Source organism: Carassius gibelio, chromosome B22 (genome assembly GCF_023724105.1).
Source record: "Carassius gibelio isolate Cgi1373 ecotype wild population from Czech Republic chromosome B22, carGib1.2-hapl.c, whole genome shotgun sequence".
In the NCBI taxonomy this organism is placed as follows: domain Eukaryota; kingdom Metazoa; phylum Chordata; class Actinopteri; order Cypriniformes; family Cyprinidae; genus Carassius; species Carassius gibelio.
The window spans coordinates 23,733,879-23,878,057 of NC_068417.1; the positions used below are offsets into that span (position 1 = coordinate 23,733,879).

General features: G+C 37.6%; 1 protein-coding gene across 1 annotated transcript; it reads right to left on the reverse strand.

Moving 5' to 3' along the window:
- Positions 1-17,852: 17,852 nt before the first annotated feature.
- On the reverse strand, positions 17,853-78,109 carry LOC127988081 (protein phosphatase 1 regulatory subunit 29-like). The gene is made up of 3 exons (XM_052590609.1): positions 77,926-78,109; positions 59,442-59,590; positions 17,853-21,869 (listed from the first exon to the last, which is right to left on the reverse strand). The coding sequence occupies exon 3, from the start codon at positions 21,549-21,551 to the stop codon at positions 18,756-18,758; it is 2,796 nt and encodes a 931-aa protein (XP_052446569.1). The 5' UTR covers positions 21,552-21,869; positions 59,442-59,590; positions 77,926-78,109; the 3' UTR covers positions 17,853-18,755.
- Positions 78,110-144,179: the final 66,070 nt, after the last annotated feature.

Genomic DNA, 144,179 nt, shown 5'->3' on the forward strand with positions numbered 1-144,179 from the left:
TTAATCAAAACAGTCCAATTGGGGTTACATTACAGATATTCCTGGAAGTTAATGAACGATTTTTCAGAGTTGCTAGTTGAGCTTCTTTTCTTTCTTTTTTTTTCTCCATTCAAAACAAGATCTTAAATCTCTTTAAGTTCAGATTTGAGAATGAAAAAGGTTTAGTTTCTTTTGATTTGGTTATCTTAAAGTGAACAAATGTGATAACAATTGGAGAAAACTTACTGTCAACCCAAGCCCGATTTGCTCTCAAGTGCTCAAATATCAGCAGTCTTGATCTTTGGGATGCATCGAGACGCTCTTGACGTTTGACAGTTACCAGTCAAAACCTTAAAAGTGGGTTATGCACTGATTCTGGTGCATGGTAAAATAAGAAATGGACAGCCATGCTTTGTCAAAAAGCAGTTCAGCTAATTCAGTTACACTTGAGACTTTATTTACTGTATATTTCTACACACCATCTATAAATAGATGGCTTGTCTTTGGAGTCCATCCTTTTGAAACCTATAAAGACTAATTAAACAGTATCGGAGGATAATGTGACATACGGATCTCTCCTGCAATATTCCCTGTTGTGTTTTTCCTCCCTTGTGTTTCTCATCCCTTTGGACTTAATTTGATTCTCTTCTGAAATGAAAATGACTGCCGGGTATTTTTGTGTTGTAATTAGTATTCCTGCTAACTGAGCCGGGACAGTTTTGGACTTAATTATGCGTCACTGTAATTGATTTGATAAAGGTGCATATGCTTTGGGTCCTTTCTACTCATTACGAAACTGTGCTTGGGGTTTGTGTGTGAACTTTTGAAAACACTTTTAGCAAAGCAGCTTTAACTATATAGTAGGCATCTGGACACTTTTAGACATGTAACCCTTACAGACCCAAGTTAGAAATTAGTTTCTTTTTTTTTCACACTTTAAAGGAAGCCATTAGTTATAAAGCCAATTATGTTTAGGCAAAATTTGCATTGGGTTAGAATTTGGGACATCGCTACAAAATTGCTATTCATTGCACTTTTTTAAGCTGGGGGGGGCGGGGGGATGGGCACTACATGCAATTAGCAATGGGATCCTGAATAAACATGTTGGTTCCCTTTGACTTTCGTCGTTCGGAAGGTGGGGAAAGAAAGAAAGTGTATTAAAAGTCCACACGGCCAAAAGTTCCCATAAGTTGAAGAAACAACCACTTACGAAACACAACAAACGTTCATAGCCTGCATTCTAATTTAGCAGCTGGTTTATTATTTGGCCCTGGAGTAAGATTAGATTTGCACTACTGGTAGACAGACATCGAAAAACATCGGTCGAAATGTAATCATGAGTTGGAAGGCAGGGACTTACAAAACCCTCCAGGGTTTTTAGTCATCGAAGATGAACCACGAGGATGACAATGAACTGCGTTCATGATGCGGCTAATTCTCGAACACTCCAGGAGAAGATAAACAGAGCTAATGAAACATAAACGAATCACTGACTCGCTTGAAGATTTTGTTTAGTTCTCCAATAAACAAATCAAGGCTGGTAGCTGTTTGACGGTTAAATTAACAAGGATGTGTCATAAATATGCATTTTTGTGAGGAACAGAACACCCATTATATGATCTGTGAAACGCCTCATTTAATGGATTTAATTGCAGCGTGCTGCAGGGCCATAATGCTTTAAGTGCTGAAGCCGCCTATAGAGTTAGTATTAATTAAAGGCTTTGATTTTTCCTCTTATTTACTTACTGTAGCACTCAACCGAGCATTGCTAATTTCATTTCACATGAGCCCCGGTTTGTTTGCATATGGAGAATTGCAGATTCATGATCACTGCACTCCAAAAAAAAAGCAGGTTAGTGTTGCATCAAAGCTTGTAACGGGCAGAGGACTATCATATCCAACTCACGGACATGACATTGTTGTTAAAATATGGAAACGAAGAGTGTTTCCCCCCTTCAGGGAGCTGTAGCAGGGGATGATGGGTAAGTGTTTGTTTGTGTGCAAGAAATAGAATATCATCTAAATAGCAAGTTTTCAGCAATTTTCAGCTCTGTTAGACCGTGTTTGCTGTGGTGTTCCCCTCTTGGCAATACAGTAACTTGGAAGGAAAACAGCCTTTAAGATCAACATTGCCTCCAGGAAGTCAACAGGACCACATTTATAAAGTACTACAAAGCGAGGCTGTGCACAAAGGAAGTAGAGTGCACCTCATGAGACTGAAGATCTCAGAACGTCAGTGCAGAATGACATGAGAAAACAGGCAGTGAGACTAGAAGGAGAAAGATATTAGGCCTGTGTTTTAACCCAGTCAACAAAATTACTGATAAAAACATTTTATTTGTAATTTTTTGGCATGTCAACAACAACGAATATATGAAGACAGAATATATTAAAATTAAATTAAATTTATGCATTTAGCAGATGCTTTTATCCAAAGCGACTTACAGTGCATTCAGGCTATCAATTTTTACCTATCATGTGTTCCCGGGGAATCGAACCCACTACATTGCACTTGACAGTGCAATGCTCTACCAATTGAGCTACAGGAACACATATGCAAATAAGGCTATACATCAGAACAAAAAGCTTTCTATAACGTAAAATGGAGGGGTTTAGACATCACCAGAATTAATATGGGAAACATTAAATCCATTATGTGCAAATTAAAGTAGGGTAACTGATTTTGGTAAACTGTAAAGCCCCGTTCACACCAAGAACTATAACTATAAAGATAACGATATTAGTGTCCACACAAGTAGACAATATAATCTGTTTATTCTAAGCACACGCTTGTCTGCTGCTTTAAATTCTCAAACTCATTACAGCAAATGTTGAAAAATGCTTTCTAGATGGCCAAACAGAGATTACACATCACCAGAGAAAATTTGGGTAACATTAAAGCCATTTTGTGTGAAATAGAGGGTGGTAAGAGATTTCAGTAACCTGTAGTATTGTATTGTTGAATTTGGTGATCCTGCTCTGCAGCTGTACACTTTAGACCAAAAAGCTTTCTAGACCATGAAAAAGAAGAGATTAGACATCATCGGAGTGAATTTATATTAGCATTACAGTCTGTGTGCAACAGACTGGGTTAACAGATTTTGGTAATGAATTTAAACATCACTAGGGTGAGTCTGAGGAGCATTATAGGCAGTCTGTCCAAAATTTCAAAGTGAATGAACCTGCTGAACCATGTTGTTGTTTCTCCACAGAACTTCAGCAGTCCTACGACAGTTGAATACAACAGAAACCATTTTCAACAAAAGACAAAAACCTGCATGCTTGGAATTACACACCAATCCGAAGATTAGAATTCCACCCGCACTCCTGATTAAACCAGAGCAGTGCGTTTCATTGATTGGAGGAATCCATCAATGACCATTCAAATGAGTAATAGGAGAGGACCTCAGAATATCCCATCAAGGTCTTGAGGGCAAGGGGGAGTTCAGTCGTACCATTCATTGCAGTTCCTGACATGCCATGAGCTGGAAATGAATCAGGAATGGGGACAAGAAGCAGAGGGAGTCCATTACGCTACGGGCGGACATAAACACCCTTTGTGACCCTTAAATCAGCAAGCAGGGTGCCGTATGAAATCCCCATCCCTCCCCGCAATTCTATTGATCCAGCCCACTCATTACAGCCTCGACACACACCATAACGGCTCACACGGCTCCATACATCAGCAGCTGAAGCACAATATAATGCTCTCGGTATTCAATCTGGTGAAGAGAAAGGATAAAAGCAGGTGCTAGGCCCAGAGAAAAGGAAGTGAGTATAAGGAACTTCGGCATTTACTAATTTTCTGATGCTCTCAACATTTCCACCGCCCTTCTGTCAGTCCCGCTGTACCCTACTGCTAAGCTCCCATAAAGAATTAATTAAAAACACACACTCATCTCTGTCCCAGTGAACATGCATGGTCAGGTTTGGGGTTGCTGCAGCACTCCAAATAGACACAGTGAGTGAATTAGACTCAACCCTCTGGTTCCGTTATAAGTATTTGATATAAACTTACAAATAGGTTGGTACAAATAGGGGAAATTATAGAGCCAAATTAATTAATGGGCCAACATTCTGTAATGAGATAAACAACAGCTTGTTTGTACTGCTATGCAGTTGTTACTGGCTGTGTACAGCGCTAAACTGGATATTTGTTTATGGGTGGATTCTGGGTATGTGCGTTTAGGACAGTTTGCTTCCTGCTCTTGTCTTTTTGCTTATAGCGAGTGTGTGTTTTTGTGTGTAAAAGTGTAAGATGTTTTGCCATTACCTCATTTTAGTCATCGCAAACACTGACAACACATTAGCTGAGTCAGAGTCATCACTCAGTCTCTCGCTTTCGTACTCAAGCTCTTCCTCTCAGGCCATTCACTCATAATGGGAGAAAATGGTGCTTTCTCATTAGATTCTTTGGTTGCAACCGTAAGCTCGATGTTCTGTGTTGAAAAGGTTGAAAAGGTGGCTCAAATTAATCACATTTAACTGCATATCAATATGTGCTTAGCCTGCAAATGAAAGACATTAAAACATTAAATCACTGTGGCAGTAACTCAATAATTAAATTAAGACCTCATTAAATAATAAACTTAATATTTAATTTAGATCAAATCAATTCCTTGAGGATGCATTATTATCATATAACTGTCTGCTGATTTAAAAGAACAGAATAATAGAAATTGATATTTTGATACCTAGAATCAATTCACAAACTAATATGAACGACAGACACAGACAGAACGACAGAATGGTAGAACTATAGAACCATAGAGAGATGGATAGATATAATTAAGGGATCAATAAAAACAGTCCTTAAGCATGCCGGGGAACAGAACTCAACACAAACATGTTTTTTTTATATATATACAAATTTATTGCAAATATAGAAATAGATATTTTGTACAGAAATTGAGAGACAAAGAATGAGAATTTTCCACCAAATAAAGACCAAACAGAGCAATGAATGTCACATTTAACAATGGACCAGTGTTCAACTGAATCACCTGTTTTTATCGGTCCATGCAGAGGGAAAAAATATTTATAATATACATGGATCCAAAATCAATCTGCCTTTCATCGTAATGAGGTGCGAAAGAGCTTCTAGCTCTGGTGATCAAACATAACCTGTGACCTCTTGTCCAACGTCTTGTTCTCTCTGAGACACAGGGGTTAATTAAGTACAGGCAAACCAAGACGCCAGTGGTCACATTCTGATGTAGAACCCAATTTCTCAAAATCAGTATAACATCTTATTTTTGATTTTGAATGCTAATATCAAATTGAGTATATTGATGGGATAAAAACACAACTTCATCAGACACTCAAAGACTCCCAAGATATGCTAATTCCCCCATCCCACATGGGTTGGAACAAGAATGTGTCCAATCGATTGTGGCTGGTGGAGTTTATTTGTCAGATGGATTGAATTTGGTCCATCATAGTCTCTGAGCAAGTGGTTTTCAGGCTTCCAACTCCCAGATTATACTGTGAATTATACATAAGTATCTCACAATTAAGTCATCAAGGGATACGGTTTTCCAGAGAAGTTCGACTGTCATAAGAATTTGTCCATTTTTCTTGACAAGGAATCGAATGAGTTGACAAATGGTCCTTTCAGTACTTGTTTTGACAGTCCAAAGATGCCTTCATTATAAACCTCTCTTAAGAAAGCAGTTGAAGACAAGCCTTCTGGGATGTCTGAAGATCAATAACTAGGAGAGGTGATTAATCAATGCTGTTTAAACGGTAAAGAACAACAAAGACTTCAGCACAAGAGGAACCTAGAGCAACACTACTCAAATGTGCGATGTAAACTTCACTCTCGAATGTGTACTGACTTCTAAACATTAACCTTGTGCTAAGTTGAGTTAATTAAGTAGCAAACAAACATCAGGTAGAAATTGAAACCAACAGTGAACTATGTCGATGAAATGGGTTGGAAATGCCACTGGAGACCACAATTGACCAAGGTTATACCGAAACCAATTTACCATAGGACCCTCATCAAGTTCCCCACTATATTTGGATTACATTAAATATAAAATAATTAAAGAATTAAGTGAAATGCTTAAGCAATTTCTGCATTCCTGGGTCAAACACTGAAGGGGTGAGTTGGCATTAATTAGTAATGGGATTAATTCACAAATGCTAATAGTTTGGTGTTAGAATTCTCAACGGTTGACCTGTCTGACCAATAAATGCTCATCATTTTTAAAACAGGGATGCATGTCAATTAACCCCACTAGTACGGAGCGAAAACATCAGATTAGTTTGAGTTGTTTGATGAAGGCCAAAGAAAATTAATGGTACACAGTAACATTTACAAAGTTTCATCAAGTAATTGATTCATTTACTGCGACAGTTTGAATACATTATACATGTAAATGAGTTTAAATGTTATGGCAGTGGAAGAAATGCCTGAAAAAATAAAGTCAATAAAGCCTGGGGGGAAATAAAATGACAAAACATCACAGAAAAAAAACCTCTGAATTTCAGTGTCATAGTGTTTTAGACATACATCCACTCAATATACACAACAATAAATTTTAGGCTCATTGAAAATACAGGAAATCATGCAAATATAACACTTTATTTCATTTTAATCTCTTTTTTTCAGTCTATAGTTTCCATCATCTTAATTACAGATCATTGCACAACCCCGACCATTAAAAAAAAAAAAAAAACCTCCCCATATACACTCTGGACCCACCCCCAAAAATGATATACAGAACAAGCTTGGTAGAAAAACAGTCATAGACTCTTTACAAAATTCACAGATGTTTCTCATTTCCTTCATTTCAGTAAGTGACTCTATTCAGGTGACCTAAACATTGTAAACTTGATCGGTGCACATTGACAGAATAAATAAATTAACAAAAAGATAATGCAGAAACACATAAATCAATCCTAATATGGTTCATAGCCGATTGTTATTTTAAAATGCCAGATTCCCACAACGCACTCCTGATCAGCTCTAGGCAACAACAACAAGCAACCATTGGCCTTTATGCAAGGTTGGAAATACATCACTGTTTTTTTTAGTTTTTTAATTTGTGTTTAAGATAAAACAAGAGAAGGAATTTGAAATATCACATAAATCAAATCAAAAACATGAAAATGGGAAAATGCATCATGGCATCTGTTAACTTGAATCAATACAGCGCTTTTCAGGCTGTCGGCAACAGATTGCTATGCTGCGCTAACTCCAAGATGATTATCTCCAGCATATTATGCATGCAGAGAGCACAAGATCCCACATGCTGGCCGTAGACTCATTTAGAGACCGCTGGAATTAGACACATTCCGAATATCACACCTGGCAAGAGGTTGAAAACATGCTGCTTTGTAAAATTACCTTCTCTTCGGATGACCGCCAAATGTGAACCGAGGAAAATGAGTTGCCTGATTGCAAGTCACTCGCTCAGCATATGGGATACCATGCCACACACAAAATAAACAAACTACATGTTTCATAAGAAACTAGCATGCTAATCCTCTCACTGCCAGGCAAGGCAACAAACATCTCTATCTACAGAGAATCTTTAGCATGATGCTAAGTGCTTTATTAGCAGCTTTGTTTGTTGGCAATTTCAAACCTCATTAAATGATATTACTGGAAACTGATAGCACCGCCACAGCTAGGCTAGCTTATTTAGCGCTAGCTTCTTCTATGCCTGATTCCCAAATCATAAAAGCTTTTGAAATTGGGTTGGAACGATAAAACGGCACGATGAAAGCGCCAACTAGGCTCTTTTATTTAGGAGCTGGATTATCCTCTTCATTTGGGAATGCTCTTTCAACAAAACGCTGAGAGAAAAAGACAAACAAAAGCTAGCAAGGACTAGTAGATATGGTTGGAATTAAACCAGAAGCTGTGTTTTTAGTGATGGGGATCCTAGATCCTTTTAATTTTTATTCTAAATAATGTATTGTCAGCTAAAAAGGCTCTAAATTGACAAAAACGGACAGGCCATCTATCTCCATTTCAGTAACATTGAGATAATTTTCCTAATATGGCTATTTGACATAAGCGAGCTAATGACTTCGATAGTGATCTTTAAAGAGGTTCATGGAAGTTCATTGAAGATTTGAGCATACAATTTTTTTTCTTTAAATATGCAGATAGGGTCCATTTTGAATTCATTACTTAAAATACAAAGTAGCACAAAGCCAGCAGCAGGGTTTTAGAAATAGTGGACACAAGAGGCCTAATTTATTGGTCTTATCTATTATGTACTGACAGCCGCCGAGCCGTCCTTGAGTCTGCATTAGTGCATGCTCTCATAGCCCTGTCTCAATTCATCAACTCAACTCAAAATAAAATAACTTAATAAACAAAACTAAAACCGATGGAGGTCAGAGCAAGGCAACCCAACAGAAAGGGCAAAGCAATTGCAGCACAGCTGCATACGGTCGGCTTTTATATCCAGCGCATTTAGAAAGAAATTTTGACCATTTACATAAAAGGTTATTAACATAAAGTACACTACTGACGTGCTGCTGACGTGGTGCAAAAGAACAGATAAAATATATATATTAAAAAAAATACATATTTGTGGCAAAATATAAAAAGTCTTTTACTGGCATGTTTGATCAATTTATTACATCCTTTCTGAAATACCGTATTAATTAGTTTGAAAAAAAGATCTTACTGACCTCAAACGTTTGAATGGAAGTGTAAGAATAATAATTATGATAATAATAATAATAATAATAATAATAATAATAATAGTTGGTTAAATGTTTAGAATGGTCATGCGATATGATGTCAACTATCCAAAATTATTATAATATAATTTTTTTTTTGTTGTGCAGTTAAGCATATACCCAAAATAAATTTGTAAACAAAATGTGCATTTCATGTAATGCAGCTTTTCACATTCAATCTGCAAATATCTGCTCCCTCATCAATATGGTGAACAATTGTTTAGTTAAGTTGAAGGCAATTAACTAATCTTTCATCAAAATATAAAGAAATGACACTTCTCTTCAGCTGACATTTAAGTCCTCTTATTTTCCAACCCTTCACCTCTAACCACCTTTAATATGGAGACAATTTCCACAATCCGAACAATTCCCATTGGATAAAATCATATCCCACACTATGTTCCGATCTCAGTGAATATGCTGTTTCACTTAAAAACCTGCACCATTCCACTAGTAACATGGTTTGCTAACACCATTTCAAGACTTTTAAAGTGAGAGGAAAATCAAAGAGCAAAACCATGTCCCTTACTTTAAGAGGATTTGTGTTTTCCACCTCTTCCTTCTTGAGTGAATATCTCATAGTGTTTCCTCTCTTTTTCTTTTCTTTTCTTCTCACTCACTCTAGTGTGGCACATCCACTTTGCATGTTTCTAAATGGAACATCACGCCCTGAGGTTGAAACAAACCGCTTTTTGAATTTCCACCGAAGCACTTTTTCACATTTATCGCTCTCTCAAACTCAAACGCTGTAGATGTATAAAAGTCATTCTCGTTGCGATAACCGGAGGCCCTCCATTTAGTGATCGCGGAAAGCAGTATTGTGCACATACGGTAGGATATGAGTGAAAAAATCTAATCTCTTTTCCTGTTGCGTATACACCACGTCTCAGGGGTTCCTTGCGACTATCAAAGCATTTCACTCAACTCTGAATGAAATATCCACACCATCTATAGCTCAGAATCCTCAAAGGGGTTGGAAAATGCTGTAAGGGTGTTCTTGAATTGATGAATAAAAAAATCAGACGCCCCTATGGTCATTATGAAAAGATTGATTGCCTGGTTAAACAAGAAATGGACACATCTAACACATGAGAGAGGTCGTAAATGCGCCTTTGGCCAATATCGCTGCCTATCCGGACTGATCAATGCAACCTGCAAAATAAACTGTATTTATTATTACTCCAAGGGACTGCAAATATGAAATTGAATGGCATATTTTCTCAACAAATCTGAGATGCCGTAAACTAATGTATTTGTCTAACAGTCTACCAGTCTTGACAGCTAATAAAACAGACAGAAAAGAAAACCTATTGAGGGACAATTTAATCTTTTCACGGCATGATAAAAAGCAGCAATCCCTCGGCTTTGGCATATAGGGGTAATTAAATCCCTGCTTAGGGTGAAAAGCATTACAGACGGCATTTCCAAAAGACCCCCTGTATACCTTTTCCTCAAAACTGGCACACATAAAGACACATAGAGTACGTATGCATTAAAAGTGTATATAACAGAACTTTTCACAACCTGTCAGAATTTACAAGACCTAGGGAAGTTTGATGTCTGAGGCACATTAAAAATGAATCGGGTTGAGCTGTGCCGTGAGGCACATCTTTGGCATTTTAACCTTTGTCTGTTTTCTCTCAAAAATAACTGTGGAATTGTGTTTTTTCCCCCGTTTGCTCAGTGTGGCCCTCAACCTCAGCTTGACCCTCACAGTATAAAGATGGCTGCATTGTCTTTCTGTCATACTTTTTGACATTGCCGGCCCTACAAGAAGTATAGAGATGTTTGGTAGACTTGACCTGCAAAATTTGAATAGATGGAGAAATATCTGTTATTGAAACTTGTAAGTTAGTCTTTAAAGTGCCTTTAGGCTATTGTTGACCGTGCCAACTCAGTTCTGATATAAAATCAACATGAAGCAGCGTTCAAAACCCATTGTATCTCTCTAAGGTGCCCTAACAGGATATTCAATCCGTTTTTTATGCACTGGGAATTGTACGAATTGGGTATGCTCTGCAATTCGAGTCTTTTTGCATTAAACCCGGAGTGGTGCCATGGAGAGTGCGAATGACATTTTATTCCTTGTTCTGGTGTCTGATCAGGGGTCTTGAGGGGGCCTGGCCTGATTAAAGCAGTTGAAAGTACGCACAGCTCATTAAAACAAGAAAACCTTTCTGTGTTTTCTAACCGCACACCAAATTCATTTCATCAAGGCTTCAGGAGCATAAGCACGAACACTCATGAGGAATAGAGATATGAAAGAGAAATTGCTGGCACAATATATTAGCAGGAAAAAAGGAGGGGGAAAAAGAGCAAAAAGGCTTCATCACACTCTGAACATGCAACTAAATTTGACAAGTGCATCAGAGGACAATGGTTGGTTTTGAAAGGCTTATTATCTCCATGTACAAGATGGTAGGAGGCCAGAGAATTGTGGACCGTAAGTCTTTCGCTGCTTAAAACTTTATTAGTGGGAGGACGGAAATCGTTGAAACTATGGTTCTCTGTAAAACCGTATAGAGAGGGGACCTCTACTCACCCATTTTGTGGGAGTTACAGTGGCATTTATGTGAGAAAAACTGCTTTTTTCCTGAGGTATTTCCAGTGAGTTCCGGATTCAGAATGCTTGAACTCTTAGGAAACCTGCAGAATGTCTTTGTTTTTTTGCAAATGAATACAGCCCTGATGTTAATTATACATTAATTATATTACTTTGACCACAATTAGGATGTATTAAGCAACATAATATAACTGGGAATCAATCAAAACACTATCCACATCAAAATTATGCAAAAGCATCCAGGTTTTGGCCTTGAGTACACATGATCAGGAGGGCATTCTGGCAGACAAAAATGAATCCATTATGTTAATATATAGTTTCCCCCGAAATTTAAAGTCACATTAAATAAATGGCAACTACATCAATGACATTTCATTCACAATGCAGTTACTTTGACAAATAAATAACAGTTACAATCTTACAAATGTTTGGCACCGTCCTTTAAAATAATTTGCTCTTTGTGCCAAGAGGGCACTTTTAAGACTATGTGTCTGTAAACTTACACATTGTGTGTAGATTGTAGACTCTGCATATGCCTTTGTGTATATGTTTGTGAGTATTTGTATGTACGTGTACACATACAGCGATTTTGTTTTCACTGGACATACCCATTGGAAATCTAATACTACTTGTACATATACTATATGTAACCATTGTTAGTATAGATTGTTATCTTGTCGGTTGTGTGTTTGTCACAGTTTTCACAGTCAGCCATCAGTTACATCAAGACCATACACACATTGGTCATACACACAAGTAAAAAAAAAAAAAAAAAAAAAAAACTTTTCAGCAGGGAATCAAACCACAAATAACTGTCATTCCCATATGCCAACAATATATTTAAAACATTCCAAGAGCATAATAATTTATCTCCAATTGTCTTAGATTGGTATCTACCAACCACAGTGCAATAACGCAAGCCTTGAGGCTGTTTAGAAAACTAATCTCCTAACTGAATTTAGGAAAATAGTAAAAAATAAAAATAAAAAATCTTTTGGAGTCTTAAATAGGAATAAATGAGATTTCAAGAAAGCTAATGATGGTGGAATATATGCATATGTGGGTTTGTCGTTTTGTTGCAAGCACTTGCTATGGGTTTGTCAGTGATATTCATATCAATCCATGTAGACTTTGTCCATATACTGTTCAATTCTCACACTATTCTATACAGATACACAAAACATTAGCTTAGCATTAATATAACTTCTTTCTAAACAGAGTACCTAATGTTCATCTTGTCTTTTTTCAGTGACTTGTAATTGACTGCAATCTGAAGTTCCCTATGAGAGGTTTTAGTAAAATGGTTCACAAGGCAAACCTTTGAATTTTGACTTGACAGTGTCAATTCTCAATTACCGAGTATTGATTTTGAACCTTGAAGGATGATGTGACAATACAGTATCATTGATGCATGCTGAGAGTTCTTAAGTTTTAACACTGGCCAAATGCAACTGTAAAATAAAGATCAATTTCCATGTACAGGCTGAATTCTAATGACGTTTGCACTTGAGAGAGAGAAAACCCAGTGCATGTCAAGCATAATTTATTGAAATCTACATTCATTAGTTAACAAATCTAACAAATCCTAGTTTTTGCTGTCAAAAATACCATTGCCTGAAATTTCAAAGCCCAAAGGCCTATTTTGTAGAGTTCAATGTATATTTTAAAGCCAATAAATTGCTCTAAAGAAGAGCTTCAGCTTGCCTTTCATTGCCACGGACGAAACAGAAAAACTCCAGGGATGCATTCTGGGTGGTGACCTGACCGGAAAGGGCAAGATTAATTTCAATCACTTCTCCAATCTGGCAGTGTTAATAATATTAGCACCTCTGTGACCTCCTGAGTCCTCTGCTGCAAATTACTATTTAATTTTCCCAATAAAGTCATGCAAGCACAATAACATGGTCTTAAAAAATGAGATTGAATTTGTTTCATAAGATCTTTCGCTTGACCACAACCGACATAAGGTCAAGAGAAGTGGGTTATAACAGGAAAAAGAAGGTCAGATCAATAGGGAGAAGCTACTGTAGTATTTAATGAAAGTATATCTGACCAACTAATCACTGAAATACAAATATGGCATCAGATTCTGTGGAATCAATGGGTGAAAATGTACAAGTATTTTATATGTGAAGTCTGTTCAAGGTTTTCTGTGCCTGTCATAAGCTTAATAGGTCATTGCAAAGTTTTACTCAAACACCAGCAAGACAGTTATTATGAAATTATATGTTTAACATTTCATGAAATTATAGCTTCCAAATTAAGTTGGCCATATTGTGAAAGTGTGTCATTGAGTTAAGCTTTGGCATTTTGCCTCCCAACAGGCTAAACAAAGCAAACTCTTTGCGTAACTTCCCTTAATATTTAATACATAATGGTTAACTCTTGTGTATATCAGCATATTACTGCATTGGGGTCTATTCTGGCTGCCACTTTTAGAATCAAACTGAGACATAAAGCTTCCATTCTTGAACCCCATTTTACTCTTTCACTTCTTAGAAAAACAGGTCAAGTAAAAACTGTATAGTCTCTACAAATTTAAAAGAAAAGTCTTTTGAGGCTGACTGTGCCGCAAACTAATGCCAAAAAGGAATTGCCACATTGCTTGAATATAAAGCATGTCCGAGTGGCTGCCTCTGGTTTGATAAGTGTGTCCCACACACTGGGTCTCATTCATGAAACATTCGTAAATATACGAGTAAATATCTGAGTGATTTGCGCGTAAAGAGAACTCCCCGAAAACTCTTCTCCTGATTCACAAAAACTTCGTAAACGTCAGATGTGATAGTGAAATGTGTGTGTGTGTTAATGAATTCCAATCAGTCGTAAATGGGACGCGCGTGCACGCTCACTCTCAATTACCATAAATCACGCCCATTAAATCCGACTGACAACTATATATGAGCATCATATTATGACACCAAACGAAGGATTTCAACGTCTTCTCAAAAGCGACTGAAAAAGAAACATTTCTCAGCTGCAAAAATTGAAGTTTTATTATCAGAAGTTCATTCAAAACGCCACATTTAATTTTTCAAGCGTACTAGTGGCTTATGAGGTCCTAAAAAAGGAAGTTTGGAAGCATATTACAGATCCTATTACTGGCTCTCATAATAAAAGTTAAAAGAAAAACCTTATGTAATTAATATATATAATATTTTTTTTCAAAATGCTGTGTAAATATGTACCCGATTAAGGTGAATTAAAATGCAGCCGTATTAATGAGCAAAACGTTCAGACGTTAAACGCACTATTTACGCGTGGCTTGGAGCAGGTGTAGATTTCTTTCGTACCAACTAACATTTGGAAAATACGAACGTTTTAATGAATCCGAAAATTTACGCCAAAACCACTTTACACGCGATTTACACAAAAATTCGTTCTGCTCGTGTTTCATGAATGAGACCCACTCTGTGTAAAATTTGTGTAGGTGTCTCAAATCAATGAATATGCTTAGCTTGAGCTAACATTAGGGAATGGGTGTGAACAGGGTATCCATGTTTTGACCTGTGGCTTCAGCAAAGCTCACAACTTTTATTTTTTCCCTCTTACTAATTAACATTGTAGAACGATCATCTTGACAAGCATCAGTTACCACCATCACTCGAGTCTATAATCGGGCATTTGTAAAATAAAACCACTAATTCCTCATTTAAGGCTATTATCTTTTCAAACCACAGTGCAATAGAACATAGGTCAGACACAAGGTAAAATGAAAGGATTCTAAACTGAAACTGGATGCCTTTTTAAGTGCCACATTTCCTGTGCATTTCTGGTTGGTTGCTTATATATGCCTTAAGCTTGGAACACTAGGGTTTTATTTTTATTTTTTTTTACCTAAGAGTATACCAATTTTGGCGGGTATTTTCTATCACCCACCTGATCAGAATGACTTTTATGAGAGACTTGATGAGATTTTAAGTGCTTCTAATTTCAATATTGGACAAGAGATAATAACTATGGGGGATTAAATACGGATATGCAAAAACATGATACTTCAATTTATAAACAATTTAATTTATTTGGTGAATCATATGCATTGAAACAGATTATTGTGGATCCTACTAGTATTACGCATAAAACTAAAACTGTCATTGACATTTTATTGGTATCTGATAATTCTAAGGTTTTTAGAAGTGGTGCTTTGGATGCTGGTATTAGTGATCATTGTATAGTATATGTTATTAGGAAATCTAGGAGAGAGGCTATAAGGCAACATAATACAGTAAAATTCAAATTCAAAATCCAGAAGTTTATGTAGAAGAACTTATTAAGGTTGACTGGACTAAAATGTTGTAGTTTGATGAGGTGGATATGGGCTGGGACAGGTTTCAGATGATTTTTATTTTTATTTTTTATTTATTTTTTATTTTTTTAAGTTTTGAGTAATGTTGCACCTTATAAAGAAATAAGAATTAAGCAAAGGACTGAATCTTGGATGAAGGATAGTATTTTAAAGGCAATTAAAGATCATAATAATAGTTTTAAGTTTTTTTTTTTTTTTTTTTTTAAAGGGATAGAAATAATGATAATTTTGAGATATTTAAACATAAAATATATATATGTTTAAGGATAGGATTAGTGAAATGAAGCAGGATTCTCAAAAATGTAGGAGAGTATTGAATGATTTAGGGTACCTAAAAAAGACTAAGATACAATTTTCTAAAATTAGCTTTAATGTAAATGGGAAGATTGAAATCTGATCAGATAAAGGTAGCAAATCATTTTCATGGAATTTTTACAATGATTGCAGAAAAATTGGTAAATGAGCTTCCAGCACAAATTGGTATATTTAATGATAAATTAGTGAAGGAGTTTTATACTTGATGCGGTGTTACGCCAGGAGGAATTTTGTAAAATTTTTAAGAAAATAATCTTAAAGGGATACTCCATCCCAAAAATAACATTTTGGCATTAATCACTTACCCCCATGTCGTTCCAATCCTGTAAAAGCTTAGTTCGTCTTCCGAACACAATGAGATATTTTGGATGAAAACGGGGAGGCTTGAGACTGTCCCATAGCCTGCCAAGTAAAATACACTGTCAAGGGCCAGAAAAGTATAGTTCATCTGCTATCAGTGGTTCATCCGTAACATCATGAAGTGACGACAATACTTTTTGTATACGAATAAAACAAAAATAACAACTTTATTAAACAATTTGTCTCCTTTGTGTCTCCACATCAGCATAGTGCCATTTTGGAGAATCTAAGCAGTACAGGAAGCTTACGCTCTTTTTTTTGTCAGCTATGCCACAAGGATATGTTTTCTATGTATATTTACCTTTGATTTGAAATAAAACAGTGAATCAGTGCAGAGTGGCTGACACAAAAGGGCATAAGCTGCCTGTGTACTGCTCAAATTCTCCAAATTGAATAGAGTCGTTATTTTAGTTTAATTCGCATACAAAATGTATACTTGTCACTTCATAACATTACAGTTGAATCCCTGATGGTAGATGGACTATTCTGACAATGCTTTTCATACTTTTCTGGACCTTGATAGTGTATTTTACTTGGCAGTCTATGGGATGGTCTCAAGCCTCCCAGTTTTCATCCAAAATATCTTAAAATGAGTTCCGAAGACGAACTAAGCTTTTATGGGTTTGGAACAACATGCGGGTAAGTGATTAATGACAAAATTTTAATATCGGGGTGGAGTATCCCTATAAAATTAGTAAAGCAAAAGGGTTAGATAGAATTCAGAATTCAGAAAAAAAAAAAACATTTTTTACTCCAATGGTTACCCATATTTTAAATTTTTCAATTTGTCAAGGTAAGGTTCCTGATTAATTAAAGCAAGCAATACTTATTTCCCTTTTAAAGAAAGATAGTAGGTTTGAGCATTATAATTATAGGCTGGTGTCAATTTTGAGTGCATCATCAAAAGCTAAATAAAAAAATAAAAAATTAGCAAATTGAACACTATCTTCTAAACATAGTATATTGTATGAGTTTCAATCTGGTTTAAGGAGAACACTTTTATATTTAACAGGTTATATAAGAAAAGAAAAGTATAAAAGGAAGTTAAGTGGGGTGGGACTGTTAGATCCACAAAAAGCATTTAATACAGTCGATCACAGTATTCTACTTTTTTTATCCTTACTTTTTTTTTTTTAAGATTACATCTTACCTTGAAAATAGGTGTCAAATAGTAGATTTAAATGTGGTGTTTTCAGAATGTCTGACCATGTCATACGGGATAAAGCAAGGGAGTGTATTAGGTCCTTTACTTTTTAATTATTATATATTAATTATTTTAAAACGGCCTACTCAAATAAGCTTTTATTATATGCAGATGATGCAGTTAGAATTGTGTATCATGAGAGGAAGGAAACTATTGAAAATAAATTAAGTAGAGAGACTGAAGAGGTCTCCAAATGGTTTTGCCATAATAAACTTTCTTTACATTTGGGGAAAGCTAAAGTTTTATTATTTGGCTCGACTGCTTAGATTAGAAGTAAAGGTTGAAAATCAAATTATTACACCTAAATGAGAAGTAAAATATCTGGTTTGTGCTTTGGACAGTAATTTGACAGGAGAAATTAGAAAATCAAAAATTTGTAAATTAAAAAAAAAAGAAAAAAAAAAGGCGGCTTTCTTATATACTGAAATGTAAAAAATGTTGGCTGGTGCATTAGTGCAGTCAAACTTTGATTATGATGCAGTTTTGTGGTATAGCAGTATTTCAAAGAAATTAAAAATAAATTGCAGACTGCTCAAAATAAGTTGTGTAGGGTTATTTTGAAAGAACATCCACTGATGCATTTGCGAGATGAACATTATAGGAAAATTTGTTAGTTTTTTTTTTAAGTCTAAAAGAGGGTAACTTAAAAAATAAATAAATAAATGGTGATGGTGTTTAAGATTTTAAAGAAAATTGTTCCAAAGTATCTGTTGGAATATTATGTATTTGTAAGAGAGGTTCACTGTCATTCTAAAATGGGGAGCAGTAATGATATATATCCTTGTAGGTTTGAGAGTGAAATGGTAAAAAAATAAATGATAATTTTTATATACTAGCTTGAAATAAATTACCTGGGTGTACTCAAACTTTACAAGTTGACAGTTTTTTCGAAGGAAAGTAAAAAAATGGTTGTTTTATCACTGATGTTTTGAAGTTTCTGTGGTAAGTTTCTGAACTTGATGTGGATAGCATTCCATTTATGATTTATTTGTCCAATATTTATTTTATTTTATTATTATTATTTTATTTTAATACAGAAGACATAAATGGAAATAAGCCAAATGCTTTTTGTGTATTTTATCCTTGACAGTTGGAAATGTGTTATGTCTTTGAGGACTTTTTTGTATTATGTTTTCAATTTTGTCAAATAAAACAAATAAACAAACAAACACCTGCTTAATTCTGTCTCTTTCAGAACACTTGTCTCTGTGGTGGCCTATAGGGACCAAAGCACCTGCTGATGGAGCCGGCCGAGCTGTCTCAAGAGTCATCGGTTCTGTTCTCCACAACCTCTCCTCCTGCTGTCACGTCTCTCACAAGTATCACAGTTTCTGCTGTGCTGACACCCCCTTCCAGTAGTCCAGAATGTCATGGAGATCCTCATCCTTTGCAAACTGCACTTTCTTTCGAAGAGCATGACCAGCGGCTATGTAGGCCTCCTCACGGGGGCTTTTCTTGTATGGTCGGAAGCGCTCCCAGATTTTAAGCGTGCTCTCAGAGGAGTACTCAGGGCTAGAAGAATACCCTGAGTAATTGTGGTGGCGGGGAGAAAGCTGTGAATAGGCAGTGTCCTTCTTGGTGCGAGTGAGAGGCTTTAGAAAGGAGACTTTCTGGGCAGGGGAGTCAGTGGCACCCTCATAGTAGAGGGCGGGGAAGGAGTGTCGGTGCTCTGAGCAGTGGTAGTCTGGGTGCACCTCCAAGTGGTGCTGCTGAGCTGTGCTGCCCCCGCCTCCAACCACAACACCACACCCACCCGAACCACCACTGCCACCACCGGCTCCCCCTCCACCCCCGCTGCCACCATCTCCTCTGCCATTACTGACTCCATGAACCCCTATTAAGGGAAGCCTCTCCAGTGGCTCCCCGCACCGAACAGGGCTGCCTTTCTCAGGATACTTGCATGGCTCTGTGCTTCGAGGGTCAGGGATGTCCAGATTGAAAATCCGAGCGCTTTTGACAGAGCCACCGGAAGAAACGCTGCAGCGATTTTTAACAGAGTTTATAGGAACAACTGCAGCATCTGCACTAAGTTGTCTCTGCAATGGCCGTGATGCTGTAGCTGGGGGTGGGTCCCTGTAGGGAGGGGAAAGAAACCCACCTCCGCTGATGCCGGGCCGCTCAGAAAGGGGCAAAACAAGAGGAACAGGGGGTAGAGGACGGATTTTAGGGGACGACATGATCTGGCATGTCTCTGTGATGGTAGGGGAAAGTGGAATTAGCCCCCTGGCTAATGAAGGGACACTAGGAGGTGGTGGAGAGGAAGTGTTATCCGCTGTAGTTGCAGTGGCCGCAGCTGCTGCCACAACGGCTACAGAGTCTAGTTTGAGCGCATCAATGCAGTTATTGATAATCTGATTTACCTTGTCCACTTCCTTGGCAATAGTGGAGATCTCCGATGTTGAATCTCGGCCATCATCATCAGATTCATCTCCTCCATTGAACCCATTTTCATCCCTTGTGATTTCATCCCCTAGCCTTGTTACAACTCCATCTCTTACTCGCTCCTCTCCTCCTGCTGACATTCTTACATCCATGTAGTTTCCCTTATTGGCGCCCATGGCTTCTGAAAAAGCTGTAGCCATCTTCTCCACTTGTGGAAGGGAAGAAAGTCGAGAAGAGGTGGTGTTGGCTGAACTATGAAGGATGCCCAAGCTAGAGGATGCTGACTGTGACAACTTGCCATGGTGGTGTTGATGATGGGACTGGTCATGGAGTTTCTGCAAGGCCGTAGGATCCTTGGCTGCTGCAGCAGCTGCTTCTGGCCCATAGCGCATCTCTAAGATAGTTTTCTTAACACTAATAGACTTTTCCTTTTCCTCGTGCATTCGACGTCTACGTAAGCAGTAGTACACCAAGCCCAACACAATGACCATCCCAAACAGGCAGCCTAGAATGGTCATAATGTAATGGGTGGTGGTAGAAGGGGTTGCTCGCAAGTTATCAGGTCCTGGAGCCTGAGTTGCAAAATACAGACAAGTGTGATTGTACCGCTGGGAATTGCGAATGGAGGCAACACAAAAGGTGTAATTTGTGTGGGGCTTTAGGTTGTTTAGTCTAACAATCTCTTTCTTTTTCCTTAAGTTCATGACCTCTGATACATAGGTGAGGTTATACTGCACTAGAATATACATCTTACTGTAGGGCTTGGGTATTTGAACCAAGAGGGATGCAGAGGAGAGGGAGACCGTTTGTAACTTAATGGTGGGGCTGTATGTTTGGTCTGTGGTTGATGAAGCTGTGGGCTGGTGATAAGGTCCCATCTGATCATAAATATCTATCCCCATCCCAGAAGAGTCTAGGTCAGGAGGCAGGGCTGTTATGCCACCAACAGTCACTCCATTATTACACATGGATGACAGGATAGAACGAGCATTTCTTCCCTGATTACCTCTAGGATTTAGGAGAGGGTAGCCAAAAAGTTCTTTTGGAGTTTCACACTGGAGCCTGTCATAGGTGTGAGTGACATTATCAAATGCCTCTAGCCAAATAAGGAAGCCATACAACTCACAGCCACAATGGAAAGGATTTCCAGCCAGTTCACACACTATTAGCCGTCCACCCAAAACAATGAAAGTTGATGAATCCAGCCTTGTTAATTTATTAGAGGAAAGATCAAGACTGCTAAGGCTTGGGCACTCCCAGAAGGCATTAGTTGCAATTACCTCAATAAGGTTATGCTGCAAATACAGGCACTGCATTCGTCCCAACCCTCGCAGCATCCCTTCAGTGAGGTTGGTTAGCTTGTTATATCCCAACTGCAAGACCTGTAGATTGGCCTGTCCTGTGAAGGCACCATCCTCAATGTAGGAGATTTCATTCTTGGTAAGGTTGAGGTCAGTAAGGTTGGTGAATCGGCTGAGGGAGCTGAAAAAAATTGCTTTGAGTTTGTTCTCATTCAGCCGTAAGTCATGGACGGTGTTATTAATATGCTGTGGGATTGTCTCATATGGAGGCTGGTTCTGACTGCAGATTGCCAGCCACACATAACCTTTATCCCCCTCAATTAGCCAGCAGTCACCCCTGACAAACGAAGGTGCATGGAGGAGGAGAAAAATAGGGAGATAGAGGATGAGAAAGCAGGGTGGAAAAGCACAAGATAAGCTGAACCTGCAGGCCATTTTGTAGCAAAAAACTGGATTTGTTTTGATCAAGGTGGGCAATGAAAGAAGTTAGGGTTCAAAATAAGAACGATGATCACGGGAGATGGACGACCAATAGGATTACGAAGACACAAGATCTAGGGGGCAAAAAAAAGTGTCTTGAGGGCAATCACAGCTGTTCAGGGACCATAATGCCAAACATAGTCCTCCTTTTACGTGGTCCGTATTATAGGTTTATAGTGTCGCTTGCCACAGCTGTAATTCATGGTCTTTTAACTTCTTGAACGCTCTCCTTTTGAATCACTGAGCAATGCTTTCAATCTGTCAGTTTTGGATCTGTACAAGAGACAAAAGGTGGGGAGAAAAAATTGAAAACATTAATGATTATGCATTAATTATAAACAAAACCAGGTTTAGAAGACCATTTAAGCATTCAAATTTCTAAAGCCATGAAACTATGTCTTTTCTGTGCTAGTTTAAGTCAACAGTGTTTGATTATAGAAAACCATGTTGGTACAACTAAACAATAAAGGCTCAAAGCTGTTCTAAAAGAAAGCATAAATGACAGCATAATTAGGGACCAGACTGTAAAACAGCCATTAGTCTTTGTAAGTCACTGAGGTATTACAGTGCCTCTGAGGATTCATTTAGGATTTCCATTATCCAAACAACACAATTCTACATGTCAATCTTTTGGAGGAAAAAAAACGAAGCTGGTTTCCTTGGTTAAAAATGCATAACATCTTGGTAGCACAGCTAAAGTGGCTTAACAAAACAGCAATGTGTATGCACATGTTTATAGAAATAGGAGGTAAGGCTAACAGGTAGTTTCATAGTAGTGTTCAGGTAGTTTCTAAATGCCACAATATCAATATTGTCCCAGCAACTCCTTCTACAAGTATTAGCAATTAAATACTGTTAAATATTCAATATTGTTCACAAAACCTTCCATACTTAAAAAATGGTGGTATATTTTGGGTCTTTATAGCAGTTTGAAACTATAGATATCAAGCCTCAGGTTAATTTTGTAACTTCAAATAAATCTATCTAATAATTCACTGAATGCTCAACAGGCCTCTTGCTAATGCTAATTTATCCATTTCTTTAGACTTCCTGTGTACTGAGACACTGCTCACAAAATGTTTAATTCATGCTTTGAATTAAATCACACAGAACACAATTTTAATAATCCTTTATATTAGACTACAAATATTGTCATGGAATCATGCATAATAAAACCTAAGCCACACCGCATAGCCAATCAGTCTTGAATTCAAGCATCCAATTTTACAATAGTCACTTCTCATTCCTTAAGACCTCACAGAAACTGAGAACCCATTTCCCCTGGTGCCCGAGCTCAAGATTGAAATTGACAATTCAATTCCTTAACTGACGTCAGCTGATTTACCACTGACCCTCAGAGTGTTTCATAACCATGGGATATTCTCGTAACTGTCAATCTTTCAGTCCCACAAGAACAAAATGTGTGTGTAGGACTTTTTATCTCTGTAGGAACAACATTTGGTAAGGAGTTTTACAACTCTTTTATTTCAGCCTCAGTAAATACTCACAAATATAAATTACACCCAAGAAAATGCGATGTTTGTATGCAACTGAGTGTATTTGTATTGCTGTGAATGTATGCGTGTAAACATGTAAGTTATGTCAAGGGTAACATGCAGTGCATGCAAATACCGCAGAAGACTTTTATGCAAATTGAATGTGAAGAGATGTAATTCTAATGGGAGTATTAATTACCCTGGTGACAAGAAAAAAAGGTTTACATAAGACTACTTGAGCAGCCGTAATTGTGAAAGTTATCCTATAATGGCTGCATAATGTAACTTCAATATGCCAGATGACTGTTGCACATTAAACCAAAAAATATATATTATACCCAGTTGTACATCTCAAGCATTTTCAGACTATTAAATGTTAATATCCCACAATGCACTGGGATAAACACGGAATGATGAATTAATGGTGCTTGCTATGGGTTTTCAAAATTCCAGCCTTAAGTATTAAATGCTGACATGCAATGAAAAATATTGAATATTTCCATTGCTGTTGACCAGAATTTTAAAGGTATCATACTGAAGACCCCCTAATATAATACTGGGGCATGTTGTCACAATGGAATCTGCCAATAAACAGACTTTTCAGTACATTTTAGCTAAATGGTAAATTCCATTCCACTTTTGATTCAAAACCTTATAATTATAGTTACAGCTTCTCTTGAGAGTATCCCCAGATTAACCATATACATTCAGTTCCTCTCTTTACAGCTTTCAATGCCAGCAGTTTAACCTTTTCATCCCCAGTCACATTGGCTCATTTTCATCCTTCTGTTCACTGAGCTCTGACCTCATCAGATAAAGTTCTAGTTAGTCTACTCGATAATGCGTAGAGAAAACACTCCACCAGTTATTCTCCTCACTGAGAATGTCTGTCCTAATACAAGGTCACCTCAATATTAAAGCAAGAAGCATTTTAACTCATAAGATAACTATAATTCCCTGCTGATTTTATTAAAACTTTTACAAGCCAATGACTGTTAAGTGCCACAGCGTCATGATATTTTTAGAAAAATCAAGCTACATATGACTAACATAGTGTTAGCTGATATACAGTAGGAGAAAGTTTTTAACAGCTTTAAATTAATCAAAGATGCAAATACATTTTGTATTCAAAATAGCTCAGAAATCAAACCTCTGTTCAAATGGAAATGATGCATCTGTACTTATGCAAAGTTGCATTTGCTATGCGCCTACATTTCTATCCTCGTTCTTTCTTCCTGCCTTGTCTTTGAGTGGTGGCATTATCGCTATTGTCCTTTCAAAAGACCAAAATAGCATGTGCTAGCAACAGCAAGGAAACAATTAAGACCCTCTCTTTCTTCCTTTGTTCTGCCAAGCTCCAGGCTTTTGTGGAGACCTGAAACTCTTTCTGTTTTCTCACGTCGAGTTATCACACGGCGTATCTGAGGTTTAATTAAGACCAGAGGCTAATGCTAATTACAGCTTGTGAAAGCAGGTGGACCAGACTAGGAGTTACTTTAGAGAGACTTTATCGTCTAAAGATGAATCTCTCAGGGGAAGAGAGAAAGACAATAAGAAAGAGAATGAGATCAGATGTACTCAGACCATTACATGCCGAGAGCAGGCAAAAAGAGAAAAAAAAAAAACTTCTGACTAAATGCTATGCTAGCCAAAGGTCAAACAAGAGGTGCTACGCATGTTGAGTGATGGGGAACTCTCCTCAAAATGGCACTTTTCTTGACATGAGGCAGCCGAAGCTAAAAATGTCCACCTTACCTGTCGCTTCTTTGGGGGGGAAAGAGACCCAACGTATTTGTATATGCATATGTTTGAACTATAACAATGAAGTAGCCTAGAGGAGTTATTGGTAACTCACCTAACAAAAAACAATGACCTGTGCAGGTTGAGACAGTTAAAGCTGTAGCATGTAATCGCTTTATTTTTATTAAAATACTTATTTTTCCAGCTTAATCTGCAGAGACAACTATAAAGTAACCTATTCATTACCCAAAAAGTATAAGCACTTTGGCACATATTGTTTGTTTGAGCAGACTAGCCCCAGCATAGCAACATTGAATCAGCCAATGGTGTGATTTTGGGGTGGGGCTGTTTGGTTGACCAATGGCAGATGTGTTCGGAAAACATGTTTGAAAACAATTTTCACTTGTCTCATTTTATTTAGGAGAACAGCAATACACATTCACCAAGTCAAAAAAAAGAGTCTTAACTTTTTCACCTCATATGGTGAATTCTAATTTTAAATGACTTTGGATTGTCACTGCAAAATTCTGCCAGAGTGAACCCCTCAAGTACAGTAAGTCCGAACTGATATCAGAATCTATCAGTATTTATTTCTCATTAATTATTTTAATATACACAATAACCCTAATTTAGGGGTCTTAATGTATAGCTATCAAAACATTGCTTTGTTTGAGCAGACTAACATGGCAACAGTGACTCAACCAGTGGTGTGAGTTTGGGGTGGGGCTTTGTCTTTGTTTAGACCAATAGCAGATGTTTTTGAAAAAACAGTTTGAAGATCTTGATTTTCGTCCGTGAGGACACATTTTACTTTTCACCAAAGTCGAACTATTGTCAACTTTGTTGCCTTAAATCGCCGTTTGAAATGACTTTTGTCTTGTCACTGCAAATTGCTCCCAGTGTGAACACCTCAAGTCAAAGAGCTATGATCTTAATATCTAACACTTTCTCACTTTTTGTTTAACAATTGATCATTTTTATGTAATTCACAGTGAGCACTGGTTTTGGCTGGTTGATTTCCAGCTGTGTAATTATTCAGAAAATCACCATTTGCCATTTCAAGCTCTTTTAATTGCTTCATTTTTTATTTTTTTCCCCCCATCAGCCACTGCAGTGTGCACTTTTTAGAATATCAATTTTATCTCCAAACAGCAGCAGCGTAGACTGCCTGGAGTGGAAAAAACTTTTCCGGGGAAGGGGAAGAACATGAAACAATCTTCGAGAGTGTGTTGATTTCCCTTTTACGTACCGACAAAGAAAACCCCACTGTTTTCCAGCCGATGTGCTACATAGGCAGCACGCACTCAGAGAAAGTAAATTCAGTTGTTTTGTCTGAGGCATTCGTCTGAGACATCAAACACCCCTCAGGGTTGTGGGATCATGGAATTACCAGAGCTACGTTTACCCCGAGAGCAAAACTGACACAGGAGGCCACAGGGGCATTCAGACAGCCAAGAAACAAATTTGTCTGTGTCAAAATGCCCAGATGCTGTCCTGTCGCTCTGACATCCAATGACCTACATGGGACCAAGGCCCCAGAGAGAGCAGCAGTTTTAACTTTCTGAATTATAATTAGTGGCTTCTCAACCTCCAGGTCTTGACTGGGAACACTGGGTTTTTCAAAGTGCCCTTAAATTCTGCCTCATATTATAACTTACAGTATGTCAGCAACATTTATGCCAGTTGGCTTGCCAGAATTTGAGTGCAGGGAGAGAATTTGAAATAACTGCTAAAATTCACAATGGGGTTAGGAAGCATTTTGAACTACTGTAAAGCACAGTGATGTAGCATCTTTTATCAACTGGCAATTTCCACAAACTGGGTACAAAAGGAAGTGTCTGAAAATCTCAGAGTGAAATGAGAGTCTTAGCCCTCAGTAAATGATTTGCAGTTTTTACAAAATCCATAACTGCCTTAATGCATTGTAAATGTTTAATGTACAAATTCAAAAATGCAAAAAAAAAAAAGTAAACCTGTAGTATTTAATAAAAATATTTTGAAACATTAAAAAATATATTACATACTGTATATATATATATATATATATATATATATATATATATATAATTCAGTTTGTGTCACAGGACAGTTGCAATTTACCCCTTAAATAAACAATTAGCCATTTTTTGCAGCCTTGTTTCAAAAATTACCGAAAAGCAATGCAGTTTAAAGAGTAAGTTTACCCCAAAATAAAAATTCTGTCGTTAATTACTCACCCTTGTGTCATTTCAAACCCATAAAACCTTCATTTGTGTTCATCTTCAGAACACAAATTAAGATATTTTTGATGAAATCCGATAGGTAGGATTCTGACTCTGTATAGACAGCTACACAACTACCACATTCAAAGAAATGTAGTAAGGACATTGTTAAAATAGTCCATGTGACATCAGTGGATCAACCATAATGCTGTGAAGCCGCGAGAAGTACCACAATGCATGTGTGATGCTGTCTTACGGGTTTGAAATGACATGAGGGTGAGTAATTCATGACAGAAGTTTCATTTTTTAGTAAACTATCGCTTTAAACTCACCTGGTTTGTTTTGTTAAATTTTAAATAAATTCAATAATCACTTCAGAATATTATTTCAAAATATATTATGAAACATATTTAATATTTATAAAGATTACAATAGTTAACAGGGCTGAAAATTCAGCCTAAAATTAGCAATATGGGACCAAATGCTGGTCAAACACCACTTTTTTTCTTCAAAAAGCGTTAAAGAAACAATGAGAAAAAAATAGCATGTGATTTCCCCTTCTATGCTATCTACTACACCTTACTATGACCATATGTAGTATCTTTCTTTTCCTTGGTTGACCACCCTCTCAGATACCCCGAGGCAGACATTTTAAAGAAACAGAGGTGATAATACAGCATCTCTATTCTCTTTCTCTCTCTTCCCATTTTGCCCTGAGGGAAAAGTCTGGTAATAAATGCCACTGAAGCTGCCTACATCAGAAATGGAGAAGGAAACATGCCCGATCATATGCTGTGGTAATATTTTAACATACGCTGCACACTGTAGAGCGAAATTATGCCTTACAGTATCACCAGATTATTCTGTCCAAGAGCCAGCTATTTAGATAGGAACATGCCATGTGACTTCTAGGTAAAGTGATTAAAACTCAGTTCACAGAGATTTTGGAGTGGGTAAAACTTTAGCACAACACAAAAAGGAGCATTCTGGTCCTGAATGCTGACTGGTCAGGATTTAAACACAAAACACCTTGCTTATATCAAGTCAGCACACATTCAAGCACTGTTTATCTGTCTATATCCTTGCTTCCGGGGAACAGGCCGAAATGCATCCTTGACATCTTTGAAAACTAATGCATTGTACACAGCTACTCTGAACTTCAATGCCCTACATGTAGAAATCTGATGTAATTTAGCGACGGGTGAAACGCTGAGGTCTCATAAATAGTCATAAGTGCGTACTTCTGCCCTGGCCTATGGAAGCCTCTTCAACCTCTCCTCCCCTACCCCGGAAAGAGCGATACTGCACAAGCACCTGCCGGTGATGATAAAACAGCTCATCAACGGCCTCTTGTCTGGCTTGAGTGAGTGTGAGTCACCATTTTACGACAAAGTACGATAAAACAGAAGCTTCATCCATGCGGCCCTTGTCGAAGCACTCAATCTCACCTAATTTAACAAAAGCAGTAATATCACAAGCACTCTAAGCACTAATTGACCATTTTATCTTGATTTGGGACATTGTGAGATGCCAAGAGCATTTGTGCATGTGTTTGGGGTATTCCACGTAGCATTTTAAAGTAAGCTTGAGTAGAGTAGCGCCAGCGCTTTAACTCAAATGTTTTAACTACTTTAGCTAGACTCAAATGATATACAATATATGGCATATGGATGCAAGTGTTAATCATGTCAAATAAATTACTGACAAAAATGTTTGTTACCATTTAGTATTATCATTATTTTATCAAGGACAAAGAAACAAAAAGTGCCTAATGATGATAATTAACCAATTTTAAATGTGAAACTTTACCAACTGACCAAAAAAAAAAAAGAGGGAAAAATTTATCCCACAAGGTATCAATAACGCATTAACAAAGAAAATCTACAAAGAATATGATTGTTTCAAATAAACCAAATTATAGTCAAAGAACTATTAGTCAGACACTGAAGTGCTTTGCTAATGGGTTAATTAACTCATCCAAACATATCCTCTACATATAAGATTAATCAAATATATAAACTTGAATCAAATACGAAATTTTATGTAACACGTGAACTTGAGCATGGTTACATGCTAGTCAGAATACGCTGCAGTTTTCTACTGTCTGTCATGTAAAATGCGCAAGATTCTTGTTGGCTGTTTATGTTTTTATAGCTCATCAGCTGTGAAAAAAAAAGTTATGAAACTGATTTTTAATGACATTGCTTCTCTTTGTGTGTATTTATGATTTTCATACAACTCAGTTCAATTCAAGTTTAATTGTATAGTGCTTGTTACGATACTTATCGTAAACTTTACAGAAAATTACATTTCTACAATATTTAGTAGTAGCTTATCAGTGGTGACTCAGTTTATGTGCATATGGCAGAAATGTATGGAAAAATCAATTTAAGACGTAATCACACAGACGATGAACACTATTAACAGCAATTAAAATTGATTTTTTTTAAATTATTACTGCTACCCATATACTTTTGGCCATGAAGTGTGATTCAAACATCTGTCTGCATTTCCATCCGAAAATACAAGTCAGTTGACAACCAGAACAAAACCACAAGGTGTTCACAACTGCGAATGCAAAAAAAAAAAAAAAAAAAAGTGAGAATGCAAGGAACACTAGCTACACACAAACACGCATGCATAAACACACCGTTCTTGCACAAAGCTGACAGGATGTAGGTCATGTTTGGCCAAAGGCTGCGTTGGAAGGGTTGAAGCACTCGTTTGCGCTGGGCGCAGATAGTCTTGTCATGTTTCATCCACCCATCCCATGAGACAGACTAACAAAACATTGGGACTCAGAGAGGCAGGACCGGCAAAGAGGAAGTGTTCCGTGAAGGTTATCTGCTGCCCGCAAGATTCCTGATCCACTTTGAGCTCTACATCCTTGCCGGGCTTGCATTTCTGTCTAGTTGAGCCACTATAAATTTGGCTGAAGCAGCTTGGCAGTGGTTGTAGACTATGTTGAAACAGCCAATACACCTGACGACTGCAAATTGTGCTAGTTCGATACTAATTTGTGTGGTGGTGTGACTTAGTAGTTAAAGATCTAGAGTGGAAAGGCTGTAAGTTTGAATGCCAGAACAAGTATGTTCATGAGTTTGTACCAGTGTAGCCTTTAGCCAAAGTTACCCCAAATTTGCCAGGGGGGGGCTGTGAATGTGGTATAGTTAGTCCGTAAAGGTGCAGCATTTTTACTATTGCGGACGAAATTGATTAATTCCTATTGGCATCTTGTGCAATCAGGAGTTTAATGTGAGGGTGAACAGAATTCCCCATGCAGATTTTGCTCATTTATTGGCTACTTGAACTGGCCTCACATACAGAGATAATAAGCCAACTAACTAAAACAAAACATGCTCTTACAAGGAAAACCCATATGCTAGCCTGAGGATGGGAGGCAATCATCTGGAGTTGCTGTGAATCTGCAACGAAGCGCTGACTTTTGGTGACAGTCAACATGGGTTCTCCAGCAAGTTGCATTGGTTTGAAGCTAACATATTAATGCCACCAGGATTTTAGAGCAGCAGACCCACAGAGCTGTTGCTTTTTTGCTCTATGAGCTTATTAAAATTCTGTTCATCACTTTCTATTTTTAACATTACCTTTACTGCTACACACATTAAATATTTATGAAGAAACTGAACAACATTCAGCAGTAAATCAACATGCTGGATTTTATTTTATTTATATTTTTTTCCTCTAGTTTTCATGACACCATATATTCTTTAGGTTTTCTTCCATGGAACACAAAAGCAAACTTTTAGCAGAATGATCATGGACATGGTGCCATTTTTTTCATAAAATATAAAGGAATAGTTTAGCCAAAAATGAAAACCTGCTAAAAAGTGTACACACTTTGAAGCCATCTATGACGTTTTTAATTGTAAAAGATTTGGGTAATCTTAGCATAATATCATTTTTTCACATTGAGTCCTCTGTGGTGAACGGGTGCCATCAAAATGATAGTCAAAACAGCTGATAAAAGCAACCTGGTCTCATAAAAATATGTACCTCTGTGAACTTTTTGTGCAACACCATTTTTATGTACCATACTGCAGGTTTCACTGCACTTTCAAAGAGAAATGTCCATTGAGTGGTGCTAAAACACTGCTTCTAATTGTAAACCATGGCATGTTATTATTATGTTGATATAGGTACGTATTGCTGTGTTTTTATTATGTTGTTCTGGTACGTATTGCAGCCGGTCAGAATTAAAATATCTGGGAACTGTCGCTAAAAGTAAATGCTCTATTCTGTTGGAAATATGCCCTACACCAAACCCAACCCTAGACCTACCTGATAGTGTTAACAAATGTAAAACCGATATAAAAACACATTTGTCGATGCAAGCGTGCCATTTGAACTTTCTTATATGTAGGTTACACGGTTACACAGGATTCGAACCAGAGTCCCACGCCTCGCCTCAAGTGCGTCTCCATACTCCGTGAGCTACCAAACAAACCTACTACCTAAAAACAATATGTGTGATACTAACATTTAAAAGCATCAGTTTTCAAATCTCCTAGCATATTCATATTGTTTTGAAGTCATAACATGAAATTCTTCAAGTAATTGTGCGAAAATTATGCTTTATTAATCTAAACTCTGTAAATTTGTGTGAAAAGGAATAAAAGGTGTCTTAGTTTTACTGCCTCTAGTGTTCGTTTATTTTGGAAACTGCAGTGATATGTACTTATTGGTACGTATTTCGCGTGTTGCTAAAACATGCACCCAGGTATATTTATGCCATGAGTCCAGGTAGAATTAAAAAGCCATAATGAAAATATTAATTACAAGATGCTAAATTGATAAGACTGGAGTTGTGTGGATTATTGTGATGTTTTTATCAGCTCTTTAGATTCTCATTCTGACGGCACCCATTCACTGCATATGATCCATTAGTGAGTGATGTAATACCAAATTTATCCAAATCTGTTCCTATGAATAAACAAACTACTCTACATCTAGTATAGCCTGAGGATAAGTAATTTGTAAGCATTTTATTATTATTATTATTATTGTTATTATTATTTTTGTTGTTGTTGTTGTTGTTGGGTGAACTGTTACTTTAAAATACTTTTGTAATGTCCAAAAAAAAAAAAGAATTATAATAATTAATTGGGTAAGAAAAGCTAGTAAAACTCTTTTAAACTACACTTCTTCTCATCAACTTTCACAGTAGCTTATGATGAATATCTCGCACATCCCATGATCCTTTGTGGCACAATCACCTTGTCAGCGGATAAAACAATCAACTGTTTATAAAATTACGCCTCTCCAAAATCCATCACTGATCATTTTCTGCCTTCAGTCACAAAGATAAAATCATCTCACAACAGATGTTCACTTTAGATCGCAGATCTACTCAAACTCAAACAGAGCAATCAATAAAACAAAGTGTAATCAAAAATTATCAGGTAAAGAATAGGTGAGTGAATGATCATAGAGTGTCGAAATAGAGGCCATCAGTCACAGCTATGATTATTATTTACATGGCTGTCATCTTCTCCTCTGTATGACTTACAATGCCAGTGACTTGCACTGTTGCCTTCATGTAGAAAAGAAACCACTTTTGACGATATTCAGTGTCAAGTTGCATTTGTTTTCATCATTCATTGACTTCTAAAATTAAACGAAGATTATAACTACTTTTTGAAGCTTGAAAGCTCCAGTTTTTGCACTTAACCTTTGAATGCAAAAGACGAAACCGCATATATATCTAAATATCTCCTTTTGTGTTTCACAGATACAAGAAATCCTGTTGAAAAAACAGCGTATACTGGTTTTGATTATGTTTTGTTATGTCCTTTGCTGGTTAAAGCTGGTCCTTTGCTGGTTTATGTTGGTCCTTTGCTGGTTTATGCTGGTCCTTTGCTGGTTTATGCTGGTCCTTTGCTGGTTAAAGCTGGTCCTTTGCTGGTTTATGCTGGTCCTTTGCTGGTTTATGCTGGTCCTTTGCTGGTTTATGCTGGTCCTTTGCTGGTTTATGCTGGTCCTTTGCTGGTTTATGCTGGTCATTTGCTGGTTTATGCTGGTCATTTGCTGGTTAAAGCTGGTACTTTGCTGGTTTATGCTGGTCCTTTGCTGGTTAAAGCTGGTCCTTTGCTGGTTTATGTTGGTCCTTTGCTGGTTTATGCTGGTCCTTTGCTGGTTTATGCTGGTCCTTTGCTGGTTTATGCTGGTCATTTGCTGGTTAAAGCTGGTCCTTTGCTGGTTTATGCTGGTCCTTTGCTGGTTAAAGCTGGTACTTTGCTGGTTTATGCTGGTTAAAGCTGGTCCTTTGCTGGTTTATGTTGGTCCTTTGCTGGTTTATGCTGGTCCTTTGCTGGTTTATGCTGGTCATTTGCTGGTTAAAGCTGTTTGTTGGTTTATGCTGGTCCTTTGCTGGTTAATGCTGGTCATGTGCTGGCAAAGGACCAGCATAAACCAGCAAAGGACCAGCCTATTCCTTTAATATGCTTAATAATGGAGGATTTTACAGTTTACTGTAAAATGTATTATCGATTCTAACTAGCTACCTTAGCCAAGCTACACTGCTAACTGTGTTATACTCTGGCTGTTTATAAACAACACCAAAATAAAACGGACTTAGTGCTAAATTATTGAATACTAAAGTGCAACAGCTGTTTAGTAGATTGAGTAGATTGTAGATTGAGTGAATATTCAAAAAAAAAATATTATTTTTAATCAGTTCAATGAAACTTTCCAAAATCAGAAAGCTAGTAGCATCACTACCTTTAGCAAATTCTGACAAGGACTTCTGACAGCATGTGATACTTTTAGAAATTGCTAAGTCAAGCCTTTTCCTCACCACAGGGATTGTTCTAACTACTTATTTCACTGATTTAAAAAGTATATATAAAACATGCATTGACATTTCCCTGCTCTACTGGTCCTTTTATTGACATCCAGCAAGGTTTAAACTCCCATGATTCCAAACTAACGGAACTACAAAAGAAAAGGTTTCTCTCCCTATAAAAAAGCATAATAATACAACATGCATAATAAATAGCCATGTCGAGAGAGAGAGAGAGAAATTTGGTTGTCAACAGTTCAGCATTTTTGACCTTGTTGAACAAGATAAAATAAATTAATAAAATAAAACTAAAATGTGTCAACCAGATAATCTTCAAAATACATTGCTTGTAGGAAATTAATTATTCTATTTTCTTCTGGTGACTGACAAACAGCAGGAGTTTTAATTTGGCTACTGTTTCAAGGTTTGAGAGCGTGTAGTCCACAGTCTCATCAAAGAAGATGAATGAATGAGTGCCGTCAGGGTGCTGTATTGAACAGTAGGTTGGATCGTTCATGTGGACACATGTTTGCATGTGTTTGTATGCGCTATAATTTTTCCCAATGTCTGTCAGGCTCAAAAATCTCTTCACCCCCAAATCTAACAAGAGAGGAAAGATCCAGGACAGTCTTTTCATTGCATACTCCCTCAAGGCAAAGATGACATTCACAGCACGCCAGGTAGACTAATCATGAAGAAAACAGTTTATTTTCTGCACACTTCCTTTTAATTTAACTAAGAGTATCATCTCACACTGTCAAAGTCACACTAGTCCTCACTAGTCTCTCCAAGAAGTGACACAGTAGAAATTAAAACGATCACTGTAATGCTAAGAAATATGTATATGACATCTACAGTGTCAAGAATAAATGGTTCACATTTGAGGTTCCTGTAATGAAATTATTAAATTAAGATTTTAAAAATGTCTGAGTGGTGCTTGATTTTAAAATTCACCGCCAAGATGCGACAGCCCTTTTCAACATGAAGAGATAATTATTTTTTTTTGCCTCAGTAACACACACAGTTTGAGGTACAATTCATTTTTGAAGCACAAGCTGCAAGATTATGTATAAAACAAAAAGAAGCAATTGCAACAGCCATTTATAAGAATTTGAATTTGAATACTAACTTAAATGTTAAGTATTTTATGTGCAACTAGCAACACCAAACAGAATCGCAATTTTTTTTTACAAACACTCTGCTAATGGTCAGACAAACAAATAGCCCCGCCTCCAGACTCACGCCATTGGCTGAGCCACTGTCACTATGTCAGGCTGTTCAAGATGAAAGAACTGGCACAGAGCCAGTTTTTTTTTTACAATTTTGGAAAACAACCAATAAATAGCTTATTTCTAGTTAATTATTGGAAGAAAATAAAAAAAGTGCCTACTTTCATTTAAAGAAATTTGAATTTTATAGATAACATAGGTAGAATTGGTCCTAAAACAGGACCAGAAGAATGTTAAGCTTCATTTGGCATGAAAGATACTTGTTTGCCATGAAGAAATCCTCACTGCCACATTAGCTTCTTGTTATATTAAGTAATAAAATATTCATTAGATTTTTCTTTAACAAATCCCCAATGTGTTTCAAACTGACACCAGGGGATATCTGGAGTTGCATCTAAAGCTGTGTGAACCAGAAAAAAAAAAAAAAAAAAAAACATTCTAAAAAGAAAAACCCTTAAAAACAACACAATTTTCCTGACTCATGTGTAAAGCTGACATTATGGATAAACCGATCTGTTGGGGATAAACGCTAATATCTTTAATGTGCTTATTTGCTTATTGACGCCGATCTAAAGTACATCAGAAAAAACTACAGATGTCCACAATGTTTTATCTTTTCTCTGTGAAAACTCAGACAGAATAAATCAGGTTCTCAGAAAGGCTTATTTACATAAATAACCCTAAGCTTCATATGCTAATTCACAAACAAAGTGCTACTTTAAATGATGCTATCAAGCTAGTTAGAGGAGAGTTTGTGTCTCTACACACATAAAATTAACAGACACAGGAACTTAGAATTATAATGATGTTTTTATCAGCTGTTTGGACTCTCATTCTGATGGCACCCATTCACTGCAGAGGATCCTTTGGCTGAGCAAGCAATGTTATGCATTACATCACCAAATCTGTTTTGATGGAGAAACAAACTCATCTACATTTTGGATAGCCTGAGGCAGAGCACATTTTAATCAAATTTTCATGTTTATCTAAACTGCTTGTTTAATAAAATGTTCCTGGGAGAAAAAAAAAATGGCTGTAGTTGAAGACACACCTACTTATGTGTGTGCATGCACCTCAATCTATCACTGCATATCCAAGACTCTCTCTACATCAAATATGTGAATATTACTCTTTCTGTCTCTGTCTATCGGCCTGTCTATTTCTGCATGTACCCTGGCAGGATATTAATGCAAGAGGGCTGAGTCAGAGGCTATCCGGCCAACAGATAACTGAGTCAGAGAGGTGTGGTCAGAAGGTATTGCGTCAGATGTGTTATCCATCTCTTTCTCTTGGATTTCCCACTGAGGTGATTTTTCACTGCAAAAATCAGCAAATCAACCAGCCTTTGCACTACCGTAACAGATACGGTTATTTACAGATACACAGAATGTCAAAGGAAACAAAATACATAAGCTGGAACACAAAATGACTGACTGAACAACTGACAGGAAAAAAAAAAAAGACAGATTGGTATAGTAACCAATTGATTATAAACCGATCTTATGTTAACAGTTGGATTCAATATTACAATTTGGTGTACAACAAATATTAGATTTTACAAGTGATTAATAAAAATTCATTCTGTTTCATGTATTAGGCCCACTGAAGTTATGTCTTCATCTGGGACTTGATCTTCATGTGAGTACGGGGTAAGTTTTAAGATGACTTGACATAAACCTGTGATTTTCCATTCTTTAAAGCATACCTAAAGTTTTGGTGCTACGTTAACAGATTCTCAAATCTACTCACTTTGTCATACTGACAATTCCTGTAGATGTTCCAGGGTTTTTCCTGAAACGTATCCAGCTAATATAATTTATATCGATTAAAAGTGCACTCAACAATTTTTGCTAATTAAAACAGCTTTAGACAAAAGGAACTAAATGTACTTTGGAGGAATGTTTAAAATAATGTACATTCACATGATATACTATAAAGACCCCCATACATCATAGTCATCCAGAAAAAAGTTGTTTTGTTCTACAAGTGTCACCATGTCATGGTCACATCAGAATCAGAATCAGAATGAGCTTTATTGCCAGGTATGTACACATACGAGGAATTTGTTTTCGTGACAGAAGCTCCGCAGTACAACAGAATGACAGCGACAGAACATAAAACACATAATAAAAGAATAAAAAATACAAATAAGTAGATAGTGAATAACAATATACAAATGACAATTGTAGGCAAGTATATTACAAAATGAAGTTATGTATGTACATATATATTGTGTGCAAAATTTAAGTGTATACTAAGTATGTGTGTTAGATAAATAAAGTGTGTGTGTATATAAATATAAAGTGTAGTGTGTCCGCCGTTATTATAAGCTGTTCATAAGATGGATTGCCTGAGGGAAGAAACTGGTCCTGTGTCTGGTCGTTCTAGTGCTCAGTGCTCTGTAGCGTCGACCAGATGGCAACAGTTCAAAGAGGGAGTGTGCTGGATGTGAGGGGTCCAGAGTGATTTTGACAGCCCTTTTTCTCACTCTGGATAAGTACAGTTCTTGAATAGATGGGAGGGTTGAACCGATGATTCGCTCAGCAGTCCGGACTACTCTCTGTAGTCTTCTGAGGTCAGATTTAGAAGCTGAGCTGAACCAGACAGTTACTGAAGTACAGAGGATGGATTCAATGATGGTGGAGTAGAACTGTTTCAGCAGCTCCTGTGGCAGGTTAAACTTCCTCAGCTGGCGGAGAAAGTACAACCTCTGCTGGGCCTTTTTTACGATGGAGTCAATGTGAATGTCCCACTTCAGGTCCTGAGAGATAGTGGTGCCCAGGAACCTGAATGACTCCACTGCAGTCACAGTGCTGTTCATGATGGTGAGTGGGGAGAGTGCAGGGGGGTTTCTCCTGAAGTCCACGATCATCTCCACTGTTTTGAGGGTGTTAAGCTCCAGGTTGTTGAGACTGCACCAGACAGCCAGCTCTTTTACCTCCTGTCTGTAAGCAGACTCGTCACCGTCCTGAATGAGGCCGATGAGTGTGGTGTCATCTGCAAACTTCAGGAGCTTGACAGAGAGGTCCTTAGATGTGCAATCATTAGTGTACAGGGAGAAGAGCAGTGGTGAGAGTACACAGCCCTGGGGAGCTCCGGTGCTGATTGTACGGGTGCTGGATGTGTATTTTCCCAGCCTCACTAGCTGCTGCCTGTCTGTCAGGAAGCTGTTGATCCACTGACAGACGGAGGTGGGCACAGAGAGCTGATTTAGTTTGGGCAGGAGGAGGTTTGGGATGATCGTGTTGAAGGCCGAGCTGAAGTCCACAAACAGGATCCTCACATAAGTCCCCGGTCTGTCTAGGTGTTGCAGAACATAATGCAGTCCAATGTTTACTGCATCGTCCACAGACCTGTTTGCTCTGTAGGCAAACTGAAGAGGATCCAGCAAGGGCCCAGTGATGTCCTTCAGGTGGCCCAGCACCAGTTTTTCAAATGACTTCATGACTACAGACGTTAGAGCCACAGGCCTGTAGTCATTTAGTCCTGTAATTTTGGGTTTCTTAGGGATGGGGATGATGGTGGAACGTTTGAGGCATGAAGGGACTTCGCACAGCTCCAGCGATCTGTTGAAGATCTGTGTGAAGATGGGGGCCAGCTGGTCAGCACAGGATTTCAGACAGGCTGGTGTAACACAATCTGGGCCTGGTGCTTTTTTCCTTTTCTGCTTCCGGAAGACCTGGCGCACCGCATCCTCGCTGATCTGAATTGCAGGTGTGGGGGAGAGGGGGGATGCAGGAGGTGAGAATGGTGAGAGTGCTTGATTGGAGAGGTGTTCAGGATGGGTTGGAGGAGCTGTTAATGGTGTGAACGGTAGTTTGGAGAGGCATTCAGGGCTGGTTGCAGGAGTTGTGAAGGGTGTGAATGGTTGTGTGGGGAGGCGTTCAGGGCAGGTGATGGGTGTTCTTTCAAACCTGCAGTAAAACTCGTTCAGATCGTCTGCCAGTCGTTGATTCTCTACGGTGCTGGGGGGTGGTGTCTTGTAGTTGGTGATCTTCTTTAGACTTTTCCACACTGATGCGGAGTCGTTGGAAGTGAACTGAGTCCTTATTTTTTCAGAATAATTCCTCTTTGCCACTTTGATCTCCTTTTCCAATGTGTATTTAGCCTGTTTATACAAGACATTGTCCCCCTTCACGTAAGCATCTTCTTTGGCCTGACGGAGCTGTCTGAGTTTTGCAGTGAACCACGGTTTGTCATTATTGTAAATTAGTTGAGTCTTTGTAGGAATACACATATCCTCACAGAAACTGATATATGATGTTACGGTCTCTGTGAGTTCATCCAGATCGGTGGCAGCAGCTTCAAAAACACTCCAATCAGTGAGGTCAAAACAAGATTGTAAATCCTGCTCTGCTTCATTAGTCCATCTTTTTACAGTCCTTGATACAGGTTTAGCTGATTTTAGTTTCTGCCTGTAGGACGGTATTAGATGAACCAGAAGGTGATCAGAACGTCCCAAAGCTGCTCGTGGAACAGAGTGAAATGCATCCTTTATTGTGGTGTAACAGTGATCCAATATATTACTGTCTCTTGTGGGACAAGTAACATGCTGTCTGTATTTTGGCAGTTCACGGGACAGATTGGCTTTATTAAAGTCCCCGAGAATGATTAAAACAGAGTCAGGGTGTTGTTGTTCTGTCTCTGTGATCTGATCAGCGAGTTTCTGTAAAGCTGAGCTCACATGCGCTTGAGGATGGATGTAAACACTGACCAGAATGAACGAGTGAAACTCCCGCGGCGAATAGAACGGCTTGCAGTTAATGAAGAGTGTTTCGAGATTTGAGCAGCACGTCTTCTTTAACACAGTTACATCTGTACACCACCGTTCATTGATGTAAAAGCATGTCCCGCCGCCGCGCGATTTCCCCGTTGATTCTGCTTCACGATCCGCTCTAAACAGCTGAAAGCCCGGCAGATAGAGCGCGCTGTCCGGTATGGTGTCATTCAGCCAGGTTTCCGTGAAACACAGAGCAGCAGAGTGTTTGAAATCCTTATTTGTCCGAGAAAGCAGAAGGAGTTCGTCCGTTTTGTTGGGTAGAGAGCGGAGATTTGCCAGATGGATGCTAGGCAACGGCGTTCGAAATCCGCGCTTCCTGAGTCTGACGAGCGCTCCCGCTCGCTTCCCCCGTCTGCGCGTCCTGAAGCGTTTGATCAGCGCCGCCGCTCCTCCGATAACAACGTTCAGTAAAACGTCTGAATAATTGAAATCCGGTAAAATATCCTGTGGTGTGTTCTGCCGAATGTTCAGCAGTTCTTCCCTGGTGAAACTGATGGCAGGAATATAACTAAAGACAGGACAAACTAACAAAAACACAAAAACATATGCGGAGCTCGTCACGGAGGCAGCCATCCTGTATCGGCGCCAGACGCATTTCATGCAATTGACAGTTACTACTACCAAAAAAATAAAATAAAAAGTGTTATCATGAGGCTTTGGAATCAAGAAAAGCCAGTCTAAAAAATGATACCAGTTGTACTCCCTCAAATATTGTTTGGAACAATTTTGTGCATTTTAGGGGTATGTAAACATAACAATTTCGTATGGAAACATAACATGTTCAAAATTCATAGATAACACGGACAGCCTTGTTCCGGTACACAAATGCTTTATCTGTCTGCTACAAAAACTGAGTTTTGGCAGTACTCGGCTTGGGAATGACAGGCTGCTGTTTACTGAAAGGTTTTGTCTGATGATGTATAACGGAGTTTGAGGAAAAACGCTGTCAGACTAACCACTAGTGGATATGTACAAAAATATCAATATCTATAATACACACGCATACACACACAAAGAAACTAACAGAACCACTTCATTTTCTCTTTTAAATGCTCTTTCGTTTTTACCTTGAACATTTTTCATGCTAATATTCATTCACCCACTTTCATACTCACGGCTCTCATTTTCCCGCTCTTTCTTTTCTTAAACCTACACTCAATCACTCGGTTTAGGTATAAGAGGTATTTTTGTTGACATTTTTGAGGTAAAAAGCACCTGTAGTGGCATCTTCATTTGAGGGGAACACAACAAGTGTGACAGAAAACTCGAGGAGATGCTTCAAGGTTCTTGCCGTCACTCTCTTCAATACTCGTACTGAGCATTATCTTGCAAAGGTATTTCAAATAAAACATTGATGAACTTCATCCTCAACCCGAGGAGATGCTTCAAGCCTTTCACTGTGACTCTCTTCAATACTCGTACTGAGCATTATCTTGCAAAGGTATTTCATATAAAACATTGATGAACTTCATCCTCACCCCTCAAACTAGATTGATCTTTCATGGAGAGTAGAGCATGAAGGTGAGATTTGAGGCATGGAGACTTATAATGCATGGTTGAAGTGCCCTTATGAAAATTTACAATGGTTTTACTACAAATAATAATAAATAAAAAAAAATCATGGCTACTTAACCATGGTAACCAAATATTAACACTGGTGTTGCCTATACTAGCCATAGTTTAACTATGGTATTTGAAGTAAAACTATGGGTATACAAATAGTAAGAAATACCCCCCCCCCCAAAAAAACATGGTTACTACACTTGGTTAAACCATGGTTCATTTTCATAACGGTGGATTCTGAGAGGGAATATTGACTTAAAAATCATAAACGTGAGAACGTCAAGAAGATCTTATAAACCTCTGTATAGGGTTTAGTAAAGTAAACAAAAAGCATTTTTTGTGTTTCTTATTTTGTTCGTTTTACATGCTTAGCAATGTGCTAAAGTTGAGCTTTTGTAGAAAACACACTGGCAAGCAAATTAAAGTCAGCATGAAATGGTGTCTGCAACTCATTTTACTTCCATAATATGACAATAAAAAGAAATTCACTGAGATAAACAAAGGGTAAATAATTTTATCAACTGGATCGTGACATGTTTAGCTTTGATTAGCTTTCAAGTTGTTTACTTCAACGGGCACATTTGCTAACAGATCAACTGAGACATTCAGGTGAATTGGAATGCTAAAAGCTACAGTAGTTTGCTCTTTCAAGTAATGGGAGTTTGTTATAGAAATGCCTAAATAGCTATTTGGCTATCAGTTAATAATATCAAATAGTCCACTTGCAACATCATTGGAAAAGGGAAGTCACTTTAAAGCTGAAAAAAATGAGCACAAGAAAGATAAACATTGTATTCATTGAAATAATATGCACCAGTGACTAGGGATCTACTAAGAAACTAAATCGGGTCACTTGAATTTCGTGCTGTCTTTAAAAGTGGCACGAATAAAGTCAATTGGAACAGACCACCACTTAAGTTAACATAAAAAAAATCGGCATGTAAAAACAAAAAGCAATGAAATACTCAAGTGAAAACAGGGCAGCTTTCTTGCTAAGTTCTGGTGCAGTGCCGAGTCCTGCTTTCATTGTGCCAGCATGATTTATACTTTGCTCAAAGTAGCCTATCCCGAGAAGGACAACCTTTCTCTTTCAGAATCCAAGAAACGTGTCAGTGCTACTGCACACCCTAGGTGAAGGAGCAGTGGGCCCTCTTACTCACATTTCAAACTGAGTTTTTTTTATTTCTGAACCTCGTACTCTAGTCTGCATTATTCAGAATCTTTGTTTTACTTTCCTCTGCCACACTTGTTCTTGCTTTTTGTTCTTCTCCTGGCATTTTAATCGGTAAGTGTTGACATTTCAAAGTGTCACTCAAGAGTGTACCAATGCATGTCGTGTAACAGGCGAGCATCTACTTATGTTCTATTAGTTAAATTTTCCCCCATTCCCTTTTAGTTTTCTACCTGACTTTGTACAATTTGTACTAAACCTTTTAGTTAGCTAATTTTGGAAACTGCTTTTCTGCTTTTGCTTTTAGGGTTACCTTAAGATGTGTTTTGTACGGTGCCTGTAAGGTGACTTGTTCGGTGTACTTATTTTTGTTGTGGTCACGACATAATAACTTGTGGGAACATGATAATATGTGGCGGCCACAATATATTAGTTTGTGGGAACATCATATTAACTCGTGGGAAAGTGATATTATGTCGTGGCCACGAGATAATTTTGTCGAGGTAACGACATCCTTATGTCGTGGCCTCGAGATGTTATGTTGAGGGAACAACATGTTTTTCTCGTGGCCACGAGTTTAATGTGTAAACAAACCTGCGTGACCATAGCAACCCGGGATTATCAGAGATGGATTCATTAATATTTATTTTGAATTAAGAAATTATTATATTATTTATCACGTTCCCACGGGTTATTATGTAGTGGCCACGACAAAAGTAAGTACACCGAACAAGTCACCTTACAGGCACCTGCTGCTCTCAAAGCACAACAATGACACTGAGGAAAGCGATAGAAAAGTGAAAGACTGCTAAAAGTGACACATGGCAAATGGCAGGAGAAATGTGAAGGGTAACACTGAAGACAATTGTGATTCAAAGTAAAAATTGACAGGGTATAAAACAAAGAATTACTGACACAATATGGTTCTGAGTAAAAATCCAACAACAAATATAAGACGACTTGGGCTGGAATATTTTTGTAGCACCTGACAACTCTATTTGGCAAATTTCTTTTTTTTAACAAAACCTTTGTCCTCTGACCCTTCTCTTAGAGACCTCAAACCCTCAGCTTCCTCACAGCAGCTCCTGGAACAATATCCTGGTTGGCCATCTTAATGTGATCTTTATAAATCCTTCTTGCATCATGCAGCTATACAAAAATAACATACTCTAATCCTTAAAAATCTGGGGATTTCAGTCCATCAAGACAGAAAATGACTGATAATATTTTGTGCATATTATTTCCCAATAATATTTTAGTCTCAGATTTTATAAAGCTTATATTATTTGCATAAAAGTGCAGCATCAGCTTATTAGGGTTCCTGGTAGACTGTTTTTTTTTTTTTAAGACCACGTAATAGGCCTTAATACTCTCCTCAAATCTGGAACCACTTATAAAAGACATTCATCTAAATCTACATAATGCAGCCAAAATGTTTTTAGGGACAACACTGTGCACATGCAGAAGCAAACCATACAAGTAATTCATATCTTATTTTCACATGGCAGTCAGAAACTGAAGAGTAACTCAGGTTTTGCTTCATTTGGTGGAGGAACTCCTATTTTGTTACTCTTTGTTGTCCAACATCCTCTCTACATTATGCAGCACTGCAAAGATGATGGGCCTTCCTGGTGAGCTTTTCTTGGCTCCTTAAGGCGTGTTGGCATTTCAGAATCTCTTTTAATTAAAACGGCTGCCATCAAATGGCAAATCAATAAAACCAAATGCTGAGATGTAGAGGTGTTCCTAATAAAAGTGAATTAATAAAATGAATTAACAATTTGTTCCTCATAGTTTCCTGATTCCCCAGAGCTTTTCTTTTTTTGCAACTTCAAGCAGCTGCTCTGTATGTACTGCTAATACTGTCCATCGTAAAGAAAAGAAAAGAAAAGAAAAAAAAGACACAAAACCCTACCAAAAATAAAATAAAAATAACAATGAATAAAAAAAGCAGTAATCCATTTTTGATCTTTCTTTCCTACATGATCTCTTGACTGCTCTATAAATAATAATTAAAAAAAGGCTAGTCAGTGGGAGTTGGAAGAGAGTAATAAAAAGATTGGCAACCTCAGGGAAATTAAGAGATGCTGCCAAAACTTGTAGTGCCCTATCACCACAAGTAGCTTGTCTGAAGTTCCTGGGAACCAGCCATCCTAGCACTCTCGAAGGACAAAATTACCACAAATAGGACACATCACGGATTAGGGTCAAAAGAAGTAAAATGCAAGAAGAAGGAGCCCTTGATGAAGGACACGGTAATGACAGGCTTATGTGATGAGACATTCCCTTACTTCTATATACTGCCATTATACCACATGTTGAATATATAAAGCAGCAGATGCCAGGCCTTTCATAGTTTAACAAAACTGTGAATTATAAATACAAGGTTGTAATCAATGCCCAGGACTCTAAAGAACCTGTGCCCAAGTAGGTAAGTGATTTTCAACACTTAAAAACACTAAACACAGACAAAGTTCAGTACAAGTTTGATTAAATCCAAATATTGGTGTGATACATGCATAAAAAGCAACTGATAGAGGCTATAAATATAAGAAGGTTTCATATTTATTATGAAGAAAATTCAGCCACACGCAGCAGACATTTAGCAAAGCTAGCAGACCAGTTGACAGCCCTGTAGCATTAGGTGAATGTTAGCATCCAGACTCGTCCAAATTAGTTGTCAACTTCCGGTAACACAGGGAACTGTTAGCGGGACAACAAAGTACAGCCGAGTTCACCTTGAACAGCAGCCACCAATGGAGTGCAAACCGTTATCTGCTGCCAGATACAGTTGGATAAAGAAGTCAGTTAGGAATGCCTACAAGTGTAGACACTCGACAAGCTCCAGTGATTTAATTGCTGTCAGTCGAACATAGCTTCAACCTTACACTTTTCTCCAGTGCTTCAGCCGTGACGTCTACTCCTTGAGCTACTACTTTCATTGTTCATATATGGGACCCGGTGGGATTTCACTGACCTAAGTGGTTCAGTCTGCTAGTGTAAAAAACATGTGTACCATCCATCGTATTGGGAATTGAAAGGCTTGAAAGAGAATTGTGTTTTTCATTCACAGGCAATATGGCAATAATAGAAGCATGCTGGGCTGATGACATCTCGAGTCCTTGTACATGTCTCCTTTTTCTTTCTAAGTCATTATGCTGCAGTCTTGTCCTCGTATGAGTCACCGAAAGCTTCATATCTCTGTCTTTCACAGCAGGTTGTAGTCTGTCTGTTTTGCCTGTCTACTTCTCCCTTTCTTTCTCATTTGCTGTGTCACCTTTGAATCATGACCTCCAAATCCTGGTGAGTGACTCAGGTTTAACACAAGCTCTGGGACATGTCGACGTGGCTCAATCACTCTGCGTCATCCAAGAGGACGGATGAGAAGGGGGGCTGTGAGTCAGCCCCCATTGAGCACCATTCACCTCCGCCTGACGAGCATCCTGTCGTAGTCACTTGCCCATCCGAGGGTCCTCTCTCTAAATCACTCACCTTGCCGTCTATAAAACGAACCTCACAGCATGGGGTTTTTATGAACTGGGCCGATAACATCCTTCAGACTTAATCACCACTCTTGGGGAACCCCACAGTGATACTCGCATCAGGGAGGCAGTGGAGGCAAGTGAAAGAAGAGAGAGAATGGTATGTGAATTAATGAAGACTGATGACTAGGAAATGGAGGATACCTGGGGAAGTTTGTAACTAAGGGAATGGGTCGTGGGGGAGCTGGTCATCATCTCAAAAGTCAACATAAACAATCCCTTGCAATCAGATTTTGACTGGAAGAGTGAGCAACTGTGTGAAGCTTGGCATGCAGGGAGATAGACTGCTGTCTTATTGCCTAATAGGAACATCTACACCCTTATAAGTGTTTTTCAAATTGTTTGACTACGTCTTAGTGCTATGATAGAGTGACCCACCTTGCCTTGCATCAGCAATGTCCCTTTAATGCAGGGGTGCACCCGGTAGTTTGGAGGATGCTGACATGTCCTTTAACTGCCCTTAGAAAATCCTACTTCTCAGGCTTCAGCTGTGGGGAACATGCTGGTACCACCAGGAGACTCCTCCCTGGACCAAACCTTTCTGCACTTCTTCAACCTTTACAGTGCTGAAGCACCTCAAGGACTATTACCCCTTTCATCTGCAGCACTAAATCTTACCTGGACATTTTAGTTTGTGTCTTGACCCTCATTCGACATAGGCTCATGGGAAATACGTGCCTCTATACATTTTTGCAAAACTGAAAAAACGTACTTCTATGTACGAATCCCTGTCATTCCCTCCACGACATACCTTTGCCAAGGTCTCAAGATTAGCCATCTGTTTATTCAGATTAAATAATTTTGAAATAGAAAAATATATATTATTTCAATACATACACTCCCAGAAAAATGTGTTGTACCTTTAAATAACACTGCACCTTCCTTGTACAGTCACTGGGGTGGTAACCATCAAGGGACAACTTTATAACTAAATTATCCCTAAAGGGTTCATATTACCAACTGACAGACACAGGTTACTTTTCTAAGGTACTAATACTCACTTTTTGGGATAGAAAAAGTACAAACGTGTCTCTTTAAAGGTACTGACCAGTGACAAGCTGGTATACCCCAAAAGGTACAATTCTCAGTGTATAGTACAGTTTTACTAGTACCCAATTGTTTTAGTGCTCTTTATAGAGTTAAATCGACTATTATCCATCCACATCAAAGCTCTGGACAGTTGCTAGTGAAGGGATTGAGACTGTGCTTGTGCTATTAAGTGCCATTAAGATGAATGGGAATGCTAACAAACATCTTTCTCTAGGTATTTCATGCCTCTTTGCTCTGTGCCTTACCTCTCAACAAATCACAAATGAAGCTGGTGTCTGACGGATTGAGGAGAAGTACCTGCCTCATTTCCATGTACTTGGCTCAAGGGCAGACACGTCACCTGTGGAGTCGGCTCCTAACGGATTAAGTCACAAACCTTTCTGCTGTACTACAGGATCCCCTTCCTCTGTATTATAATACATATCTTGTTCTCTGCCGCCTTCAATCTTCCAGTAAGTAACACTCCTCTTCGAAACAGACGAGACCCAAAAACTCATTTTGCTCATAATGTGGAAATGTCTGTAGTCCAGATGGTACTCCTTTTTTTTCCCCAATCTGCACTGGGCTATATTTCATTACTATGGACTTATCATGGCTTTTCTGACCAGCTCGACATGTGTTTTTAATAGTCAAAGAAAATATTTCTTTATTAATCCTTGTAAAATCAAGGCTGATTTATTTACATATCACCAATTTGTGTATTCAAGCTTTGTTGAATATATCACCAAGATAGTAAGTGCATTCCTTTTCACTCTTTCAGCGGCAAAAGGCCAGGTTTTTTGTGCTGGGTATTTCTTATTTGGCATGCAAACTTGCATCACCATTATAATGATGATTGTTATACAACTTGAGTGTTGGTGATGCCCTTTGCAACACTTCTGAAAACCTCTGGCCATTCCTCTCCTGCATTAAATTGCAGGATTTAGGCCAGAGGGCCACGCTAGGCACACCAACACTTTGTATATAACCTTAGTCATCTTTCCTAACAAGTCACTGAGCAGGCAACTTCTCTCACAACTTTACTTGATACCTGTAAGGCACTTTTAAGCCTCGATGTCCCAACTGAAGGGCAAAATGGTCATCACTGGGAGATTCAAGCACAACACGCTCGCAAAACAAGCTACATTTCTAATGCTCTCCTGCCAGTGTTGAGTTCAGCTTATGGTAGTCTTGAACTTCACCAAAGTAGGTCAAATTATTTGAGTGCTGATTGATTGTCCACGGTCCCTGGCCTGCCAGAACGCCTGCCAGGTGCCTCGGTCACCCTTTGGGTTGTACTCCACTTCAGAAACAGCAGGGAAGTCTTGTCTTGAGGACTCTTGAATATGGGGGGGGGGGGGGGGGGTTAGCAAGTGAGTCTGTCACTAACAAAACTGTTTGACTTTGTAGTCTCTCCCATCACTTGACTTTCTGCATCACCTTGCGTTGTAACTTCTGATCGGTACTTCATCATTATCTCATTGCGCGGCTGATATTTGCACCGTTCATTAAAGAAAAAATAATAATAAATACACTTTTCATTCCAAAAAAAAACCACACAAAAATACTTCCATAAATGTGCATGTGGAGATGGACTTGTTTCTATGCATTCTAATGTGATTCACTATTGAATCGCTCTGATTCACACCCAAGTGTGAGATCTTAAAAACTGCCAGCAGCACACATCATCAATCCTGAGATGGTTCCTTACAGTGCCCTTAATGTTTATAATGGAATAAACCAGCAGGCTACGGACAGAAACAAAAGGATTTGTTACAATATCACAAGGCATATGCTGCAAAACAACTCGGATATAGCTGAATCGCAGGTCTCGTTGTCTCAAGGTGACAAAGCCTTACATTCATTGCCATACCCTAACTATATTCATGCAGAAGACACTCTGACTGTCAGGCTTGTATCTGAAAGACGAATCAGTGGGATTCCCTTGTTGTTATTGCTGCTGATGGCAGCAGAAACAGGACAAGAATAGCCAAGTGATTCACATTATATCACCCTACAAACACTGATGGGGACTATCAGCACCCCAGTTAACAAGATTAAGTCATCGCTAACACTCTGATGCAGATATGGCAACAGACATGCTTGGCAGATGGAAAGGAGAGTATGTAGTGTTAAACACTACTAGGTGCTAGGATCTCAAATTGTGTCGTGAGAGGAAATGAGATCGCAAGAAAGTAAATAAAAGAAGCTACACTTAGTGGGGGGGGGGGGGGGGGGGTTGGGGTTTGACAATAAGGGTGTTTAATTAGATTAAATTGCATTTTAAAATAATCATAATCAAACTAGTTACTTTTTATTGATTACATATTCACTCAACAAATTGTTAATAATTTACTGAATCTCCCTAATTCCTCTTTTTAATCTTTTAGTTATTTTTCTAAACTAGCATTATTGTGTACATTCTGAAAATAAATTCAGAACATCTTCCAGTTTTGTGGACATTTACACAAATAACCATTTCTAGTCAGGTAGCTATAATTATACAGAAAATACAACATTTGCTCACTGGATTTACAGAAATGATTTCAATTTTAAGAAGAGTTTTTCCTCAACATTTCAACACTGGTGAAGCGCATGGTGGTCAAACGCACTGAAATGCACAAATTCACATTATTTCTTATTTGCATTTAATCCAGGGGTTCCCAGACTTTTTTGTCAGCAAAACATATTTTGCCTAATATATTTACATTACTTTTTAGGTCATAAGTTCATATTTAAGCAACACAACTGCATGTTCACTGTTCTCTGATGTTGATTAATTGTACCATGACATGTAAACAAATTAAATATGTATTTTTTTAGTAAGTATTTTATTTTGATTGATGCTATTTTAAAATTATTCATTAAAATTGTTATGATTTAATTATTAGCTTTTCATTAAACTCATGAACACCCTGCAGTTCCTTAGCAAACCCCAATTTGGAAACCATAATGTAGTGTTCAAAGGTGTCATACAATGCATTGATATAATATTTCAAATTGTTAAGGTCTCATCTGAAGGACGGATTGTTCCCAGAGTGTGTGTATGATGTGTATATCTCAAAATACCCCAAAGATAATTTTTCATAGCTTTTTGAAATTGACACTTTTAGGACTTTTGAGTTTTTTTCCCGGGACATTTCCTTCGAAAAATGAAATTTAACCACCATGTCTTCAGCAGTCTATGGAGACTCTTATGTTCGTTGGTTCATCCCAACACACTACACTTTTAATGTTACAGCAAGAGAACAGTAATGGCGGACCGCTGCTTCTCACTCAGGGCTGTGTATATGCTTATAGAGCAGAGAGCCTCACAAATGGGTGGGACTTTCACCGACTATGTTGTCGTAGCAGTGAGAAACCTGGAACTGCTAGTGTTTATTTTTATACAGATTATTGGTATATTGGCAATAAGCAATTGGTATTATTAATATTGCTATATCACTCAGTCCTGAAACATAGCAATAAAGCTACAAAGCAGAATCCAAGCAGTAAGTAAAAATGTGATTACCTTGAGCTCATAGTGACTGGCTGGTACCAATGGCTCATTTGCATAAATCCCAGCATTTCCTAACTTTTTAATGCTCTGTAGTTTCACTCTGCTTTCTATCACAATGTACCTTGGCTCCCATAGACAATGAACTGGAAAGCCTTGCTCACGATCCACTCATGCCGCATGAGTGAACAAGTACAGTATGAGTATGTTGGAAAAATGGACTGCAAAATTGGCTTCTGGAACGCTTTATCAATAACTCCTGCTCTTACAAAGAAAATATGTTTAGACTCAGCTGTTCGTCTGCTGAGGTGAAGCGGGTGAGGTAGGGGGTGGGTTTGCTGTTTGTGACATTTCTAGCCATTTAAACAGCATTACAGCATGCAATTTGTTCATGACAGCAATCAAAGCAACTCGCCCTCAATGGGAGCTTAAGAAGATAACAATATTGGGGCAGAGATTCTCCAAGCTAACAGCTACGGACAACAGCGAACCAAAGAGTACAAAAGCCTTTGAAATGCTCGCTAATAGATACGCTCTGCTGTTTGGGTACAAAATAGACAGCTTTCCATACAAATTTGACCGTGTCCAATCCAAGCCATTCCACCAACAAAGATGTCCGATTATTCAAAACAATATTCTGGAATGAGAAACACATATAGGCATATTTGTTAGCATTAAAGAAATGTATTCGCCTACACTCTAATTCATCAAAGATATGAACTGTTCATCCTTCTTTTTAGCCAATGTTGTTGGGTTTTTTTCTTTATCACATTAGCTTTAGTTAAATAACCTGTTCAGATGGGGGGGGGAAAGAAAAGAAAAAAAAGATTGTTGACACTGCTGATGCAAACTGAAAAACAACGACTAATCCTCAAGCTAACAAAATGAGTATATCAGTCAAACTGGGTGTTTCTCCTTAAATCTGCAGTGTATAATCTTCATTTAGAGAGAATACTAATTATATTTGCAAGTAATTCTTCTTAAATGCTAAAATTGACTTCAGAAGTGCATGTTTGCAAACTGAATATCATCAATCTTTTTTATTTTTACTAGTTAGCTTTACAAGCTAGTTTTTTCTTTAGTTAGCTATACTGAACTTCAACAGATGTTAAAGCAACTCAAGCAAAACAGCAAACCTGGATGCAAATGAACAAATTAAGACTTCACAAAAGAAAACAAGGTAGCTTTGTTCAAAATAGAGTATAAAACAGACCACAAAGAAAAAGGAGAAAAGGGTATCTTGGGTACTGCTATGTCACTGAACCCCACAGTGTAACGCTGTACTGTATATCACTACCTCTTTCTCTCTATCACATCACATTTCCACCATCTGAAACGACTATATACAGACTGTTGATGAAAATCCTGATTGTACCTTTGTTTGAGTTATTACCGCAGCACCTACCCGCCAAAAACTCATTTCTCCCAACACTCGGAGAGAGGGAAAATATTTGGAGGCCTTCAGGCAAGGATTCTAAGGAAATGGTTTACATGAAAGTCAAGCCTGGGTCTGTTTGGGTGTAAGCTGCCGACCACAGCCTAATGAACTAGCTAAGTGCGCTAACCCTCTGGCAAGTTCAGCGTTTGGTGTTAGATATTAAGCATGCATCATAACCTTCAGAAAAGCAATAACAGTTCTCTCACTTCCAGATTAAAATGACCACAAAACTGCTTTTGCAAGCTATCTTACTTCCATTTCTGTGTGAAACAGCATCAAAACAATGGTTAGCCTATGAATAGCAAAGTAAGCTAGCTGGTTCATTAGTATTACAAATCAGTTCTAAGCTGAAAAACTAAGACTTTGAGCCATTTTCTTCCCTTTTGTCTGAAGTAAATTTTAATCTCAGAACCCTGTATCTCCTGACAGACTTTTATCCACAAACTGTGTACATTTGAGTTAGCATTGTGGTACAATGGTATTTCACATTTCTGTTAACACATTTCATAAAGCATTTGGTTCATAACACTGATGGGGGAGGCAGAAATCTTTGGAAAGTGAGTTTTAGCACTATTAGCAACCGGAACTGGAGACCAACACATTAGCTAGTGTTTTCAAACAGATAGACGACTCCAGTAGAGCCTTCTGCTCTTTCTAAAATGATACTGAATTAATATGTTTACACACAAAAACATATTCTAGATGAGTCCAGACAGCTATTTTCATAAAGGTCATTAAGCTTCAAAAGGAAAGTCATAAAACATAATAAAACTTGACTTCAGCCAAACTTTATGCTATTATTCAGGAAAATCGTAACATCCTATAACATCCTGGCTCACCTTATCACATTCATAGCTCATGGCAGAAATAGTAATTTGTAAAAGAATGTTTTGATTCAAATCTTTTCAATTAATCAGTTGCTCCAAAACCCTCTAAATGATTCAATCAAATCAGACTGATTGGCTGTTTTAATTTTGTGTTCTAATATTTTTATTTTAACTTTTTATATTATTGAAACAAAACATAAAACTTAACATACAATATTTATGTAATATTGGCCATAAAATGAAAGTGAAAAATGTAATATGTCTCCCAGCCAATCCCAGAGTCCTCATGACGCTCACGACAGAAATCACGTTATGACTCCCCTGTCATTTGTGCCTTATTCAGAAAACATTATTCAGACATTAATCATAGAGCCATAATTGAGCGTGTTCGATCAACAGTACAGCATCTGCTGAGGTTACTGTCATTTAACATGACAGTGCATGTTTGCATTACTTGAGCTTATCAAAATACAATTTAAAAAATATCTGAATTCATGAAGAATTATGTTTGATTTGCTTCAAGTCAAAAGTGGGAAGCTATATGCCGCAATACATAAATCTTATTTGATCTCTTTCCCTCCTTAAAGCTTAAGTGTCATTTTTTGCTCAGTGTAAAAACATCCTTTTTTTTTTTTTGACCAACCCCTGTAAAATTATTTTGGGTTTGTGTTCCTTTGGAAGGACATTATATTCAAGAGGCTCTGGGAATGTCTCACCTCAAATTTGTTTGATCTCCATCCAGGCATTAGACTGCAAAAGCAACAACCGATTTGGCATCGACAACAGCGGGATTATGTCATAATGGGAAACAAGGTTCTGAATTCAAATGACATCATTTTATTTTCACTATCTGTCCTTTCCTCTGCAGGATGAAAAGCTTTTCTCACACTAATAATGTTTTTCACAAAGTGTCCTCTCCTTGGAGACAGACTTTGGAAGGCTTATGTTGTGTCGGCTCGATTTTTTCAATTTGTCATGGATATTTATTACAAACACATTGTACATGATCAGTGTCTAGGTAAAAAGAATGCCAATTTTTTCATGTAATCATTGTGACGCATACAGTTTACCTAAAAAAAAAAAAAATGTATAAAAAAAACTAGAATTATTTATTCACCCTCTTTGTGATTCCAAACCTTCCAAGACTGGCTTCCAAAGAAAAATAAAATACTAAAGAAAATATCTACTTCAGAAAAATAACTGATTGTTTTTTTTTTTTGTTTTTTTTTTAAACTTTTACCTTGGAAACTTACTTGAAAAAAAGTACTAAAATGAGAAAATAATAATAAAAAATAAATAAAAGCACAAAATGTTTACAACTGAAATTAGATAAAAATAAAATATATTATATCTTATACATATCATAGCTTATCAGATGACTATATCACTATAAACTCCAGGGAAAAGAGTTTTCATTCTAGGGTAAACTATCACTTAAATCATAACGCATACTTCGGCAATCGAAAAGTACTAAAATCCCACATTATTGTATTCAACTTTGACTACTCTGATATTTTAGAAGAAATTATATTCTTACTACCAGAAAAATGGGCCAGGTAATATAACATCAAAGCACAGGCGTCTTCGTCTATCAATGTTATTTCTTCCCTCTCTTTGAACGTCCGTAGGTGTAATTTTAGCCATTATAGAAGCTTTCCAAAGGCGTTCATGCATTTCAACGCTTCTGATGAAAGTCTCATTTAACATAATAGCCACCTTCCATCCGTCTCTATATTGAGTATTCCGCCCACCTTTCTGGTGAAAAAACGTCAATTATTGACTATTGGCTATTTCATTTACGTAAGTCATTAGTATTCCCACAACATATTTCAGACTGTAGCCAATTCTGAATATCACTGCATTGGCTTTTTGTTTCTGTTTTGTATTCTCTCCTCTCTTTCCACACCACAGCCGTGTCAAGGGAACCCAAGATGATTCTAATTACAGCGAGACAGCAGCTTCATTAGCCAGGAGTCCTGCTGAAGAGATTTACACTTCAAAGGACAACGAGAGAGAGCAAGGGACAGAGAGAGATAGAGAGAGCACTGGGTGGGGGCACTTAGAATGACAGAAGCCAAGAGAACAAGTGCTGAAAGACACCGACTGCACAAGGGATACTAGGAATTGGAACGCCGAGCACAAGGTGCGAACATACAGTACAAAGAAAAGAAAAAAGAGAGAATGCGAAGAACTACGAAAAATAACTGGAATCTGTTTAAAGGGAGAGTTCAAGTTCTGTCACCATGTACTCACCCTCGGTGCTAAGTGGGTTTGAACGTGGTAAAAAAATGTATAGATATTAATCTTTACCATACTGTCACTCTTGCTACTCAGAATCAAAGCATTAGCATCACTGTCTCTGAATACAAAAGCTAACCAGCAGTACTAACAAGCGATCTGAAAATATACCGTATTTTCTGGACTATAAGTCGCACTTTTTTTCATAGTTTGGCTGGTCCTGCGACTTATAGTCAGGTGCGACTTATCAAAATTAATTTGACATGAACCGAGAGAAATTAACTAAGAAAAAACATTACCGTCTCCAGCCGCAAGAGGGTGCTCTATGCTGCTCAGTGCTCCTGTAGTCTACACTGAAGACGTAGAGCGCCCTCTCACGGCTGTAGACGGTAATGTTTTCTCTTGGTTCTTGGGTCGAAATAAATGCGACTTATAGTCCAGTGCGACTTATATATGTTTTTTTTTTTTCTCATCGTGACGTATTTTTGGACTGATGCGACTTATACTCAGGTGCGACTTATAGTCCGAAAAATACGGTATTTTTCTTTGTAGTAGTTTCGAATGTGGCAATGACGACATGGACTGTTGGCTGAAACGTCTGATGCATACGAAAAACAAAATCAGAAATGCTTCAGGAGTTTCTACGTCATCATCTGATTGGTTAGATTCTACTGGATTTCTGGAAAATGCACGTGTTGTGTATTTTAACATTCAACAACATAAGATGAAATCTGCCATGTTTACAACTGTGACAGTGAGAGCTTATTAGGATCAACGAAACACTGGATTTTCAAAAGTATGTGAAATATGTCAAGTTCACAGGATAGGCTCTTTAAAATTTGTCCAAGAGTTTACTCACCAGTCTGTTATTGTGGGGATATATCCACGCCCTTAAACATGACGCAGCACAAAACAAAATGTGATTGGTTGCTTCACCTGTCAATAATATTCTGGTAGACATGATTAACCAAATTAGTTTGATCATTTTTGACAATTGTCTATCACAGTTACATGCCGTTGGCACGCAAGCAGCAGCAAAAGAGAAGTCATTTCGCTAAATGTGCATGTGCATGCACATGTGAAGGCAGTTTTCATAGAGTATTATTTTTTACACTTTATAGGCCAAAATGCCCATCTTTGCAAGGATCCTCGTAAACACTATTATTTAGGTCTTATGCGAAAGCAAACAGATGAGAAAGAAAACATGTAACAGTATATTAGATCCAGGTAGCTCTTAAAGTGACAGCAGTCTATTATTCCGGCTTTCTGTCATTCATGTAAATCAAACAACAAATGAGACAAAAACTCTCACTGCTCTTGACTAAATCACTTATGTAACTTTATTAAGAAAACTATATCTATTTAATTTACACAGCAGTGTTTTATACATTTGATTACTTTATACAATGTAGCATTTATTTTATTTGTTCTACTGTATTTTTTGTCCTATTGCTTGTAGTAAGCTTCTTATTCTTATTTAATAGCTGACTGCTTAATTGTCTTCAGTCAGCTTGAGATTTTTTTTTAATTTAGGCTAGCATTAGTTTTTATATATATATATATATATATATATATATATATATATATATATATATATATACACTGACACTGGTAACAAGAATTTTTACATTTCTACAGCATCAAAATTGTTGATAACCTTATTTAAAGCAAATATATATATATATATATATATATATATATATATATATATATATATATATATATCATTAACGTGAAATAAAACAACTCCTATCATGATATAAGATTTTGGTCATACTGCCCTCCTCAACTTCTCACCCTGACAGCAATGAGCAAAAAAACAAACAAACAAAAAAAACAATTCACACACCTTAGCAACCACCCTACAATGTCCTAGCAACACTCACCCTCATCAACCCCACTGAAATGAGCTATAACCAGTATAAACCCTACCCAGCACCCATTAAAAACACCCTAACAACCTCAAACACTAATAAACAATCCAAACGCCATAGCAACCACCTAGAAACAACCTAGCAACCGCCATACACTCTAGTATCTCTGTGACACATTTTAGACAAGCAAACATCAATCACATCGTAAAAATCAAACACGTTTTAGAAGTCTAATAAGATTGAAAATAAAGTGTTTACTGAATGTTTTCTTTTAGAAAATCAAAAACACTATAAAGTTTCTGTCAAGGAAGCAGCCCTGAATTAGTAGAGAAAATGTTCCCTTGTCGAAGCCTGAAAGTATGGGAACAAGATGAAGGCCCGTGTGCTAACGATCCATTGCTGTGTCATTCCTCCACTCTTTGTTTCTGCTTCACTTTTATTTCTTTCATCCTTCCCTTTTTCAGTTCGCTGCTTCTTTGCAGTGCAGTTCTGCCTCTCTTTCCTTCTTTCTGAGTCCTTAGAGATTTAGGAGCTTTTGATCAGATTTGTTACAGACCTTTCCTGTCGTTGTCTCACTTTTCCCACCCTCTCTTTTTCTCTGATTCCACGGACACTCCTTGCTCCTTATGTTATTTCTTTTTCCTCCCGTCTCTCTTTCGTTTCTATTATGCCTGTTCTCCTATTGGTCTTGTGTTTTTATTTCCTGCACCCCTTTTCACCAAAGATACTGATGAAATTATTGCATGCATTGTTTCATGTGTGTCTCTCTGTCTTTCCCGAGGAATGGATGAAGCACTAGAGAGCAAATTTGCTCTTTTTTTGGGAGCCAATAACTATAGAGAATAAAGATTGCAATCATTAAGTAATAAGAAACTCATAATGGGCCCTATCTTGCACCCAGCGCAATTGACTTTGTACACCGACGCATGTGTCATTCCTATTTTGCACCTGCGCAAAGCGCACTTTTCCCTCCACAGAAGCACGTCGCTAAACTAGTGAATGAACTTGCGCTCCCTGGGCGGTTCAGCGCAAAAAAGGAGGCGTGTTCCGGCGCAAACAATCCCTGATGCTATTTTGCTGTTCCATTAAACAATTGCGCCACTGACCAGAAAAAAACCTAGTCTAAAGTCAGTGGCGCGTTGCGCGTTGTTCATTATGCTATTTTAAGGGCGCATGCTTGACCATAGTGTATAGCGTGCACAACGCGCATACACTTTGCTCATGTAATCTACACAGATGCAACAGTTATTTTTGCAAATCATAAATTGTTACACTAAAAAAATATTAACACTTGAGATGACGGAAATCATTGTGGTGTGACACGAAGATGTGAAAAAATAGGCATAAATCTAGCTTACAAATTATTGAGGCTAATTGTAGTAATTAAGGATCAGACATGTTTGAGGTCATATATGTATATAAGGACATCTGACAAATTGGTTTGTCCGTCAAGAACCAGGAAAAAAAATCGATGAAACAATTGTGGCTATTTCCTCCCACGCCTGTTTAACCGACGCTATTTTGGGTGGGTTTCTCCCATCCCCATACAACACAACTTCTCTGTCTTTCACTGCTCTTACAAGAACATCAGTCTCCTCGGCTGTGAACCGCTCCTGGCGTGCGCCTGGTAAATACGCCATAATAATAGCAATCCATAATGGAACTTGCGCACCTGCTTTTAAAGGGAATGTTGGATGACGCTCTGATTGGTTTATTTCACGTTACGCCCAAACCACACCTATGAATAATGAAGCTACTTCAGACCAACCCATTTTAGATTTGCGCCGGGCGCAAGAGCCATTTATCCCGCCGGGAAAATAGCAACAGCGCCGAGACCCGCCCACAAACTAAATTGCGCTTCGCGCTTTGACACTTGCGTTTCAGATCATTAAAATAGGGCCCAATGAATCCAATCTACTTTTAAAAATCTGAAATGATAGAAAAAACAAAATACTTGTTTTTTTTATTACACACACACACACACAGTGTAAGTGTATTTACTACTCAAATACTATTTATCAAACATTAAAATGTATTAATTTTCATTAAAAGTATTTTTTTTAATTGACATGGTTATATATAATATTTAATAAATACAATAAAGTACAAAAAACATACGAAATTATAAAGAAAATAAGACTGCTGTCATAAAAGCTTCAAAAAAAGCTTTAAAAAAATTGAAAACAAATAAATACAATAATTGCAAATAAAATATTAAAGTATATGTTTAATCACATTTTGCACACATAGGGACAAAATGCATTTTTGCTTTGAAAAGCAGTGGGTAAGTAGTTCATAAATTTTTTCAGTAAAACTGGAAGAGTACATAAACACTACACAATGGTGTGTGGTCTTGTTGCTTTATAATGAGTCCATGCAGGCTTATCTCTCACTGTGTGAGGCGGTGTGTGCGTCAACCCACCATTTTCTATGCATCAGCAGAGTGGAAGGAGTGCGATGTAAGGAGCCTTGCTCTTTCCTTCCTCGTCTTATCTATCGCTCCCTCTCCCCTCCTTCTAGTCGTGACTGGCACAGCTCCAGCCACCTACCCTCCCAAGAACCACTCTTTCACTGAGAGGCAGGGACAGAGACGAGGCGCATAAAGGTCTAAACAAGCACCAGGCTACATATTCAACAGATTCAAAGATGTGAAACATTGCTAAGAGGTTGCTATTTCTTAGCTCAGGACAGTTATGACTCATTTAACAGGGTCATATCATATTTTCCATGGTCCTTCTGGGATAAAAAGAACTTGAGGTACTATAAACATTCTGGAACTTGCAGTCCAAAAAGAGCATTTCTTGACTTAACTAAGCCAAAAATAAGTATCAGATGTACAGTGGCCCAGTTGAGCACAACCCAACGAAATCGCTACAACACAATGCATGCAGCTAATTTTGTTGTTTTGTGCCAATTCGCTGGGTTATAGCTTGTTTTCATTGTGCTGTGGCTTTTTTTTTCTGTGGTGTTGTGGCTTTTCTGTTGTGTTCTGGTAACTTTGTTTGGTGTTGTGGCTAATTTCATTGTGTTGTGGCTTACTTTCTTTCTGCTCTGTTAATTCCCTGTTGAAAAAAATAACATTTTGTTTGTATGTTTTGATGCTTGGATGCTAGTTAATGCTGGCCCTTTTCTGGTTTTTGCTGGTCCTTTGCTGGTTTATGCTGGTCATGTGCTGACAAAGGACTAGCATAAACCAGCAAAAGGACCATCATAAACCAGCAAAAGGACCATCATAAACCAGCAAAAGGACCAGCATAAACCAGCAAAAGGACCAGCATAAACCAGCAAAAGGACCAGCATAAACCAGCAAAGGACCAGCATTAAATCCAAATCCAAACATATGATATGTTTTTCAGCAGGGTTTTGTGGTGCTGTGGCTTGTTTCCATTGTGTTGCAACTTGTTTCCATTGTTTTGTGCTAATTTTGTTGTATTATGACTTTTTTTTCCATTGTTTTGTGCTAATTTTGTTGTGTTATGACTTTTTTTCCACTGTTTTGTGCTAATTTTGTTGTGTTATGACTTTTTTTTTCCATTGTTTTGTGCTAATTTTGTTGTGTTATGACTTTTTTTCCACTGTTTTGTGCTAATTTTGTTGTGTTATGACTTTTTTCCATTGTGTTGTAGTTTGTTTCCATTGTTTGTGCTAATTTATTTGTGTTGTGTCTTGTTTCTGTTGTTTTGTGGCTTGTTTCTGTTGTCTTGTGCTAAATTTCATTGTGTTGCGAAGCAAAATTTAAGCAAAATACACCGACTCTGATCTGAGATTTTCTTGTGTGGTGCACCACTGGGCCACCGCAATGATGCCTATTTTAAACAACACAAAGAAAATCAAAACAAAAAGCTGCAGTAAGGTTTTTAAATACGTATCATTGCCGTTCCTGGGCTGGGTGTAGCACCTACAGCTCTGCATATTCTTCTGAGGGATCATAATGTTATTAGCGTATGGTTGAAATACATTTTTAACACGGTTCCTGATAATATTTTTTTTATTATTATTAAAGCTGTATTTAACAGTTTGTGCCGCACATTTTGGTATAAACTATCTATGTCTGTTCTTTGGCTTTGCATAGAGGCTGTAACAAAAGCTGTTCTGCAGCTGCAAAAACAGATAGTTTAATTCTGAGAGACAAAGAGAGGGGGGAAATGGTGGTGAAAAACAGAAATAGGACTGTGATTGGCACAAATATAATAAAAACACTAAATTAAATACTTTTTGTGAAATGTTATTTTACATGCAGCCAAAAGTATAGGTCTATTAAAACATAAAATGAAATAAAAATAAAGGGGATAGCATAAGCATAGCTCAAAAGGATTGATTAAATACTGTGTTTTCTGAACTAGCCTACATCTAACCATCTCTAAAATACAGCCACTTCATTTGTGCCATTTGGGAGTTGCAATTTATTCTGCTTCATTTTTCTTTCACTATGTATTTTGCAAGGGATTCCCAATTACACCCAAATGAGGCCGATCCTGAAATGATCATGAATCAGATATATATATGCATTTTGATAAAAAATACCACTATTGAGAATCTAGAAGACCAGGGAGACCAGAAAACAAGGATTCGGCGGGTTTGCAAAAACACACACGGTGGCTGAACTTGCCTGTGTTATTTTAATAGACTCTACCATGGGTCACTGTTGTAATGAGCGCACTGTAGAATGAAACAAGAATGTAATGTTCAAGCTTTCCATTATAGCCATTCATCTCGTTAACTGTCTCGTCAGCGCAGTCTAATTTAAGCAAAATACACCGACTCTGATCACCATGTTGCTTGGTAACTAAAACGGTGCCCTTGCAGATTGCCTCTATAAAAATAATCATTAGCTTTGACCTGCGATGAAGCGTAACGGATAGAAAGAAGAGATGGCAAACAAAACTGGCATTAGTATAATCAGAATTTATCAAGGATTTTTGACATTCTAGATACTTCAATTTTCTCCTGCTCACCAAGCCTGCATTTATTTGATCCAATATACTGCAAAAACAGTAAATATTTGTATTAAAAAAAAATATATATATATATATATATATATATTTACAAAAAATTAATGAATATATTTCAAAAAAGTAATTTATTCCTTTGATTTCAAAGTTGATTTTTTTTAGCAGCATTACTTCAACTCACATTATCCTTCAGAAATAATTATAATAATCTGATTTGCTGCTCAAAAAACTAATTATTTTTATTATTTTGAAAACAGCTGAGTATTTTTGTTTTCTTTGATGAATAAACAATATAACATTATATATGTTGTATATAACATATAACATTATAACATTCGTAACATTATAAATATGTTTATCATTAACATTATAAATGTGGATCATGTGTCACTGAAGGCTGGAGTAATGATGCTGAAAATTAAGCTTTGATCACAGGAATAAATTATATAAAAATATATATTCAAATAGAAAGCAGTTATTTTAAACAGTAAAAATATTTCACAATATTACTGCTTTTGCTGTGCTTTGGTTTAAATAAATGCAGGTTTGGTGAGCAGAAGAGTCTTCTTTTAAAACATAAAAAATCTTAATGTTCAAAAAAGTTTCACTAGAAGTGTGTGTTTGTGTGTACACATACATACACACACATATTGACACACACATACATATGTGTATATACACACACACACACACACACACACACACACACACACACACACACATATATATATATATATATATATATATATATATATATATATATATATATATATATAATTTAATAATTTAGTTTCACTAGAATAATTTAAAAAATGATTAATTTGTATGAATTTTCAAAAAAAAAAATATACAAAATACAGATATGTTTATATCTTTGAATTGCTATTTTATTTTATATTAATATTTCAGTTGTATATATACATATTTTATATATACTAATTTGTAGCAGAAAAGACTGAAAATGCTTACAATAAATGTATGCTTGTTTATGATGCTAGTTTGCATAAAGCTGAAGTCAACTTTGTTGCGTCGCCAACTGCCACTGCACCTTGCCAATGCTCCCTGAAAATGATTGACTTGCAGTTGCTTTGTCACTGAAAATGGCTATAACTGTAAGAAATAAAAAATAAAAAAATAAAAAAGTCAGTACACCTACATAATTATGCATATATTTAAGGGGTGAAATTGAATCGTGTCTGAGTGCTCATAAAAACAGCAACATACCAGCTTGCAGTCTGTGCGCGATGAACCGAATCTGAACTGCTGTACCGGCGGCAGACAGCCGTTATTCCGCATCCAGTCAAGCATTTCCACGCCCTCTGGTTTAACATGATTATGCACTGCATAAAATGGAACAAATCTCGCTGTCTGGCTGACAAGCCCTGCTCGACGTATCATAAACCTGCATTGTTGCATTCATTAACCGCAGCTTGTTATGTGATGTGGAAGAAATCTGCAGGGAGAACAGGCAAAAGATTTTGTCTTATTAAGCAGTGGTTGGATATCCAGCTGCGCAGTTTTAAGACCACTACAATAACTGTAAAGAGGCCTGACCGTGGAGAACTGCTGGCAACTGCAGAATGAACCTGCCACCTACTGAACCACTAGCAATTAAGCTCCGATGAAAGCCGGGAAGTCCTTTGTTCTTAGAGATTGCATGTAGCTTCATTCAAGTATTTTTAATTAATTTCTTACAATTCCTTAAAAAAAAAGTTATGAGTCAATTGTGGAAATATACAAAAGTACAGAGCTATAAAACTAATGTGTAATGCATATCAAAATCTTTTGTCCAACCAGAGCACATTACTATGGAGATATCTGAGGAGGAAGAGACTTACAATTCATCTAAATATAAAAAAAAACTGCTGAAAATGTACTCATTCTCAGGCCAATCCGAGATGTAGATGAGTTTGTTTCTTCATCAGAACAGATTTGGAGAAATGTAGCATTACATCACTTGCTCACCAATGGATCCTCTTGCAGTAAATGGGTGCCGTCAGAATGAGACTCCAAACAGCTGATCACAACATCACAATAATCCACAAAAAATCCACACCACTCCAGTCCCATCAATTTATGACAAAAATCGGTGTGTTTTTAAGGTGTAACTTCTAAATGTTGCTTCCAACTAAAATATGAGTCGATGATAATGCTGTCTACTGTAGAAAAAAAAAGTCCATCCGTGTTGTCCTCTCACATCAGAATCAATAAACATATTTGTTTAGAACAGTTCGAGGCTGTTTTCTCTTGTAAACTGTGCTTGATCTGTGCATATGTCTCTCCTGATTCAGGCTAGATGACTTTTTCACTGAAGAAAGCAACATTATGGATATACTGTAGGACTCGTATTTAAGCCAGGTTTAATGTTAAAAACATCGAAATGATTGATTTGACAGGAGAAGTTCCATGGGTGAGCAAGTTATGTAATTCTAAATTTCTCCAAATCTACTCTGATGAAGAAACTATACAAAAATGTATATTATTTAGAATCATTTTTTTTTATTTCTGTCAGATTTAAAAAATGTTGTCCCCAAAATGTATCTTAAGTAAACCCTCAGATGTAACGAAGATTAGCCTCATAGCAGCTTTGTTTCTCAATCTCCTTTAAAAAAAAAAAAAAAACTAAAGCCCCTCATTAAATTTATTCCACAGGATTTAGAACAGTGTGAGAAAGATAGAGAAGAAAATAACCAATGTGTGTGTGTGTGTGTGTGTGTGTATTTGAATTTAGGTGTGTAACTGCTGATGTGTGCGTGTATGAGATTAGGAGGTAATCAGGCATGGTCCAGGTTTAGCCACAAGACGAGTAATTGGTCCCAGCCGTATCAAATGTCACACACATACACACTACATTCAACACAGATGAAGGCGTTTCAGATCATCACCTGACCCCACTGCCCACTTCCTGAGTAGGGTTGCCACCCATCCCTTAAAATACGGAATCGTCCCATATTTGAGAATAAAATAGCGCGTCCCGTTTTGAATCAATACGGGGTTTGTCCCGTATTTTTGGAGTCTTCAATGCAGCATCTCATGCAGATCATCCCACCGGCATTCTGTGAAGGCTCGTCCTATTCTGCCCCTGATTGGGCAATACTCGCTGCCATCGTTGGATTGATTGGTTTGTTTCAGCTTCACAGCCAATCAGAGTCAGAGAAGGGCGGGTCTCTTGGCAGAGAGCGATTTGAAAGAATGGCGGAGGCTGCTCCAGATACCCCCCTCCCCCCCAGGCATCCCTTATGTTTCTGTATTGAAGGTGGCAACCGTAATCCTGAGGCTAACCTGAGAAAGTCACCTGCACATGAAACAACTTATAAATCATGACCGAGAGCTAGATATTGTGACTTGGTAATGCTGTAGTAATCAAAAAAATCAAGATAACCAGCTTAAACATGTTAGCAAGTATCATCATAAACTTGATGCTAGCGATGCAAAATATGCTAGTGTAAGTTTGTGGCCATAAACTGAAAAGTTATTCTAATTAATAGGTTTTCAAACTTCTAATAAGTAGTATAAATGGCTCTCAAACAAATGGATAATCTGAACCCTGCGATTATAAGAACAAAATATTCTTCAAAAAGCCAGTGGCAAGGTTTCAATACGGCGATAACAACAGCTAGCAGTCTCCTCGCTGGGTTAAATGCTCTTCACCCATGACAGAGTCACCCTGAGCTAATCATTGTGATTCAGCTTGAAAGGAACAGGAATAAAGAATAAATCAGATCACAAATGGTGTGCCCCAGTCCTGAAATACTTTCATTATTACTCAGCGGTCCTTAGCGAAAAATAGCAATGCTTTTCTCATTTATGTCCACACTGAAGCAATCATCCTACTCCGACGGGAGGTTATTCTCTCAGGACGATTTTCCAACATATCCTATTTCTCCACAAACAGCTATAAAACTGCAGAAAGGCGATACGGTCCAATCTTAGTGTACTTAGTGTACACATTGATGAACAATCAACTATGCTATAACTGCTAATTAGGTATGTGTAAACAAACTCTGTGAAACTTGCTTCAGTTACACAGGATCAGAGGGAAGTAGACAGTAGAAGAGATGCTACAAACTTAGTTTTCAGTAGCATTGCTGAACATTTTTCAAAACTAAGGAGATTTAGCTGTAATAAGCTACTAGACACAGGTTAGCAAGACAAAGTGCTAAACTGCAATTTTCTGTCACAATGTATTGTGGTAACAGTATTAGCAAAACAGCCTTAGGTAATAATAAAACACACTCTCTTAAAATGTTTCTAAAAATGGATAGAAACTGTTTGTTTTAGCAGAAAGACAAGAAACATTAGTCGAGAGTTTGTGCTGATTACTGACCAATTATCAAAGTGCTGTATCACAATTTACTAGCATAGTAGGGCTGCACGATAAACCACATGGGATTTGTCATGAGCATCTTGTCAGTAAAGCCGGTTCTGTGATTAGTAGTAAATCTCCAGCACATGCGTTCAGATGGAGTGCCTTTTAATACACAGAGCAGTAGATCACTGACAAGCTACGCAATATCGCGTTCATAATTGAATGTGATTCATCTGCGATTATGAACGCAATATTGCATAGCTTGTCAGCGAACTACGGGCTCTGTTTATTAAAGGCTGCTCCATCTGAACACACGTGATGGAGATTTACTACTAATCAGAGAACTGGCTTTAGTGACGATTTTTCCATGACAATCACATGTGATTTTTTGCGCAGAACTATATCATAGTATATTACGCCAACAGCATTAGCCAAACAACCTGAGGAAATAATCAAACACACTCTCCTAAAATTGCATGGCTTTAACAACTGCTTGTTTTAAAGTAAACAGACCAAAAACATCAATGCCATGGCACTGCAATTTTCTGTCACAATTTATTGCGGTAACAGCATTAGCCAAACTACCTGAGGTAATCATCAAACAAACTCTCCTTAAATGTCTCTTAAAATGCAATAAATGGCTATAACAATGGTTTGTTTTAGTGGTGATGGACAAGAAATGTCAATACCAAAAGTTTATGCCGTCTGGCGTTAGCTATTATAGAGCAAAATAGGTTTGTGCGAACAACATTAGCCAAAAAATATCAAACTCTCCTAAAATGTCTTCTAACAATGCAATAAATGGCTAAAAACAAAACAAAACTTTTGGAAATAATGCTGTTTGGTGTTAGCTACTATTGGCTGAAGTAATATTAAAGAATGGAGATTTGTCCATCAGTTTTTAATTAGCTGCCATAAACTGATGAGTATCATCGCATATTGCAGCTAATGTAGCCAACTGTTTTTAAAGTTTAGCTTGATTGTAGCTTAACAACTTACGTAGTATAGCTTGAAAAGCTACAGTTTTAAAGTAGTTTCTCCAACACTGGATAAAGCTAAGCATTTACTCCATGCCCTGTTCCTAAGAAGGAAATGTAAGCATTTAGACCTCATTGACTTTTGTGAAATACCCCATTCTTCTGGCTCCCTGCCTGTCTGTCCGCATTAATGAAGAAAGAGAGCAGAAGAGCACACTGGGATAGCTTTTGGAGGATCAGGCCCTTAGGTACATTTGGGGACTTTTTTTGCCAGTTTGTGTCTCCTGATCCCACTAGTGCCCATTACTGAGTGAGGATGACAACAACAGACTTCTCTTTTTGGGTGCAAGAGATCATCTATCATCACATTTTACAACAGAGGTACTCACATACACACTTAAACACCAAGATACACACACACACACACACACACACACACTTGGTTCTCATGACACAGCCCATTACGTGTGACCTTTTTCATAAAATGCCTCCTCCGGGAGCTTTTCACTCAAGACAAGATGCTTCAGGACCAGGTCCATATGCCATATCCTCCTAGTACCCGAGGTTTCTATTCATTCGGTGAGCCTTTAATTAGTTGGTTGGGTCACTCCTCCCTTGTTGCTAATGTTAAATTAGTCGTCTGTTCGGTGATAACCTATAAAAGTAAGTCGTAAGGGAGCAAAACGTATATCAATTAACGCCTCACTCCCTACCTTTCACCTTTTCTTCCTCTCCCTGTGGAGTGAAGAGAGAGGTGGATACGCATGCTAATTATTCAGTGTAATGATCGCTCGCTCTAGTTAAGAAGCAAACATGCTCAGCATAATTGATGGCTTGACCGAAGAGGTGACGGGTGCATTTCACAACGACAAATGGTCGATACTCCTTTGAGGACAAATGACAAGAAAATACAGTGCAATGGTATTTAGAGGTATTGTATTATTTACTGCATGATGTACATCATTTACTCATGTGATGACCTGATAACAAGGAAAGATAGAAAAAGGTGAAAATATAGATGTCAAAAAAATGTAAATAAAAATTCAGGTATATAACAAACCAACATTTAGTTGAAAAAATGAGGCAGAAATAAACTGATACGGTTTTATTTTTAAATTTGATATTTCTGTGAGCATGATAAATATTATGCAGGCTCCAATTCTGTTTTTCCCCTTGTGTTTTTATAAACTACAATTATAACAACTATTATTATTGCTAATATTGTTATTATTACTGATCATATAGCATTTAGGTTTCAAAACTTTGCATAAATAATAATAATAATAATGAAAATGAATAGCAGTTGTTAATAGTAATAATAGTTATTTTTTTTAATAAACATTTCCATTGTTATTTGTATTAGTAGTAGTAGTAGTAGTAGTAGTAGCATCACTAATTATTAGTAGGATTTAGATCTAACAAAAACAAATTACTACTAGTAGTGTTATTATTGACCACTTAAAATGTAAGAAAAATGTGCATTATTATTAATAATAATAAAAATACAATTTACAGTTAGTAACTTCAACTTATTATTATTATTATTTTTAACCATTTAGACAGTAAAAAAACTGCATTGTAATGAATATAATTACAAATAATTGATGAAAATGTATTTATTTGTAAACACTGGTTTATAATTCTCTCTCTGGTTAATGCCACGAAATGTGACCATTATAACAATGCCTTTGATGATTTATTTTATTTTATAATTTTTATTTATTTAGTTATTTATTTATATGTAAAAAAAAAAAAAAAAAAATTGGGGGGGGGGGGGTATTTTTTTCATCAGTTTGCCATAAGTGTTGCCGTTTTAAGACAGCTTATGGAAAAAGTCAACAACAACAAAATAATAATAATAATAATAAAGAAACGACCTTGCCTTTAGTCCAAATCCCCTGTATTTTATTACAAGTTAGGTCACAATTCTCATGAATAAAACATAAAAAATAAAGCGCTATTGAACTTTGTGATGCGGGGGGGTGGGGGTGAGGGGGACAAGCTTGCACAAAAATAATTTATTTGGAATAACAGCAAAATGAAATAATACTTTTTCTTCAAGCATCAAAATGCTTTTAAAATTCAGTTACTGTAGATGCTCAGGACTGGATGTCATATCTTCACCCCAGGCCTGAGGAGGAGGAAAAATGTTTTATTTCTATTTATTTATTTTTTTCTTCACAGCAGATGAGAAGTTGAGGGGAGAAGGGGAGGTTAAGGCCATGGGGAACTAATGATGAGAAATCAGCGTGCAATCTCACTGCCCTGAAATGACCAACTGATGAAAGCCGGAAGAAACATATAACATATAATCGAGACGAGGCGGCCACCCAACTCCTAACTTTTAATACTTAAATGCAATGCGGTATCTGTTCAGTCACTCGCACTTGTACACATTCTCTGATCTTGTAGAAGAAGTCACAATAATTACATTCTAAATATAATCATTATGTGAGCAGAACTTCACACATTTCAGACAAACTCTTTTGATCATCGGATCTCGTATGATCTAGTGCTTCTAACAAACTTTCAATGAGTAAGTGAGAGAAAACATCTCCATTACTAGCCAAGGGCTCAGACGTTATTATGATTGCAAGTTACAACCTTAAAGGGTTAGTTCACCCAAATAGCAAAATTATGTCATTAATACCTCACCCTCATGTTGTTCTAAACCCGTAAGAAACACAGTTTCTTTGGAACACAGTTTAAGATATTTTAGATTTAGTCCGAGAGCTCTCAGTCCCTCCATTGAAGCTGTGTGTACGGTCTACTGTCCATGTCCAGAAAAGTAAGAAAAAAATCATCAAAGTAGTCCATGTGACATCAGAGGGTCAGTAAGAATTTTTTGAAGCATCGAAAATACATTTTGGTCCAAAAATAGCAAAAACGACGTCTTTTTTTCAGAATTGTCTTCTCTTTCGTGTCTGTTGTGAGAGAGTTCAAAACAAAGCAGTTTGTCATATCCGGTTCGCGAACGAATCATTCCATGTAACCAGATCTTTTTGAACCAGTTCACCAAAATTGAATCGTTTTAAATGGTTTGCATCTCCAATATGCATTAATCCAAAAATGACTTAAGCTGTTAACTTTTTTAATGTGGCTGACACTCCCTCGGAGTTAAAACAAACAAATATCCCGGAGTAATTTATGTACTCAAACAGTATCTGACTGAACTGCTGTGAGGAGAGAACTGAAGATGAACACCGAACCGACCCAGATAACGAACAATAGACTGACTAGTAAACATGGGTTTGGGGTGTTTACGGGTTTGGAACAACATGAGGGTAAGTTATTGATGACATAATTTTGCTATTTGGGTGAACTATCCCTTTAATGCAAGCTACAGTCTTGTTCAAAAACTTTTTATCATGTTTGCTTTTGTATTGTGGTGAGGATATAATGTTGTTCTAAAATTAAGCTAATTATAACCTCCAGGAGATCTGGGATTACCTATCTCTCAGATCCAGCACACTTTTCTACACATTTGAGAGTTAAACAAGGATGTAACTGCCTACAATAACACATTAACCTGCCCAAAAAACAAAGTAGAACACAGTGCCTCCATGCCCTATAAGCCTGACTTCATCTATTTAAATATTGAATCTTGTGTTCTCGTTGTTCTCGAAATAAGTCATCATCAACTGATGGAGTTCTATTCTAATACTCTGCTTTTATATACTGATGTTTACATTATATAGAAAATAATTGTAGAAATCAGTACATAAATAACTATTATCAAATTTTCAGATCATACACCTATACCGTATTTTTCGGAATAAGTCGCACCTGAGTATAAGATGAGGAAAAAAACATATACAAGTCGCAATGGACTATAAGTCGCATTTATTTAGAACCAAGAGAAAACATTACCGTCTACAGCCGCGAGAGGGCGCTCTATGTCTTCAGTGTAGACTACAGGAGCACTGAGCAACATTAGAGCGCCCTCTCCTGGCTCTAGACGGTAATGTTTTCTCGGTTCATTTCTCTTGGTTGATGTCAAATTAATTTTGATAAATAAGTCGCACCTGACTATAAGTCGCAGGACCAGCCAAACTATGTAAAAAAGTGCGACTTATAGTCTGGAAAATACGGTACTCAGTTTGCTGACAAAAAAGTTGAGATAGTCTGGGTTGTGCATTGGTGTGAGGAAATAAATAATCTTTGACCCAAGATTGGTGGGTAATCACAGTCCAGTATTAGTTCATGAGGAGGAAGTTGAGCAGGTAACAACTTATAAGTATTTAGGTATTGACTTTGATTCTCAGCTGCAGTGGAGTCATCAAGTGGACTATGTTTGTACACAAGCTAGTCAGCATTAATCTATAACGTGTTTTACGATATGGTTTGGCAATTTGACTGTTAAACTTAGATCACAACTTCAAAATGTGGTTAGAAGAGCTGGAAATATAATTGGTATGTTGTCCTCACTTTCTCTTCAGGACATTTTTAAGAGGTCTGTTAGGAAGCTTAAAATGATTGGTGACCCAAGCCTTATTCTACAGAAGGAGTATGAGCTGATGCCTTCAGGCAGGAGATATAGAGCACCAAAGTGTAAGATGAATACGTGCAAATTTTATCTTATCACATTGTCTATCAAATTTTTGGGGTATAGTGATGGATAACATGTAATGTTGGTGTATTATTAGAATAATGTAGGAGTGGTTTTGGAACTTTTGGAATGTTTTTTATCCTCATAACGTAAGCAACAAAATCACAGCATACCTCAATTCTCACAAAGATCCGTTCCGAGTCCTGATGTCCTTCAGAGTTCATTCAGGTATCCTGGCATGACTGGCATTCACAAGAACGCAAGTCCATTCGTTGCATTCTTGAAATTGAGGAACAGCCTTTCTCTGACTACAGTATTTCTTCCCACATTCACCTGCTTTTATGGCCCCAGTCCATGTTCCTTTTTCCTCACCTCCATCTTTTCATTTGAATCACCTGCCCTTTCGCTCTTTATCATCCTTTCCCTCCTCTCATTTCCTCTCCCATTCAACTACCTTTCATCCACCTGACTCATTCTTTTACTCCCCCACCGTTCGCTCCCATTCACTCCAGTAATATTTCTTTCTCATACCTTCTCTTTCTTTTTTGAAACCTTTTGTAATTCCAGCAGTGCGACCAGACAGCTGATGAGAACAAAGCCTAGACCACCCACCAACTGATCAAACCAGCCTGAAAATAGCCCCCTTAACCCCCCACCGCAGGAAAAAAACCGTGCCACTCCACAGCTGCATTGTTGAAGCATGCCGTGCCGTCTGTCTCATTATGGTTTTGATGTGCCGCCATTGTGATTATTATCTCCTCCTGTTCTGGCCTCTTTATTGCGCCTGTTTTTTGAGAGTATCGTCACTATTTTGTTATATTTTCACAGTCTTTCTTAGTCACAGACAAAAACAGACGCAAACACATACTGAGAGAAATATGACCAGGACTTTGTGGGGGGGTGCCAGTCACACTGGTGAGTGTGCCAGTCGTGACTAGCAGAAGCGAGAGAAAGCCAATTATAGAGTGATACTAATACAGTCCAGGATGACGTTATACCCTCAGCACAATGTGATTTACACATGTTCCGAGAAAAACATCCGTTACTGTTCCTGGAACAATACCTTTCCTTCCTCTCACCCTAACTCAACCCCTAAAATCCAATGACTGGCCGGCAATTGGATTATTGTTATGTCCTATTTGTGTTAATGACCGTAAAGGGGTTAGTTCATCGCTATTTGCTCATTATGTTATTACAAATCAGTGCTATTGCCATTAATGAAAACCTAATGAGAACACTGACATTACCTGATCTATCTATCTATCTATACAATAGATAGGGAAGTCGTGGCCTAGTGGTTAGAGGGTTGTGGGTTCAAGTCTCGGGCTGGCTATACCACGACTTAGGTGCCCTTGAGCAAGACACTGAACCCCCAACTGTTCCCTGGGTGCTGCAGCATAAATGGCTGCCCGCTGCTCCGGGTGTGTGTTCACGGTTTGTGTAAAAAAATTAAATAAAAATCTTTAAACACTATAAGTTCCATATGATTTGTGCCATGTATTCTTATAACAACATACAAAACTGAAAAATGTAATTAATGAAATCTTTTCCTATAGCCTACACTTAATTTGTGGACTACAAAAAGCTGTTCTGGGACGGGTTTATGCAATTACTAATGATCTTCACAGTGGGGTAGAGGAGCAACTGACCCCACATCAGTCTTCAATTCTACAATTCCCCCTTAAATAAAAGTGACAGTGCAGGGATCAGAGTGCTGGGTAATGTGGTCTCTGCTTGTGGTCATCAAAAGCACAGCTGTAATTTACAGCGACTGTTTACAAAGTCAAGCAGAATTCAAGAGGTCGAGTGGCATCTTCAGCTCAGACCCATCTGGTCATTAATCACTTTGAGTTGATTTCGCTCCAACCAAGAAGAATTACTGAGAGCAGCAGGACAACAGTCACGTGTAAGCCACAGATGTCTGAGATGTATTCTACCCCACAGCTGCCACAGAGTCAACTGGATTGGTTTTTAACCATGTTCTGCATTGCTGTTATACAAAATTGTGCTATTTTTGCAGCCTCAGACAGCCCATTCACAGAATAAATATATGTGTTATTATTTAACTGTCTGCGTATATGCTTTTGTTTAAATATGGGACAAAATACAGCTTGTATCAAAAAAAAGTTCTCTGCATTCATTGAACTGGTTGTAAAAGACATGACTGATTCAAGGCAAAAATAGCAATCATTAAACTCACACAGACACAGGGTTCCTAGTAAAGATGAAAAAGCAGGTCAGTTTATACGTTAATAACCAAACTGGATGCAAGGTAATTGCGAGTAATTCAAATGCATTTACTATGGTTTCAAATGCACATCGTGTCTAAGCTAGCTGTGAATAAAAATTGCTGTTTTCAATGCGCAGGCTATTAAACATATGAGGGAAAAAGGTTACTATTCCCTTTAGATGGGAGAGTGAAAGAGACAGAGAGAGGGAAAGAGACTGATGTGTTTCCCCTGAGAAAGCAATGATTTAGAAAAGCCTTCAATTTGAAGCAAGGGGGAAAAAAAAGATATGCAACATTGAGCCAGGAAACACGCAAACGTTCCCACAGTGAGCGATTTGCTCAAGCACATGACAGGTAAGGATATATTACGTTGAACTTGTACTTAAGTGGAAGGCTGGTCAGATTTTCCATCCTTTCTGCTTCCTGTCTCCTCGTCTCTTCTCTCCCCCTCTATATCCTACGGCTCAGCAGAGGGAGAACTATAATATGCAGCATCACGTAGCAGCAGGCAAAAAAAAAAAAAATCCTGCAGGATTCAATAACAAGAAGCTAATAAGATTAGCACGACGCTAATGCAGATGAGCCACTGGGGTGGAGAAGCCACAGAAGATTTCCCCATCCCTGGAAACCAATAGAGGATGCCAATTTACACTGATCTGGCACCAGCCTTTTCCCTCACACCCCAACGTTGAGCAGCAATAGCAACTCTGGTGCTGTACAAGAAGGTGAAGTGCAGGCATTTGGCTCAAGCAGCGAGGTTAAAGGGGGGAAATGTAGGATGGACGTTTATTGAAGAGAGAGGTTTGCATACAATAGGGTTGCCAACATGCCTGACTGCTTTGCTGGAGAGGGGAACTAGCACCTGGCAACTAGTGCTGGCTAACCATTGACTAGAGAGAGATGGAATAGCTTAGCGTGGAATCCTAAGGGCCATGGGTGGAGCTCTGCCCGGTAACTCCCTCTCATTGGTCCCCAGACAGGTGTCTTAGCCAGTGATTGAACGGTCAATGGAAACATTCCACCAGAACTGGCAGGGTTCCACTCCATCGGGTTTGGCTCGGTTTCTCACACAACAAACAAATGAACAAACATAGCAGGAAATAACCCACTGCTCTCATTAACAAGTCTCAAAAGAGTTTCGGTTTTGAAGAACTGGGCAAGTCTATATCATGATAGTCAAATTGGTCTTTATTGCTAATAGGCGAAGAAGCCCTCGGTAAGACGACCAGGTAACAAATGCTGCCATGAGCCTAAGGAGTCAGGACAGAAGTAGGGAGAAGAAAGGAATTGGCCAATAACGCAATCCCATACATGCCTGAATTTATCTTGGATAACCCAACGCACACACAAAGTCCTAAACAGTCTGTCCGAAAGCCCCTTATCTTCGGCGGAGCTGCCGAAAAAATGAAACTAGCATGTATCAGCTGTTCCCAGCTTGCCAAGCAGTCTCTCTCATGCGGCAACACACACTCACGAGCACCTTATTGCACAAGAGGCAACATGTCACCAAGGCAATCTGGGGTGCCGACAAGTAGATTTAACAGGAGCACTGGTGTATGGAAGGAGATGAAGACGATACACAGTGAAGAGAAGACACTCATACACTCACAGTTACAGTGCTTTCCAAAAGGGCTAATAGATAAAATCTCTAAGAGCCTCTGTCAGCAAGTCATCACAGTTGAGTGTACGACCCTAAATCTTTACCCACTAGACCTCAATCCCTTGAGATGCTCCCTGGGAGATAGGGGTTCTTAAAACTGTCTACCATGCAGTTTAAAATGAGATGGTGTAACCTAGTGGTTAGTCTCAGTGGGAGGCTCAGAGAATATGCAAAATGTAAAGAAAACTAGACTTTCTCGATCTGTTAAGATCTAATCTGATTGGCTGGATTTCTGCAACTTTTGTGAGTAAAGACACACAGGTTTTTCTTTTAGTCAGCTCTGAAACCAACTCATGTTTGCAAGGTACCAGGTTGATTCAACCAGTTTCTTCTGGAGAAAGAACTAATTGCTGGATTTGCCAAGGCTCACCAGATTACACAAAAGCAAATTAATTTGAGCTTGGTTGTTTTACATGTCAGCTAGGCTATCTCCCATCTCCAATTCTTGACTAGAATAAACAAAATGTGAACCAGATTTTGACAATCTCAGGCTAAAGCTGAGCTGGTAATTAAAAGGTTTCCAGTTTCTTGCATCCTTGCAAGCGTTGTTCTATCACTGTTGTGTCTTCAGCACACTCTGGTGCAAGGCACAATGATGATTGACAACTGAACAACACTTGCAAAGATGCAAGCAACAAACAACCATTTCGTTTTCAGTCCACTTTTTATTCTATGGTCCCTGTAGTAAGTGTACCTTCAGTGAGGATAAAAATCTGATCAGAATGTTTTTCTTTTCACCTCTTTTCTCTTGGCTCTTTCCTTAGGGACAAGGTGAATATATTTTCAGCATGCACAATCCAAGTTTTTGAAACGTGGACTGACTGACGGCTACCATACAATGATTGGCCCTTTGCTTCCGAACCCTCAAGAGAAGCTACAAACTCTGTCAAACAAAAGAAAATCCCTAGAAGCAACTGGAGCTGAAGACAAGCAAGCAAATAAATCCCGCCTTCTGGAACCACTGGGAATCGAGGCAAATGTGAAAAAGCACTATAACACATGAACAAATATTGGGTTTCTTATTTATGCGAAATGTATACCTCTGCTTTACGCACATACAAGCCATTATTGCAGCCATGGCAGCATAGGTTAATACCTACATTACTTACAGTGTGGATATATGATGTATATTAGTTTTTTGTTCTTGGTTTAACTGACGTTTCTATTGCCATTGTGCAGGCTGTCATTGGAACAAAAAGCACAATGGTTTTTAATGAACGTTATATAGCTGAAAAAGATTTTAACACATTTTCTCTTTATTAAAGGAGAACGGTTCATTGTAACACTACTTTATTACAGTGTGCTGAACACACTCAGCACCAACACACATACAGTGCACACAGACTTAAGTATAGTATCTTTCCCCCCATTGGCTAGCAGACTTTCTCGGTAGAACCACAGAGTCGGAACAGAAATCACAGCAGGAGAACAGCAGGGACTGTCCGGTGATTTCTGAGTAAGTGTGTTTTTGTATGTGTTGAGCATCAGACCAAAAGTTATCACATGACTGCCTGACAAATAGAGAGATAATGACAAAGAGAGAGATATGAGGCAATACAAGGTATTCTTATATAAAAGCAAACTGCACCTTTGGCTGGGACAATTACATGCTGGATAAAAAAAGTTTATGCTGGCACAGCTGGGTGCATTTATCAGTAGGTTTGAGAATCAAGAATTAATGATTTGAACTTTTTTTTTTTTAAAAGCTTTTGAACATAACACAAGTGGAACACTCTACTAAAGTACCCAAAATGAAATAACTTCTAACTATTACTTAAAAGTTATTGATTAAATCAGTACACATCCTGTGTGACCCTGTGGCTAAGTGGCTGAGCATTGCGTTAACAGCACAAAAGGTTGTGGGTTCAATTCCCAGGGAACACATGCTAGGAAAAAAATATTAGCCTGAATGCATTGGATAAAAGCATCTGCTAAATGTATAAACTTAATTAAATTTTACACACGTACGTAAGTTATTGAATCAGAAATACAGTATAATTAATAACAATTCCCAGTCCTACTTAAATCGTGCTTTATCATTTTAAGACTAAAATGATAAAGCACTATTTGCAATTACATTCAGAATAATATGCAGAGCTGTAGGTGCTCCACACAAGAACATCACAATATTTAGCACAACATTTGCATTATTATCATTAGTTCTGATGTTTAAGAGCAATAGCATTTTTTTTAGTTACAAGAGGTTTGTGGTATTTAAAAAGTTCTTACCTTTTCACTCTAATAAATCAGTATTCAAGGTTTAATTTGAATTCCATCATTATATGATATTTTGGATGGTTCTGGAGGCTTCTTGTTTCAATAGGACTCTGCTGCCACTTTTCAGATCCAAAGGTCAGGTATACCACTGTAACAAGCTTTGTTTACTTAGAGCTTCCCAACCAACCAGGGAAGACCCTGCTTTCAAGACACCCAAATCTTCTGTGAAAGTCCACTGGGGAAAAATGGAGGAAAAGAAAAATAAGACTTTGATTACATTTCAACAGAGTACATGCAATATTCCAAGCGATCACAATTGGTTATCATGCACACACAGACACTTCATTCTACGGCCTGAAGATTTGTCAACAGCATCAAATCATTTTATTTTATTTTTATCCTTAGCATAGAAGCTGTGATTTTCCAAGAGTACAAAAGCACACACAATCACGTCTGGCAGTAAACATAAAAAGATTTGAAATTTAGACCGAATTTGAGAACGAGAGATGCTTTCATCTTAATGAATACTTGATAAGTAAATGTAACATATGCAACTGAAAAAAAGCAAAGAGCTAGATTAAATTTAGTGTGGCGAAACTGGCCTGTTCATATCTACAAACTGAAAATACATTTACAATTTTTCCTAAACTACTTGCTTCTAATAGGCACAGTCCCACTCAAAGGGACAAAACGGACTGGACTGTTTTGTTACATTACCTCTCAAATGTCGCCATGATACCAATTAAGAGTTAGATCATTTGACAAACTATTTCAGTTAGGGATGGGCGATATGACCAAAATCCCATCAAGATATGAATTCATGAATTTCATTTCTCAATAACAGTATCACATTTTAGTTATTTTTTATTTATATTAGGCGTGCGCGATAAATAAATAATCACAGAGCCGTTGTTAACTGACTAGCTGCGCAAATCCACGTTCATTATCAGCGTTTATTTGCGCAGCTAGTCAGTAAACAACGGCTCTGTGTAGTAACAGCTGCTCTATGTGAAATCGCACACCTGATGGAATTTACCGCTGATTAGAGAACCGTCTTTACTGACGAGATGCGCATTAATTATCGGACGATATTTATCGCAAACCCTTAATTTAGAGGTCTTTATTAAATCAAAATTTTTGATACCAAATAAATGTTATAATTCTTGTCACCAATGCCAATATCAAAAAAATAAATACAAATATTGCACTGAAGACAAGTAAACAACCAGTCAATTAAATAAGAATAAGAAACCAATTACAACCAATAGGACACAGAAGAACAAATAAATATGAAATGGTAAATACATTGTATAAAGTAATCAAATGTATAGAAATACAGCATGGTTTTCATTGTGTAAATTTTTTTTTTTTTCAGAGTTACGAAAGTGATTTAGTCAAGAGCAGAAAGAGATTTTCCCTCTTTTGTTGTTTGATTAACTTGGATGAAAGACAGCCGGTATATTAGACTGCTGTCATCTTAAGAGCTACCTGGATCCAATTTACTGTTACATATGTGTTTTCTTTCTCAGCTGTTTGCTTTCACTTAAGACCTTAATTACTGTGTTTATGAGGATACTTGCAAAGATGAGCATTTTGACACATACAAGTCTGAATATTTAACCGTTCGAGGCCTATAAAGAGGCAAAAGCTGTCTCCACATGTGTACATCTCTCTGACAGCAGTCAGAAACAGTCCCTCAGACAGCACATGCATATAGTGTAATGCAATGCTTAAAAATGCAAACTATAAATTTCTGTGACCATGTAGCACAACAACATCACATAAGCGTGTAACTGCAATAGACACGATACTCCAGAATCTCTACCAGTTAACAAAACCTGAAAAAACTACACATATGTACTTCACATCACATCCTTTTTCATCAACCAATGTGTCAGGAAGAAACAAAAAGAGATGAAGAGGAAACTATTATTAGAGGGAAAGTGAGAAAAAGACAGGAAACCGAAATTGAAGATGATGTGTGATGTAATTTGAATAAGGCAGACAGATATGAAAGGAAATCGGAAAGTCAGATAAGACAGAATGAAAGATGTAGAAGAAGAAGAAGTACAGTATAATAAGCCACAGGGTGTGGACAAGCAAAAAAAAAATTATTTTCTGTACGTGTTATTCTGAAGTGCTCACAATTAATTTCCTTTTTAACATCTCGTAGTTTACCAAAAGTATTTATCAGACTTCTTTACATTGATTTCCACATAAAGTCAGTGACAAAAAGATAGATAGATAGATAGATAGATAGATAGATAGATAGATAGATAGATAGATAGATAGATAGATAGATAGATAGATAGATAGATAGATAGATAGATAGATAGATAATTCATCAGCAGATGAAAACAAGCAGGGCAGGATGGAAGTGGATGTGAGTACACCAAGCAAAGATGAAAATGATGTTTCGATCCAGCTTGGCAGCAATCGATGCCGAGCAGAGAGCCATGACCACATGGAGAACGAGCAGCGGATGGGATTTAGACGAAAACATAAGTCTGCGACAGACAGGAAGTGAGTAACTGAATGACAAACAAGATCAGAAAAAGAAACCATGGACAGTTGGGCTGGACAAAAAGATAATACTTAGAAAAGAAGACCCAAGCTACTAAGGGAGGCATTTCAGGAAGGATAAACGACCTGTAAACATCTAACTCAACAGTATAGATATACAGTATACATAGCAAGATCTCTCTACCATCTCAACTGTTCTCCTAGAATGCAATGATATTAAATGTTTCAACTGAGAATAAGACCCTTGTAATCTCAAATATGTCTTCTGTAGAGCTTCAGTGACATCTTAATATCTCAAACTGTGCTCAGATGTGTGACTTCATACTGTATTTACCTCTACAGTGCTGTCGGTGGCAATCGCCCATTCTTGCCATTTGCCCTCTGTTATTGTCGATCTCTCTCACTCGCTTTCTGCACTCCCACTTGTCGCACTTGTCTGTTTATTCTTAATTTCCCAGTCCAGTTCCTCTGTCTGTCTCAGAACCCCTCGAGGAAGGACCCAAACATCAAGTTAAATCTCAGAGGACAAGCTCTCTCCCTTTGCTATGACTGTTTGTGTCACAACAACCTCTCCGTCTTTCTCTCTTTCCGCAGTATCAATTGCCACTGATGTATTTTTACACCAACTGCCGTGCAGTTGAATACCTGCGTTTTTTCAAGTCTAATTATTTAGCAAATATCTTGCTAAAGATCACTTTATCTCACGAGGACAATTATCCCACTTAGACTGATAATAGAAACATTACTGTGGTTTCATTAAGATAATTAGCCGTATTTTGTCTCATGTGGACGATATGAGCATCCAAGGCCAAAATAATTCTTACATTACTAGGACAGAAGGAAGTATCTAGATAAATCTAGTAGCATCGGCTGTGGATTGTACAAATGCCCTTCTATAAAAGTCCTACTATAGCTAAACGCTACTTGGAAAAATCTTCATTTATGCTAAGCAAAGTTCATAGGTTTTATATTTTCAGATCGTCCCTGTGTCCATGCTTGAAGGCGAACAACCTTCCCATCTAAGCTTTACCATATCTTTTATGTCACCTACACACCTCATCCGACCCCTTCGCGCAAACTTACGGAAGACCAAGCATTACTTTAATGACAGCTAGTGCGTCAAAAAACGCCCACTACCCATCAAATCTTGATGTTAGCAATATAAGTGCATTTTCTCAATGCCAATGAGGTTGTATATGAGCCTAATTACAGTATCAGAGTAATAAACGCAGGCGGTGGCAGTCGCCAATGACTCACAATGAAATGTTCAACAGGCTGTAGCCAGTATCGCTCTAAACAAACATGCTGTGATTGAACATCAATCATTAGAAAATAAATCACCCCCATTTATATTTCATCAAAGGAGATGAGCAGAGGTGCTCACCAAATTTCAGGGGCAAATAGAGTCTTTGAAGATGGGTCATGTCCTGCTGTTTCACCTTGCAGATGAATTACAAGCAGATAGGTCTGATTTAAAGCTTTGTTTACTTAAAAATGATTGGTGTATACCAGATTAAAGCTCACATTTTTGACTTTTCGCTTCTTAGGACGTTTGATTCAAGGATATTGGATTTAAGAGATGACGTGGAACGTCTTTGTAGATGCTTTTAAGATTTTCAGTACATACATCATAACAAAACAACTGTCATATGACCTTCATCGTGATGACTTTGAGAGGTTTACTGTACGTGCCGGGTATCATGTAGCCTGCAGCAGCCACGGATGTCAAAGTGTCTCTCGTTTCTTGTTTATACTCTGTTCCACTAGTCGTACTTGAATATCTGTTCTTCACCCAAGAGACATGCATTGTCAAGTGTCATGCCCATTCAAACCGGTATGTGCCTCTTCAGATATCTGCAAAAAGTGGATTTTTTTATGTGGGATAGTCTCTAAATGTGGGTTGCATCACTTTCTGGAATGTTGGGATATCTGAATGAAGAGTAAGTATTTCCACAAACCTTGGGTCTGTTATTGACTTGTTTTTACCTTAGCTACGATGACATATTGTGTGGTCAAAGGAAGCACTGACTATGAACTGGTGTGGAAAAATCAATAAATGATCAACATGCAGACTTCCTTACTGCAGTGCCAGATGATTTTTGGTTGCTCCGTTGAAATAAACACCTACCAAAAAGAGTGAAACTGTAAGAAATAGTTAAGGTTTGGGAGGAAAAAGAAACAGAATCCTTGGCAATGCTAATACGCAATATCATTTTAGTAGGATTTAGAAGCAGCTTTTCAAGGTAATGGACCTCTACGGTATCTGGAATTTTCCGCTCTGACAGGATTTGCACGCCCACAACCTCTTATAGCATCTTATACATCCAACATTTGGCAAAGCTAAAATACCATTCTCACTTTTATGGTGCCATATATCAGTCATAATATGAATTTGACAGTACAACACTCGCCTGCTGTCTCCATTTCGCACCCAAACCTTGAACGTGGAAGTGCGAAGCAGTGTTTACTGAGCCTGAGACAAAAAGACAAACTTACGTAGTCATTCAGGTAAAACACACTGGCGCTAAGAACCTGTGTAGAATGGATGAGACTGGACTTCTGTTGAAAGAAAAAAAAAACCGCACACATATCCGACAAAGAATTTTTCTGCTCATGGCGATGCATTAATGTGGAACGTTCAGTGAGCTACTGAGATGAAATGACTTGACTGATAAGTTGGTGGAGCTTGCAGGCATCTGCTCAGTGAAGAACCGTGAGTTACAGTGATTATGTCTAAACTCTTTCAAAAATAAGGGGAAAATCAGTCTAGTGTGATAAAAACTGACAGCAAACTTCTCAGTATAGTCACAACTTGGAACTAAAGTAAAAAAAAAATGGTCTCCAGGAAGAGTCCTATCTACATGATAAAGCGAGTACATCTGATCTGAAAACATTTCATGTTGGAATCATGTGGCGAATGGGGGGACTCCAGCAGCTTTGGAGGGCCTGATGACTGTGTGTTTTTCTGGCGACTGGAAGGGCCAGGACAAAGAATTAATAAAAGCTCAAAGTGAGCAACAAAATACTACTCAGCAATTACTGCATGCCAAGAAGCTGTCAGTTAACAGCTGATAAAGTGCCACGGCAGCTGCTTCAGACATTTATGTTTGAGGACCACACATGGTAAATAAAGTCAAATGCACACACACAACCACAACCTTGTGCTGCATATCCTTAAAAGGTCTCCCTTCTAATATTAATATTTTTTTTAAATGTAAGATAATTATAATTGGTAAACTAACTAACTTCAATATGCTTACAGGGTTGTTTAAATATGATATTAGCCTTGTTACAAAACCTTCAAAGGCAACAATTTATGGAGATGGAATATCATACTGTAAATAAGGAATCTGAAACTCTTCATAAGCAGCTATGTTGTCCCTAAGCTAACAACGCTAAACTTGAATACATAGCAAACAGAAATATGAGCTAAAATAGTGGTTTACTTGGATTGAACCATTTAGAATTACATTCCTCTCGACTTTCTCACTATCTTGAATGTTTTTCATTTCCTCACAGACCTTGTCTAAAGGTATTATTATGCCTTTTCTGTGTTGCCTTAGAATTTGGCCAAAGGAAGCTATCTTAGAAGGTAGCATATTTTTCTTGCCTTTCTTTTGAAATAGCCACCTTTTATGTTCTTTCTAGATGGGCAACCTACTAAGTTTTGGAGAACAGCTATTATTTAGTCTGTTCATGAATCTTTTATGGGGGGAAAAATCCCAATAGGTGGTTTTACTATCCCTGAATTTCAATCTAAACTGGATAGCAAAAGCTGCTCAATAACAGACACGCATTTTTCTAGCCTCCACCTCTCTTCACTTTCATCGACATGACCTCTTTCTCTCCTGCCACAAGTGCTTTGCCACAAGTGATTTCCCATGATGGGTTTTCTTTACAATTTTGACAAAAAAAAAAAAAAAAAAAAAAAAAAAAACACCAAGCTGATTGCACTCCCGCACCCTGAGAAATCACCCTTTTCTGATCATTATCTCTATCACTCATCACCCACAATGCTGTGCGGCTCGCTTATTTGCATAAAGCAAAGTGCAATCCATTGTTTTCCATTTTGTAACATTACACATTTGCATACAGATTTGCATGGCTGTTTGTTGATGTTGCTCTTTTTTCTGATAACCCTGATTTAATGGGGTTCCTCCGCCATGAGACGGGTCTCGCCTCAATGAATTTAAGACCTTAATCTGGTTGGTTACTTTCATTAGCTATCTTAAGAAAATAAATAGTGAGGAGTAATTCCGGCATCTGCAAAACTCCCCGAAACACATTGATTGCTAAGAGTGTAATCAATCCTCATCTAAATGGAACAACGCTAGCTGATCTGTAATCTGACAGTCATTAAATCGAACAGCCCAATAAAGAATATTCAATACCCTGTCAGCTTATGTTAGCATTTCACAGGCTAACACTGATCTTAGCTTGTTTCCCCATTCAGAACATTAAGAATTATACAAATGATTGAGACAATGTAAGCTTTGTACTGATTAAGGGTTAATTTTTCATCAGTATATATGTCAGACAAAAGATTGCTTTATTATCTTAAAGGAATTGTTCACCCAGAGAAGAAAATTGTCATGATTCATTTACCCTCGTGTCATTCCAAACCTGTGTGAAGTTTATTCTGTGGAATATATATATATATATATATATATATATATATATAAACTTTTTTTTGAGTGAGCCATGGCTTTAAAGTAACGTTTTAACTTTTGAGCTAACAACAGGAATCTACTATTCAGACAACAGAGCCCCGCCCCAAACTCATGCCATTGGTTGAACCAAAAGGTTATAAGTCAACATTTTTTTATAGCACTACAGCCTCAGATTCACAGTGTTTACACTTTGGGAGAAACAGCCTTTACAGTTGTATATTCATATTAAGATGACATGAGTATTTTAACAAAGAAAATTAAACACTTTTTATAAATGTTAAAGATTAAGGGTTACAACCTGCAAAATCTCCTTACCTCCATTCCATGTCCCTCATTATCAAACACATACACACACTGAATAAGTGTGGATTATGCTTTCATTTTCTCTATATATCTATTAACAGCTCCCACCAAATGCCATATTCCTGTATTAGGCTCAGGTTTATTAGTTTGAGCCACAAGCAAAAGCAATAAGTTTCCAACTAAAGAGCTGCAGAGAATATGATGAAATGAGACCGATAACAAAAAGAGAGGGAGACAGAGTGCATCCTTAATCCCATTATACATCGATACTGTGGTTCATCCTTCACTCCGCCCATGTAGAAAGAATATTTGGCCTTGACCTTTATCACAAACATAGAGCTATTTATTCGCCTAAAATGCATCATAGTGAGGAAAATGAGGAATTGGTGGATTAACTGGGTCAAGTGTTTTTATTAAATTCAAAACAGCATATTACTCTTGCATGAAACTTTCTAGCTCTGAATAAAAATAATTAATAAAAAAAAAATCAGTTTGAATGTTTCAGATCGAATTCAATGCAATGCACAGGTTTTGTCACACATCATTCAAGTTATTCAGGAGGAATTTAAGAATGGAAGGGTTTGGATCTGCCCAAAGGGTTTAGGCAAATAAAGCTCTTTTAAAAAGCAAAATGATGGATTTTTTTTATGTCCTAGATAAGTTGGAAGAGATCTTGGTTTCCATATGAAAAGATTCAGACTTGCAAGGGACAATATTTCATCCTTGAGATTCCAAAATAAACACCACATTGCCTCAGAAGGATGTGCTAGTCCGTGCTAGTGGATGGACTTCAATAGCAACATCGCACACTGCAAGTTTCTGAAAAAGAATACTTCTGGCCTTGTTTGTGAGGTGATGAATAAAGATTGCATTCCATTAGACAGAAACTCTATAACTACTACATTTGGCCTTTCGACAACTCAACTCACAACAACTCAAAAGCCTAGTCAACATAGTCTGGATCGCTGACGAATGGTCGACATAATTCTAAAGGTTTAGAAATGACTTCAATGCCAGAACCTATAAATAAGACAGAGTATTTCCAGTGCAGTTACAATGAGATTCACAACTGTATTTCCTAAGGAACAACCTTTTCTGTCTGCTTTTATATGACCCAAATGGTTCCCCAGAAACTGATATCAACAGGTCTTATAAAAAACAAAAGTGTATGCATCAGTTGGAATAGAAAATTGTCTGGAAATGAGCTCATGTCTGAGAGTGATGTTGGGAGAAGGAATATGGACCATCTCCATCAACTGTACTAAGAATTAGTGTACAACTCTGCTAAAGGAACATGGACCAAGTAGCTGAACATGGGCCTGCTTATCTGTTGGACTGTGTGATTTTTTAGGGCTTCCAGTTCCACCTAGTTTATCTATGTAACAAGAGAGCCAATGAGTTTTGTACATTTTGATGGCAAAGTGAGTCTGGATTGCCTATGCAAAACTCATCAGCATGATGCCACAGTGTTGGGGGCAGGTTCCAGAGCACTGATATTGGGTGCTTACTGACCCAAGACAAAAGAGCCCACCCTCAAGTCTCCTCAATATTCTGGTCCCAGAAGGGCAGGCATGTCTAACCCTTGAGAGTTCTGCTCAAACCCAAATTAAACTTACCTGAACCAGTTAATCAAGGCCTTGGATTTAGAAACTTCTAGGAAGGTAAGTTGGAGTTTGCTGGACTTTGGTCCTCCAGGGTCAGAAATGGACACTTATGATCTCAGGGAATTCTTCACCTACTCCATCATCTGGCAAACAAAAAATACAAGTCTTATCTCTTGGAAAAGTACCAATACACCTCTCCTCAAACAGCCACACAATTTGAGGTATTATCCGTTTGTGCTACCAACATAAACGAGTTACTCACCAAAGATTAATACTTAGGGTTAGGATCTAAATACAACCCCTAGCCTCATATGAACATTGGTAAGCATGATGCTTGCCTTAGCTTCTGTTCTCTTTGGTGGCTCTCCCAGTCCCTGTGGATCAGCTTCTTGTCACTTGACGGTTTATTTGCGAGGAAAAGCAAGAGAGAGCAAGAGCTGTCTTTGTGTCTATCTGAACTCGCCCAACAGAATGGTGAGTATGTGTTCCCTACTACATTAGAACAACACCCACCTTTAGATCTGCTGTGGGACTGTTTGTGTGTGTTTACGAATAAGGAGACAGACAGCAGAAAGGAGTCTGAAGCAATACTCTGTACACTGTCAAAAATCCTCAAGCCTTTCGATGATGTTCTCCACACAAAAGATTTCCTGGCACAAGTCACTTCAGGAAGAACTGAGGCTCTCTCTGGCAGAGTCTACAAAATAAAGTCACACTCAGGTACAACACAAAGAAAAGAAAGTCCCTCTGATCATGTTTGGCAAGTTACAACCCTGCTGAAAAGATCAGTGCAGCATGACATGACTTTCTATTGCTGGTTAGTGCTGGTTTAGCTAGTCCTGTCAAAAGTTGTCGAACATAAACTTTCACAATAAAAAATAAAAATAAGTTATTTTTAGAAGTGAAGTGAAGTGAAGTGACATTCAGCCAAGTATGGTGACCCATACTCAGAATTTGTGCTCTGCATTTAACCCATCCGAAAATGCACACACACAGAGCAGTGAACAACACACACACACTGTGAACACACACCCGGAGCAGTGGGCAGCCATTTATGCTGCGGCGCCCAGGGAGCAGTTGGGGGTTCGATGCCTTGCTCAAGGGCACCTAAGTCGTGGTATTGAAGGTGGAGAGAGAACTGTACATGCACTCCCCCCACCCACAATTCCGTCCGGCCCGAGACTAGAACCCACAACCCTTCGATTGGGAGTCCAACCCTCTAACCATTAGGCCACGACTTCCCCTTTTATTTATGGGCTTTTTATGCCTTTTTATTGAGATAGGACCACAGAGAGTTGACAGGTAAGCATTTGGTAGAGACCGATCATCATGGGATCAAGACGGGAATTGAACTTGTGTCGCCATGTGTGCAGTTGTATGTCAACGCTCTAACTATTAGTGCCATCAACATCCACAATAACATTTGCCGATTTTTTTGTTCTGGAAGGGAGACATCTAGGGCCTCTTCATTTTGCAAAACTAATGCATTCTCAAGAATTTGTTTTGTTTGAAGGCCCATCAAATATGCATTGTAGTTGTTTAACAATTCCTGTTGAATCTCCGACCACCAGTGTAGTTCAGTTCTACACTTTCCATCAAGGTCACCAGGCTAATTACGGCAGAGTTCGGACGCTTTGCAGAATGATAAACTGGCCTGTTCTGTAAGCACAACTGTCGAATTGGATCATTTTGCTTGCATGGAGCGTATTTCCCCTATTTGCTGCTTTAAGACAACTTTCAACACCATTTCAACAAGGGTGCCAGTTAGTCAGTGATGGGAAACCCGACAACAAAATCTAATTTGTTAGCAACACACAACCCCAACATCAAACTAACAAGGGAAGCTTCTTTTCAGTTCACAGCCCTTGAGTAAAAGTCTTTGGGAGTAAAACTGTCCTAAAAACAAATTGTAGGAGTGTAAGATTACGTTTTATAACCCAGGAGGTTATAAGTTGACAATAAACAACTTAAGTGATCGTTAAGTTGGGGAAATTAGCTGCTCAGCAGACCACGCTATTCTCGTCTCGATAGTCCAAGGGATAGCATTTACATTAGGAAAGGCCGGCCGCTGACAGGCTAATCTCTCTGTTGATGTGCTCTGCCAGTCAGCATGGTTATATTCATAAACACTATTATATATTCCCAGTGCTAATTGTTAGACTTATTACAGTTATCGTCCTGAAGATGAGGGGAGATAATTGCAGTTTCCAAAAGAGACAGCAAAATGTGAAGAGGTCTTGACCCTCCATTCCCTCAAGAAAAGATGATTTTGGCAGATCTTCAGAGCAGCATGCTAATATGCTTATATCACTATTTCTGCAGTATATAGATTGTACTGTATACCATTCACATTACATAGAAAAAACATTTCATTATCTGCAAATCATGGTAGATTGTAGGCATTGTTCTGGTTCATTTATTTAAAAAATAGACCAATTTTAAAGGCTTATAATGAGCTTTGCCATTAATACGCTACTTCATCATTATATATGAATATATTATTTAATGGGTGAAATTAGTACTCTGCAGGAAAGTTCAAAGTTGATGGTTACCGACAGACAACTTTCCTTAAACAATACAATGGCCTTATGAGACCAGTTAATTAACTTCCACCGAGTCCAAATACAGTAGAGGACTCTTATTAGGGGTCAAAGGTCAAATTATCCAACTTGGAATGTAATTATTGTCATCTCAGGAGATACCATTATCCATACATACCCTTTACTCTTTAACAAAGTCCCAATGTACATATAATGTACATAAAATATGAGTTGCCCAAGCCTCTGGAATATGTACTAAACCCAACATAAGGGGATAATCAGCCAAACGCTCCTAAAAACAAAAATGTGTGTGTGTGTGTGTGTGTGTGCTCTTGTTTTTGTGACATATCAGGACACAACTCTGTATAAGTGCATGGGTATGACACAGGTATTACAAGGAGAGGGTGACTTATGAGGACATAACCCATGTCCCCTTTTTTCAAAACACTTATAAATCATACAGAATGAGATTTTTTTTTTTATTTCTATTTTTTATTTTTTTGAGAAAGTAAAAATTACAAAAGTTTCCTGTGAGGGTTAGGGTTAGATGTAGGGTTGGTGAAGGGTCATATAATATACAGTTTGTACAGTATAAAAACCATTACGCCTATGGGATGTCCCCACTTTTCACAAAAACAAACGTGTGTGTGTGTGTGTTTTCTACATCTAGTTTCAATGATATTATCATCAAGTTGATAGCAAACTCTTCCATTAATCCTGTTTTTTTTTTTTTTTTTTTTTTTTTTTTTTTTATTCTGGCAGTTGAAAGAGCAAGAAGCAAAGATCGACTACATGGATGGAAACCAACCAGAACAGAGCAAGTCACCATGGAGACATAAAGGAAAAAGCAAGTCCCACACACACAATCACGCAAGTATCTTCTCAGCACTCCCTCTGCTAGTGGTCGAATCTTTGCCCGTTTATCTCTGTGATAGGCCTTATTAATCTTTCAGGAATTTATCTGGCACTTACTTATAGCAGCCCACACACACGCACCTAAGCACAAACATGGCTAAGCATGCCAACATGGACAGCATTTACAGCAGCACAGAAGCTTTCTGAAAGTTGTTGGGTGCGCTTTGTGTATCGTGTATCATTCCATCTAACGCCAGAGTCATTAGAGCAATTAAAACAGCCCTGTAGTAACAAAGTGAAATACCACAATAGGAAACGGATCAGAACTGTTCAAGCCAGCAGCTTCTAAAAGAATCTCATCTGATAGCTATAGAAATTTCCGCACACTAGACAGTTTGCTTTTATGTGTGCTTCAATGTGCTCACGTTGGCTCAGGCTGGCATCCGATCTGTTTAAGCATTCTGAGCTCATCTGTTTTGACTACGGTAAACAGATAAATATTTAATTGGCTTGTTCGCTAACATTGGCCAGACTTGACATGCAGCCATATGAATATATATCTAGCTCTGGCTCCTGACTTCCTTGTTGTTCCTTCCTTTTCCTTTTCCCATTTCGTTTTCATTTTGTCCTTCCTTGATTACCATCTACACTTCTTCTTCCAGTTTCTCTTCAATACTTGGTTCTTTGTTGATAATTTGTTCTTCTGTCCATACCATTCAGTGTTTGTTCTTTTCTCCTTGCCTCCATTGTCTTTCTTTCTTTCTTTTTCTTTCTTTCCTTTTTCTCTGTGACTCCCTTCGTCTCCTTCCTCCCTGTGTTTTTCCTGTCTTCATGTCCATACTTCCGTACTTCCTTCCTTCTCTTCCTGTTTCCCTTCCTACTCTAATAGATCTAGGAAGTCCCCTGGTTGTCCTCTGTAATCACTGCATATCTAATGAGCAATTTAGCATATTTAAGAGCCCTAAATAGTCATGTCATTCATAATACATAAGTACCTTTCTCAGATAATGTGATAAGGTCAAGAAGAGATAATCTCGCAAAAACAACACAATTTATAAACAGGCATGAAAAGGCAGCTTTACATTCCCCTTTCTCCTCTGTTTTTTTTGTTTTTTTTTTTGGATTTGGGAAAATTGGGGTGGAAAATGGAAAACCTGGTTTTTCAGAACATGATTTTGCCTAATATAAGATATTTCCCTGCAACTGTACTGCAAGTGCATTTTGATTACCTGCTATTTTTCATCTTCTTCATTCTAAAAAAATAGACTTTGAGGAATAGACTTTGAGGAACAGACTTTGAGGAACAGACTTTGAGGAACAGACTTTGGGGAGATTTTGAATCAAAAATTAATTTTAATTAATAAAAGTTGACTCACTGTTCTACGCTCATTTCGGATTGGGTTTCTCAAGTGGACCTTACAATAATCTCACCTGGCTTTACACTCACAACCATAAGTCTGTGCACTATCTGGAATTCCCTTCAAACCATTCAGTGTATTTAACTGCTGTCACACATACAATGACTCTCAAAATCATTACGTCAAGTTTCATCAGTCGCTAATTAGCTCACTCAAAATATGTCATTGATACCCCCGTTTACATCTTAACTGAGAAAACAAACTGACAAAAAAAATTGTTATAGAGACTAAAAGTTAGAACAATTGAAAAAGACAAATAGAGAGGCAGCAATCGTGATCCTAATGGCTCCACGGGTCTTCCATCTCCCTGGTTTCTTCACCTCGCATGCCTCCTCGCTTCCCTCGATACTCTTTTTTTAGTGCTGTTTATAGTTCACTCTTGGCAACTTTTCCACTCTCAGTTTCTCAGTCCACTTTTAATATAATTTTCAGTAATGCATAATGCAGATCTCAGCATCTCAGAGATGAATTTACTGCTTACAAACAAACACTCAGAAGCGACACTTCCAGATTCATTTGGCGCACCAGAAAAATGAATAAAAAAAGAAGCAAAAAAGCTGTTTTACATTAGTGCTTCAATAAAATATTGCTGAAAATCAAAGGAAAGCGATCTAATGAGACAAACCCTGAACTCTAAAACATTTCATTCAACTATATGTATCAGTGTTAATAACATTTAGAAATACTATGTAATGCAGATCATTTCTTCTGTGTAATTCATTATAACATGCCAACCACAGTCTCCATCTGAGCGACATCATACTAATTTCATCTATTACAGATGAAATGCTAAATTTCTTCAGCGAATGGAACACTGCACCAGCAATACAGGCAGTGAGTCGGTTCAAATTACATTTAAATCCCACTTATCAGTGGCATTTGGTATAATTCTGACAGGTGCACATTCATAGACATTTATTAGAGGAAAACTCCCCTTGTGGTAACCATGTGCTGCACAAATGGGCTCTTACAGATAATTGGAGCATTATGAGCTGAAATCTGAGACAGCGTTTTTTTGTTTAGTGGGTATGGTTGGATTTTAGAAATGGAACAAAAAATTGAATTAATGAAAAGAATTCAGATAGATCATATCCATTAGCAGTTCTTATGAAGAAAATATTGAAAGTGTTACAGGCTACAGGGTTTATAGCAATTTTCACTTTAAAGCAAAGTTACCTAAGCTTCTGAAGCTCTGGGATAAGCAGTTCTCTAGTTATATATACATTACTTAGTTACTTTTAATTGAAAGTAATGCATTACATTACTTTTGAGTTACTTTTTAAATCTGGACAGGGCTTGCTTGTTTGTTTTTAATATAAAAAGTTATTATTTTACAAATGTAAAAGCCCCTTTCACAACAGAAGTGCAATGAATGCGCCTCAGGCTGAAGGAAATGTAAATTCACGTCTGTACGGTAGAGGGCGCAGTTCAAACAAATTGCATGAAGAATATGACGCAGGAGAAGAAATTTCAACGTTATTCACCAATAACAAAAATTAAACACAACTGTGTCATATTTGCTTTTTAGTATGGTTGAATTGGATCATCCCATGTCAATAGTAAAGACACTGGTTAATAAAATGGGATAAATAAATTATACTTGTCTTTTTTAACTTTTAATAATTGCAGGTTTATATAATATTCTGAGTCTGCATTAGACTTTCTTTATTCATTCTCAGGGAGTACTGAATCAGTTTTTGTGCAGTGAGAAGAGTAAATAATGTTCATATTTAGTCTAGAACTACAGTAACATCACAGCCCACACAATGCCTCAGGGACGTATTCCCGATTTCTCTCAACATGGCAACACGAGACCTGTCAGTCAAGACTTGGGAAACAAAGTAACTAGCATTACATTACTTGGAAAAGTAACTCAGATATTTCCTTCTAAATTAAAAAGTTATGAGTCACCATGGAAACGGACGCAAAAAAAAAGCATACCATTTCTTTCTTGATGCTAATTATATATAAAGTCATTTCAGATATGTATTTTGATTTAGAATTTAGACATAGAATAGAACATAGAACATGCCTATTCATGTGTGAGATGATAATATAAAACGTAATATATATAAAATAAATTAAACATTACCTTTTTATAGTGTTTCATAATTTATACAGATAACTGTTATATATGCCAATAAAATAAACAATAACCATGTTAGCTCTTCATCATTAACGTATCATACTAATATATATATATAAATATATATATATATATATATATATATATATATATATATATATATATATATATATATATATATATATATATATATATATATATATATATATATGTCAGTCTATATTACATATGGTAATATTATATATGATATATGTTGTGCACACTGTCACGCTCACTGAAGGCTCGTCAGTAGATCACAGTGAACTAACCCTGGAACATGACCTGCTCCTGAGCAGGTTATCTTCAGAGAGCAAGTTACTATGGTTACTTGCATACCCTGAAAGTAACCTCCGATTTTGGAACCGAAAGCTAAGGTTATCTGCACGCTTATCCTCAAACATACCCCCCAGAACTAACACATCTACAGTTGCAAACAAGCAAACAAATTCAAACATATGCAAACAAATGTTTCTGGAACGATGGTTGGTTGTTCGGTTGTTGACATGATGTTATGCGGTTGACGTGGAGTTCTGGGTGCTTTCTTGGTTTTTAGCAATTGTGCTATTGTGTTTTGGTAGATTGTCAGTTGTAAGTATGTTTCTATTGTGTTCTGGGTGGTTTCTGGATTCCAAGCATGCTGCTGGTAGTGTGTTCTGGGTGGTTTCTTGGTTGTTAGCATGTCGCTATTGTGTTTTGGCTAAATTATTCTCATTTGTTAGCGTATTGTTTTTGTGTTTTTTTTTTTTGGGTGGGGGTGGGGATTCTCAGTTGTTGACATGTTGCTATTGCGTTTTAGGTAAGTTTTCATTGTTAGCATGTGGCTATGCAGTGACTGGTGATCCAATGATGCTATGCATTTAATAGTGTGTTATGGGTGGCTTCTCATGTGTTAGCATGTTGTTACTGTGTTCTGTGCGGTTCCTTGGTTGTTAGCATGTTTCTATGCAGTTTCTATTGTATTCTGAGTGGTATCCATTGTTAGCATGTTGCGATGCACAGGAGTTCTGGTGGTTTCTCTGTTGTTACCTTGTTGCTATTGTGTTTTGAGTGGATTTTTGGTTGCTAACGTGTTGCTATTGTGTTCTGAGTGGTTGCTCATTATTTGCATATGACAGCATTGTATGCAGCTTCTAGGGTATTCAAAAAACCCACTGTAAGTCTAAAAGGTACCTTATCACCACTTTCAGTTGTTTAACTCTTTCCCAGCCATTGACGAGCTATCTCGTAATTTAGAAGACAACGCTTCCCCACCAAAGTTTTTGGGTTTTTACTGCTTTTAATGTTTTCACTGTTATACACTCAAGGGCGCTAGTACACATCTTCTGAACGAGTACAAAACCTCTCAAACAAAAACACATGAACAGGATGGAGAAACGAGCAATCTCTTATTTAAACAGATGCATTTGAAAAAATAATGTGATCATCGGCAATAAACAACATATAAATGAAAACTGCATAATGTTATGCAATAAAATGTTGATCCATGAAGCGGTATATGTCTGTGCAAGCTTTGGAGGTATTGATGGAAGTGATTTAATGGATTTATGCTTTGATAATTGTACTGAATATCATCCAGGTGCAGGATTTAATAAAAATGCGAGTTTCTCAACTTTTGCTCAAAATATTCCTTTTCTATGAAACCTAACTATATTCAAAGTCTTGATAAAAAAAGTGTTGATAATAAATATTACAACTTTTTTTTTTTTTTTTTTTAAGTAGAGGCTCTGATTTTTATTTTGATGTATTGCATATTCAAATGATCATACATCAAAATATACTGGAGGCCATCAAATTCGCTGGTGATGGCTGGACACTTTTTTAAAAAATGCTGGCGGGGAAAGAGTTAATAATTTTCCACATATGTTGATGTGCTTTTTATGATCATAGCACAAATGGTGTGGGACGAGCTACGTGCCAATTACATACAGTTGGTTAAATACATTATGAGTTCCTCAGCAAGTACTGCATATGACTAATTTCCCTAAAATAAATCCCATACATGATACAAATTTGAGGCTACAGTATGCGTGTGTGTTTATTTCATAGTCTCTGTGCTCCCCGTTCCAACAGGGACCGGAGGAAAAAGCTCTATTCTTTGTTTTCTGCTTGGCAGTCATACAAGAATGTGAAATCAATTCCTCCATGAGCAATGCTTTTTGTACAGCTTTTTATCTCAGACATGACCTCTGCTGCCCTCTCTCTCGCTCTCTCATGGCTTGTGTTGTGGCCTTCCTCTGCTCACTTTATTGTGTTGTGACAGGCGGTGTCTTACTCTGTAAGGCAGAACTACTCTGCCTCTGTGCATGAATATTTGTGTATGCACTGGCTGATATCTCTGCACCTGCTAGTTTATGAATTCCTTGCTTGTTAGCTACAAAGACCTCCTGCTTCTCTACAGCCCATTTTACATTACAAAGCACATTCTAAGGTATAATTAATTATGAAACTAGCTTTTAGCTCATCATTTTATCCAAAGTCCCTTTAAGGCAAGGCAAGCCATCTTGGAACACATCCTGAAACCAGTTTTCTGTGAATGCAATAAGCATCTACAGTTCTTATCTACTTTAATGGGAAAATAATGTAATCCCCTTATCAAGTGTCAATAAAATATTTTAAATCAGCAATAATATTGACAGAAATTACATAGGATTTAGCTCAAATAATGGTAAATTTACAGTGCACATACTACAGGGACCGTGACACTGCAACAATCTAGGGTTATGTGTGTGTTACTCTAGAGTGCACCAAGTTAATAGGTTTGATTCCCATGGAACAAACATTATGAACTGCTAAAATGTATTGTAATGCATAAAGCTACTTTGGATAAACACTTTGGCAAAATGCATAAATACAAGTGCCGTGCCCAAGGGTATAAGGCTATATTCTGAATGTCCTCATGCACACTGTCCACATAATACTTGTATGCATATCATATTTACCAGGTATCTTTTTGGTTCTTGTTCTCCCTCCCAAGCAACCTCTTGCATTGGAGATGTATAACATAATCCCAGTTTAATCCCTTTATACATTCTCCAGTCCTAAACTAATATGCCCAGCGGGGTCCCCTCAGTGTGCGGTCCAAGTAGGCTGAAGTAAGATGCCACTATCTCAGTATTTAAGCGAATTACCACTGCCTTGATTTAATTTATCTCTCCCCTTTCCCACCCCACATTTTCCCTCTTGGGCTCTTACAGGCTTTATATGCTCAATCCCTCTGTCTGTTTCCTTTTATATGAACAGCATTATGATAACAGTAACATTTAGTTGAAAAAAAATATGCACAGCTCATACGGCTTATACGGATTCGCAGCTTCCTTTCTCTCTGGGTCACCTGTCCTGGGGCCTCTTGCTCTGGGTGGGGCGGCCTGCCTACGCCCAGCTCTAGGTTCTCAACCGCGTTGCCAAAGAAGCCAGTCTGGAACATAGGGGCATTAAGGAACCAATCTTTTTCGGCGTCCTTGAAGTGAAAAGCTGGAATGCATTGCACCTGCTGCCTTTTTATGCTCACGCTGTGATCAACTGCATCTGGATGCAATAATTGCATGCCAATGTGCACTGGCTTGTTTAGTTTACACTCTAATTAGATTGGTCTATCTAAGCGATATCCCAATTTGTCGATCATCTGATGTGAAGTCGAGACTGAAAGAGAACTATGGTTACTACACGTATACTACAATAAAACCACAGTTAATTTTCATAGACATTACAAAACAAAATTGTTATTAAAATTATTAAAAGGGCCTTCAGTCAAGAAAATAAAACATACAGTAGCCAACAATCAGGAATAGAACCACTAATCTAGACACTATACGGCCATCAGAATCAGAGACAGACATGTATTTAACCTAAGATATTTAAATGTATTCATTTAGCAGATGTGTTTATCCAAAGCAATTTACAAATGATGAAAACACAAGCAATAACTATAAACCACCTATGTAACTTTAAATGGCTGTATGGTTATATACTGTATATAGTTTCTAGACCACAGAGAACCATCGCTCTAGAAACTACAAAACCATTAGAATCAGATGAAGAAACTATCTATATAGACACTACAGGACAGTTCGAATTAGTCATGGAACAGCCATCCACTAGAAGGTCCTTATGGTTTAACAGAAACTATTAAACTATAAGAATCAAAGAAAAACTTTTTGAATCAGAAAAAACAATTTCCAAGGGTACTGAAACTACAACAACAACTTTCGCCCTGCAAAATAAAAGACCATTAGAATTAGAAGAACTGGCAATCAGTGATGTCCAAACCTACTCCTGGAGGGCCACTGCCCTTAAACATGCCTGAACCCTGGTAATCAATTGCCTTGTTCAAATACCCGCACTTGTGGTCTTTGCACTTGGCCACTTGATTACTTATATCAGGGGTCGTCAACCTCTTCGGCATGACGTGCCGTTTTTAATTTTTCTGGTAACCCACTGTGCCAGCAGCTTACTTCACTCTCTTTAACTTTAAACTGATGCTTCACCCCTGCTTCTGTGAACAGTAAACCCCACCTACTTTGATTTAATTGGTCATCTCAGTCATTTTGACATTGACAAGTGCTGTTAGACCGCTGAGGCTTTGATCTTAAGGGCCCAGTATGTGCAGCGTTTGCTCGCACATCTGTAGACTAGTGCAAGTTAATTCTCAAACTTTATAATACCTCAAAATGTACATCAATACGCAGTTTTCCCTATTGTTTGCATGCCAGTGATTATCCCTCTGCATGCCACTGTTGGCATGCATGCCGTAGGTTGCCGACCCCTGACCTATATGATGTATTTTCTGTATTCGACCCAAGTGTTCAAGTGAGGATAAAGACCAAAGGTGTGTGTATACATTTTCATTACCTGATGGGACACACTTATAGTTTTGTAAAAATGCAAGAGTTTACATAGCTTTATTTAGATTTTAAATACTGCATTTTTAACCTGATAACTGTCACTCACGTTTTTGAAGATAGACTTGAATGTGCATGATAAAAACCTAAATTTTTATATTTCTCGACTGAAAACATTTTGTAACATGATTTTGATGTGCCATTTACATGGTAATGCAATGTCTGATTTTAAAATGGGTTTTAAAGGATGAATTTTGAAATTTTATGTTTTCAAGTGATATATAACTTCTGATGATTTCTAAAATGTGATAGAGGAAACGAGGAAGTCTTTTTTTTAAACAAAGGTCAAAGCTCCTTTTGTAATGTAGATTTCTGAGGGTGCACTCTTGTCATAAATTGATCTATTAATTTTCCTACATAATTTTTAACAAAAAATATTGGTATAATATATATTTGGGAGTCTTAGACCTTTCCAACGATATATAGTTTGTCAAGATTAGATTAAATTTGATTGTAATATAGTATAGTCAACGTAGGCGTCCCGTATACGGGACGGGGTGACATTTAACAGGTTAAATCAACCTCTAAATGTCTGTTCAGTAGTGCCTATACAGTAACATGAAACAACTCAATTTGTGGTGCTTTAATTAAGTGATTAAAAGCAGTTGCAAAAGTCGTACAAAATAAATACCACCACTACTCATCTTTGCAATAAAATGTGCAACACTATGTGCAAATTATATGTAGTATCTAATTATTATATTAACATTTAACTTACATTGGAAAGGATTCTGTGACCTCTTTTTCCAAAACATTACGGCATAAGCCTCGAATAACACTCCGGAGTGATTTTCGAGATAGTTTGGATTTAGTGCATGTTAAGGGCACTGCGCTTTGGTGTTTTGACGATCTGGGACAGTCTTGCGGGCTTACTTTGTCGCACACACATGCTCTCAAATGGCCAAGACTGCAAGTAGGGGTATTTGGACAAGGCATCTGCAAAATCAGCCATAGGCATAACTTTCCACCAAAAAATATTAGATCATTAGAATCAAGAGCAGATGGACATTCAGTCTTTAAGTTACAAGACCATCACAATGAGAGAAAGAAGAATCTGTGATCTAACAGTTCCTAGAGTTTATTTAGTTCTAAGGGTCTAAAAAAAAGACTTATTGTAGTTCTTGTAGTTTCTAAAATGATACTTCTCCATGTTCCTGAAACTAAATCAGAATAAGATTAAAAACCACCATAATGTACAATTTGCATCAAATATTTAACTGATTTAGTCTTTAATAATGACTTTAATTATAGCTGATAGCTTCGTGCAGCATGTTCATCAACTACAAAACTTGAAAGTAGGGCTTTTGCCATGACATATTGTGTTTTGGTTGTCTTTCTCTTTCCTTCCTGTCTGTTCTTTCTCTCCCCTTTGTGTCCCACATTGCTGTTAACATTTCTGGATCTTGCCAAGCTTGTCAGATGTGTTATGGAGGTGTCTCTCCTATCAGTTGAAAAGAGTTGTTTTATCAGTGCTTTAAAAACACGTACCCAGAGCTCTTAACACTGAGAGCGATCTCCAATCTGCACTTTTCTGCGCCTCCACGTCAATCACCATTAGCGCTGAATTACCTCATGTCACATATTTCACTTCTCTTTTCTCACTTTTTCTCACATACTCTCAAAAAGAAGCAATCACACTTAATACCAAGCTGTTTTTAACATGTAACCATGTCCAGTTTAAAATATTCAAGTCCAATTATCCTGATACAGAACATTGGCTGTTGTAGATCAATACGAAACACTCAAAATCCATTAGATACCAGCAGCTAAGGGAATGACAGATCAGATGAGAGACACTTTTTCTGAACCACTGATTTAGAGTGTAGTTGTGATTAGGAGCACTTTTCCTTTCTTTTCATCTCTTTTCTATTTCTCTTCTTTACCATCAGTCTTTTTCTGCTCTTTTATAGCTACATCACTTGGGAGGAAGAAAACCATTACAGAGTTGCTATTCTCAAAAGCATATTTATTTATTTATTTATTAACCAAAATATGAAAAAAACTACATACATACATACATACATACATACATACATACATATATATATATATATATATATGTATATATATAAACTTGCTCCAAATATTTGCAAAATGACACAGTTTCTTTTAATATTACTCGATTAAAATGCCATTTTCTCCTCTCACAATAAGTCATGGTGACCGATGTTGGTAGGTTTACGTATATCACAGTTGATACATTTTTTTATACATTTTTTTTTTAATGAAGAATTTGGTTCCAAATCGCGAAAAAAACACCTTTTTTATAAAAGTTTCCAAAAAAAAAATGTTATTTTTTCTGATCGGTATTGAAAAGTAATTTTTTATATTTTACGCAAAATGCGATATTCACTGTTATTAGGTCATGTTTTCTCCCTTTTTTTTCAAAACCGCGACAAGCGACAATCTCCCTTTTTGCAGAATGGGATATATCCACTCAACCAATCACAGCGCACCATTCCACGCACTCTAGATAGTTATTTTGTAATTCATAATTTCGTAATTTCAATTCATCCAACTTGAAGGGGAAATGGATATGCAGCTATTGACACCAAACACTATTGGTCTCACAACCAAAAACGAACATGCAACAAGTTTGAATATGGCAACATATTTATTTAATATTAGTCAGTAACTTGTTTTGAAAGATTTGAAAGAACATAATGACGAGCAAATGACACAAACTTACATTTTTGAGGTGAACTATACCTTCAAAGTGACTTACTGAAAGAAAATATGAAAACTAAAACACAATTCAATGCTTTTATCTTCAGGTGTTTCCAGATAATCTTTAAAATTAATATTGACTTATTTCAATGTCCATAATTATTTTTACATAATCATATTTCAATTAATGAGCCTCTACGACTTGACTTGCTTTTTAGATTTTCAACTAGAATCATTTATCTAAAAAAAAAATACAAACCAGTCCATGCCTTTGCTGTACCACAAGTTTTCTGATCCATTATGAGCCAAAAGGCTGATGTAACAGCTGGCCTTCCTGCGTGGTCATTTGGAAAATCACAGTCACATATTCCATTGATTTTTGCAAACGATGTCATCCATGAAAAAACACCCTCCCGGGTGAGTTATCCAGCTGGATGTCACATTATTGAACTGAACCGCACCAGCAACAAACCCGAGGAACATGAACAAACACTGAGTCTGTAACCCCCACCGCTAAAAATGGAAAAATACAGAGAGTAACAATTTGCTCTGGAAATAATGTAGATGCATGTCGTAAACCACTGTAATCAACCAGGGAACGACGCACCCCTAGGGCTGGGTGATTTTTCCAGATTTTATCGATTAATTAGAATTTATTATTTTGCCACGATTACATTTTTTAGAAATCAAGGAATCGCGATTTGGATAGAAATTTAACCAAATGTTAGAATTAGACACTTTAACAATATGCCGGTGATAACAGTAAAGAGAAAAGAATGATCCAACCGCATGTAGTCGCATACATTTTTACATAATTGCATTTGAAAGTTTACTAGTTAAAAATTGTTAAAAAATAAATCAATCAATAATCAGTCAAGCATTCTGGAAACAAAACTGAGATTTAAATTTTTTTTGTAAAATCACCCAGCCCTACGCACGCCCAAATACAGACAACAACATGTACTTAGAGCTTCGGTTTATTTGGGGCAATCGTGTCGACTTGTAACCCGAAGGTCATAGGTTCAAGTCTCATGTCCGGCAGGAATTGTCGTTGGTGGGAGTGAATAACCAGCACTCTCTCCACTTTCAACACCACGACTGAGGTGAGACCCTTCAGTAAGGCACCTGATCCCCGGGCGCTGCAACATATGGCTGCCTACTGCTCCAGGTGTGTGTTCACGGTGTGTGTTCACTACTGAGTTTGTGCACTTGGATGGTTTAAATTCAGAGTATGGGACACCATACTTGGCCACAATGTCACATCACTTTCATTTTGCACCACCAGCTTGTGCATTTCACATGGCGAACAGAAAAAGGAAATGGGTGAGGGTGCCAGACGCTGTTTTTCCAGTTTTAGCAGCAGAGAGACTAGGGGGCCGCGGTCACCATTTTGGCTAGAGGCCCGAACAAGAGCTAGGTAGTCAAAGCTATTTGTTGACCTGCTGTTTTGGACAGATGAAGTAAACAACATAACCTTGTGTACATCTGAGGCCCGTCAGTTTATAATCAGCAGGGGAGTGAAAACATGCGTGCTGTTAGAAAAACAGGCGCCAGCCTATTAAACAGGTTGTTGACCGCCATGGCGATGCACCTGAAGAGACCGGCTTTAAACGTTGTGTTTCCTAATGTGTGCAAATACAACTCTTTGAAATGTTGAGGTTTGTATTGAATATATAATAAAATAAATAGATTAGCTTTGATGATTAAGTTGAAGTTGTTTGTGAATCATGGAATTACAGTTTTCTATTTTTAAACCAGCAGATAAATTAATAAATAAACAGTTTCCACTACTAATAAAACAAGTGAATTAACAAAAATCAAAATATTTAGATAAATGACACAAACTTTGAGCAGGTCTTTGAGAAAACTTGTTTGCATTTTACCTTGCAATAAAAAAACAGTAAAACTAAAATATGTAAAATATATATAATACAATGTAAAAGTTAAAATTTTTTTAAAAAGTATACACAATTCAGACTAATTTAGCAAAGTTTAACAATTCAAATAAATTATCTGAGATCTAATCTAACTCTTCAAAATATAAAGCCAAAGCTGCAATAACAAAAATTTTCTAGACTCTCAAGCGAAGACTGAGGTGAAGTCACGCTACAAACGCTCATTTCCATTTTGTCGCATGGATTAAAATAAACCTCTCGGTCTCCTCTTCCACTTCCGAAGTCTGCAAATCACCCCGCTAACACCTTCACTTCTTATTAATGGAGCGTAAAATTAAATTAAAGGAGAAGTCTGTGAGAAAATCCTTACAGGAAACCACCAGAGGAAACCAGGAAGAGAGAAGAAGCTCAAGAAAAACCAGGAGATAGAGAGATTTTCTCTGTGAATGATGATTAGGCAGGATGCTAAAAAAAAGAAAGGAAATTAAGCACAGATTTATTATTGTCCCCTCAGAATATCTCCAAATAACCATAAGGAGCAGGGGAGCCCCATATACATCATTATTATTACACTGCATTACTGCGGCCTTAATTAGCATTTAAAGGAACAGTTGCTCAAAATTAAACCAGTCATGGATCCAGAATTACAATTGCTCCACTAGGAAGAAATTAAAGCTGAGGTCCAGTACTCATTCAAATAGTATTTGCAAAATACTATTCTAAAATGTCCACATATGACATTTTTATCACAGTGTTCCTAATAACGTCTTTGAAAAGCTGATAACCATTTCTCAGTGAAGAAATGTCAAAACTGACCTAAATCATTCTATATATGCTTCTTCGGATGCTCATTTTATGTGTGGAGATCAAAATGCTTGTTTGTGCTAATTGCATTTTGATAAATGGTTCATGGTGTGGGGAGGAAAAAATATCTTGTTGTCTGAATTTGGACTGTGGTCCGAAAGACCTCGGCTCTATATTCAAAATCCAACGTACACAGACTCTTGGAATTCATAAAATAAAAAATAAAAAAGCAAAATCTAAAGTGACAAGAAAAGAATAGGTCTGACGGGGGCATTCACTGAACACAAATCTGACTCACGGTTTTAGTTATGCTAATTGCTTCTTGTTTCAAGCTGTGCAGCGTAATTACCGTTCATGATAATTGCATAAATTTTAGAAATTAGATAGGCAATGCAATTAGCTGCAGATACATGCCTGTTATAACTTGCATGCATAGTGTTGGAAATAGTTTGCAAATAAATTTCTTCCTGGAATGAACTGCTTTGATTTTTGTCTTCTTAGTAAGCCTCTAAACAACATGCTTGGACATTTATGTCCCAGGGTTTGTATTTTTGATTAAAAGGAACATATTTTAACTTTGGTATTTGAAGTTTTTTTGGTTGTTGTTGTTCTTTTTTAATTTTCTTTTTTTTTTTTGGCTTGGCCTTGGGTCAAGACTAAAAGAATGAATATTAAAATTAATTGAGTGTAACTAAATAAATAAAATATTTTTAGTATTTTTTGTTTTGTATTTTTTTGTAAAATAACCCTTGTTTTACAAGTTAGTTTCTGATTGAAATCCTGGGTCAAGGCTGGGATAAATAAATAAATGCATGGCATTAAACCGTCAGATTAAAATAAATATAAATAAATTATTTTAAATAAAAGATTAAAGTTTTTTTTATTATTTTTCATGTCACATTCAGTTATCTTGTTGTTGACTGAATCACATGCAAAAATAGGTTAAGGAACTGTTTGAATCCACCAAGTCTGTGTAAATGTTTTGAATAAACTCGACTGCTCCATTCTATTTTAAAAAATTGCCATTCCTGAGTATAGTTTTGTCATGTCTTTTGTCACGGACAGGCAAGAATTCAAACGTTGCTAAATGGATAACAATACCAGCGCTCTATTTGTCACAGCTTTATAAGCAGCCAAATTTAATTCCAAGACACTTGACATAAAAGGCATAAATTACAAATTTAGATTCAAACACTAACCTTGTGTTTCTCTTCATATCATAAAAGAACTAAAGAACCTTATGCTGTGCTTCAATTAAAAAGTGACATCAGTTCAATAAAACATACAAACTTAGAGGCAACGTCGACTTCATCAGCAACACATTAATCTATAGTATAACTCCAGCTATAATAAACGCATCAAACCTTGCAACATTCTCACAGTCACTGTGCTTTACGAGATTGAACATAGCGACCCTTACCCAACACAACTGTTGACATTAATAGGGCTGCTCGGTATCCTCTCAAACGTTTACTCTTCTAAATGTCAGAGTCGGTGGCTGAATGGCCAGCGATGCAGTCCAGCCCCGTTGACACGGATCAAAAGGTGGGAAAAGGGCAGTACAGTCATTATCACCATGGTGAGGAACTTTCAGCTGGGTTAGATGCTTTGGACTCGGTTACATCGGGAATGGAAGAGCCACTTGGGACCAGTGACCTGTGAGAGAGGCCTGGTCCACTGGAGGATGACTGAACACCTCAGAGAAGAACAACTACACTCTTAAAAATAAAGGCTCCTGCAGGTTTTCACAGTGGTGCCATAGAAGAACCATTTTGGTTCTCAAGTTCATAAAATAACCCTTTTTCCAAGGGTTTTCCACTATAAAGAACATATTGTGCAATGAAAATTTCCACGGATGTTATAGGTTTTTCATTGAACCATCAATGTCTATAAGAAATTTTATTTTAGGAGTGTATGGCCAGAAAGCAGTGAATGGGTGCCGTCGGAAAGAGAGTCCAAACAGCTTATAAAAACATCACAATAATCCACGAGTCTCCAATCCGTCAATTATTATCTTGTGAAGTGTAAAGCTGTGTTTGTAAGAAACAAATCCATCAAGGTGTTTTCATTTTAAACCATTTCTTCTGGCCAAAATATGAGTCCATAACCCATAATAATGATTCCTCCAGTGAAAATGTCCATCCTCTGTTGTCCTCACACATCAAAGTCCACCAACATATTTGTTTAGAACTGCTTTTGCTTGTAAATAATGCATGCATATTTCTCTCCTGATTCAGTCACCAAGCAATATGGATAGAGGGCTCTTAATAAAGGGTTTGTTTCATCAATTGACACGCTGGGGTAATGTGGATTACTTGTGGAGTATCGTGAAATTTTTATCAGCTGTTTGGACTCTCATTTCTAACGGTATCCATTCACTATAAAGGATCCATTTAAAGTATAAGTAATTTGTGTGATTTTAAATTTCTCCAAATCTGTTAAAATGAAGAGCCAAACACATCCACATCTTGAATGCCCTGAGGATGAGTAAATTAGAATTTTCAAGTTAACTATTCCTTTAAGAAGGCATCCTAAATGGCATCATCTCAATCCAATAATGCTCTTGATTCAGTAACCTTGGAATGAAGAAGAAGAACGTTGGCATTTTGGGCAGGGGGCCTTCTGGCTGCTTTCCGTGCCCACACCAGGATGGAAATCACAGCTTCTAATTGGACCAGATGGTGAGGAGAATGTAGCCAATTATGGTTGACTGCCTACCCACACACACAGAGAAAGCCACGTCCACATCCGTTCATGGGCGTCCACCTACTCGAACATACGTAGCAACAACAACACAGCAGTAAAGGTGTGCATGCCAGCTCAGGCTGGAACACAAATATACTGAAAAATGTGTACTGTGGGATGTGAAGGAGTCTTGATCATGGTCACCCCATACAAACATAATTTGGTCTGGGCCACAGAGTCATTTCAGCACCACGGAGAGCACTAGTGAAAGGCGTGAGGCATTGAATTCAGCACCATGGACAGTTCCTGGAAGAATTTGGATGACATGCACAACTTGAAAAAAGTAATCATAAAAACTTATGAAAAACTTGATTACTATAATGAATACATTCATTATTTACTTATTTATTTAGCTGTTTTAATATAAATCATAAACATAATATATTATTTGATATTACACATAATGTTTAATATTACATAAAATTTGTAATATGTTAGATTTAAGGGCATGTAAACTTTTGAATGGTGTCATTTTTATAAATTCAGTTATTATTTTGTCTTGTGGAGTATATGTAAACTTCTGTTATGTATGTCTATATATGTCGTATGTAACTTCTGATCTCCTATTTTGTATCAATTAATTAACATTTTGCACATTCTGTAAGGGGTATGTCAACTTATGAGCACAGCTGTGTATATTATATATATATATATCACATCAATAAACTATTGAGTGTTATTTATTTTAATATTTACATGGAATGTATAAATAATATGCATAAACATACAACATATACATTTAATTTCATGTGATTGAATGATAATTTTTGGTAAATATTTATTTAAAATAAATTCAAATAATATAAGAAAAAAAACTGAAGTATGTATATGCACACACACAAACACACATGCACACCATAATTAAAAACCATAATGAAATTACAGTATTAATTTAACTATTTTATTATGATATACATGTAATGAATAATGCATTATATACACTATATTAATTATATTTTACTTTATATTCCAATTTTTGGTGAATGTTTTTTAACAAAAAGAATATATATATATATATATATATACAGTATTGTTCAAAATAATAGCAGTACAATGTGACTAACCAGAATAATCAAGGTTTTTAGTATATTTTTTATTGCTACGTGGCAAACAAGTTACCAGTAGGTTCAGTAGATTGTCAGAAAACAAACAAGACCCAGCATTCATGATATGCACGCTCTTAAGGCTGTGCAATTGGGCAATTAGTTGAAAGGGGTGTGTTCAAAAAAATAGCAGTGTCTACCTTTGACTGTACAAACTCAAAACTATTTTGTACAAACATTTTTTTTTTCTGGGATTTAGCAATCCTGTGAATCACTAAACTAATATTTAGTTGTATGACCACAGTTTTTTAAAACTGCTTGACATCTGTGTGGCATGGAGTCAACCAACTTGTGGCACCTCTCAGCTGTTATTCCACTCCATGATTCTTTAACAACATTCCACAATTCATTCACATTTCTTGGTTTTGCTTCAGAAACAGCATTTTTGATATCACCCCACAAGTTCTCAATTGGATTAAGGTCTGGAGATTGGGCTGGCCACTCCATAACATTAATTTTGTTGGTTTGGAACCAAGACTTTGCCCGTTTACTAGTGTGTTTTGGGTCATTGTCTTGTTGAAACAACCATTTCAAGGGCATGTCCTCTTCAGCATAGGGCAACATGACCTCTTCAAGTATTTTAACATATGCAAACTGATCCATGATCCCTGGTATGCGATAAATAGGCCCAACACCATAGTAGGAGAAACATGCCCATATCATGATGCTTGCACCTCCATGCTTCACTGTCTTCACTGTGTACTGTGGCTTGAATTCAGAGTTTGGGGGTCGTCTCACAAACTGCCTGTGGCCCTTGGACCCAAAAAGAACAATTTTACTCTCATCAGTCCACAAAATGTTCCTCCATTTCTCTTTAGGCCAGTTGATGTGTTCTTTGGCAAATTGTAACCTCTTCTGCATATGCCTTTTTTTTAACAGAGGGACTTTGCGGGGGATTCTTGAAAATAGATTAGCTTCACACAGACGTCTTCTAACTGTCACAGTACTTACAGGTAACTCCAGACTGTCTTTGATCATCCTGGAGGTGATCATTGGCTGAGCCTTTGCCATTCTGGTTATTCTTCTATCCATTTTGATGGTTGTCTTCCGTTTTCTTCCACGTCTCTCTGGTTTTGCTCTCCATTTTAAGGCATTGGAGATCATTTTAGCTGAACAGCCTATCATTTTTTGCACCTCTTTATAGGTTTTCCCCTCTCTAATCAACTTTTTAATCAAAGTACGCTGTTCTTCTGAACAATGTCTTGAACGACCCATTTTCCTCAGCTTTCAAATGCATGTTCAACAAGTGTTGGCTTCATCCTTAAATAGGGGCCACCTGATTCACACCTGTTTCTTCACAAAATTGATGACCTCAGTGATTGAATGCCACACTGCTATTTTTTTGAACACACCCCTTTCAACTAATTCAACTAATTGCCCAATTGCACAGCCTTAAGAGCGTGCATATCATGAATGCTGGGTCTCATTTGTTTTCTGAGAATCTACTGAACCTACTGGTAACTTGTTTGCCACGTAGCAATAAAAAAATATACGAAAAACCTTGATTATTCTGGTTAGTCACATTGTACTGCTATTATTTTGAACAATACTGTATATATAGTTGGTCCCCAGGCATACACACATCTCAGGATCCACTCCTCTTTACAGATCCTCTCTAAATCCTTAAGGTTTCTTGGTTGTCATTTAGCAACTCAAAGTTTGAGCTCCCTCTACAGATTTTCTATAGGACTGAGGTCTGGAGACTGGCTAGACCCCTCCATGACCTTTATGTGCTTCTTCTTGATCCACTACTTTGTTGCCTTGCTGGTATGTTTTGGGTCATTGTTATGCTGGAAGACCCATCCATGACCCATCCTTCTGGCTGAGGGAAGGAGGTTCTCATCCAAGATTTTACAGTACATGGCCCGTCCATTTGCCCCTCAGTGTGGTGAAATCGTCCTGTACCCTTAGCATCCACAAAGTATAATGTGTCCACCTCTGTGCTTGACTGTAGAGATGGTGTTCTTGGGGTCATAGTTTGCATTTTTCTCCCTCCAAACACAGTGAGTCGAGTTAATGCCAAAGAGCTCAATTTTGGTCTCATCTGACCACAGCACTTTCTCCCAAGCCTTCTCTCAATCATTTAGGTGTTCTTTGGCAAACTTTAAACGGGCCTGTACATGTGCCTTCTTGAGCAGGGTTTCAATCCATTGAGGCGTAGTGTGTTACCAATGGTTTGCTTGATGACTGTGGTCCCAACTGCCTTAAGATCATCAACAAGCTCCTTTCTCAACAAGCTTTTCTCATGATAATCCTTACCCATTGAGCATGGAGCTCATGAAATGAAATCAACTTTTAACCTTTATATAACATGTTTTTTTTTTTCTAGATTCTTTGGTTGATTCTGTCTCTATCTGTTAAAATAAATCTACCATAAAAATGACAGACCCTTCATATCTTTGTAAGTGGGCAAACTTACAAAATCAGCAGGGGATCAAATAAACATGTTCACCTCTGTAGGGTATAAACAAACACACATGCTTACAAAGATCTATTGTTTGAAAGCATAACACTGCAGGAATCTGTTTGACACAAAAACCTAGAAAACCCTCGGCTAGCAGTACGAACACGCACGTCATGCATGAAACGGCAACATGCCTTTTCCTTTTTCCAGGACAACTGCGATAAGCCTACAGTAGGTAATAATGGAGCATATGCAATTCTACACATAAAGCGTGAAATTATGTCTGTCTGAAAAAAAAAAAAGATATTAAGTTTCATTACGTTTTTTTCTCCCTGCTATTAGACATTAGCACAGCTTTAATTAATGGCACATGCTATGCCTGGAGGCTGGGAGGAGATTGCAGTGCACTGTCATGAAATTACCTCTCCTCATGTGTGCTTTGAAAGTTAATGAGAGAAACGCAGAGGCTCTGGGCTTCGATGCGGAGGAACAAGGGAGCTTGAGGAATGAGGGATCTGCTAACTGTAGCATCCACAGGAAGTGATGACAGGAACTGGGAAATGGTGTAGCTGATGCATGTCATTTATGTTCAAATAGTTTCTCATACGCCAGTTTGGCTCTATGATGCATTCAAGTCATTGCTCGGATGGTTTTGGCACCATGCTCAGCCAGCAGTGTGAGTTTGGGGCAGAACTATCTCCATGAACGACCGATCACCGTTTACAAAGAGTTTATCGAAACAGTCTTTCCAGTTTCTTTCATTCGAACCTTCAAAAAGCTAGCTACGATGCTTCTCCGCCATTGTTTTCAACTTTGCAAATGTAACAGCTTCACTGGTTACACATTTTAGAAGTTTTAAACATTCAGACACAGAAAGAGAGAAAACAACAAGGTGTATTTAATAGCTATTCCGTAGTAGTTCGGTTATTTTGAATTAAGGACAATTAGAATGAGAACAATATTAGGTTAGCTATGGCTACATATTACTAATTTAGCAAACTGGAGAAAAAAAAAAGAAAGAAAAAAATGTCAAGGTTTAACGTCAGGTACATGTGATAAAATAAAGAACTATAAAAAATATTTTCAATTGTTCCCCATTATTTTCTCAAGATATAGATAAAAGTACCAAACAATGCATATTGCTGCATAAGGGAGAAATATTTCATTTGTTGCTTCAAATCATGAGATAGGCAATAATATTACTATCGACATCATCATCGTAAAATACATTTAGTTTTATGGTTTCTGAATTTATTTTTCATGCAATCTTGACTTAAAGATTCCCCCTTTCTGGGGAAGTCGTGGCCTAATGGTTAGAGGGTTGGACTTCCAATCGAAGGGTTGTGGGTTCTAGTCTCGGCCGGACGGAATTGTGGGTGGGGGGAGTGCATGTACAGTTCTCTCTCCACCTTCAATACCACGACTTAGGTGCCCTTGAGCAAGGCATCGAACCCCCAACTGCTCCCCGGGCGCCGCAGCATAAATGGCTGCCCACTGCTCCGGGTGTGTGCTCACAGTGTGTGTGTGTGTTTTGTTCACTGCTCTGTGTGTGTGCATTTCGGATGGGTTAAATGCAGAGCACAAATTCTGAGTATGGGTCACCATACTTGGCTGAATGTCACTTCACACTTTTTTTTTTATAAATTATTATTATTATTATTATTATTGCTGTTGTTGTTATTTTTGTTATTAATGAAATGAATCAATAAATTAGTATGTAAATAAATATTTTTCAATATTTTTTATATTTCATATTATGATCTCAACTTAGTAAAAACTTTCTAAGCATAGATATAATAATAGATACATTTAGATAGTATTTATGTATAATAGAGTATAATTGTGTGTAATTTACTGCTTCAGGTACATCGTGTGATATGCAATGGGAATTATTTTTATTTTTATTAAATGATTATATTATTTACATGAAGAAACCAGTAAGTATCAAATGACTATGTATGTATGTATATATGTATATAATAATAATTGAAATATTGATATAAATAATTGTTACAAATAACTGATTATTGTTATCCTCATAATTGTTATTGTTAAATTAATTAATTAATAAGAAAATAAAATACATATTTAAAAAAAAAAAATCTCTCATGATCTCGACTTAAGCCAAACGCCATTTCCGAGCATTATGTGTATGTATATTGCTGCATGATTAATGGGCAAATTCATTTTTAGGAACTGTTGTGACTAATGTGGGTCAACTTCATTGCCAGCCAACTCAAGGAATCAGGACATCTGCATGATTTACAGAATGAAGTTTGACAGATGTCAATTACAATGTTCATCATTTTTTTCTGGTCAGCCACAAACTATTTATTTGCTCATTATACTCAAAAAAAAAATGCTATACTTAAAAAATAACTAACTATTATGTAGAAAAAAAAAGAATTTACAAGCTGGTAAGTACAGAAAAAGACACAATCAGTGGTTTGGAGGAAAAGTGGGAAGCCACACAGACACATACACACACACACACACAGATGTCTGGAGTCTCTGGCTGGTCTAAGACTTCTCTCTAATTGCCATGAGTCAGCCTGCACCGGGGCTGGACCTTACACCCACAGACACACACTGAAAGAGACACGCACACACAAGCCTCAGCTTTTCACCCAGCCACTGCGTGCCCTCCATAGTGAACAGACTGGGATCTGGGTGTAAGCCTCTTAGTATGCAGCAAGAGATGGAGATAGAGAGAGAGAGAAAGAGAGAGAGAGAGAGAGTGAGTGAGTGTGTGTGGTCAAAGCTATTCAAGGAGTTTGCATTCGTTAATGAAATTTCAGGGGTGATGTTGACAGTTTACCAGTACATGGATGTGTTTGTGCGATTATGACATGCTTGACATGGGCCTTGTGTTTAATGTCCTCTACTGTCAAAACATATCAGAATCGTCAAAGAACACAAGAGCACTAAATGACAAATCTCAAAGACGTGTTGGAAATTTCATTAGACAGAATAAAATATTTTGATTTAAATTTAAATACAGATGACAGACAGACAGATTCCTATCTATTCCTATTCTTTCAAGTCAATTCCACTAGGTTTTTGGAGCAAAGTTAAACTCATTACCCTTCATTTTTTTAGGCATGTTCGTTCTCTAGCAGCTGTGAGATTTAAACCACAGAACCTCCACACTTTAGACATTTAACCTTTCGGCTACAGCCTCTATTAGTCACAGCCAATTTGCAAATGTGTCAGATTTTCACACTTTTTGGAGCTTGGAGTCAAATTCCCACAAAAGGTAAGATGTAAATATTTAAAATGATATCTGTGTGTCTGGGGGAGATGGATGAGATGGGCGAGAAGCATTGCATTCTTCAATACGAAGACTTAATTTCACAATGAATAAAAGTTTTGTACAGTATTGAACACAAAAACAGAACATTCTGCAGAAATGTCACATTACAGAGATAAAAATGTGTTTGCAAAAGCCATTTCATGTTGAGTTGTTGTCTGATCAGCAAAACTTTGGCGTACTCTCAGGGTCAAAAAAGGTCTGTTCTTATTAATAGTGTAGCAATGCATGAAGTACCACTTAAAGGGTTATAAAACCCCAGTGTTACCTCTCTCCTCCGGGTCCTCACCACCACACCTCACACTCGCTCACGGTAGGCCTCGAACCCTGGTCTCCGGCATGGGAGACGGAGCCTCGAACCCTGGTCTCCGGCATGGGAGGCGGATGCACCAACAAGGACGCTAAATGGCTGCAGCCACTGGCGTCTGTCGCTAGTGCATCTCTTGAGATCAGGGAGGGAGGTTTACCTGCACAGCACTACTCGCTGGCCTCCATTACACTCACCCCCTAAACCTCACTCCCATCCGGGTCACGGCACCAATGTTATCCCTCTCTCCAAAGTCCTCACTGCCCCACCTCGCACTCGCTCCTGGTGGGCCTCAAACCTGGGATTCTGGCATGGGAGGCGGACACACCAACAAGGAGGCTAAATGGCTGCAGCCACTATTATCTGTCGCTAGTGCGTCTCCTGAGATCAGGGAGTGAGGTTTACCTGCACAGCACTAGTCGCTGGCCTCTGTTACACTAGACTACTTTTTCTGAGATTTTAGCAGAGGTGTTTTTGTTACACATCATAAAAGACAATGTTAGCATCCGTTAATTTTAACTTAACTTAAATTAACTTCTGGTCTCTCGTGAAACCAACACGGAGGTGACTATAACTGCAATTCATCAACTGGCCTCTAGAGGCTGGCTTCAAAAGGGAGTCAATCCCATAGACTCCCCATGTTAAAATACCAACTTCACAGCAGAAAAAATACATAAAAAGTGGTTTTGGTCTATATAGCTAATTTTCACTTTGAACTTCTAAAACGCTCTTCAGAAATCTATGTGTGACGTTACGACACTACGTCCATGTTTTTTAACAATCTATGGAGAAAACTGGTTAATTTTTTAGTTTATCTTCCGGGTTTAAAATCTACATCGCATTGACGTCACAATTTGTGGCCCAAAGTTCAATTCCTGTCTGTGTTTGTTTTTCGGTCTGGGGTGCTATTCCCAAAATCATCTTTAGCCAACTATGGTCGCAATTTCCATTGTTATCCACATAGTTCAACGATTCTGTGTTTCCCGAAACCATAGTTCAAACGACATTCGCAAACAGTGTCACAAACTTGCGTGGGAAGGAACTAAAGCTCTCGACCTGTGGTTAGAAGCACAGTTTCTTGTTAACAAGAGATATGGGCTTAAATAAATATGATCTTGAGCACAATAAGCAAGCTAACATGCAGTGCAATCCAAATATTACATTCTATCTTAATATAAATACATTTTCATCTATGCATGTTTGCACATCAACTAATAGCGCCGTTTTTGAAGAATGCGCATGTTCGCAAATACCTAAGGGAACCCCAGAGTATGACGTAAGAGGGGACCTGCGATGAATCAAACATCAAATAAAACAAAATGACAGGGAACAAAACATAGTAAATTAGTCATCAGGTGCCATGTTCAATACATCAACATCTTATGAAATGTCTAATAGTTATCCAACATTCCCCTCTCGTCAACAGTCACAAATCTTGGTTTAAAAATGGACTGCCAACTCACTTTTGAAGCTCATATAAATCACCTATGCAAGACCTCTTTCTACCACCTCCGTAACATCTCCAAACTCTGCCCCGTTCTCACCCTCCAGGATGCAGAAGAGCTAGTTCATGCCTTTGTCTCTTCCAGACTGGACTACTGCAATGCACTTCTTATTGGGATCCCTAGAAAGAGTCTGCAGAGGCTTCAGTACATCCAAAACACTGCAACTAGGATCCTGATGAGAGTGCGGAAACATGAGCACATTACCCCCATTCTCCACTCACTTCACTGGCTTCTTATCTCCACCAGGATTGAGTACATGGTTTCCCTCCTAACACATCTAGGCATCCATGGACATGCCCCCCTCTACCTCAAAGAACTTATCAACCCTCAAAGCACAACCCGTTCCCTCCGTTCCACTCACTCAAACCAACTACAAACACAGTTAAAGTGATAAGTAGACTGAAGTTGGGCTCAGGTTGTTGTGCTGTTGGATGATGCCACAATTTCAAAACTGACGTCACAAATAAATTTTCCAAAAGGCTTTGACTTTGTTAAAGAAACATGAGCATTGCACATTTCAAAATCATAATTTTCATATTACTGTACCTAGAAATTTTTATATGTCATTTTCATTTTACCTTGCATCTAATGCCTGATAAAGCAGCTCTACTTTGTGTACAGCTGGTGAAACTTCTATTTCTCCTGCTCCAAATGTGCCCCCTGCTGGCAGAGAATGAATTAGGATTTTCAATAAGCCCTTCTGATTTACTTAGCAAATATATTTAGCTTGTTATCAGAATCTCCTCAAGTAGGACTTTGCAGTTGTTATTAATTCTATCTGGAAGTCTACTGGAAGTTAAGTTTGAGCTATAAAAGTGCAGCTAATGTTAGTTTATGTTGTTGCCATTGAAACTATCTATAGTACATAGATGATGCATACATTAACAGAGAGAAATGTTTATGGCTCGCAGGAGAATGTTTGTTTTTGCTTTGTAATGAGAGTTAGGCACATACACGATTCATTAACTTTGTCAGAGTAACCGTTTTTACAGCTCTTTGACACAAACCGTCAAAGGGCTTGTATAAATGCAGCAGAATATGCTCTAAAGTGCCCCTATTATGGGTAATAAAAGTTTCGTATTTTGGATTTGGGAGTCCACAACCACAAGTTGACATGAAAGTGTTTTTTGACATGCATACAAGGTCAAAAAACACTTTCATTGTCTTCTAAAATGCATATGGTGAGTGTAACAATCCACATACATCGGGAAGAAGGAGGCGGGAACCGGCGCACAATCAAAACATAATTTTAATATTTAAAATAAATACAAAACGGCGCACCAGCCCCTCACGGCCGACTGGTGCGCACAAATAAAAAGCAAACATAAAATAATATCCCAGGCCTGGTCCTCTCTCGTCCTTCACGGTCGTCACTCCAGTTTTATATCCTTCCATCTCCTACGTGGGACTCGATACTGGCGGTGGGGCGCAGGTGTAGCTCATCTCCAATCACTACACCTGGCCTCACTCCTCGTTCCCACGCCTCTCGGCCCCGCCCCACTCGCCACATACCCCCATCGCCCCTTGCAGGCCGGGGGGTACCCTCGAGACTACGCTCTACTCCCCCCCCCCCCCCCCCTCCCTCCGGGGGGGACCGCTCACGGGGACCTGCAGGAACCTGGGGGTAGGACAGACGAGGCGAGAGAAAAGGAGATGGAAGGAGGAGCGACAAGGACGAGAGAGGGGAGAGAGGAAAAAAAAAAAAATTCTGGTTCCCAGACGCACTGCTGCTCGGCCCTCCACCGGCTGGGTGATCACCTCCGCGGTGCCCGGCGGTGGCACTGGACGGCCCTCGGCGGACGGCACGACACTCCTCCGCCGCCCGGTGGACGGCGACGGCTCCTCCGATTTTGGGCAGCGGCAGGAGTCCTCCGTTCCCTGCCCCTCCGGATTCAGTCACGGAGGCGGCAGGCTCCGGCCCCCTGGCGAACGGCGCCGACTCCTCCGCTCCCTCACGGACGGCAGCCGCCCCTCCATATCGTGGGCGGTCGGTAGCGAGCTCGCCCGTCCCCGGCAACTCGCTCCAGCCCACCGCCTCGAGCGTCCCTGGCGGCACATACCTCGCCTGCTCGAGGGCACCGCGGATTCACCACAGCAGCGAGGGATCTTCAGCAGCGCGTCCCTCCTTCTCCCGGGTTTCGGCACCACTGTAACAATCCACATACATCGGGAAGAAGGAGGCGGGAACCGGCGCACAATCAAAACATAATTTTAATATTTAAAATAAATACAAAACGGCGCACCAGCCCCTCACGGCCGACTGGTGCGCACAAATAAAAAGCAAACATAAAATAATATCCCAGGCCTGGTCCTCTCTCGTCCTTCACGGTCGTCACTCCAGTTTTATATCCTTCCATCTCCTACGTGGGACTCGATACTGGCGGTGGGGCGCAGGTGTAGCTCATCTCCAATCACTACACCTGGCCTCACTCCTCGTTCCCACGCCTCTCGGCCCCGCCCCACTCGCCACAGTGAGCCATACTCGGAATTTGTGATCTGCATTTTACCCATCCAAGTGCACACACACAGTAGTGAACACACACACCAGTGAACACACACACCATGAACACACACCCAGAACAGTGGGCAGCTATATGCTGGGGCACCCGGGGGGAGGTGGGGGTTCTGTGCCTTGCTCAGGGTTCTCACCTCAGTCGTGGTATTAAGGATGGAAGAGAGTGCTGTAAATTCATTTGAATAAGAAACTTTAGTTATCAAAAAAGCAAAAATAGAAAATATTGGCAATACTATGTTTCAAATTTAATACAAAATATTGCCAATATATTCAGTAAATACAGCACTCCAAAATGTTACGGTCTGTAAAATACAATAACTATAAATATTATTTTATATAGACATACACGTATTAAATGGAAATTCTCTGAACTTATTACAATAATTAAATTTCCTTTTGTCTTGAACTCCAGTGAACTCCCGAGTGTAAATGATTTGTTTATGATTAAATATTATGTAATATTAATTTGCAAAGTAAAATATTAAGAAATTAAGGTATAAACTGAAATATAAATTCAATATTATTTAAATATCATTTATATTCAAATCTCATAACAGGATCATTTTAAAATTAAATCATTACCTCTAATGAGGCAGGAGGCAGAGTCTGTTTCAAAAGGTTTGAAACTATTAAGACGCTGTAGCTCGATCTCTCTCTAGCTCTCTCTCTCCCAGGGTGAGATAATCCACACCTCCTTCTCCCCTGCCGCCCACTCTCATTCCTGCGCTGGGGGACCATCTGCTGTTCCCAAACCTCTAGACACGCCGCCAGTAAAGAGTCAAAGAGACAGGCAGACAGAAAGACATGATGATTCAACTCCCCTGAGCTTCCAGCCAACATCAGCTTGCGCCACATCTCGCCTCTTTGGAAACCCATAGACAAGTTTCTTTTAAGAAAAATAAGGATTGTAAATATAAGAAAGCCATGGATCACTGGTCTGAACCTCTAGGTCACAAATCAGGTGCCAATATGCAACCTACACAACTCTGTTGAGGAATAATTAACTAGAACTACTAACTCTCAGAAGCTTGGATGCTTCAAAAACAATGTTCTGATGAGAGAATATGCTTTCTGAAAAGCATATTACTGCCTCATTTGGCTGGAAACGATATTGCATAAAGCCATCTGTGTGGTAGCAGTGAATGAATCAGTTCATTTGGGTGGTCCATACAAATGAATCAAATGCACAAAACTTATTTAACTTAAAATAAATTGTACATTTAAAATGATAAGTCAAATTATAAAATATAATAAATTGTTATATATATATATATAAGCATTTTAGCATATTAAAGTATTATATTATTCTAATATAAATATATATGATCATTTAAATGACAAAAATACTTATTTAAAATATTACAATATACAATTATAATATTTTATCATTCATTGGTATATGTTTTCAAAAAAAAATACATTGAAAGAAAATACATAAAAAAATGTAATGATTAAAAATAATGAGACCATATCATGAAATTAAACAGCAAAATTTTGACAAACAAGCACACATGCACACACACTTTCAACAAGTGATGCTGTAAAAATGGCTATCAGGGTAGGCATGATAGCAGGCGAAAAACAGAGTAAGTCATGAAATCAGAAAAGTGAAAAGTGCTGACCTGCAAATCAACAGTCTCCTGTACCCTCCTCCAGACTCACCAACACACACATATACTGTACACAATGTAAAATATCATTACCCATGAAAAAATTACCGTAATGCATGCCATGATGGTGCAAGTTAAATATATAAATATAAGTGTTCCTGTGGCTTAGTGGTAGAGCATTGTGTTAGCAGCACAGAAGGTTGTGGGTTCGATTCTCAGGGAACTCATGTTATGTAAAAAATGTTAGCATGAATGCATTGCAAGTCGCTTTGGATAAAAGCGTCTGCTAAATTAAGCAGATTTAGCATATATAAATCTTAATATATATATATATATATATATATATATATATATATATATATATATATATATATATATATATATATATATATATATATATATATATACAGAAACCATGTGGTCATCCATGCGTGTCTCCATGGCAACATCTCTGGACAGACAGATTCTCCAATTGGTCCTGACAAGACTGCTCGCCCCCTGCAGACACGTGTGATTGACAGGTGAGAGGGCGAAGTGGAGGAGACTCTTGGCAGAGGAAGCAGCCATTAGTGACCAGTGACAGGTTTAGTGAAGAAGACGGTAAACGAGACATGAAGGCAACCGAGAGTTGACCACCACACACTGATGGTCGATACTTTTACTATTAATCATACTTAAAGGGATAGTTCACCAAAAAAAATTTAATTCTCGCATTAATTACTCATCCTCATGTCGTTCACACACATAAGGCCTTCGTTCATCATCAGAACGCAAATTAAGATACTTTTAAGATATGAAATCTAAGAGCTTTCTGACCTTGCATAGACAGCAATGCAAGTGAAATGTGCAAGGCCCAGAAAGGTAGTAAGGACATCAATAAAATAGTCCAAGTGTGATCAGTAGTTCAACCGTAATTTTATGAAGCTGCATACAATAATTTTTTTTTTAATTAGAAAAATTTATTCTCTTCCATTTCAGTTTCCGACACACGTTCAAGAGAGTAACCCAACATTTTCGTTTCCCTTGCACACAAACAGTATTCTCGTGAAAGTCATAATATTACAGGTACCACTGATGTCAGAGTGTTTTAACAATTTCCTAACTACCTTTCTGGGCCTTGAACGTGTCAGTCGTGTTGCCGTCCTCGCAGGGCCAGAAAGCTCTCGAATTTCATCAAATATAATCAAAATTTATATTCTGTGTATGAACAAAGGTCTTACGGGTGTGGAACGGCATGAGGGTGAGAAATAATGACAGTATTTTCATTTTTGGATGAAGTATGCCTTTAAAGACATCTCATTAGAGCACAGTCAACAGCGTTTGTGGCATAATGATAGTAATCCAATCATTTAAAGATCATGCTAACACTCATTGTTTACTTATCTTGTGACTATACTATTTAAACTGTATTAACTGTATTAAACTGTGAATCATTTACAAATTGAAGTGAATGGGGCCAGTTTTTGGAACAGTTAAAGAAATGCGAAGTTTATAATTTTATGAAAATGCTTACATTGATTCTTCTGCCAACCCTTACGAAAATTAACCATGGTTTTACTACAAATAAAACCAAAAAAATCATGGTTACTATAGTTAAACCATGGTAACCACAAATTAACCATGGTTTTGCTAAATTAACCATAATTTAACCATGGTATTTGTAGTAAATCTGTGGTTATACAAATGCTAGTCAACATGTCAAAAAAACATGGGTTGCTACAGTTATACTATAATAAAACCATGGTTATTTTTCATAAAAACTCATATTTGAGTCATAAAGCGGTTTAAAATCATCATTCTTACAGTCATTTTAGAGTTTACAGCCTTCTCGTGTTAACGGAGTTGTTACATTAGCTCTGACTTTAAACAGAAGAGGTTGCAAGCAATTTTACTTCCTTTGGAAGGGGCTTACTGTAAACCAGATTTAGATACTAGAACATTGGAAACATTGGCTTTTTCATTTAGTCCAATAAAAGGCCATCTAGCAACCACCCAAAACACCCCAGCAACCTACTAACAAACACTTCAAGCAATATTGCATCTTCAAGTGCACTTAAAAGTAAGAAAACTCCTGTGAGGAGATCACAATTATCTCTCCTTCCCAGTCCCACCAATTACAACACCTGATGGAAGCACTTCCACCCACCCATGAATTAACCTCAAGAGCTAATTTGCGAGCTCAAATACCAATCACCATCTCAAACGAGGGCAGGATGACTGGAAGAGACTTTAAACGGCTTAAATAAATAAATCAGTCACGCGCAGGTCACATCCTGACTCGTTATGATGTGATTTAACGAGGGTGGGGTGGCCTTAATGAAGGGGGGAGGGGCGTTTCTGCCCTCTGATGATTAATTATGGAGATGACAATAATTAAATACCCCCAACTCTGGGATGTGTGTATTATCACATCATGCATCTCGACTGGAGGGTGGCCATCAACGCACACTGTCATTACACACACCCAGAGGAGCGGTTTACATTCTCTCGAGGACACACACAGAAGCATGTGAACGAATACACAGATGCTCTCATGTCATTCCAAACCAATTATTTCCCCAAGCTTCATTGCAGACTGAGATTTAAGTTATTTTCTGAAATTCATCTTATATCAAGACTGATGGCCAAAGACACTAAATGGACATATATAATATACACAATACAACTCAACGACTGCAAATGAGATGTACACAAAATTGGCAACAAACACATTTACACAAAAGAATAAAAAGTGAAAACAGGAATTTGTTCACTATGAATTGAAAGCTGTTGGTAGAGTTTTAATTTTACAAGTGTGGAGTTAAAAACCTGTCTACCGGCCAAAAGAGATATGGTTATCAATATTAAAATCCTCAAACTAACTACCATGAGGATATAGCTTGTGTGGTTATATGTTAACTACACTTATTTATTTTATTTTATTTTTGACTGAAATAAAGCTGCAATAAAATAAAAAATAAATATTCGATGAAAAGAGTAAAGTTAAAAATTAAAATCTGAAAATTGTTTAAGTTTACGTTCTACAATGGAATTAAAATGAATGAAAGCTAAATAGAAATATAAAAACAAATGACACTAGACAAAGGCACTAAAATGAAAATGTAAACTGAAAACATAAAAATAAAATATCGATAATAAATAATTATAATTAATATTTATACAATAATAATATAAATATTACTAATATAACACTGCTTGAAAACAAAATTTACCTTTTGTTTACACCAAAACTGTTCTTAAATGTTGAGTTTAATAAAATAAGCAACACCACTCAAACAGGTTTTTTTTAAACACAATTAAATATGAAATAATGAATTCTGTTAAATTCACATAAAGCAACAGGTCATTCACTTTCATCAGTAAGTGATGAATGAAACGAAATGCAGAAACAGTACAGAAATCAATGAAATATTTTCTGCATATACTTAAAATTCACAAAAATAATCGTATCATTAAAAATTTGAGCTCCACAACAAAAGATGCACACAGAGATGACATGCAATTGAAAATATCAGCCATCATTTCAACAGCCCTCTAGAGTTTGAATATATTCATCAATAAAATCACTTCAGCACATTAGAACATATGCTTAGTAGGCCATACAAGCTAACAGGTATGAAATTAAAAAGGCCTTCTCCAGTGCATCCATTACCTAGAATTATCATTACAGCAAAATTGAAAGGCACAGATTTGATCAGCTGTGAAATGAAAACAAATGCTGCTTTAGATTCAGTAAAATTAAAATTAAAAACAATTTAACAAAAGTGAATTGATGCAGAGTGAATAAAAATGGTATATGCTTTAATTATTCGTATTTGAGGTGGTTGCTGGTTGGCAATCTTCCCGTCTCAGGGAAGAAAAAAAAATCATTGATTTGACTGAGTCCCTTCTTCCCAAACCTCTCCAACCTTGCATATGTAAAATCACATTGTGACCTTGTTTAAACGGTTTAGAAGAAAATTAAATTGGGGAAAAACTGAAACAGAGGAGTGAGAAGGAAAAATGAAATCATTCAAGTTGGGAATGTATTTTTTTTACTTTTATATATATTTTTTTGTTGAAGCTGAAGTTTCGCAAGGTACTAAAGTTTACTAAAACTTTAACTTCTAAGAGAAGTAAATGTAAGAGGGAACTGTGAGCGTGTACATGTGTTAGAAAAAACTCCTTGCCCCAAGCGGTCTAACATTGTTCAAAGTTTTACTTTGAGTACCACTTTGGTTTCATGGTGAAATTCAAGTTGCAGTGCTTCAAAGTATGGTTTACAGCCATATTCCACTTCAAAACCAATTTTATTCTGCAAAAAAAAAAAAAAAAAAAAAAAAAATGATCTAAGGGACAGAAGCATTAAATTCTGTATTCAGATTGCCTTAACATGCCACATTCAATGCCAAATTGATATTCAGTCAGAGTAAATTAAAAACTTAATGTGAGACTCATAACAGTTTGATTATTATTATTTATTTATTTTCTGAGAGAACTCTCTTTTTTTAAACCACAGGCTAATAGCTTAATAGTCAGACTTTATACATAGCAAGTAATTTTAAGTTTGCTAACCGAAATTGATCTAACAGAAATTGAAGAGTGATAACTGGCCTCTGGGGTTCCTCTGGGCCGTCTCTTAGGTCCTACTGAAATAGTCTGACAGTATGACTCTATTAGACACAAATTAGAGCTAAATACACGCTAGGCCTCAGATATGAATGTCTACTGAATAGTATGGATTATTGCATTCCTCTAGAGTTCATGGTCAGTAATGCTTTAGACACTGGGACAGAAGTTTTTTATGTATATATATATATATATATATATATATATATATATATATATAAGGATGTGAAACATTACATGACAAAAATTTGAAGAGTTTGGTTCCAAAACACGATAAACGCCATTTAAAAAGAAAAAATTGTTTCCACCAAAATCAGTACTGTTTTTGGTCGGTAATGAAAAGTCTATTTATTTATTTTATGCAAAATACGATATTCGCAGAGTTATTAGGTTATGCTTTATCCCTTTTTATTCCAAACCGTGATTTGGAAAAGCCAGTCTCCCTTTTTTGCAGAATGTGATATATCCTTACAACCAATCACAGCACACCATTTCACACACTGTAAACAGTACCAACCAATCATAGCGCACCATTTCACACACTGTAAACAGAACCGACCAATCACAGCGCACCATTACTTGCACTCTAGACAGTAATGGCAGTGCTTTGATTACACTCGGCATCTTAGTTTTACTCCTCTTCGTTGTACTTTTTGATCAACAAATAAGGGCTGAACGATAAATCGGATCTCATCAGTAAAGCCAGTTCTGTGATTAATAGTACCAGTAAATTTCCATCACGTGCTTTTAGATGAAGCGTCATGTTGAATGTAAAGGAAATGTCAAATTCCGTGGTTGTTGTTCATGTTCTTGTTCATGATGAAATTTAATTTTATTGCTGTAATTAATTTATAGCATTAACAAGATGACCCGTTGAATTCATTTCGTCGGAAGCGATGATGATGGATGTATTTTAATCCAGTGCCTGTACATAAGTATTGATTATGATATAATCTAATTAGTATTGACCAAGTTTAGAGGCTGTCTTATGTGGATCAAGTTACTATGTTCTGTATTTTCATCAGTTTCAATATGAAAAATAACTTTAATATTGATTCAATGGATTTATTGCATTTTGAGAGAAAAAAAAAGTGTGATGATCATGGATTTATAGCATTTTGGGGAAAAAATTATACAATTTTATAATAAATCTTAGAAAATCAAAACCTGGATTTTACATTTTTTATGTTATTATAACCTACAGATGCTATGTGAAAGTTTGAAACAGAAAAAAGTGGTTTTCATCTTGCCACTTTCTTGGTAAAGAAAACACATTTTTAGTCAAATAAATCAAAATGGATTTATTTGCGATTTGGAACCAAACTCTTATTTATTTATTTTTTTGACACTGTCAAATAAAAGATTTTTTAATGTTGTAAGATGCAAAATAAAATACAAAAACATCTAAACATAAGATTGTATTAACTACAGTGGTGGACGAAGTACACAAATCAAGTACTTGAGTAAAAGTACAGATACATATGGTAAAATATTACTCCAGTAAAAGTAAAAGTACTCCTTTTTCAATTTTACTCAAGTGAAAGTACAAAAGTACTCAATTTTTTATGTACTTAAGTAAAAAAGTACTGCAAGATAGATGTTTGCAATTTTACATAGGCTACTTAATTGAATTTTATATTAGCACATTTTTTTATTTTTTTATTTTTATATAATCCTACTGCTCAAAATACCTGGGATTTTTTCCAAAATAACCACTATATGGAGTCAAAATATATTTTTGTTGTTGATATGGACTACGCTGATGAGAGTAATGCTCACTGTGAAGCTTACACTGTGATTTACCTGAGAGAAAACAGAGAAGACCATCTGATTTTCACCAGTACGAAAAAAGTATTTTAAAGTTAGTTGTTTTACAGAACATCACAGTTACAGTACAGACCAAAAGTTTGGAAAACTCATACAAAGAGTTTTCTTTATTTTCATGACTATGAAGATTGTAGAGTCACACTGAAGGCATCAAGGGCTATTTGACCAAGAAGGAGAGTGATGGGGAGCTGCGCCAGATGACCTGGCCTCCACAGTCACCGGACCTGAACCCAATCCAGATGGTTTAGGGGTGAGCTGGAGCGCAGACAGAAGGAAAAAGAACCAACAAGTGCTACGCATCTCTCGGGGAACTCCTTCAAGACTGTTGGAAGATCATTTCAGGTGACTACCTCTTGAAGCTCATCAAGAGAATGCCAAGAGTGTGCAAAGCAGTAATCAAAGCAAAAGAAGAACCTAGAATATGACATATTTTCAGTTGTTTCACACTTTTTTGTTATGTATATAATTCCATATATAATTCCACATGTGTTAATTCATAGTTTTGATGCCTTCAGTGTGAATCTACAATTTTCATAGTCATGAAAATAAAGAAAACTCTTTGAATGAGAAGGTGTGTCCAAACTTTTGGTCTGTACTGTAACTTTATATATGACATGATAATAAGGCCTGAAGTTAGGAAGAACATTTTAAGGAAAAAAATAATAAAAAAAATTTCATAATGATTTTTTCCTTCTCAAATCTTGTCTGTGGTTTAAAAACACCCCTGGCCAAACGGGGTGCATCTCTTCCCACTTTGATAATTACTGTAGTTACCATGTTCTGAACATCACATCCATGTGGCTGAATAAAAATATTTGGACATTTATAAAAATTACATCAACTTAGCACCAACAAGCTTGTTAGCTAGACAGTTAGCATCAGCTAACAATATTTACTTATTTTCAGTACGATGAACATCCATGTCTGTCTACTCGTCTAGTTAATCCAAACAATATACATATGTATAACGTTACTGTCGATAAACAATATAAAAACAGACGTCACATAGGACATTTTAATAAAACTGTTAACATTACGGCAGCGGTGAATTTGAACATGCATGAGTTATTGTATTTAATCTGTGTTGTTTTAAGGTTTTTTTGTTGTTGTTGTTGTTTTACCTAAAATTGATGTGTCTGCATCGTCTGCACTCGAGCATTTGAGTGGGCTTAAATAGATCACTCTTTACAACGGATTTAGTTCCCAAACAACTGACAGTTTTGACCTAAACATGATTTTCAGTTACAATAATTAATCCAAAATTTCGACATAACTTACTTTTAGCAACATCAGACGCACGCGCGCTCACAAGATCTCCCGGTTCTTACTTCTGGTGACTCGCACTAAACGGTTCATTTGAATCAGTGAGTGGTCGACTCCAGAACAGCTGCAATCGGATCATTCTAATTCGAAAACGAATCGTTTGGTGCGATTCGCGATCCGATTTAAAAGTTTCTTTTGAAAAGACTCAGTTCGTTCATGATGAATCAGACACCGCTTCTGCGTGTCGGAGCACGTGATATAGGGAGTAACGATATGTTTTATGAAATGTAGTGAAGTAAAAAGTACGATTTTATGCTTTGGAATGTAGTGAAGTAAAAGTAAAAGTTGCTCAAAATAAAACTACTCCAGTAAAGTACAGATACTTGAAAAATGTACTTAAGTACAGTAACGAAGTAAAGCTACTCCGTTACTGTCCACCACTGATTAACTAATACATTTTAAGACAGATGATTCTCAGCAACGTTATTATTTTATTTATTTGTTGTTTTTTTTCTCTTTTCCTTTTAAATAATATTGAACACTTCAAAGGAACAGTTCACACAGAACTGAAAATCTTTAATCTTAATCTGTTCACCTTCTGGCCATCAAAACTGTAAAAAAAAATTTCATCATCAGATCAAATTTGGAAAAAAATGCTTCAAATTAGTCGTTTTTCACTTGAAAAAGTAATATTATGCATAGAGCACTCATATTTTGGCCAAGAATAACACTTTTTACATTTTTTAGCTTTTGGCCAAAAGAAAAAAACTGACGAAAATGAGCCACAAATATATGGTGTAGCGCACCGCCCGGCAGTGTTCAGTGAACAGGTTTCACTCTCTAGCTATCATCCCTCTGAAGCAAGATGATACAAATAAAACCTGGTTGGGATGCACTACTCTATGCATATACCTTAAAAAGAGAAATTCTTCATCTTTAGAGCTAAGTGAGGAAGAATAAATGACAGCGGACAGTTCTGAACTCATTCACATCTACCAATAGTATCCTAACTTCAGTGTCATTAATGGTCAGTGATTACGACATCATTGCTAAATCCATAAGATTGTGGTAATTTGCCAAATTTATTATGCTCCAAAAGACCAGTCAGAAAATCTCTCAGCCTTAAAAATGTAGATAAGAAATACTCACCAAAAAGATAAAAATGGAAGGAAACTAACTGCTGCAGAACTGGCTGAAACAATGTTGCATCCTTTTTTAAACGGGGGAGGGAAATGGGATTTTAACAGTTTTCCCTGTAGTATGTGGGAAGAGAGTAAATAGGCAGAATGGAAATGCATTGGGACAGATCTAGTCCGAGATAAACTGATGTCCAAGAGTGAATGTGCGTCTACACCGTTGCATGCGTAAACATCTCACTGCAGGCTGCAGACCCCCCTTGGTCTAAATCAGCACTCAGTCACACCTGATTTCCTCATTGCTAAGCAAATGCACAGATACTGGCCCCACACACATACCTAATCAGCTACAACATATTTTGTCCTCTGAGCAGGATGGCTCCACTCAGAGGTCCAGAATCCCCTCTGGCACTTAGAACTGTGAACACCCCATTGATTATTTCCACTTTTGATTAAAAGCCATTAATTGCCTTCTCTCACCTGCCCTCCCTTCCCTCAGTCTATCACTATTAGTACAGATGCCAGCTGTCTCAAATGGTCCAGACTAAAGTCTAAAAAATAATGGTTCTAATTAGAACCAAGAGGGTTTTACAGCTTGATTCCAGCAGGACAAATAAATGTACATTTTCTATAGGAGAACTTGGTACAGAAAATCTGATAAAGCAAACAAGGTGCTTTTCTGTTAGTGGTTGATGCCAACTTGAGGGACCTACAGTGTAATATCACTGTACAAATACAGCCATAAGGTGAAAATTTGCAACAAACAAACAACATTCTGAAAGGAAATTAATACAATATGCATAATACTTCATCTAAATGAACCTAGATTCAACTTAGAACCTCAGAATAACAATTTGAAACATTTTGTCAAATGCCTCGTTTGTAATGGGTTTTATTGGTTTTGTCTGGTCGTCCTGGGAGACGGCATCACAGTATGGGAAGGGGCGTAACATTTCCATCACATGGTTGAGGTATTCAGCCAATCACAACACACTGGATATCTGGCCAATCAGAGCACTCCTCACTTTTCAGAACGATGAGCTTTGTAAAAATCTATGCGTTTCCTTATGTGGTTTAACCTTAAACCACATAAACACATTACATTACACCAAATACACAAAATTATGTTATTTTTAGCAACGTCATATAACCCCTTTAAACAGCCTTTCATGCAATGGAAAATTTCCATGGATGTTAAAGGTTCTTCATGGAACCATCAATGCCAATAACTCAAGAATCCTGAACCACAAACATGGTTCTTCATAAGACAAGGATGGAACGGTAACACACAGCATTGTAATATCACAGAATTTAATCAAACGGAAACGGTCATTAATATTCAGGATGTTCATTCAGATTTCGTATTCAAGAGGCTGTAGTGATTGTATTATGAATTAGAGAGGGCCATTCTGTCTTTATTAGTGGGCATGCTTGGGTCACAGACATATGAATATCAATGTATAAATTGTGTGTGCATTTTTCTGCATTAAAATCCATCCCCTTCTACATCTCGCTTGCTCTTGCATGTTCTGTACCTGCCACTACTTTCTATATGAGCGCGATATGAAATGGATATACCATTGACCAGCCTACCATGCACCTATAGCTGTCAATACGCACCTGCTGGAAATATTGCATTGTGTGTGCATTCGGTAAAACAGCACAGAAAGAGTCCCGCAGGATAATGTGCAGGGGTGGACGTGTGGGCATACATTCTCATTTCATTTAAACACTCTGGCTCTTGTAAAGGTGCGCCTTTAAACAAGGAGCCGTGTGACTCACTCCTGGCACCTGTGGATGGGTCTAAAAAAAGGCTGCAGATAAATCAAAACCATGCAAACCAGGCTACAAATAATGAAGTCACGTACTCAGCATATTCAGCAATTTTAGTAATTTAGTCATTCAGCAGTTTTATATTATTATATTATTTATTATATAATAAACAATCAAACAAACAAATGCATGATTTAATTCATATTACCATTAAATAATAAGATTTAAATTAAAGAAATATAAAAAAGATCCACTTCTTTAAGGGAGTCATATGATGCTTTTTTAAAAGATCATTCATTTGTGTATTTGCCGCAGATAAATGAAAAGCCTGCAAACCAGGCTGCAAATAATGAAGTCACTCATACTCAGCATTGCCATATGGGCCAAATTGGCTTTGGCAGTGAGGGGTTAATTCATCATCTCTAAATTCATCCACTGTGGTTTAACCCAAGTCTCATCAAACCTGTCATTAAATCTGCTGCAAGTTCATTGTAAAGCCAGTGTGAATTTGATCGAAAATTTTGCTCTGCCACTAGAATGTGTTCCTGTAGCTCAATTGGTATCGCGTTGCAATATGAAGCATAAGTTTGGGGGTTCGATTCCCCGGGAGCACCTAATAGGTAAAAATTGATAGCCTGAATGCACTGTAAGTTGCTTTGGATAAAAGCATCTGCTAAATGCATTAACTTGATTTAATTTTAGAATAATTTCACTACTCAACTCCACCCCTTTTTACAATTCAGTCACTTTCAACGCATAAAATGAAGCCTCGCCCAACACAAAATAAATAGATAAATAACTTACATTTACAATAAAAAAAGCATTTACAGTTCTGCTTGTAAACTTTACAGTAACAATACAGTAGCAACTTTACAGGTTTTACAGATTGGATTTATAATTATGGTCTAAAAAAGGAAATAATATTAATATTTTACAATTACTCAAATTATGAAAATACTGTTCACAAGTGTTTTTTTCCACAAGCTATAGTGCACAGTGTCATACATACATGACATCAACATAATGAAATATGAAACAGAACACAAAAACTAGCTGAAAGGAAAAAGTAGAAAGAAGTAGAAATAATTATTTCAATAAAAGTCCAATAAAATATAAAATAAAATTGTATGTGAATAGAGAATTCTGGGAAATCAATTTACATACATACATTTTTCACTGTAAATAAAAGGTTTAAGTTGTTACTTTTCACTTCCAAAAACTAGATTCAACAGTATTTTATTAAACTGAAATACCCATTATGTTCATGAAATGTCCATTAGATCTAATTTCAGTTTTCACTGTATACAGTAAAGGAACGTAACCTACTGTTAACCAGTTACAGTAACTGTAGACTTTTACCTTTAAAGTTACCATAATTAGCCTACAGCTAGCGTAATTTTATCCCGTTTGCTTACAGAAGCAAAATTGGTGTTTCACGTTCACTTTAAAACCTAATACTTAAGTATTCTTACAAAACAGTAGGCTAAGTGGGGGGCGGAGCATATTGTAAATTTCACTTGACCCTAATATCAGTATTTAGATAGATGGATAGATAGATAGATAGATAGATAGATAGATAGATAGATAGATAGATAAACTGTAATAGAAAATGTATTGCATTTTATTGTAAATGTTCCTGAAGATTACATTTTAGATGCCTATAAAAATACTTATGATACAATACAAAATGAATACGATATACAAAAATTCAAAGCACAGATTGTCAACTTTTGTATTATACGATCATCCAAAGAGCTTCAAAGCTGAAAAAACAAAAAACAACTAAAAAACAACTAAAAGCCACAAAACTCTAATTTCAATGTCATGTGGTTTAAATGTTCAGAGCTCCCAGATATTCCAGCTGCCGCTGTGTGCTGTAATGAAACAGGTGTGGTTGTAGTGTAGCTCCCTAATCACATTGATTTCTCTCCGTGCTGTGGTAAAGAGCTTTCTGAAGCCCTTGCAGAGGGAGCTATTCTGTCTTTTATCAGTATTCCGCTGTAATCGGCGTCTGCTGGTAAAATGACAGCGAGTCAAAGCGGGGACCCCAGGCTTCGGCAGTCGTTGCGTATTTGTGAGGTTATAAATCAAACGATGGCGCTCTCCCCCGTCCCGTATCTCTCCCAGCACCCCCTCTCTGTCGTTTACATCCATCAGTACGTTTCATTTACAAAGACAGAAAGATGCTCTTTTAAACGCATGCCAAGAAGATTCCCCTAAATCGTTCGCTCTTTTATTATTAGAAAGACTCGAGATGAAATATTGTACAAAAAGTAGACGTGGATAGGGAATCGGATTTTTGCACTACTACTTCAAGCCTGTTACAGCCAATAAAACAAAAAACACACTATGAGTTATTAAATGAATAGAAATAACAATCATCTTCAGAAGAAAAAGCTGGAAACACTATCTAAAGTCTATACAGAATAGCTGTTTTTGTTTGTACGGTCCTCGGGAGGGTTTTTATAAATGCCCTGAATCTGGTTTGGGGTGCATTTTAAAACCTACCCATTTTCTGAAACTCTGATAGTGGCAGGCAAGATCTGATAAAGCCACGTTATCTCCGGCTGAAGGATACAATCTCACCAAACGCCTGCTCACACAGATCAGCATGCAGGTGGCTTTCCAAATGAATCACTTCTCATCAATGGAGAGGATATTGATTCAAATAAAATAAAATAAAAAAGATACAAAAAGAAATCTCACGGGGCTTGGTTTCTTTAGCAGTTTTACACATAAATGATTGAATTCGGAGACTGCGTTCCTACCTCTGTTGTGGGCTGTTCCGTTGACCACGTATTGCTGCGGAAAGGCAGTTTATTATCCCTTGCCAGTGCTGAGGACTCAGACCGACGGAGATACGGACTGAGCTGGCGCGAGAGAGATGGAGAGAGGGAGAAGGAGAAAGAGAAAGAGAGCGAGAGAGCGAGTGAGTGGGGAAACAACTGGATCGGTGTAGCCCGATTCCTCAACGAATGACTCATCTGAACGGGTTCCTTTCTAATCAGTTCTTTTTTAAATGCAACAAGTAGGCTAATGACTTTAAACGGTTGTTTGTTTGTTTGTGTGTGTGTGTGTGTGTGTGTGTAACAACATAAAATACGGTCAATGTAGTCCGATTATCAAACTAATAAATCGACTCTTTTTCTGAATCAAATAGGTACCAGTGCAAGTCCAGTTCTGAAGCAAATTACTCTCATTGGTTGGATCATTTGATGAATAACTTAAAACATAGGCTACAGCTGTTTAATTCGCGGGATAGAGATCGCTAAGACATGTGACCAACTAGGCGGCAACGTCATCAGAACGCAAAGAATTATGGGTATGTTTGGCCCGTTTACATGAGGTGCGTTCCATTCGACAGGGTCCCTACGCAGTGTTCACTGCCCCCTACTCCCTGATTACGGTATATCAGTTGAAGTGGACTTCACTGACAATAACCGCTCATTTGGAACGCCCTGCAAATGGTATCAAAGAAAGTCAAAGATGGGGTCGCGCAGATTATGATATAACATAAATATATAGGACTACATTCATATTTTAATTTTTATATACAATCCCATTTAAAATATGTACACTATTCAATAAAAAAGAGGAAAAAAACTGAGTACTATATAAAGAAAAATGTATGTGTGTTTATTATACACTTTAATTGACTATTGCTACTTGACTATTAACAGAATTGAAGCACTGCTGTAACTGTCATGCAAATATGAAAATAAACTTTTATTCGGTTAACTGTGTATATATGTGTTTTTAATAAATGGTCATATAATTGCATAGCGGTCTCGTGCACCTTCTTCGCGCGCACAGCCGTATAGTAAACACTGAGGTAAATAAAGTAAAATAAAGAAAAGTGGCAGAGCCTCATCTGCTTCTAGTCGCTTTTACATTATCATACCTTTTTACAATCCGTAATGAATATGAACGAAGACAGCGAAGACGGCCGTTCTGACTGGTGATGACGTGCTGCGCGCAATGACAGTTGGGGGATAATCGCTCTCCACTTCCTGTGAAGTGATGTATCGATGTTCCCTTATTCCCTGTGCCATGGGCAGTGCCCTTCGAACTGAACATGTTCGCTCCCTTCGGATTGAGTCTCACTTAAGATGGCGGAATACCCTGTGAAGTCCACTTAGCAGTACACTTACGGTCGAATGGAACGCACCTATGGTCTGCCACAGCAGGCTAGTGTTCTGGCATGAAAATAATGAAAAAAATAATGAAAATTTTGTGTAAAAAAAACTGAATATAATCCTACAAAATGTAGCGGGCTAAAGAAAACATTGTCGGACCATACAGCCTTAAACTAAATCCTAACAGCAAAATATCGGGCTTTATCTCAATTTTAAATCCTGAGTTCATCGCTGCTCATAATTTCTTGAGGGGTTAACAATTAACCTTTGTATTTATAAGATGACTTTTCACACGTACACCCCAAGTAAACAATGTTTGTCACTAATTGGATGAACGAGGCACGTGATCTAGTTCGGTTCTTTTCCACGAACCGGTTCTTTCGGACGGTTCGATTCAATAAACCGGTTGAAAAAAAACGTTCATCGGTTCTTTTACGCTCAGCGTAATGACGTCATTGGCAATGACATAATGGCGTTAAGTCTATAAAACATTCAAATATATAAAGTCAGTAAGCACAACTTTAGTCAGTTAAAAACCTCATAATCATGAAAGGTTTACAATCAAGTTTTGCAACTACGCACCAAAATACAGTAACAGCAATAATGTGCATAAGAGGATTTAAGTCTTGTGCGCTGTGTGTGTCTGCTTCACGCTGAATCACGCATGCGCAGTATCAGCTCATCGGTTCTCAAATCGGACGAGTCCGACAGAAACGGTTCTCGGTTCAGTGTACTGGTGATCCGAAAACCGATGCAACCGGTTCTTGACTCGAGAACCGCTCCAGCAGTGAGCGTGTTTGTTCGTCAGCTGGCTCGGCTCCGTGTTCATCTTTAGTTGTCTCGTCACAGCAGTTCAGTCAGTGTACTATTTGAGTAAATGAATTACTTCGGGATATTGGTTTATTCTGACTCAGAGGGAGTGTCAGTCACGTTAAAAAAGTTAACAGCTTAAGTCATTTGTGGATTAATGGTTATTGGAGACGCGAATCGTTTCAAACGATTCAATTCGATTTGATGAACTGGTTCAACTGGTTCACTAAGAAGAACCTGTTAAATCGAACGATTCGAACGCGAATCGGACATCACTAATGTGATCCCTATAATGACTCTAGCATTCTAGTAGGCTAAGTTTTTCCTTAATCGACTTTTCGAAAAAGGTAAGAACAACAACAACAAAAAATCTTCTCACTCCAATTTATTTGCTTTATATCACCATTTCACACTGTTCCCCCTCAAAAGCTGAAACGGCTTTTTTATGTATGGTTTTCCGTGACTGAGAAGGAGGTTTCAAAACGTTACAATGTTTTTCACAATGAAATTGTTAGTTGATACCGAAGATAACCTGACCGCTACAGAGCGAGATTCATAATCCCGGGTAAAAAGCAGTACTACGCCGGTTCTAAATTAGCCTAAAAGAAATCTGTAGGGGGACAAAAAGTTGGACGATGCATCGCCACTTTCTTCCATTGGAAAAGTGACGCCAAAGTATATCGGGTTTGGTTGCTGTCATCTTGCACAGATGACGTCAAAAAAAAAAGTTCTAGATAGTGGCCTATTTGTCATGTGACCTGTACTGTAGCTAAATCACTGCAGTTTATCCTAACATTTGGCCTCTGGATAGTAGCATAAGAATCTCACAAGAAGGCATGTTTTCTCTCTTCACATACTGTTTTTGCCTAGTAGATACCGTAAGGAAGTATCCTATTTCAGACGGAGCAAAGGACTCTTCAGAGCCTGTTCTTTTTAGTGAATCAAATCCATACGAGTACTCTGTAACAAATGAGCCGGATTCTTTTTAGTAAACACTTTAAATGGTTACTGAATTAATCTAAGGTGTTGTGTTGTAAGGCTTAAATTAGTGTAGTTACTTACTGTTCACATGACAACCTGTAAGTGTAGCTAAATGTGAAATTTGTTGTAAGTAGGCCTAGAAAAAGAATTATAATTAATTAGAAAAGTTAATAAAATTTTCATTTTTGTAAGTATTTTATTTAATAGGCTATAGTTAGGTCAAATTATTAAATTGTAATTATTCTACCTCAAAAGTCTATTAAACCTTTTGCAAAATCTGACATTTATTGTAAAACTGATTTATTGATCACACATCTGGCAACTAATAATTTAGCCTTTCTTGATATTTATTCTTCAAAAGTAGCCTACTAAACAAATCATTAATGGAATCTTTAAGGAATCGGAATCCAGAAATCACCAAATTCCCTAAATCCCACATGTTATTATGGATTTACTGCAGCGGCTTATTTTTTGACTGTAAAATCTAAAGTGGAGATGCACGAGAAGCGCATGTTTCTTAATGCGCATAAATTCATTTTTCATATAGCTTCAGGTTTTTACCGTTGTCTTTTCCAGCGGCCACCAAGCACATCTGTTTTCTCACTCTGAGCACGTAGCGCGCCTCTGTCAGCGCGTCTCTCCTCGCGCGAGCAAGCGCGCGCCCACACGAGCAGGCAGGAGCCTTTGACGTCACTCCGCACTCCGCCAGAGCGCGAGCAACCACAGCTGCCCGCATGTGTCAAATCAATCTTTCACGTGAATGACTGTGCAGCTCCCCCTCTGGCATCCTGAAACATCCTCAGAGAGATTTCAGGCACTGAATTTAGGTGAATGGAGGGTGAGAGAGGCCCATTCACAAAAAAAGTCTTCCCTTTGCCAGCTCTGGACCTGTGTGAGATTTTGACTAGTTATGACCAGTTAGAATTCATTTAGTCACCCTGAGAAGTCCGAAGATGTCCGAAAGGCACAGTAAACATCATAGGAAGCTTATTATACATCTTGGTGCCTCACAGCAGCAAGTCAATCATTAAGCATGTGGTGTTTTGGAAATGAAGGTAACTATATTAACATCCATAGGACTTCCAAGACATCATAAATGGCACATATATAAATTCAAGAAAATATCAAACATACTGTAACAAAATACGATTTTTAATGAGTGACTCAGGTGACTGCTTGTCCTTTTACTCTGGATGCGAAAGTAGAAAAATAGTGCTGGACCTACCTTTAAACATATGCTCACAGATAGCAGAGGAGCTTTGACATATCTGGCTTTATGGATTTACACACTTTCTGCAGGATCAATGCTACTGATGCAGGGACTCACATGCTATCTTCTATAAAGAATGAAGTTCCCTCAAGATCAGCAACATAAGCTTTTAGGAGAATGGTGTGCAGCTGTAGGAACCAGAACTGAGCTTTCTTTTGCATCTCTGCGACTTGGGTTAGATTTGAGATTCTGTTGGAGATGGAGCTTAAAGGTATAGTTCGCCTAAAAATGAAAATTCTGTCATCATTGTTCACTCTCAGATCAATTCAAATCTGTACTAAACACAAAAGGAGATATTCTGAAGTACGCTGGACAATACTGGATGCCATTGGTGTTATTTATATAGAAAATTCAAGTTTGGAAAAAAAAAATGACGGTGGAAAGTTATCGCAAAATTTTCTTTTTTGAGTAAACTATCTCTATTAAAGGTCAAAAGGTGTCTTTAAAAGGGTAAACACAACAGACATTCTAGAAAGCAGGATTGTGGACGAAAGTGTAACAAGAACCTCTCATTCATTCGGAATATCTTCTATTCAGCTCATTTTTATTTCAGCACCACAGACACAGTAATGCTTAAGGACATGTATTGGCCAAAAGAGTTAAAGACACAGGGGATCCACAGCTCTAAGGCCATCAAGAAAAGAAAAAAAAATACCATTCTGAAAGCATCTTGGTTTATTGGCTTTAGATCTGACAATCCCACCCAAACCAACTCCAGTATCTCCCTTAAACACCAGCATTCACTTAAATAGAACTGTCAAAATGACTTCCAGTTCCAATTTACCTAAACCACAAAATATACTCCACATACTCAACCAGTTTTGAGCTCTAGGAGCTTGTTTAACTTCAACTTCCCTCTATATGCAGCCATTTTACCAGTCTGACACTCTTCGTGCAAAATATTTTAAGCCGTTACATCCGACTGCATGATTTTGTCCTGTTATAGAGATCTTAAAGAGCCCTGTTATCCTCTGAATTGTTTTTTTGTTTTACCATGTTAATTCCCTAACCGATTTCCTCGGTTGTTCCCTCACTACCGTGCTCCACAAAATAGGGCCAAGCACAGACAAACGATCCCTTCTTTAAGACAAATAGCCCCTCTTTTAAGACCGATAGTGTGGAAGAAGGAGAGTCCCATCCATATATTTCATAGCATCGACCCCAGTTTAAGTTGATTGAAGTTGATCCGGGTTTGGCGAGCCGCACCTTGCCCCTTGGATCAACAGTCATTTATCCAAATGGCACCAATAGCATGCAAGGTAGAAACTTGTTGATGGTAAAATCCCACTGCTTCTCTGTGGGAATGTAATTAGATGGTAAATGCTTAACTCTAATAAAAATCATATGAGATCTTATGAGTTGTAGATAATTGGACTAAATTTTGTCGGTCTTTCCGAGGGGTTCTCCACCTGCCAAGCAACTGCCATTGAGATAAAAGGATAGCTTTATCCTTCACTTGCTTGGGAAAACGTTGGCTTACATAATCTCGCTTAAACCATCTCCCTCCCTTTTCCTTTCTAGTCTAGAAACGAATGATTCCTTCTTGAAGCAATTAAGATATTTGGGGAGGAAATATTAAGTAAAATTGCACATGATACAAATATGCTATTTAAGAAATCAAAAAATGTCTAATTTATCCCCCCAAAAAAGCCCAAATTGGATCCTCAGGTGTGATTAGAACTGGCAAGAGAGATATTTAACATTAATCTTAATTCTCTGGAATAAATCGCTTTGTATAGAGTGAATCATCAAACTTATGCATTTGTCTTTAGTCTACCTTTGTCTTACATGAATCATACACCATGGCAACAAAAGTCTAAATTTAGAATATTGGTCATTTCTGTTTCCTTGTAATTGTTTCTCATTAATAAACCCCTGGCCTTCGTTTTGAATCTCCCCAGGGCTTGGCGTATTGGCTGTAGTTGTGCTACTACTGCACAACTTAATGGCCCAGGATCTATTTTTATCCCTCCGTCAGGGATCCGTTCGAACTTGATTATCTAAAGACGCATGGGCAGTCATTGATACAATTTATCCTCCACTTAAAACTGAGGGCAACAGGCTCTCTCATGGGGCAATGAGAATGTTTAAAGCCTCTGGTGACCTTTGGAGACATGGTCATGTTATTCAGCATGAGTGACACATAAAGTGTCAGCATGAATGAACAGATAGAGTCATTTAAAGGAATGGATCTTCTTCTTGGCTGGGGTGGAACAGGTAGGCACTGCAACTCTTTCAGATCGCTTCAGGAAATTAAGACCTTTAGACTCATTTTTGAAATATACATATTAAATAACCTCTTACTTTGACCTAATCCGAACCACTAGTAAATTAATAACTTACATGCAGATATAAAGTAAAATAAGTATCATCGCATATAATTAAATAGGCTATATTTTTATATTTGTCCATTTTACTAGTCTAAATACAGTTAACAAAATTCAGACTATTTATAAAACCTACACAAACCCAGTAGCTTGCATACACTAAATACACTGAGAAACCCTAATAACCAAAGCAATACAACATTTGCAGAAATATTTTTCTGTGTTAAATGTCCTAATTTACATGAAGAGCGAGAAAGACAGGCGGTGTGCATTGCACCTTTTCCTTTGTTTCTCTCTCCCATTTTCTCCAACACACACCCTCACGCTCACACGGAAATGCTTGCAGCCACAAAAAAATCTACCCACATAATGGAGGTCTGAAGTCAGGCTCTGTTTTGAGCCGGATCTGTTTACCATTTAACTATGTGTTTGCATAAAAAGACCAAAAGACTCCTATAAAATTGTTGAGGATTAGGGCAAGCAGAGATGAGACCAGTCTAATATTATTTCAGCTTTGAATAAAGGACTGATAGGACTTAAGAGAAAATAAAAGCCTTGAAGAATCCTGCATGATGTGTCTAGCACTCCGGATGGAGGAGGATATCACTTATGGATGCCAAATAGATATTGACAGCAAACAAAAAATATGCACCAAAATGGACATGTATGTTTGTGAAGACGCTTTAGCTGCTGCAATTTGCAGATCAGCAGACAAGACCTTTCATTTTCAGAGTGATGGTGAGATGCTTGTGCCCCCTTAGATTTCCGAGTCAAGTGGATCCAATCAAACCTTATCTTTCAGTTACATCAATTTAAGATTTGGAACTCAGTTTTCTTGCATGCTACATGAAACAATATTACTACACAAGTAGGTCTTACATTACTAAAGAGATTTCTGTTTTGATCATATCTTGTCTCACCTAGGTCACCAAGTGAGCCGTGTCACTTGCAAAGATTGACAAATCCACCAACTATTGAGGCCTTGAGAACTTATAAAAATGACTTTACAATCCAGGCGGTCTCAACAAAACACATGCACCTTACCTCCCAGAAGTAGTGTTGATAAAGTCATTATGGAAAAAAAAAACTACAAATACTTTTCCCAAATGCACCAGCTTACACTATTAATAAGTATCAGGGGATAAATACATACCAACCTTACTAAAAACAACCACCCTGATGTATGGGGATATTAGTTTGACATTGTGTTGTTTTGGCATGTACGGCTCTCTAATACAAAATAAAACTGCAGAGGAGAACCATTGTCCTTCAGCGAAAAGGTATTACCTCCCAAATACCACTGTTACAGTCTGTGAACTCACAGTTTTTATTGAAGTTACAGTCCCTCCAGAGTTGTAAGTCTCACACACACTGACAATGTCACCACTACTAATCAAAGACCCAGAGAGCTCCATTCGAGGGATTATGGTCTTGTAATTTCCACATTTGCTCAGTGCCAATGGACAAGCCACTGAACAGGGTATATCGTCTGTTGAGCTGTGAGCAGGTAAAGGGGCTTATGCTCTGAAAATTGCTATTTGCCTCCATCCTCCGAGACCAAATGGGGATTAATTGAGTCTAATTAAAGTTCATCTCCACTGCAAGCGCTAATGTGGTCAATATCTATCCAGCAAGAGACTGTCCTCAATTATCCCTGCTTCACAATTATCATCATCATTACAGCAGTGTAATTTTTACGCCAGTATTTAGAGTTATCTTTTCAAAAAACAGTTTCCTTGGAGAGAACGAGAAAAATAATTTTATCCCACCATTGCATGTCCCTCAATGCCATTTCCCTTTTCTCATTTGTCAGTTTTCCCCTCTCCTTCGTTCCCTCTAACATTCAGACAAGGCCTTGTCGGCCGGTGATGGATTGCAAGAGTCTCTCGGTTATCTCAGGAGTCGCAGGTAATCTGGAATATGCCAGATGAGACCCAGGTTTGCCAAATGAGCCATTGCCAACACACATATGCGCAGAGACACAAATACATTTACTATTGATTCAGCAAACCAAATGCCCCATCACTCAACTGATTAAATAAGGCCCTATCCAAGATATCACTCTCAACACCGGTCTCCCTCTGCGTCCACATTTAGGTGATGCAATACTGCATGGATGGGTGGGAAATATTCGACCAAAAGTTCTCCACTCAGGGAGCACAGCATGAGCACTTGTGAGCACCCTTTTGAATCAGAAAATAACAAATGGGATACCTTACAAACTTGAGGACTTGTGAAAACAAAAGCTATAGCATTGGACAATGTGATGCCCTCTAGTCAAAAAAAAAACATTGGAAAGGCACTTGAATTTACAGCACGCAGTAATGAATTTCTTCACCTGAACAAAGACACTTCATGGAAAGTGAGACCTCGCTTTTTTGAAGAATGTGGGTTAGCAAGGTGGGAATTAGCTTATGGGTAGGAGAAAGCTGTGAGAAAAATGACTGCAACAAATACATGTTTGAACTTCAGTGTAGTGCAATTGGAATATTGTTCTTTGTTAAACAATTATCTGAAACAACTTACAGTACACTTTTACTACAAGGAAAATTGTCCAACCTGGGGCACCTTGCCCGAGGGCAAAAATTCTGTAAATCATGAATCACCACTTTGCAGTTTAAACCCATTAGTTTCGGATTACCAGTCTGGCATTTTCCCCTTCCTGACGTTCCTCAAGAATAATTAATAAACCAAGTTCTTAAAAATTTGTCTTACTGTCACCACACCTCAAGTCATACTGCTAATCCTCAACATTTGGGCCAGAGACAGACCCACTTAGGACAAATTGCTACAGGTTTAGTTAGCACAATCAACAGAAGAAGTTCAGGTCAGCACATACACTGGCTCCTGTTGACTGGACCATGACACTGGCTAAAGAAAACGTACAGATTGAAACCACTGGGCAAGAAATGAAAGCTTTAGCCTAAGTTCTGCCAGGAAGACTCAATTACTTCATCACTAATTACCTTCATCATTATCCAATCACGTCTATATACTTCAGTATAAAAGATTGGTACTTACACATGTTTGAGTTCGCAGATGCCGACGCGATAACAACCTCCGCCCTCCCCACCACCACCAGGATGGTCCTGTCCTTACCTTCCACGGGGGTCGGCTGCGCCCCTGCCTTCGTCTTCAGGCAGGAAATGCTGGTCCGCTACCCTCGGATTACAAACTATGGACGGGGCCTTCCGCCAAAGAAATTTATAATAATGCTTGCTGAGTTGTCAATAAATGTATGCTTTGTACATTTTATCTCCCGAGTCTTTCTGGTAGAACTACCTACAGTTTAAAGCAATACTAACTTGGTCTCTGCCACATACCTTGGAAAAAACTTGAGTCATCAGTTGCAGAAGTTCCCAGCCAAAAACATGTAGTGGGAGGTTCTGAAAGCAAAGAAAATAATTCTTCACTGTCAATGGCATTTTTTACCTTCTAAACTAGCTGAGGCAGTATGGTTCAGTGATTTGAGGTGGAGAGAGAGAATGAGAGAAGTCCTGAGTTTTAGTGGCTTATTGTAGATTTTTGGGGCAGATAAAATATGTCTTAATTTGCCAAGTGCTACAGGGGCTGTCGATAACTCACATGCTTTCTCTCTCTCCCTCTCACTAGCTTTCGTTCTACGTTCATGTTGGCGCTCCTGCATGTTTCCATGGTAACGGAGCACTGCAGCGATGCAAGGCGAGTCACATGCCAAAACTCGATGAGATAGACACCAAATACAAATTTTCTCACTGTCTCTCAGTCTTTCTATCTATCCATTTATGTCTAGCATGAACACCTCGGCCATAAATTGAGTGTGACAGATAAACAGTGCAAATAACTAAAATTATGCATGCAAAAACTGGAATCGGAAATGTATTCAGGACTTCAAATTCTGAAGACCAGCATAGTTTTGCATTCACATCCTATAAAATAGAGTATCAGATTCTATCGTACCAGTTGGTCCCAGGTATTGACTTGATCCAAATGAGATCATGCACTTTACCCAGAAGGGGAAGGTTTGGATCAGAGGAGGATGATGCACGTAGTGTTTGGAAGTTCTAAAGTATATTGGAACATTCACAATCTCCCCGGCCGACCGAACAGATTCCACAAAAAGCCACAGTCGGAAAATGAGATGTCAAGTGTGATTAATCTTCACACCATGAGAGGACGAGAAATGTGGGAATTCTGGGGTGAAGAACAAGAAAGATCTGGAATAGCAATGAACAAGCTTGAAATTCCAATACCTTAAGGATGTGTGTGTTATTCTTTTATGGTTGTAGATTGCTTCTGTTCTACACATTTAGAGATTGCCTAGTGAAGCTGTTTTTGTACAGCAGGATACAACA

What these genes read in the sequence shown, in the direction of transcription:
- LOC127988081 (XM_052590609.1), bottom strand. Translation starts at nt 21,551, where the DNA reads ATGGCCTGCAGGTTCAGCTTATCTTGTGCTTTTCCACCCTGCTTTCTC.